The 144179-nt window shown below is 45.9% G+C and overlaps 1 protein-coding gene across 1 annotated transcript; it reads right to left on the reverse strand.

Annotated features, from left to right (window-relative positions):
- Positions 1 to 35909: 35909 nt before the first annotated feature.
- Positions 35910 to 92583, reverse strand: LOC142803122 (3 beta-hydroxysteroid dehydrogenase/Delta 5-->4-isomerase-like). The gene is made up of 6 exons (XM_075888225.1): positions 92384 to 92583; positions 72246 to 72394; positions 67685 to 67849; positions 52058 to 52234; positions 42378 to 42514; positions 35910 to 36767 (listed from the first exon to the last, which is right to left on the reverse strand). Exons 1-6 carry the CDS (start codon positions 92581 to 92583, stop codon positions 36357 to 36359), a joined length of 1239 nt encoding a protein of 412 aa, XP_075744340.1. The 3' UTR covers positions 35910 to 36356.
- Between the last annotated feature and the right edge of the window lie 51596 nt (positions 92584 to 144179).

The following is a 144179-nucleotide window of genomic DNA, read 5'->3' on the forward strand; positions in this document are numbered from 1 at the left end:
AAATCTCCCCAGATTAGATCACAGTGATAATTTTCACAATGCAGAGATTCACTTAATGACAAAAGCCAGACCCTGTTCCAAGTTCTGATAGGCCACGTTCCAGCACATTAGAGTGTGACTCTTTGTACACATTCTGATATATACTCAAAGTAGAGAATAACATTTCTATTTTACCTACACACGTTCTGCCAACATCTAAACACACACAAATACACACAGGTACACACACACACAGGAGCACGCACTTGCACGTGCGACAGGATATTGAGTTTATGACGAAGGTGCAAGGGAAACGTGCAGGCCGACCGCTTAAGAAAATGTCACATATCGCACTTATATAAGTTATATGTAACCACATAAATACATATGTGTCTGCATAGGTGACATCTGTTTACCATATATGGATGTATATCTGGCGGAGTTGGTTCATATATGGGGTTATATACAGCCATATATGGCCTGGTTGGACCATGTAAGAAGTCAAATCCGGCCTTATAAGGCACGGCCACCCAATATATATCATATCTAGTGAATTCTTATATGTCAAAGTACGGTGAATGATATATATATATATATATATATATATATATATATATATATATATATATATATATATATCACAATTATTACAAACTTTTATGCGAATTGGCATATACAAAAATTGGTACACAAAGGTGACCTGGTTATTTTCTACAAGCAAAAGAGTAATAATTATATATTGTTCCAGCCATGCATAAAAACAAACAAAATTTTAGGTCAGCTTGTGTACATGATAGGTGCAACTATGCATGCCTTCGTGTAATTTAAATTCTACAAATTTTCTATGGACTTTAGGTTTGAAACAATAAGTTGCAATTATTACGACGTAAAAAACGTATGCGAGAGCAGGTGTGTTTTACAAGGAAGGAATCGTGTCAGGTCACAAAACGTATTGAAGCTCCCGAACCTCGCTACTATTGTAGAGAAATCCTACATAGTATTATGTAAAAACTAAATGCATGCAACTTATAATGTTCACATAATGCATTGTTTGGAGTGGCAGCAAGAAATAGTATTTCAATGCATTTTTTATCTATCACGTCAGTGGACAAACCTGCTGATTATTTGAAGGTTTAGACGGCTATATGTTCCCTTCATACAACAAGGTTTCAGTTAATCCTGTTAACCGCAATCTGCGATTGCTTTCAGTGGACATTCACCATATTTGCATGCGCAGTGCGATGTTTAACAGAATATATTAAAAAAACAACTTATGTGAATGCAACTCGCAGGCAATATTATGATTAAACCGAATATGGAAGTTGTACTAATTTATTGCAAAATACATCTTGCGTTTTCTTTGGCTTTGTTTAACGTTCTTGGTTGTGCAGATAATAAATTTATCAAAAATTTTATGATTGCTCTAGTAAACAATTATTTCGGTATAATGTTTGCAAGCGTCAAATAAATGCCACGTAATACACAAATACATTAGGAAAGGTGCAACTGACTCACACGTGATACACATTTAGAGGACCATGTACTGAAATTCTGAAGCTTTAGAGCAAAATTTAACGTAGGCTGCCGAATTCACAGAACTTCTATTTTGTGTGGGTGTGTCATTATTTGGTCGAGGTCACTAATGCGCACGTGCCATCGCCAGGATTAGCTCAAACTTTACCTTGCGAATACAATTAGTATGACACATTTTGGCGAATAAGGGTGGCGTGATGCCTAAGCCAAACTCTACATTATGTAAACAGCCCCTTGCTGTGCAGGCGCATAGCAATTAAAACTGCTTGAAACATATCCTTTCAACACTAACATTGTGGGGCATTTACTTATAAAATATGTATGCCGGTACATACCCACCAAAATGCGCTATTACACACTCGCGTGTAGAGATTCATGGGCACCCGGACACTAGCATTTCCTTCAATGTGGCCAGATATTTTCGGCCATGTGAGAATGATATGAGTGTAATACTATTATTATTATTCATAATATTATTACATTACTATAATACTGTTGTTGTTAATGTTGTTATATCTCGCAAAACGTCCAACATTTCAATTCCATATGCCGTAAATACTGTGTCGTTATGTATGGTTTATCAGACCAGTGATCTTGGGGTTCTTTTGATAGCATGCTACATTTTTTCTACTTGCAATAAATGTGCTGCCATGCGAGGCCTTTGATTTCTCCCTGTTTGCAGAATATCTCTCACGAATCCAGTTCTCCTACAGCTTTCTACAAATTGTACACCGCGATATCTCGTGCTCAACTTGAGTACATATGCATATCTCGTTTGGAATGACGTTGCTAAGTCCAGCAGTAACTCCACTGAGTGAGTTGAAAAAAATCACCAGCATTTACCCCCATCGTTTCACTGGAATCTTTTCAACGCTGCTAGAATATTGTCTTCGCCATCACTTAACGGCCGACAAAATCGCGCTGAGCTGTTATTTCTTTACGAGGTTGTTCTGGGTGAGATATTCTGCCCTTCTCGGTTGTAATAACTTTGAAGTTCCACGTAAGTTATCCAAAGAGAATCGACCGTTCCATGTACCTGCCAGCTTCTTCCAACACTCTATCCTTTACTGAATACCGAGTCTCTCTAACGTCAACTTTCTTGATTCATTAGGTTTTCCTTAGTCTACAGTCATTGTTTTTTTTTCAGTGAGGGCTACCCTGTCTGAACGCAGATTTGCACATGCACAGATTCTTCCCTTTTCCGTCTTTCAGGAAGCCTTCCGCAGAGTTTTGTATATTCCACAATATTTTTCAGTCCCATTCCATGAATATCTACTCTGTTATCTGTTGTTTCCATTTTGCGTTGAGTTCTTTTCGACTGCTAGTTTTGACTCTTTTCGTTCATTTGCTTTTCTGTGGACAGTCTGTAATGTTATGTTTCTTATTTTTGTTTTACTTTTGCTCGCGCCAGCACGAAAGACCCTATTGTTGTTCCTGGGTACGTTAAAAATGATTGATTAATGAATGGTTCAGTGATTATTATTATTAATATTATTATTCTAATATTATTATTAATATTATTGTTATTATTTCGAATGCTTGAGATATAGGTTGAAAATCTGTCTGGAACGCGTCTTGGTAGCCAGCGTACACGAAGCAGTGATTTCAGCCTGACCGTAAGCCTGTCTCAAAAGTCATGCACCTGCAGCTTTCTGGAGCCGCAGGGGGAAGTTAAGGTCCATTGTCCCCAAAAAACTCGTCTGACTGCACTGCAGCTGTTGGCAAGTTTGAAAGGGGTGCGCACAATAAAGAATGCAAAAAGGGCGCCAGTCGAAGGAAAGGAACATTCGGAGAACGTTGTTCAAAGAAGTGCGCGTAGGTGCTGTCCCACCCAGCCATAGTCTACAGCAGTCTGTCCACACAGCAGGAAAGAAAGTGCCGCGGCCCATTTCAAGTAACGACGAAGAAAATAGTTTGCTCAAACATTCAGTCGTTTGGTAATAATATTGCGTCAATAATTGCTAACAAATGAAACGTCGTTCGCCAATAAGCTCAGGAAAATTTTGTTCGAGTGAAAAGCGCGTAAATCATTAATCTCAAGGGGATCGATAAAAACAAATACATCAGACCACCAACATTTATCTCATCACGACAGGACCATCCTTCGAAAGTGTGTGAATATATGTGCCGAACATCAACGAGTGCAAATACTATTTTTTTCCTAAAACTATTCACGAATGAAACAGTCTTCTAAAAAACATTGTGACCGCCCCTTCCACAGCGTCTCCTTCCCTTTTAAAGGAGTATATGGCCACACAATGATATTTTATGCTGTGATTCAGGTATTTTTTATTTGTTTTTATTTTTTGAGTGCCGTGCGATTCAACTTGTCTCCACTGATTTAAATGTACTTTGAATTTGTAAACCCCTACAACATTGCCTCCAGAGGGCGCTGTAGGTATAAGTATAAATAAATAAATAAAAAAGTAATGTATGTTTCATTATCAAGCGTGCACTTTATCCATCCGCGCCATTGTAGCTTTTTCCCTCGCCGGAGTCATTGGTGCGGTGCTGATCGAGTTTGTCACTTTTCATTCCTCTTGCTCTTATTTCGTGTTCAACTACTACTCTAATTTACACAAGATAACCACGCAGCTCTCAGGAATCTTCTTCGCTGTACGTGGAAAAAGTGTGGGTAGACGGCGAAGTGTTTTTGTGTGCCTTACGCATCCGCCAGAACAGACCAGTTACTCATCTGTGTTTGGACTTCGATTTTCATAACCAGTGTACACATTTCCACAAAAGTGCTTTTAGGGGCGAAGCTCCTTATGGCGTGGCTTGGGCGTCCCTCGTATGTAACCACCAGTGGCACATACCCGAAATAGGTATAACACTTGACCTCCAAGGTGGTGCCAGTGAGAGATTTCTTTTGTGCGTTGTTTAACAATAAAAAATAGTGATCAATGTACATGCCAATGGCTGCTTATGGGGAATGAGAGACATGAGCATTCGGCTTTTAGCCAACGCGCACGCGGCGATCCCCACTAGCAGCCATTGGCATGTACATTAAGCACTATCGGACAAGAAAGGGATGCTACATTATACTCGCTAGGTGTAACCTCCTTAGCTTTAGAAAGGTTTAGCGAGCGTTGAGCCGCAGTGCCATGAGTACAATGAACTTGTATATACCATGAATGAACTCAAGGTGGTTAAAAATGAGAAGTAGATACGAAGCGCAAGCCGTAAGAAAGTAAAAGCCGAATTCTCCTGTCTCTCATTTCTAATTACAGCCATTGGCATGTAAATTGAGCCCTATCTGACAGGGAAAGATTGCTACGTTATACTCGCTGGGCGTAACCTCCTTGGTTTTCGAAAGGTTTAGCGAGCGTTTGGTCGCAGTGTCATGAATACAGTGAACTAGAATATACAATGAACTCGAGGTGGTTAAAGGTGGGAAGTGGACCCAAAGCGCAGGCCGTAAGAAAGAGTGCGTGTGCCACCTCTCGTTTAGTCTTTGGAATGTCCGCTGGATGGCGGTGCTTCTATATGGGGAATATATGATAAAAAGATGCGAGATGGTGGGACTTGGAGTGTTGAATAGATGAACGAACGGACACACAAACAGATGCATGGATGGATGCATGAACGGACGCAGGGGGGATGCGTTAAAGAACGCAGGGACGGGCGCACAAACAGACGCATGGACGGTCACACAGACGGACGCATGGACGGACGAATGTTTCGCCCCACTCTCCATCATTCACTCCGTGGATATGCTGCCATTTTTTTATAACGCTTCCGCTTTCGGGTTTGCTTACGCCTAGCTCTTTAGACATGGCCGCCGCTTGATGCATGTTGACAACATTGAGGCTGTAGTGCTCCAGATGCGGGAGTCTTGCTTTGATGATGCATACGACGCCTATTTGAAGGTTTTCGAGGCCACCCATGTTGATATTGTCGCGGGTTATAAATTACAGTGGGTCTATTTAAAAACACGGACAGTGGGACTTGTAGAGACGCTCTCAGAGAAGGCCGCTAAGATTATCGTCTTCTTCACTCTGCTGCGCTGCGCCTCTCGAGCGAATCCGCATTCATCGTTGTCGTCGCTATCTCGCCGCTAAATTCAGCTATGCACGCGGCATCACCCTCCCGCCAGAGTGAGCGTCGTCCCGACGCTCAACAGGTAGAGATGCGGCCATCTAGTGTTTACATCACTGAGAGTGGTAAAGCTTCATGCGGACCACGTGCACTGTCTCAGGCAGATGCTGGCGACGTTTCGAACAGGAGGAGGCGTCGGGCACGACTTCGTACTTCACGTCGCTAAGACGGCGCAGAACCTTGTAGGGTCCGAAGTATCGGCGTAGAAGTTTCTCTGAGAGGCCTCGTCGTCGTACAGGAAACCAAACCCAGACTCTATCTCCTGGATGATAAATGACAAATCAATGGCGAAGGTTGTACCGTTGGGCGTCAAGTTGCTGCTGATTCATTATTCTGACGCGGGCAAGCTGCCTTGCTTCTTCGGCGCGCTCAGTGAAGTCTGCGGCGTCTGTCTCTGAATCATTGCAATCGTAAGGCAGCATGGCGTCAAGCATTGTCGTAACTTCTCTGCCATGAATTAGTGCGAACGGCGTCATTTTTGTTGTTTCCTGGCGCGCCGTATTATACGCGAATGTGAAATACGGCAATATTCGGTCCCAATTCTTGTGTTCTACGTCGACGTACATGCAAAGCATGTCAGCGATTGTCTTGTTAAGCCTTTCTGTAAGCCCATTCGTTTGTGGATGGTAAGCTGTCGTCTTCCTATGCGCTTTGCCACTGAGCGAAAGCACAGTGCGCAAAAGCTCGGCTGTAAACGCGGTACCTTTGTCTGTTATGACGACAGCTGGAGCACCATGTCTCAGAACAAGTTCTCAATAAAGAACTGGGCCGCTTCAGCTGCAGTGCCACTCGCGATTGCCTTGGTCTCCGCGTATCGGGTGAGGTAGTCCGTCGCCACTATAACCCATTTGTTGCCCTGTCTGATGTTGGGAATGGGCCCAGCAGATCCATTCCAATTTGAGAAAACGGGGTTTCTGGCACGGGCACAGGATGTAATAGTCCAGCGGGTTTGACAGGTGGTACCTTGCGCCGCTGACAGTCAATGCATGTTCGGACGTAATGTTTAACCTCTGCTGCGATTCTTGGCCAGTAATATTTTTCTTTGATGCGTGTCAGTGTTCTTGTGAAACCGAGGTGGCCCGCAGTGGCTTCGTCATGGCAGGCTTGTAAAATTTCGCTGCGGAGAGCTCCGGGAACTACCAGCAGATAGCTTCTACTTGTCGATGAAAAGTTCTTTTTGTACAGAATTCCGTCGCGTAAACAGAATGACGATAAGTTCTTCGAAAACACTCTTGGTGCATTGGCGGCTCGTCCGTTCAAGAATTCTATAAGCGAGTTGAGCTCCCGATCATCTTGTTGTTGCCGAGAAATGATAGCTGCATCAACAACTCCTAAAAAACCTGGGAAATCATCATCCTCTATAACTGGTGATTCAATCGGTGACCTTGACAAACAGTCGGCGTCTAAGTGTTGCCTTCCGGACTTGTAAACTATCGTCATGTCGTACTCTTGGAGACGTAAGCTCCATCGTGCTAAACGTCCAGATGGGTCTTTCATGTTTGTCAACCAACAAAGAGAGTGATGGTCGCTTACGACTTGGAAAGCGCGGCCATATAGGTACGGGCGGAACTTTGCAACTGCCCAAACGACGGCCAGACACTCCTTCTCCGTTGTTGAGTAGTTGGACTCGGCGCGTGTCAACGTTCTGCTAGCGTAGGCAACCACTCTCTCCACACCATCTTGGCATTGGACAAGAACAGCACCTAGGCCCACATTGCTGGCGTCTGTATGGATGGCTGTTGGTGCATTCTCGTCGAAGTGAGCGAGGACAGGTGGAGTTTGTAGACGCTGTCGCAGCTCGTTGAATGAAGCTTCTTGCTCTTCACCCCATACAAATGCGATGTCTTCCCTTGTAAGGCGGGTGAGTGGAGAGGCGATGTGTGCAAAGCCTGCTATAAATCGCCGGTAGTAGGCGCAGGGACCCAGAAAACGCCTGACCGCTTTCTTATCAAAAGGCCTTGCGAACTTTGCGACGGCTGCTGTTTTATCTGGGTCACGCTTCACACCTTCGCGACTGATCACGTGTCCCAGCAACTGGAGTTCTTCGAAGCCGAAGTGGCATTTTTCCGGTTTGAGTGTGAGTCCAGCGGACCGTATGGCTTGAAGGACTGACAGTAGCCGCTTTAGATGCTCTTCAAACGTGGCCGAAAAAACGATCACGTCGTCGAGGTACACAAGGCATGTTTTCCATTTGAGGCCGGACAGAATTGTATCCATAAGTCTCTGAAACGTGGCTGGGGCTGAGCATAGACCGAAAAGGAGGACTTTGAATTCATAAAGCCCGTCTGGCGTCACGAAGGCGGTCTTTTCTCGGTCGCGCTCATCTACTTCTATTTGCCAGTATCCACTTTTAAGGTTCATTGACGAGAAGTAGCGCGCATGCCGTAGCCTGTCCAAAGAGTCATCGATCCGTGGTAATGGATAAACGTCTTTTTTTGTAACATGGTTCAGCTTACGATAATCGATGCAGAAACGCAAGCTGCAGTCTTTCTTTTTCACGAGTACCACTGGCGATGCCCAAGGACTGTTTGATGGTTGGATAACGTCATCCTCTAGCATCTTCTTGACTTGCTGCTGGATCACCTCACGTTCTTTCTGAGCGACGCGATATGGGTTCTGTCGGATCGGTCTTGCTGTGTCTTCCGTAATTATGCTATGTTTAGTCAGAGGCGTTCGACCCACTCGTTATGTCGATGAGAAGATGTCCTTGAACTGGTCGAGCAGCTCCATAAGACGGCATCTTTCAGTCGGTGTTAGACTCGGACCGATATCAACTGGTGGTGTTTGTGGAGGTGATTGAGCTGTGGCTTCCCCTTGCATTAGAAGACAGTCGTGAGAATAGTCGAGCTCTTCGAGGTACGCCACAGCCGTGCCTTTACCGATGTGCCGGCGCTCATTCGTGAAGTTGGTCAGAAGCACGTCGGCGCGCCCATCCACTGAGCTGACGATACCGCGAGCGATGGCGATGCCTTGGTGAAAAAGAAGGTCAGTGATGCGTTCGGCTATGGCGTCTTCATTACAGTGCACGGCGCAACACACGGAAACAAGACTACAAGACAGTGGTGGCACGCAGACGTCGTCGTCGACCACACGTAACACCCTGGGTTCTTGGTCTGGATCAGTGGTCACAGACTTGTCAGCGGCGAATGTGATCACACCGTCGCGTATGTTGACCACAGCACCGTACTCTCTTAAGAAGTCCATTCCCAGAATCATGGGTTTGCAGCACTCCGGTAGGATCAGAAATGTGGCTACAAAAGCCACATTCTCAATAGTGAGTCTTGCTGTACATTTTCCCGTGGGAGCCATTATCTGGCCTCCAGCCCTTCGGATATAAGGGCCCGTCCATTCCATCCTGACTTTCTTGAGTTCGTCTGCCAATCGTTCACTCATTATGGAGAAGTCTGCACCCGTATCGACTAAGGCCGTCACTTCAACGCCGTCAATCGTCACAGCGAGGTCGGCAGTCACAGTTTTCCCGGCGAAGTCTTCATCGTCGTCTCTCACGTGTTTCGGCAGCAGTGGGGGTTTTTCGGCAATTCGACGGCTTGCAACCTTCCCCCCAGAGGTCGCTGCTTTCAGTTTCCCCGCCGTGGGCTGGGAGACCGACCTCTGACGGCGTAAGCAAAACTACGGCGGCTTGGTGAAGCAAAGCGAGCCGGTGATGGTGAGCGCGTCCGGAAGGTAGAAGAGCCTTCCCGCCTGCCAGCCTGGTCGTCGTCGATGGGAGCACGGCTTTCGTCGAACTGTCGGCGTGGCTGTAGGTGCACTACCGCGGTATTCAGCTCGGCGATGTGGGCAAAAACGGTAAATGTGCCCTGGCTCTCCACAGTTATAGCAGAGTGGTCGACGATCCGCAGTGCGCCATATGTCGGTCTTCCGCATATAGGGTCGCCTGACAGAATCCTGCTGAGCCCAGGCTGCCACAGGATACGGTTCGGGGTACTGCGGCGCTGGCATGGGCGTGGGTCGACGAACAGCGTCTGCATAGCTGTATCCGTTCGGCTGGTACGATACTTCTGGAGCCAATGGACGACGCACAGCGTCTGCATAGGTACACGAGTTTGGACGGTGTGGTGGAGCGGAATATTGCTGAGGAGAGGCAAACGCTTGTCGAAGTTCATGGCGAACAATTTCAGCGACGGAGGCTACCGTGGACTCCTGCTGCGGGGGCGCCTGAGACTGCAATGTGTATTTTGCAATCTCTTTCGCGATCTCCTCACGCACGATCTGTCTAATCAGGTGGCGTAGTGAAAACTCGTCGTTTTCGGTAAGTGCGGTGGCGCCTGCAGCTGCGCCGGTGGCCGGGCGATCAGACTGTCGGTACCGTTGCTGTAGCGCACGCTCTATTGCGGTGGCCTCCCTGGTGAACTCGTCCACTGTTGTCGGCGGATTGCGCACAAGACCAACAAATAGCTGCTCTTTAACGCCCCTCATGAGATGGCTTAGCTTTCGAGCCTCGGGCATGTTGGGGTCCGCGCGGTGGCACAAGCGCACCATATCCTCAGCAAACATGGCGACGCTTTCATGCAGCTGTTGGGTGCGTGCTTCAAGAAGGCGTTGTGCGTTTTCGCGTCGGTCCGCGTTACCGAAGGTGTCAAGAAACTGACGACAAAACTCCTCCTATGTCGTCAAGGTTGCCTCCCGGTTTATAAACCACGTCTTCGCGCCGTCTTCAAGGGCGAAGTATACGTGGAAGAGCTTTCCATCGAGACTCCAGTAGTTCGATTTAGCTACCCGTTCGAACTGCTCAAGCCAGTCTTGCGCATCTTCGTTCGGCCGGCCATGAAATGGTTCAGGAATGCGCATATTCTGGACCGTCACCTGTGCAGGACTCCTTGCCATTTCTTGAGTAGGGGTGGTTGTCGGAAGTGTTGCTCCCTTTAAAAGGCCAAATTCTGGTTCAAGACCTTGAAGGCGACGACTTGAGCGGTGCACAGGCGTCTCCACGCGTGGCTTTCTCGAAGGGCTGGACTCGTTGTAGAGTGTCCGCCTCGGCTGCGGGAGGTCGTGGGTTCGAATCCCACTGCCGCTGGATACCCACCGGTCTCTGGAAAATGGGCACAAGAACTCCCCCGGCCTGACACTCGGCTGTGTTCAGGGGTGAGCCGCTTGGGAAGGGAAGCCTACGCCATTCAATTCCCGTCAAAACATGTGGGCACAAAATGAACCCTGAAGAGGTGTAGGAAATCCAGGTAAAAATGAGGTCAAGGATTCTGGTACGTCATGAGAACGATGTTTCCTGCTGTGCATCGCACGCGGCAATATGAAGATGCCGCGTCTCACAGGTATAGGCAGCTTCATCGAAGTACCGTGCCAGTAGCTACTGTTGAAGAGCACTTCAAGCTTTCTATATTTGTGGCTTTTTTGGTCTATCTAATAGGTTTGCTCAATGAGTGCTTTTAAAGGCATCGGCCCACCTTGAACATGCTTTCTTTCATTCTACCACACAATAGTTCCGAACCTGCCACTCTTCCCACTGCCAAAAAGGTGCTGATGTCTACTTGAACATTATCTCAACTTCGACATTGCAAGGGGAGTTAGTCGTATATACACTGAAATGGAAGCGATAGAAGGGAGAAACGCTGAGCAAGTCTGTCATGCAAGTGGTTGCCACTTGCCCAGAAGTATTCTTCCCAAACGGGCAGCGTCTGCTAACGATTCTGGCACCTCTGCCCGTAAGTACAGCTGAAGTAAAACGCTCTTTTTGATTACTGAGACGCCTAAAAATGTGACTAAGAGCTACAACAGCAAATGAAAGATTTTTTCGCATCACTCTTTTAAACATACTACGTATTTAACTACGCCTGGAAGACATTCCCTTTTTTCTTTACTGGAAACGTAGACAGCCTCAGCTGAATGTGTAGTATCAACCACAGGCTCCTACTGAAAAACAGGGAAGAAATTTAGGTTATTCATGCATTGAGATTTTTTGAATAGCCGTAGAAACACAGTTGTTAATGAGCGGTTTATGGGGTTTAGTATCTCAAAACCACAATATAATTTGACAGACGACGTAGCGCGGCACTCCGGTGATTCCCCCACTCTGCGTCTTTAACATGCCGCTAAATCAAAGTGCGCGGGCCCCGATCATTTTCGCCTACATCAAAAATATGACAGCGATTTGATCCCGTGGCCTGCGAGTGAGCAATGGAACACTATAGCTGCTGGACCACTGTAGCGGGTAGTAAAAAAGGCGGTTTTGGTAACACCGCTATGCACTACTTTTCGTCCAGATGTCAGAGTGCAAGTTGAATTGATTGAGATGCATTGCTGAAAATCACTTTCACACCGTGGCACCGTGATTTCGTTTTCTCCCGTTGCCTACTCCTTTCTTTTCTTGGCACCTTTCCCATGAAGCCATCCTTAGTGCTTTGGAAACAGTAGGTCTTGGTGGCAAGATATATATGTGGGTGTACAGCTACTTACAGCTGAGATCATTTTACGTGATGACAGCGAATGGCCCAACACCTGATTATTACAGCAGCCGAGGAGTTCCTCAGGGAGGAGCGCTAAGCCCTACCCTTTTCAACCTAACTCTCATTGGTCTAGTCGAGCTGCTACCTAGCACTGTAAAACTTTCTGTCTATGCTGATGACATCTGCATTTGGACATCAGGTGTGACAAGGCCTCAGCTTCGCGCCCGCCTTCAGAAGGCTGTTGACCCGCAGGGCGCGGGTTCGAATCCCGGCTGCGGCGGCTGCATTTCCGATGGAGGCGGAAATGTTGTAGGCCCGTGTGCTCAGATTTGGGTGCACGTTAAAGAACCCCAGGTGGTCTAAATTTCCGGAGCCCTCCACTATGGCGTCTCTCATAATCATATAGTGGTTTTGGGACGTTAAACCCCACATATCAATCAATCAGAAGGCTGTTACAACGACGTCAAGCTACCTTCGTAAACAAGACCTCGAGGTGTCCTGCGGAAAATGTGCAGTGGTCGCGTTCATGCGGAAACCAATGTCTGCTTACAGTATATCGTATAATGAAGAATACATATCGTTCAGCAGAAGCCACCGGTTCTTGGGAGTCATAATAGATAGAAACCTGTCGTGGACTCCACACGTGAACTATGTGAAGAGGCGGCTGATCGCAACATGCCACATGTTCAAATTCCTAGCAGGAAAGAATTGGGGAGTGCCCATACCATCCATGCTACAACTGTACAGAGTGCTGTTTATCGGATTCTTACGGTACAGCTTACCTGCAATACTTAACACCGGCAAGACCAACCTGCGCGCAATTCAGAGCATTCAAGCCCAAGCACTAAAGATATGCCTTGGATTACCCCGCAGTGCTTCGACGGCTGAAACCATTGCCATCGCGCAAGGTCACTCAATAAATACGCATATTATTACCGAGACAATGCGCATGCACCTCAGGCATTATTCCAGGACCCCTTCTGACCACCTGGCGATCCTAGTTGTTCAAAGGCCCCGCACGACATATGACACTATTGTCTACAAGCATCGTTCATCGTTTGCTGAGACATACGCACCTGCATCAAAGCCACTGCTTCCTCCTTGGAGCTTGAGCCGGCCGCGAGTTCACCTAATGATTCAAGGAATTAGGAGAAAATCGGACTTACCTACACATGCCCTGAAACAACTGAGTCTTTTTCTACTGGAACAAAACTACAGTAACCATGTGCACATTTACAAGGATGGCTCTACTACGCCGTCTAGTTCAGGTGGAGCAGTGGTTATACCATCACAAGGGGTAACTCGGTGTTTTAAGACTTCACATGTGACAACTTCAACGACGGCAGAACTCGAGGCTCTGCGCTATGCACTGGAACACATCAATTCAGAAGCAAGACCAGGTAAATGGGCTGTGTTTTCTGACTCAAAACCAGCGTTACAGTGCCTGATATCAGTTCTCCGACGCGGATGCCACGACCAGTTGACCTACCAAACCGTGAAACTTCACCACCATTTAATACAAAAAGGCCATGACATCGTCTTTCAGTGGTTACCTGGGCATTGTGGTATAGGCGGCAATGATTCTGCAGATCATGCTGCTCGCACGTCACATAAAGAAGCAAACGGCGTTCCGATTCCGCTTTCAAGAGCGGATGCGGTGAGGCAGATTCGTCAACTGGCCCGCAGTCTCACACTGACTGAGTGGAACACACCAAGCATACGACGTACAAGACTGCACGAGCTCGACCCTTCACTACAACTCCGGCCTCCACCCGGCCTACATCGACGTGCAGCTTCGCTTCTCTATCGCCTTTGGCTGGGAGTTGCTTTCACGAAAGCTTATACCACGTTAATCGGAATTACTGACAGTGCGGTGTGCGATGTTTGCGGCACCGACGAAAATATCGAACACCTGCTGTGCCATTGTCCTCGATTTGCCTCAGATAGACAAATACTTGCCAACGCAATGCGGCGACTGGATGATCGGCCTCTTTCTGTGCAGGTGCTATTACAGCAACGTCCACATGCCTCGACCGCCCACAAGGCAGTGAAAGCCCTGCTGTGTTTCCTGAGAAAGACAGGCTTGTGTGAACGCCTCTGACATGCGGTAGAGTTCTACACGCTGCAGTGAAATTACTGTCAGTCTCTTCCCCACCCTTTTTTTTCTTTTCCCTCTTTTCTCTCTTTTTCGTCTTTCTTGTCCCCTTCCCTAATCCCCCAGTGTAGGGTAGCCAACCGGATGTCTTTCTGGTTAACCTCCCTGCCTTCTCTCTTTTTGTTGCTTCCTTCCTTCCTTCCTTTCACTTGCAGACGTTGTTCGCGGGTATGAAAGGTTTGAACATCACTGCAACAACCCAAGTTTGCATGTAACAATTCTCGAAATCTTCGAGTAACATATCTGTCATTATTATGACATGTAAAGCGCAGGATAATTTTCGTGTCAATTAAAAAAACTCAACAGTATTTTTATTTGTTATGTGTCTATTTGCTGCATGAAACATTGCTTCCTCAGAGTTTATTTCATTTCTAGTAAAAATAATGGTTACTGTGAAAATTCTTCTTTATTTTACAAGATAACATGTCCACCCATGTTTCTTCAACCTTTGCATTTTTTTTCTTGCGCGTACTCTCGATAGATGCAGGAATCGCTCGGTGTGCCCTTCTAATTATGTCAATGCAAAGACAGAAACAGATGAAGTGAATGAAAATATATATATATATATATATATATATATATATATATATATATATATATATATATATATATATATATATATATATATATATATATATATACAGAAGAATAACTTCGATTGCCGCAAGGTTATAAATATAAATGTAGATGCGCTTTCACATAACAACTGTTTATTGTGCCGACGTTTCGACAGGAACCCTGTCTTTTTCAAGGCATAATACTATTTACACATGTTCCGTGCCTTTTTATATCCTGTCGAGACAGGTGGGGAGGGGTCAATTGAGAGAGAGAGAGAAAAAAAAAGAAAAAAAGAAGAAACAGCGAAACCGGAGGACAAACATTAAATAAAATATAGAAAATCTAGGAGAAAAAGCAAGACCGACTCGGCGTAATTAGAAAGGGGCAGCATTTCAACAGAGTAGGGCAGTGGTAGATGAGGAATGTCATCATTGTCAACAATACCTCCCCCGCACCCACACTTCCCCAAGTGGGCAGGGAGCCACCGTTTTTGTATTTCACCTTTCGGTGTAGTCCGCTGGCGGCTCGTTTCTCTTTGAAGTGTATGACAAGTTAATGGGGAGGGCTTAAGCGCTTTAAGTGCATGCTGGTGGCGTCGGGAGGAGCGAAAAAGCCGGTGAATGAGGCACCGCCATCGATATTCATTATATGCATTGGCTCCTTGTCAGTGAAGGAACAGAATGTGCGTTTAAAAAAAAAACAGGGAGGGGGGGGGAGATTGTACGACATCAGAGACAGTCACCACACAGTTGCCACTCACTGGGAAGACATGCGCGCATGCACGAAAAAGCTGGCGGCTAGTTCCTCTTTGAAGTGTATGACAAGATAATGGGGAGGGCTTAAGCGCTTTAAGTGCGTGCTGGTGGCGTCGGGAGGAGCGAAAAAGCCGGTGAATGAGGCACCGCCATCGATATTCATTATATGCATTGGCTCCTTGTCAGTGAAGGAACAGAATGTTCGTTAAAAATTAAAGAAAGAAAAAAAACAGAATAAAAAACAGGGGGGGGGGGAGATTGTAGGACATCCGAGACAGTCACCACACAGTTGCGGCTCACTGGGAAGACATGCGCGCATGCACGAAAAAGGTAACGAAACCACCTAGCTGTCAGCTCCTTGTCAGTGAAGGAACAGAATGTGCTTTGCAACTTAAAGAAGAGAAAGAAAAAAAAGGGGGGGTGACCGTACGACATCCGGGAACACTTATCTGTGCGTTCCGGTTGTGCTTGATGAGGCAAATCATGTCTATGTTGTCAGATGCATAGGCCAAAAGCTTTGTTAGCGGGTAATATTATTGTCGTAATAAAACCGGACTGATTAGAGAGAAGCGTTTGCGTCTTTTAGCAGTCGTAACGCAGACAGATTGCCTGGGTGTTCATTTATTCCGTATTTTATCGTGTTAAATTTGTAGATAAAAAAAGATTCCCGTTGTTCCCGTTCTCTGATTGTTCGGAAGTTGTTTTCTAGTAATGTAACCCTGATGTCATCAAAGCTGTGGTCTTTTAATGTGCAGTGTTTTGAAAGTGGAAGGCCTGGCAGAGATCGTACATGTGCCCGATGGTTGTTGAATCTAATTTTAAACGGAGTGTCTGTCTGGCCCACGTATTGCTTGTTACATACCCCACATTCCAGGAGGTATATGACGTTGTCTGAGTCACAGTCTAGTGCACCTCTTATCCTGTGCTTAAAATCCGAGTGGGTGCTTTTCGCCACTGTCGTTGTCTGCATGTGTTTGCATACCCTGCATCTGCTTTTTCCGCAAGAGTGACACCCAATTTGAGGTTTCACACCTATCTTTGAATTTATTAAATGATCCTTTATAATTTTCGGCCTTCTGTATACAACACAAGGAGGAGAAGTGAAAATTTTGGATAGTCGCACGCTCTGTTCCAGTATGTTAAAGTGTTTTCTTAGGACCTTGTTTATGTTCGGTGGGTTGCTCGTGAAAGTTAATAGCAAGTTTTTGTTGCGGTGTTGGTCGGCGTTTCTCTGGTGGTTGAGAAGAATCTGGCGGTCCAGATTTTCAGCTTTTTTGATAGCGTCATCGATGATAGCTTGCGGGTATTCTTGATTACCCGCAAGCTATCATCGATGACGCTATCAAAAAAGCTGAAAATCTGGACCGCCAGATTCTTCTCAACCACCAGAAAAACGCCGACCAACACCGCAACAAAAACTTGCTATTAACTTTCACGAGCAACCCACCGAACATAAACAAGGTTCTAAGAAAACACTTTAACATACTGGAACAGAGCGTGCGACTATCCAAAATTTTCACTTCTCCTCCTTGTGTTGTATACAGAAGGCCGAAAAATATAAAAAATATAAAGGATCATTTAATAAATTCAAAGATAGGTGTGAAACCTCAAATTGGGTGTCACCCTTGCGGAAAAAGCAGATGCAGGGTATGCAAACACATGCAGACAACGACAGTGGCGAAAAGCACCCACTCAGATTTTAAGCACAGGATAAGAAGTGCACTAGACTGTGACTCAGACAACGTCATATACCTCCTGGAATGTGGGGTATGTAACAAGCAATACGTGGGCCAGACAGACACTCCGTTTAGAATTAGATTCAACAACCATCGGGCACATGTACGATCTCTGCCAGGCCTTCCACTTTCAAAACACTGCACATTAAAAGACCACAGCTTTGATGACATCAGGGTTACATTACTAGAAAACAACTTCCGAACAATCAGAGAACGGGAACAACGGGAATCTTTTTTTATCTACAAATTTAACACGATAAAATACGGAATAAATGAACACCCAGGCAATCTGTCTGCGTTACGACTGCTAAAAGACGCAAACGCTTCTCTCTAATCAGTCCGGTTTTATTACGACAATAATATTACCCGCTAACAAAGCTTTTGGCCTATGCATCTGACAACATAGACATAATTTGCCTCATCAAGCACAACCGGAACGCACAGATAAGTGTTCCCGGATGTCGTACGGTCACCCCCCCCCCCTTTTTTTCTTTCTCTTCTTTAAGTTGCAAAGCACATTCTGTTCCTTCACTGACAAGGAGCTGACAGCTAGGTGGTTTCGTTACCTTTTTCGTGCATGCGCGCATGTCTTCCCAGTGAGCCGCAACTGTGTGGTGACTGTCTCGGATGTCCTACAATCTCCCCCCTCCCCCCCTGTTTTTTATTCTGTTTTTTTTTCTTTAATTTTTAACGAACATTCTGTTCCTTCACTGACAAGGAGCCAATGCATATAATGAATATCGATGGGGGTGCCTCATTCACCGGCTTTTTCGCTCCTCCCGACGCCACCAGCACGCACTTAAAGCGCTTAAGCCCTCCCCATTATCTTGTCATACACTTCAAAGAGGAACTAGCCGCCAGCTTTTTCGTGCATGCGCGCATGTCTTCCCAGTGAGCCGCAACTGTGTGGTGACTGTCTCGGATGTCCTACAATCTCCCCCCTCCCCCCCTGTTTTTTATTCTGTTTTTTTTCTTTCTTTAATTTTTAACGAACATTCTGTTCCTTCACTGACAAGGAGCCAATGCATATAATGAATATCGATGGGGGTGCCTCATTCACCGGCTTTTTCGCTCCTCCCGACGCCACCAGCACGCACTTAAAGCGCTTAAGCCCTCCCCATTATCTTGTCATACACTTCAAAGAGGAACTAGCCGCCAGCTTTTTCGTGCATGCGCGCATGTCTTCCCAGTGAGTCGCAACTGTGTGGTGACTGTCTCTGATGTCGTACAATCTCCCCCCCCCCTCCCTGTTTTTTTTTAAACGCACATTCTGTTCCTTCACTGACAAAGAGCCAATGCATATAATGAATATCGATGGCGGTGCCTCATTCACCGGCTTTTTCGCTCCTCCCGACGCCACCAGCATGCACTTAAAGCGCTTAAGCCCTCCCCATTAACTTGTCATACACTTCAAAGAGAAACGAGCCGCCAGCGGACTACACCGAAAGGTGAAATACAAAAACGGCGGCTCCCTGCCCACTTGGGGAAGTGTGGGTGCGGGGGAGGTATTGTTGACAATGATGACATTCCTCATCTACCACTGCCCTACTCTGTTGAAATGCTGCCCCTTTCTAATTACGCCGAGTCGGTCTTGCTTTTTCTCCTAGATTTTCTATATTTTATTTAATGTTTGTCCTCCGGTTTCGCTGTTTCTTCTTTTTTTTCTTTTCTCTCTCTCTCTCTCTCTCTCAATTGACCCCTCCCCACCTGTCTCGACAGGATATAAAAAGGCACGGAACATGTGTAAATAGTATTATGCCTTGAAAAAGACAGGGTTCCTGTCGAAACGTCGGCACAATAAACAGTTGTTATGTGAAAGCGCATCTACATTTATATTTATATATATATATATATATATATATATTGATATGTGGGGTTGAACGTCCCAAAACCACCATTATGATTATGAGAGACGCCGTAGTGGAGGGCTACGAAAATTTCGACCACCTGGGGTTCTTTCACGTGCACCCAAATCTGAGTACACGGGCCTACAACATTTCCGCCTCCATCGTAAATGCAATATATATATATATATATATATATATATATATATATATATATATATATATATATATATATATATATATATATATATATATATATATATATATATATATATATAGCCACAGCTCGACCATCGCAGAAGACGCGTGCCACAATTCGCGTTCGTAAAAGCTGCCAAGCAAGTAGCAAGAAAGCCGCGCCATGGAACGCGGTCCTGCACGCGCCACGACGCTACGCCACGAGACCAGCACGAGACTGGAGGGGCAGATAAAGAGACCGACGAAGTTGGAGTCGGCGAGCAAGAGACATTTTGGCTGACCATTTTTAGTTTTGAGTTTACGGGCACAAAATCGCCCTAAATAAAGAGTTTATATAGTACCAGGTGCTATACGTTTCCTGGGGTTTTGTGCCTACTATAGGCGCTTCGTTGAAAACTTCTCCAAGATTGCGGAACCACTGACACGGCTTACGAAGGAAGGTGTGCCATTCATCTGGCACCAAAAGCAAGAAGACGCCTTCTCTGAGTTTCGACGGCGTTTGCAGTCACCTGCCATACTCGCTCATTTTGACGAAGATGTCAAAACAGACATTCATACGGACGCCAGCAACGTTGGCCTCAGTGCTGTTCTTGTTCAATGGCAGAACGGAGAAGAAAACGTTGTTGCTTATGCAAGCCGCACTCTGTCGAAAGCTCAGTATAATTATTCAGCTACGAAAAAGGAATGTCTCGCAGTTACATGGGCCATCAGTAAGTTCCGTCCATATTTATACGGTAGACCATTCCGAGCCACCAGTGACAATCATTCATTGTGCTGGCTTGCGACCCTCAAGGATCCTTCCGGAAGACTTGCTAGATGGAGCCTGCGTCTACAAGAATATGACATCACCGTAGTGTACAAGTCTGGCCACAAGCACAATGACGCGGATTGCTTGTCACGAGCACCAGTCCAGACCTCGTTTCCTGAGCATCAACACGACTCCGCATTTCTTGGAGCTGTGAATGTGTCGGAGATGGCTCATGATCAGCGAATGGACCCAGAATTACTTCTGCTCATTCATTACTTAGAGTGGTAGCAAGTCGAGGTACCGCGAGCTTTCGTCCGTGGACTACGTTCCTACGTCCTCCACAACAACGTCCTCTACAAGAGAAACTTTCAACACACCGGTGAAACGTTCCTACTATTGATACCATCATCACTGCGAGCGGAAATTTTAGAAGCGTGTCATGATGACCCATCGGCAGGTCACTTGGGCATTAGTAGGACTTTGGAAAGAATCCGCCAGAGATATTAGTGGCCAAAATTGATGGATTCAGTACAGCATTACGTAAGATCATGTCGAGAATGCCAAAGACGCAAAGTACCACCCCTAAAACCAGCAGGTCTTTTGAAACCGATAGAGCCACCGAAAGTCCTGTTTGAGCAGGTTGGAATGGATTTGCTAGGACCATTTCCTATGTCATTGTTTGGGAAGCACTGGATAGTTATAGCAACCGACTACATGACCCAGTATGCCGAGACGTCATCCCTCACAAAAGGAACGGCAAATGAAGTGGCTCGGTTTTTTGTGACCCAGATAGTGCTGCGACATGGTGCACCTAAAGTCCTTCTAACTGACAAAGGAACTGCGTTCACTGCCAGGCTAGTACAGTCTGTCATGAAACTAACGCACACCGACCACGGAAGAACTACCGCATACCATCCGCAAACTAACGGGTTAACTGAAAGGCTGAGCAGGACGCTTGCTGACATGATCGCGATGTATGTGGACGTCGAGCATCGGACTTGGGACACCATATTACCGTATGCTACATTTGCATACAATACCGCAGTACAAGAGACAACCCACTTCACGCCATTCCAACTTTTTTATCGTCGGACAGTAACAACGACATTAGACGCGATGCTGCCTGTCCGCAGCACGAATGAAGAGAACCATGACATAAGCGAATATGTAGAAAGGGCAGAAGAGGCGCGACAACTAGCACGGAACCGCATAATTCAACAGCAGGACGTCGACGCGCACCGTTACAATCCAAGACAAAGGGACGTTCAGTACTCCCCTGGAGACCAAGTGTGGGTCTGGACGCCTGTACATGCACGTGGCCTATCAGAAAAGCTTATGCGGCGTTATTTTGGCCCTTACAGGGTTCTTCGTCAGCTAGGCCCATTAAACTACTAAGTGATCCCTGAAGGTCAAGTATGCACAACACGACGCAGGAATCTCCCGGAAGTTGTACATGTAGTACGGATGAACCGTACTACGACAGGAATCGAACAAGCGAACCGACTGACGTCGTCTAACACAAGGACAAGTCCTATTGTTTAGAAACTGTCAGCCGGCTACACGCATCGGGGCGATGCGTGCTAGGAGGGGGACTAATGCCACAGCTCCACCATCGCAGAAGACGCGTGCCACAATTTGCGTTCGTAAAAGCCGCCAAGCAAGTAGCAAGAAAGCCGGGCCATGGAACGCCGTCCTGCACGCGCCACGATGCTACGCCACGGGACCGGCACAAGACTCGAGGGGCAGAGGAAGTGACCGACGAAGTTCGATTCAGCGAGCAAGAGACAATTTTGGCTGACCATTTTTAGTTTTGAGTTTACGGGCACAAGTTCGCCCCTGAATAAAGAGTTTATATAGTACCAGGTGGTATATTTATTCGTAACAATATATATATATATATATATATATATATATATATATATATATATATATTAAAGGAAAGAAGTGTATACCTAAGGGCTCGTGTTTCTGTGTTTTACACAGTATTATTAGGATCTAACAGACAATAATGCCAAGGAAAGTATAGGGGAAGATATTAGACCGAATTGTAATGTATATATGAAGAAAAGTGGGTGAAAAGATAACTTGCCGTGGCAAGTTATTTTTATCCTGCCCACGTTGCGATTCTGTTAGATCTCATTATTATATACATATATATATATATATATATATATATATCATCAGCCTGGCTACGTCCACTGCAGGACAAAAGCCTCTCCCATGCTCCGCCAGTTAACCCGGTCCTGTGCTTGCTGCTGCCAATTTATACCCGCAAACTTCTTAATTTCATCTGCCCACCTAACCTTCTGTCTCCCCCTAACCCGCTTTCCTTCTCTAGGAATCCAGTTAGTTACTCCTAATGACCAGCGGTTATCCTGTCTACGCGCTACATGCCCGGCCCATGTCCATTTCCTCTTCTTTATTTCAACTATGATATCCTAACCCCCGTTTGTCCCCTAATCCACTCCGCTCTCTTCTTGTCTCTCAAGGTTACACCTACCATTTTTCTTTTCATTGCTCGCTGCGTCGTCCTCAATTTAAGCTGAACCTTCTCTGTGAGTCTCCAGGTTTCTGCTCCGTAGCTAAGTACCGGCAAGATGCAGCTGTTATATACCTTCCTCTTAAGGGATGATGGCAATCTACCTGTCATAATTTGAGAGTGCCCACCGAATGTGCTCCACCCCATTCTCATTCTTCTAGTTACTTCAATCTCGTGGTTAGGCTCTGCGGTTATTACCTGCCCTAAGTAGACATAGTCTTTTACAAATTCAAGTGCACTATTACCTATCTCGAAGCGCTGTTCCTTTCCGAGGTTGTTGTACATTACTTTCGTTTTCTGCAGATTAATTTTAAGACCCACTTTTCTGCTCTTCTTGTGTAACTCCGTAATCATGAGTTGCAATTCGTCCCTTGAGTTACTCAGCAATGCAATGTCATCGGCGAAGCGCAGGTTACTAAGGTACTCTCCATTAACTCTTATCCCTAACTGTTCCCATTCTAGGCTTATGAAAACCTCCTGTAAGCACGCGGTAAATAGCATTGGGGAGATTGTGTCCCCCTGCCATACACCCTTCTTGATTGGTATTCTGTTGCTTTCTTTATGAAGCACTATGGTAGCAGCTGATCCCCTGTAGATTTCTTTCAGAATGTTTATATATACTTCATCTACGCCCTGATTCCGCAGTGTCTGCATGACGGCTGATATTTCTACTGAGTCAAACGCCTTCTCGTAATCTATGAAGGCTATGTATAGTGGTTGGTTATACTCTGAGCATTTCTCTATTACCTGATTGATAGTATGAATGTGGTCAATTGTTGAGTAGCCTGTTCGAAATCCTGCTTGTTCCTTTGGTTAATTGAATTCTAATGTTTTCTTTATTCTGTTAGCAATTACCTTTGTATATAGCTTGTACAGTAGAGAAAGCAAGCTGATTGGCCTGTAATTCTTCAAGTCCTTGTCATCTCCTTTCTTATGTATTAAGATGATGTTAGCGTTCTTTCAAGACTCTGGTACCCTTGCCGTCAGGAGACACCTCGTAAACAGGGTGGCTAGTTTTTCTAACACAATCTGTCCTCCATCTTTCAGCAGATCTCATGTTATCTGATCCTCACCAGCAGCTTTGCCTCTTTGCATGCTCTCCAAAGCTTTTCTGACTTCTTCTCTCATTACTGGTGGGGTTTCATCTTGGTTACTGTTAGTTATTATCGTATTAAGGTCGTGGTTGTCTCGGCTACTGTACAGATTTATGTAAAACTCCTCCGCTATTTTGACTATCCTAACCATATTGGTAGTTATTTTGCCTTCTTTGTCCCTTAGTGCATACATCCCACTTTTTCCTATCTCAAGTTTCCTCTTCACTGCTTTGAAGCTTCCTCCGTTTTTCAGAGCGTGTTCAATTCTCTTCATGTTATACCTTCTTACATCGCATACTTTACGTCTATTAATCAACTTCGAAAGCTCTGCCAGTTCTATTTCGTCTGTTGTACTTGACACTTCCATGATTTGACGCTTCTTAATTAGGTTCTTCGTTTCCTGGGAAAGCTTGCCAGTGTCCTGTCCAGCTACCCTGTCTCCAACTTCCACTGCACACTCCGTAATGATACTCGTCAGATTATCATTTATTGTATCTACGCTAAGGTTGGTTTCCTCACTAAGGGCCGAGTACCTGTTCTGCAGCGACACTCTGAATTCCTGTACTTTCCCTCTCAGTGCTAGCTCATTGATTGGCTTCTTGCGTATCAGTTTCTGTCGTTCCTTCTTCAAGTCTAGGCGAATTCGAGACTGTACTATTCTATGGTCACTGCATCGTACCTTGCCAACCACTTCCACATCCTGCACGATTCCTGAGTGTGCAGTCATTATAAAGTCTATTTCGTTCTTATTTTCGCCATTAGGGCTCCTCCATGTCCACTTGCGGTTTTCTCGTTTTCGGTAGAAGGTATTTAAAATCCGTAAATTATTGCGTTCTGCGAATTCTACTAGTAGCTCTCTTCTGGCGTTTCTAGTGGTGATGAGATAATATCCTACTGCCTGGTCTCCAGCCTGCTTCTTCCCTACCTTTGCATTAAAGTCGCCCATCACTATAGTATGCTGTGTTTTTACCTTACTCATTGCCGATTCCACGTCTTCATAGAAGCTTTCAACTGAAGCATCATCATGGCTGGATGTAGACGCATAAGCCTGTACTACCTTCATCTTGTATCTTTTATTCAGTTTAATTACAATACCTACCACCCTTTCATTGATGCTATAATATTCCTCTATGTTGCCAGCTATGTTTCTGTGAACTAGGAACCCCACTCCCAGTTCTCTTCTATCCGCCAAGCCCCGATAGCAAAGGACGTGCCCATTCTGTAGCTCCGTATAGGCCTTATCTGTCCTCCTAACCTCACTGAGCCCTATTATATCCCATTTAACACCCTTTAGCTCCTCGAATAGTACAGCTAGACTTCCCTCACTAGATAAGGTTCTAGCGTTAAACGTTGCCAAGTTCAGGTTCCAATGGCGGCCTGTAGTCTAAAGATTCTTAGCACCCTCTGCTGCGTTGCAGATCTGACCGCCGCCGTAGTCTGTTGCTTCGCAGCTGCTGAGGACTGAGGGCCGTGAGTTATTTGGCGTATCCGTGTGGGAGGTAGTGGCCAGATACTGCACCAGGGTGGCCAATCCTTCTCTGGTGAGGGAGTGCGTTCCCGGCGGTGGTTACCGGTGAGGCCGCGCCTCAGGCCTCTTAATGCAGTTCCATCAACTCGCGTTTTTTTTTTTCTGGTTGGGAACTGCGCGGCACCGGGCACGTGGTCCAACTGTTGTTATATATATATATATATATATATATATATATATATATATATATATATATATATATATATATATATATATATATATATATATATAGATTACTAGGTTGTCGTACACTTTTTCAGCTTTATGTTCCTCATCCTTGCGCTGTTCACCACGCTGCTGAAAAATAATACTTGTGCTCACTGCAGCGCCCGCACATCATTTGTCATTACGATGCTTTAGGTTTATGACCATCTTTTTATTTATGAACTTAAGCTACATGATGGGGATATTGGTAGGCCTTTCTAAGGTTGTGATTGGCAAGCACGTTTGCCTGTGTTTCACCTTTTTCACCAGAAAACACTTGGGAGTATGTTTAAATGTAAGGGCATAGTAAAGATATGTAGGAATATATTCTACACTGGCATAGAAGCGAAGTTTTGTCGGTGAAGCAAATATTCTTTCGCAAGCACGCGCGCGCGCACGTGTGTGTATGTATGTATGTAGGTGTCTGTCTGTGTGTGTGTGTGTGTTTTAGCAGAACCTGCGAAGGTTCAATATACCTGTTAGTTTATGGCTTGCAGTATATCATAGCACACGTACGAATAGTCACACTGCCAAGTACTTGAGCGGGACCTATGAGACCTTGGAACTGTGTCTCGCTTTTAACAATAAAACAAACCTCTGCCTAGTGAAAATTATTGTAATGATCGATTCCGGTGAGATCTGTTCCAACGGGTACAAATGTGACCACCAATGCAGCGGTAATCCCGTCGCTGAGCCAACTTGAAATGCTCGCGGCCGAGATTTATGCCCCAAATCTCGCAGAGTGTGACCTGACAATCACCGCGAAACGCTTTTCCCTATGCAGTCATTATTTACTGGGAAAGCGCTCTGGAATGATAGTGTGATAGTAGTAAACCTTAGTTTCTAAGTTATGCTAGCGCGAAGCGACGAAAAAAAAACGTGGGTGAGTCGGGTGAGTAGAGGAGGGACGCGAAAAAGTTCAGGTAGGGGGTTGAACTCCCTAACCCCTCTGGCTATGCCACTGCCGCATACTACGGGCATACTTCACGCAAATCACTGCTGCGAAGTGAAAGAGCTGGCGTCACGCTTGAGTAAACGAGGGTAGTGTACTTGCTGGTTTAGTTTTATTGAGCACATAGTTTTTCCGCGTCGTGTTAAAATCTTCAAAGACAGCGCTTACCAACACCCTCCTCTTGCGATGATTGTTTTCGCATTCAATGACGGCGAAGTTGTACCCCTTAGATGACTTTTTTTTGTTAGCGAGATCAGCGTGAATTGGCCCTTTCTTGCATAATAAAGACCGAAACACGGCACTTTCCATGTTAACTTGGTGCAACAGATATACGCTTTGGTAGCTGAGAACAAAATGGTCATCTGAGAGTATTTGTGACCATGGGTATTTTATTTAGCTGCCTTCTATACCTATAGTGATTTTATTTGACATGAATGCCCATGCTGCTGTTTCCGTAATCAGCAGAGGCAGGGTTGTCAGGCTTGGCTACCTCGTGCTATTATGGCTACATTTTAGGTTTTCAATGGAGAGCAACGAGGGGCGAAGAATGCTGCATTAACGGCACCAGACCATGTTTTAGAATGCGATAGCAAACCTTGCAATTTTTTTCTCGTAGACGCCGTGTTAGTTTTGTGCCGTCTGCGCAAACGTGTACGTTGACGTTGCTAGCACAAGCATGACATTGTTTTAGTGACATCTGCAACCTACGTCGGAGTTCTTGGTGGTACAGCAAACTTTACTGACGTCCTGCAAAGCGTTTCTGAGCACGAAGCAGGCCGCTTCTGTGTCCACTTCATCTATTCTACTCTACAAGCATATTCTGCGATTTTTATACTCACTTATTTAAAATAGGCACCACCGTAGCATAAGCCACCTCCGGTATTGATCAAGACAAGTTCGTTCAAGTTTATCCAGTGAAAATCCATTGACAGAATGTGTGATAGCGCAAAAAAAACGACACGGGAACACAAGATAGATAGATAGATAGATAGATAGATAGAGAGAGAGAGAGAGAGAGAGAGAGAGAGAGAGATAGATAGATAGATAGATAGATAGATAGATAGATAGATAGATAGATAGATAGATAGATAGATAGATAGATAGATAGATAGATAGATAGATAGATAGATAGATAGATAGATAGATAGATAGATAGATAGATAGATAGATAGATAGAGGTGCCATCTTTCAATTGGCGTTTATTTTCAAAAACTTAACATATACAAACACAGGCGTGCTCACGGGGGCGGGGGGTTGGAGGCCACCCATTTTAGTCACCTAAAAGAGAGAGGGGGTGCAAACTGAATGGTGCGATTCGGGAAGGCGGGGCGTGCAGTATGTCCCATCCATTGACATAATAGGGAGGGGGCGCTGTAGAGAACCATCGCCCCCCTCCCCCCTATTCTGAAGGGTAATCCTGCGCACGCGTATTAATACAGGGCATTGATACTGTAGCGACGTGATGGTGTCTCACGTAGACGGGTCATCTTTAACGGTTCATTTAAAGGACGAGAGCTTCGAACTCAGGAAAGGAAGCGAGATGCCGAAGCAAAGTGGCGGCCATGGCATCCAGTCAGCCAAAGGCACCTGAACGTTCTAGGCACCCTGCACCACGAGTCTCCGGCGCTCGTCGTGTTTTTATCTGGCCGGCTGGCGCCACTATAGCGATGCGCCAACACCAAGTGCTTCGGTTTTTCTTATAACTGCGGCCCATAGACACAACCACTTAATCGTACATGTATTGCGGAAAGAAATATACGGCCACACAAGGCGCATATTCTGTCGTAGGCACGGCCATGAGGTTCGGCACAAAGAACTAGGACGATAACATCGCTCAGGGCGCTTATGTTTTGTGTGTGAGCGAAAGTATTTCCAGCTCAAACGGTGACTGAAATTGCGACTGAAACGATTGCGGCTCAAACGGCGAGGAAACCGTCTACCGTTGCGCTAGAAAACTGTGTGAGTTGTGGAAGGCGAGGAGCTGCCTGACGCTTGCACCAACTGTGTACCTTGAGCTGCTGGGCGGGCGCAGTCGCACTCCTTATAGATAGCATGAGTACGCTGTTCGTAGATTTGAACAAATGGTGTTCTCACCACCAAATAAGTGTCGCACTAATTGCCAGCACGAAGTTGACCTCACCTACTCCAACATCTGCCTGTCATAAGCAAGTAACTTGCTGAGTTAAGTCATGGTGTATACTAAGAGAGTCTGCTAAGACTGCACAAACTGCGTGACACCAACTGACCGAAACAGTATTGTACACTCGCCGTAAAGGCTGCTGGTGGCGTTCACTGACGCTTCCACGTTGGAATGCACGCATGCCTATCCCCAAAAATGTAAAAAGAAGGATGAGCGCCTCTGTAGCTCAGTGATAGAGCACTGGACGCGTTATAGGAAGGTCGCCATTTCGGTGCCTGCCGGCGGCAAGTTATCTTTTCGTACCCTTTTCATTCCTCGCATTTATATTACCTTTACTTCTAATAAGATCCGCCATGCTTCCCTGGCATCCTTGTCTGTTAGTTCTCTTTAGTATTGTGTGTGTCAAAGAAAAACAAGCCCTTGACTTTTCACGTCTTTCCTGCAAATAAAGAGTGTGCTATAGTGCATCCCACTTTGTTGCTGCCCAATGCATAGCTTCGGCCTTGTGGTGAAACTCTGCTTTCATTACCGCTTCCGGGGGCTCCCTGCCTTTCACTCGTTTCATTCCGCCTTCTGAGCCACAAAAATTGAACTGTAAGCAAAGTGCCCTAATCGCTTATGTTTCACAAGATATCACAAAGTGGCTGATGTTTTGCAGTCACAGACTTTAGTTTGAGCCTATATAACCTCAGCGTCAATTGCAGCATGGTGATACCAGCTTGTTATACTTTCTATTGCAGGCTCCTAAACCATGGAGATTGAAAAGAAGTAAGTCAGCGCAAGCATTCCGTAGGCCTTCGAAGATTCGCTCGCATTTCACCATGAACTGCGTCGTATATAAATAGCACGAAATTGCTTTATTCATAAAAACGCTGAATATAGGCAACCTCACGATCTTAAATATTTTCAACCTGATGAACGATAAATTGACCCCCATAATCGTATCACTCCGTATCTGTCTGCTGAAATAATAGTTAAGCACCAAAGATGTTAATAAAAGTGTAATAGACAGGATCAGTGCACACCAGGAGCTTTGGTGCAAGCAGCAAAAGTAAGTAGATAAAATAAAAACATGTTAGGACGGTCCCGGCTATAGTTCGTACGGCTCCAATTTCGTTACTCCTCGTTTTTCGTTGTGAACAGGCAAAGTAAAGCGGCTGCACAACACGAAGAGTTGTCCGAAAAAAGGTGAACTCACCATTTTTATGTCTTTCGGTACTGACCCGTTGCATGTCCAGTGGTACCTGCTAAAGAGTGCGCATGGCCATGTACCTGATATTCAACATCACAGCGCCATGGAGCACGTCTGGCAGCAATCGTGTTGTTGTCGGCGTCGGCGGCTTGTTTTTACGAGTGGCGCGACTCTATGCTTCAGCCACGCAATATTACACGCGTCAAGCAGTCTCCTTTGACAGTCATACACTGCTTTCTTTCTTCGCAGCAGTTTCAAGCAGTAGCGTCGCTCTGTGGTTGAATACCTGCTTGCCAAGTAGGCAGTCTGGGTACGATTTACACTAACTTCGCTAGTTTTTATGTATATTGCTTGTATCTTTGTCAATTTTTCGATCGTGGACAAGCTCTTAATTTTTCCCTCGAAGACAATTACCCCTACACCATAATTATTGTGAAACAGACTTTTTTACACTAACGCATTGGGATGCCAGGATTCGAAGCCTTTCAGACCAAGGCATTACGCATGACTGTCTAACTTTCTACTACGGCAGGGTTCTCAGATTGAATCAGTCAACAAGCCGCAGTCGTGCAAAATGGTAGGGATGGAGAGGAAGAGGAGTGTTTTGAGCAAGAATTGCCATTTTGAAGAGAATCTTTCCCATATCTTGTATAATGGTCTTTTGTGATGGGCATTTCGTGTCAAAATATCGAATCGCTAAAATGTCGACGCCGATTCTTAAATGTATGATTTATGTTTCAAAGCTATTTATCAGCAAATGGTGACCACATGAATTAACTCAAGAAAACAATGCTTTAGATCAGTCATGGATGTCCAGCTTCAGACAATATATATAGGAAAATTGAAAAAAAAAGATGTCACGCCAGGAAAGTCTTGTGTTGACCGCGGATCATAAGCGAGACGTTCGTGGGCCACGTGTTTGAGACTCGTGCACTACAAAGTCGAGGCATTTATTGAGACTGCTTTCGAAAAAGCCACTATGTAGGCGTCATGCCGGGGAAACCACGTTAAATGCTGTTTTTGGGGAAGTTTTGAGGATCTGTAAAATAAAATCTGTAGCTTTGTATATGAGAGTCACGAAATTGGATAGTAAACATTCCAACGCATTGTAAGGTTCCGTGTTATGAATCATAACAACTTTTACCTATACTTTAAAACGCCCACATGAGCTCATATAATAGCACCCCATCGGGGGAAGGGGACACTAAGCTCACATGCGCTTACGTTTTGGTGACGCTGCTGTTAACAGCCAAATTTTTAAGTTGGGGCTCCAGTCGCTGTAAAGAATGAAGCGATGTGGATATTTTCGTATCAGGTGAGCCTATTACGCATCCACTAGGCTGCCAAGAGTGTGTCCCCTACACGAAAAAAAAAACGTCTGGCGAAAGTAGCCAGAGACACTCTGAGAGCAGCCCGAGACAACAAAGCGAGAAGGTTGAGAAGCAATAGCCCTCATTGGGTACAATTCGTGGCTATTTTTCAACCCAACAAAACTTTGTTGACGTCAACAACGCTTTTTTTACCTGTTAAAATTTTGTGCCCGGATGGTTTCGATCGATTTCTAGTTGGAGTGGATCAACTGAAGTATAACTTTACTGTGCACCGGTCCTGTCAAATCCACATGAAATGTAAAAGCAGTTGAAGGGCGGTGTAGTTATACTGTAGAAAATAATATATCAAATCGGCCGACGCTGTTTTACGTCATGGCATAGCTGAGGTCAAGAATATATAAAGAAAGCAGGTTCGTGTCGATGATCATCTACATGAACCTGCTTTCATTGACATCGACACGAACCAAAGAATTGTAGGAAATGCTGACTTGCTTCACTATGGCACCATAGTGAAGCAAGTCAGCACTATGACGCCATTTTCCCGCTGCAAAAGATATTTTTCCAACATGTAGTGAAAGCTCTAGCTTTCATGAGGAATATTGCGCGAATATTTGTTGTCTTTTTATTTCTTCCGCCACCAATGAAAAGAACAGTGGTTTATATGAGGCACGATCGAGTTGACAGTTCCGGTGCATGCTGTTCATGCTTAGAGGTAATGCCTTTATGTAAGGTAATGCCTTCGTGGTCGGTTTGAAATGCCAGAAGATATCATGCACACTGAGATTCACTACCGTTCTAAGTAACCAGCTGATACGGCCCGCTGTTAGCGCCTGATTTGTGCAGTCACTTCACCGGAAGGGTGCCCTAGTAGCCTCCGAACTGCAGGTGTCCGGTGTTAAATACGCGTGTTCTGCAAACTTTGCGTCTAGCTCTGAAATCTCACAGATTAACCAGAAGTGTCTGATTCGTCACTAACGTGAACACACCTCTTAACAAATGTCTCTTACGTTCCCTAGATCCTCAACAAAGCAAGACAGCAGAAAGGCGCGTATGGCAATGAGTGTCCCTTTATCGGCAGCTTTATTTTCTATTATCGTCCAAGCCCCTCTTCACTCATGCTAGTGCGGCTGTGTTTATTTGTGTAAACGTGTAAAAACATAGGGGGGGGGGGGGCACCCCTTTTAACCCACTAGTTTTGCCTTGGCGAGAACTCCATTACTACTAATAAGACATTAATCCAATTGCAAGAAGAATAAACACAGAAGGAGGTTTTAACGCAAAAGCTATCACGGAGACCTCGTCCTCATACACGTTTAACAATGTAGAAAATGTATAAGCAAAAAAGGTAAAAACTTCACAAGAATTTAAGCCGACTTAATGGACATGACTGCTCAGCTATATAGTACTCAAAAAGTGCAATTTAAACTGAAGCAGTAATAGAATATCAATATAATTTGATAACAGCAATATCATGTAGTTTTCTAGCGCACGAAAAAATGCGCACACAGAAAGGCGGGACAGGCGGTTACTCTTGTCCTGTCTTTCTTTTTTTGAGCCCTTGTTTTTCGTACGCTAGAAAACTATAGCATGACGTACCAACACGACGAAAACGCTATTTTACTGAGCAATACAATATCATTACACAAGTATATCCCTATATAGCGCGTTGCTTTCCATTATAACATACATAAATAAAAAGGTCTATATACGCAAAATGACCGTTAAACACTTGTGCGGCACGTTGTTTCTCGCGGGCGAGGTGGTGTTTCAATAGTTAATACACGCCGTTTGCTCTCTCCTGGCACGTGTCGAGCACTGAGGCAGGGGATAGAGAGAGTGAAAGTGAACTCTGTTTACGAGGGAACGTGGTCTCTCTGTTTTGCGCCCAAGCAAAGTGAACATCCCTACAGCAGACTATGGACGATACACGCCGACAATATGAGACCCTAAAAGGTGCTTCACCCCTAAAACACTGAGCCAGTGAGCGTGGAGAAATGCGGCCAAACGAAGGTGGGCCAGCCGCATGCCTATTTTTATTTCCTGTGATTGATGCTCTCTCGATCCTGGGATGGTAGGCGATCAACCGTTTCTGCTAAGGCAACATCATATTATATCGAGGTGACTTGTCATTTCACGATGGCTCGTTGTAATTATTGCCTGGATATGAATGCATGACCTTGGCTCGTGCCTTTAGGGACTGAATCTTCACGCTGCTTAGCATATGAACAAAGGTTCAATTCCCATCTTGGAATGTGCAATGCGGTAACAAGAAAGAAAAAAAAACTCACAGGCTCCCTCGGCTCAAAGGCGAAAAACAATTTTTCTCTTCAAAGTAGACGCATTTAAACTCATGCACACCTCTCCAAAAGCTTTCTGCAACTAAGATTGTTTTGCAATGCCTCAAAAATCACAGCCACTGCAAGCTTTATGCGTCAAACCTTGTTTCACAATGCCTGCAATATTGGCGCAACTCTTATGAACAAATAATATCAAGTGAGGATGTCACCTTATGTGACGTCATCACTTATGTGCCGTCACGGTGACGCCATGATTAGTTCATAATTTTGTCGACATCTAAAAATGCGACATCGCTACGAATAATAATCTTTTTCATCACTCGTCTTAACCTTCCTTACGTAGAACGCCAGTCAATTTTCGCGTTACATGAAGCACGTGAGGTCTCAGACTTTTTGAAAAAATGTTTGCTGTACGACCCGATGAACAAACTGACTGCTTGAAAGAAGACGTTCTAGTGGTCTGTGAATACGGCCTTGGCTGTCCTGGAGTCTGATTCGAGGGTTTCTGTGGTTGTGATAAAAAAAACACGTGAAACCGGAGCGACACCTTTCTTCGTTCTTGTTAACAGGAGTTGTCCACGTAGGCTACATTCTCTGCTGTCGATCATCACAAGAAGACAGGCGGCAGGCACGTCTTTGAAGACCACATGTAATTATAGCTCGCCTTGCCCCATAGGACCGTCAAATAGGTGTACCGCACTCAGACACACTCATTACGCGTAAATACGTTTTTCGACCAGGTCTCAAACGAAATTAGGCTAACAAACATATCGTTGAAGCAGACTCACTCCGACTCGGGCTGACGAAAATTTTACTCAACCAGATTCCCTCATACTGAAGCTCACCAGAACTATTCTCAGAAAACTCACTCGGACTCACATTCACGATGTTTTCTCGAACTAGATTCACTCGGGCTCAGAATCCCGAATATATACATCAAACGGACTCATTGAGACTCAGACTCATCAAGCTTCTTTAATCTGAAGTCACTTGGATTCGTACTAATGAATTCATTCGCACTCAGTAAGAAAAATGTTCTTCAAATGAACTCACTTGAACATAGACTCAGTAAAACATAAATGCGCCGGACTGGCTCAAACCCACCACTCAATCTCAATCTGAGTGAATAGACTTTTGAGGACGTTCTGACCTATGCCTAACACAGGTAACCACCCAACGCCAGATAAGTTCATGTTTGATGGTGTCACGCCAAGGCAGTGCTTCCTATGTTTCGTAAACTGTTCTCACGAACACTTGCTAAACGGCGTGGATCGGTGCTATGTGCTGCCATGATGTAGCGAGCAGTCGTTCCTTGCCATCCCCAGCCGGTAGTGAAGAGTAGCCGTTATAACATTTGTCCATGTCTTCAAACTGTTGCCAGCTTAGACGTAGCATGCAACTGCCGTGATGTATCAGGAAGGAGTGATGCACCAGTCAGCATCGCGTAGTATGACTAATTATCCCAACCCCTATAAAGCTTTGGTGTCAGATTTCTCAGCGTACGTATACGCCAAAACAATTCTTCTTAGTGCAACTATGTGTAAACGTGCCTTCAACTTTACTGTGCGAACATACCTCCTTTAACTTTACAGTTCAAACATGTTTGCCTACTGTAGTCACTGGTTCCATTATAGAGTCTTAATCACATAGGAAGCTGATAGCTATAATTGTCCTCGCACGATTTCTTTGAATGGATGCATAACGTACTTACAAAGGTGGTTTCATGTATGAGTCCTGCTTCATGTGCCTCAGAGAGCTGAAGTTCAAAACAGAAAAGAACACAGAACTCCATTTCAAACACCGAGGTGCCTTGACGCCCCTATTATTAGATAATGTATATACTTGGAAGCTACAGCAGTAATACTACTTATTGGCTACACAAAACTCATATTCAAGAAGAGGCAGGTCCGGTAAACAGAGACACAAGAAGTAAGTGTAGACACCATAAACGCCTTGGTGTCTCTGCTTCCTTATTGTGCCCTTGTTAACAGGCCCTAAAAATCCGTGTACAAAGGTTGTGTCAAGGTGAGGTTGTGACAAGCGAACTTGTGTTCCTCAAGACAAGATGAGAACTCATTTCTTTAGCACTTGCGCGTATACGCTACGTAGCCCATCCTCCATCATAACAAAAGAGGGGTAGGAGCAAGATTGAATACGTAGGTGTGAGGGAGCAGGGGAGGGGAGGTGCTGTAACAAATTTGATGAAGGCAGAAAGAACACGTATCCCACGAATAAAGATATCAGGAAGCGGTGGGGAGGTCAGGATCTACACATTTCAAGAAGGACTGATTTTCGAACTGGTTGTCGAACTGGTTGTCATAGGTTGGCAATGGCAGGTGTGAAATTCCTGTTTCTTTCAGAATGATTACGTACCAACCAGGTGAGCTGTCTGTAACATCGCCTTCTTTCTTTTTCAGAAAACGCCTCTGCTCCCGTCAGAATATTTTTTAAGTGGGCTGCCACAAAAGAAGCATGCTTTCGCGTTCGGAAGACCCCATGCACGATTTTTTTATTTCCTTACTACAAGTAATTTATTTACGTTTACATACTGACTGCACATAGTTTACGGCCAGCCGAAGTTTTCTCATTATGTCATCCCGGAGAGTTCGACGCACCACGAAAGCATACGTAAAACAATGTCGGCGTGAGTCGGTATCATTTCATCATTGACACATTCTAAAGAACGAGGTTGTGGTTTAGGGGGTGGGGCGTGGCAGTGGCGTAGCCAGTGAATGCAACACCGAGTCCGGCCCCTTCTCCCCCCCCCTAAAAATGTTTATTTTGCCATGGCATATAGAACAGAATATGGCACAAGACCGCATCTACGAGCCCGGCCACCACTGAAAATTCATAGGAGGTGCCCCCTCCTCGAAAAACTTTTCTGCCTACGCCCCCGCGTTGAAGGAGGGTCAATCTTAACTCCAGAAATTTTACGTTTCGCATGTGCACATGTATATGCACACCGCATAATGGGCGGCTGAGTAACCCCTTCCACGGCATCTCCCGTCCACCGGAAAACATTTCTAGCTATATTCTTTCCTCGGATGCAATCGTCGTCAGACTGCATCATAGAATGAACGCGACATTCTGACCGCTTCTTCGGGCGAGTATTTGGGCCTCCAAGTGAGCATTTCTTCGGCTTCAGATTTGTCGAAGGTGCTCCCGCTGTATATGTACCGTATGTCCGAAGGTCTGGGCAGCATGACTGTGCGGGTGTTGGGAAACATACGCGCAAACAGCCTGGCGATACTCGTGGTGCACACAGCGAACGTTAAAACCAACCAGTAAGGCACTATTGTGTCGATGACACGGATACCGTGTCCTGCCACCAATGGCGCCATAAAAGCGACACTATCGGTGGGCGTGTCATCCACGGCCACGATGCAGCGCCCGGAAAGCGTAGGATCCTCGCACAAGGCATCCAGTGCTCGAATGTGGGCGGATGCGGCGTTGCCTGCATAGATCGTCTGTGAAGAGTACAAGAAAACAGAACGTCAAAAGGAAAGGACTCGCGTTGATAAGCATTATGTTAGTTGATTTTACGGCAAGCCGAAAGAAGAATCTACTGCGCTGAACAGTCAATGAAGTCTCATAATAATAATAATAATAATAATAATAATAATAATAATAATAATAATAATAATAATAATAATAATAATAATAATAATAATAATAATATTAATATTAATATTAATAATAATAATAATAGAAGAAGAGAAAGAATTTGGTTCCATCTAAACAGTTCAATGATTCTGCCGAAGGTAAAAAAAATGACGAAATCAATGACTAAGTCCGACCCACCTATTTACAGGAAGCGCAGTGATGGGGAAAATAGAACAAATAGCAAAGTTATGGATGTCTATATACATGTTTTACCAATTACACGCAAGTGCACTAATTAAAGTCACTGCACGTGGCAGCCCTGTAATTGAGACCCAAATAAACAGCAACACGTATAATTATGGTGATGAATAAAACACTCTATAGAATATTCACTAGAACAATGATGAATGGATGAAAAAGCTTCATTTCCAGTCCAGAGAGATGTGATAAACGTGCAGTGGGTTTCTCCCACGTATACGCACGGGCACGCTAAGCCTGACGACCGCATCTAGAAGGCAGTTTGAGAAAATTTGACAGATCCAACGTACCACCCGATTTTATGCGAAGCCTGCGGAGGGATAGTTACAGCGGTTTTGATTTAAATGCGAAGCAGTCGTTTGCGTATTCCAGGCACTTTTTCATATCTATCTATCTATCTATCTATCTATCTATCTATCTATCTATCTATCTATCTATCTATCTAGATCTAGACCCATACGAAACAGCAACAGCTAATAATAATGGTGATGAATGAAACACTTTATACAAGATTCATTAGAGCATTGATGAATTGATGGGAAAACTTCATTTCCTGTCCAGAGACGCGATTAACCTGCAGTGGGTTTCTCCTACGTATACGCACGGGCACGCTAAGCCTGACGACCGCATCTAGAAGGTAGTGCAAGAAAATTTGACAGATCCCACGTACCACCCGAATTTGTTGCGAAGCCTGCAGAGGGATGGTGACAGTTTTGATTTAAATGTGAAGCAGTGCGCGTATTCCAGACACTTTACGTATCTATCTATCTATCTATCTATCTATCTATCTATCTATCTATCTATCTATCTATCTATCTATCTATCATCTATCTTGCCGCGTACGCCTAGGCTCTCTCGTGAATACCCCCTCGACTAGGGATAACCGAAAATTAGGATCGGAGGGTAAGATGATTTGAGGAACATTGCTCGCTTGTCGTGACCTGAAAATTGTGAAAATCTCGTAGGGCACGTCGTCAAACACTTTCCGCCAGACAGTGGCGGAAAGCTCTGTGGGCGGGTTTATGCGACTCATTGTGCGCGTGTATGTGCCATAGTTTGTATCTACCCAGGAACATAGAGAGCACACGTGGGTAATTTTAAGGCATGAGCCTTAAGAAAAAGCCGACATCAGCTGCGTTGGCCCGATCAATATAAAGATAAAATTCAGGGTCCCAGCCGGATTTAAACGCGAGCATTCCGCGTTGCAATCAAGTATTCTACCCCAGAGCCACGTCACGTCTCACAACTGCTTTTCAAATGAACTCTAACAATCGTGAAGTGTCAATGGGTGTTGCAGTGATGGCTATCCACTTCTATAAGCATTACATATGTACTCCGACAACACAGCCATCACGCCAGGTTATTGTGAACTGCAGTTAAGCGCCGTGCACATAAAGTGATTCACAGTTTACATCAATCAAGAAACAGCGCGAACATAAATGGTAATTTGGATTTGAGAGCTTCAACAATTATCAGTGCCTCTTCAGAAAGTTAATGACCACGAGTGGGCAAAGCTTTATGTGCAAAGGTCTAATGTCTACGTTGGAATTGCCGAGTAGTTTAAATTACGGACAGATCGATGAAGAAACGCACGGACAGAGCGACAGGTGGGTGTATGCAAGTACGGTAGGACGCATGGACGGTCGCACGAATGAACGGACGAACAGGTGAATGAATGGATGAGTAGATGTGCGTCCAGATGGACGAATGGACAGATGCTTTGACGGATGGAGAGACAGGTGGGTGGCCAGTGAGGAATCGGCCACAAGAAACGCGGCGGTCGTCACTGGGAGATGGCGTACCGACAGTGGTATTATTAGGCTTAGTTGGCGACAGAGTTTCCGTAGAATAGCGTGCGGCCTCTTTTGCCAAAACGGAACAGGTGCTCCAGCTCAGCGGGGACGTTCATCAGTCTGGGGTACACACCTAATCTTGAGAAATCTTAACAGACGCTATGCCTGCTACCGAGATTCAGTATGGAGCCTTCCCTCCGAGACGCTGAAAAGGTGGCTCTCGCAAGGAATGTGTCATGCCGTGTGCATAAAAATAAACGTCGGTGCACATCACAATGCATTGACGCCCTCGTGAGAGGCGGGTGTTGGTCAAGATTGGTTAAGTGTCTAAAATTACTCCGCAGGTTCTTATCTACGAATTATCTGCATGTTCTTCAATCTCACAAGGAAGGTGTTTTGTAATCCTACCCAACAAAGCTTTTTTGGAAAAAGCTCCGAAGGCTATTGCAAAACACCTCGTACAAGTTTCAGCAAAAAGTTGAAAATTAAGAGCCCTACCATTGCTCGTCTTCACTGCGCGCAATCGTATCCTTCACTGCGCACAATCACTGCGCGCAATCGTATCCGAAACGTAAATCTGGTAGTAGCTTTTGGAACGTCACCAGCAGAAACAAATATCTAGTCTAGTAATTAAAGTTCCCTACCACGTGTGTTAATGCCAAGAGGTCGTCGGATACTTCAATAGTCATAATAATATTGGGTATCTTATTTTAAGTATCAACGTTGTTTATTTTAGGTATCAACGTTGTCCATTACTCAGAGCACCTTGTTACAGTATGTCAGAAAATATATAACCCAGGCCACCCGCGAAGAAGTGTTCATCAATGGAAGTGGCACCAGTGTTAGTTGTTTCATGGAACATTTGATTTTCTACGTGAATTCTACTTTTGTGTCGTGGGGCGGGTCTCTTTATTGACAATAAAAGAGAGTGTTCATAGGTTCAAGAGTCGCACTGGTTTGGAGTTAAATTCTTGTGGCCAGTGTCGACACAATCCTTCAATAAAACTCGAAGGTTTGGTACAAACCAACTTCAGATATGTGGACGACTGTTTACTTTTTCTCCAGCCTCCCGTAAAAATTGGCAAGACCTGGCTGAGCTTGTTTTAGGTGCTTTCGAAACACATGGGAGTGGACTAGACTTCACCTCCGAAGTTCCACAAAAGGGATTCTTTTGGTTCTTGGACATCAATAGCGCAACATTTTCATATCCCGTTTGCTGGGAATACTAACTATAAAGTGCTAAGCGCTTGTTAATCTGTGCTTCCAGCCACATAAAACTGGCAAAGACAGCAGTCGTTTGTCAGCTGTAAGTGCTAGCTTATCTAAAAAAAGGTGACAGACAGTGTAATATTGCATCTAAAGAGACTTCTTTCAGCACGATTTCTGAAATCTGTGATTTCTGCAGTGTGCAAAAAATTCCAGCAGAATATCAAACAAAACCAAGAAAAGCGAGGAATATTGATTGATATGTGGGGTTTAACGTCCCAAAACCATCATGTGATTATGAGAGACGCCGTAGTGGAGAGCTCCGGTAATTTCGACCACCTGGGGTTCTTTAACGTGCACCCAAGCAAATGGGCCTACAACATTTCCGCCTCCGTCGGAAATGCAGCCGCCACAGCCGGGATTCGAACGCGCCAACTTCGGGTCAGCAGCAGAGTACCTTATGCACTAGACGACCGCGGTGGGGCAAAAGTGAGGGAGAACGAAAGAGAAATAAAATAGTGAATGTCATTGAATACTTTCGCAGTATATCTCATGGCTTGAAAGAAAGATGGCTCGAGATATGGTGTAGATGTGGTATTATCACCCCGCGCGAAGTAGGTCTGATTTGCAGCTTGACAGATGAGCGCCTTAGTGGAATTCCAGTGAAGAGTTGGACATGCGCTGTAAAACACGCAAATAAATTTATATAATGCGCCATGGGTGGGGTATAAAACCTTCCTTGAACGTGCGCTTGCAGTTATACCGGTCAAACTGGTTGGGAGAACATAAGAAGGATTTCTCCGAAAGGGTAATTCAAACCTTATAATGCACGGTAAAATTTGTGGGTACCAGCCTTGCTTTCAGGCCGTGAGCGAGCTGTAACGCGATAAGAACAAATTAACATACGAAATTCCCGAGGCGTACCATATTAGGAAATTTGGTAACGAATGAGTGAGCCAGCCTGCGGTGGCATTTCATAAAAAAGAGATCGCGCTTTCGCATGGGGGTTAGCCTTTTTATTATTGTGCCTTCGTTTTTATCGGACACTCCGCCATACCTATGTCATGTTGCTACGTTTGCTTGTTGAAAGATTGTACCTGTTTGTACATATGAACTTGTGTGTAGTGAAAAACAAATTGATTTGGTAGTCAGCACTCGTGTTGTTCCTGTTTGCCTTCTGTTCCTCGCCTTCCGTACACGTTTCTTCCAGCACTTTCGTGCTTGCGCTGTGATCCTTATTAACATGGTTTGAGGAGAAACTCATGCACGCGTGCTCAAGGCAACGGACGCGACAAAATGAACGGCATCACTCACAATGCAGCCAATGGCGCTTGCGCCTAAATGATGTTGCGGATGACGTAACTGTTCACTAACAGAGGTGAGGTTGACGCCACGTGATTAGACGCGCTCACTCGCTATTAGGCAACTCTCCCTTCTGGTCTTCTAGCGGTCCAGCTCTCTGATGCTACGCTGCCCTTCTTATCTGTGCCGAAAGGAAGATCCACGAGTGTATTCATATAAATTGGATACATGGGTCACCATGCTGTAGAAAAAAAAAGTGAGAGCATGTTCTCTGAACCTTGCTTAAAAAAGGGTGACTGCACCGATGTGTTATTCAATTGGCGCCTTCACGCCGCCATTAATAATTCGATTTTTTTGCTTTCGTGTCATAGATTCTTGACCCGCACGTATATGTTCTGAAATTGTTTGTGTTTATGTAAAGAAGCATTGTACTTATATTTACGATTTCGAAGACCTAAAACGTTATTTTGCTTTACTATTTCTGGCGCCCAAACTTCGCTTTATTAAGTGAATAATCCGGCCTCTGCTCATGACTATGCATATAATTTTTAATGTGAGTTAGATGTCATCCACAGAACTGTGCTGTAGCCTTTGATCTGCAAAGCAGGGTACACATCATCCATTTCTTGTCCACTGTCTACTTGGCAATGCCACGGCATGCTGGTGTTATATGGCTGCGAGGTTTTCTCCGATAGACAGGTTTGCATTTTGAAGACTTCTGTTGGTGACCCTGCCAGATTTGTTAACAACGGAACCGCATTTACAACAGCAGCTGCGTAAACTTTACGGAAGACTTAGGCCGGCGCATTTTAGGCCTGCCATGTTGAATACATGATAAGGGAATGCCACCACAAGAACCGATAGATCATCTTCTTTCACCGTATCCACCGCAAAGCAATAAATACTGCGACTTACTGATAACGTCACTCCCAGTCGAAGCATGATGTTGCACGTCTTCCTGGACCACTTGATCATGCTCGGTATAAAGTTCTGATCCAGCTCTCCATAAAGTGGTGGGAGCCGAATGACGAAAGTGTGCAGCCGGTGTAGCCCTGAAAGTAGTGTCCCCGATTACAGCAGGAATCTGTGTCACGACATGCAGGACTTTTTTTAAAGCAGCTGGCGTTACTCAACAAACAACAGATGCATATTTTTCATTACAGTGGAATGGTCAATAGTAAATTTTGGTAATTAGATTTATATCGTGAATAAACCGAATACCTAATTCTAAAACTACCCTTCTAATCATTGATGCGTCAGTGAGGCAGCTATAGTCAATCACGTTGGTAAACGAACTGCGCCATCTTCAGCGACGCATGAATTGCGTACTCAGTTTTTCTGAGTTATAAACAATCCGCACGAAAGATGAAAAGTACTAAGTCAGAGCGCCTCCAGCCGCATGGTAAATCAGCGCCCTTAAAGAAGCTGATTGAAAGTGATTCATTTGCCAATCGCACATCTGAGGAGACAGCGCATCCACATAATTGTGGTATAAAAGACAGAGCAAGCTACGCGGTATTACTTGGTTTCAGTTATACGTCGCTTTTTTCCCCGCCTCTTACGACTTCATATTCACTTAATTTACAAGAATGACTTTCGACATCGTGGTTGAAGCACTGCTCATACCACGGACGAAACCCGACAGGCAACAAAATAGATGTAGAATATTTCAAAATATGAGTTCTACTCCCACCGCAATGTAAGAGTGCACGTGCAGCTATATCTTGCGTCAGAAACTCGCTTTCGCACATGAATAAGGTGAAGTTGGTGCGCGCATAGTTACATGCTGCAAACAAAAAGAAAAAAGAGGATCTCGGCGAAAATAAAAATTGCCCGCAGCTTCCCTCGGGGGAAAACTGAGGAGGATGCGGAAGCGGTTCCGCCAACAGTTTGGCCGGCGCTGGTCGAAGGGACGTCGATCATTCTGTTTGTGGATTCGTTGGCATTCATTTCACGGCGACTTCGGACGTCGACGCGCCGTACAAACCAACGGACAAGCGGCAACTGAGCGAGCGAGCGCCGACCTTGAGTATATATACAGCGCGACGGCGCATGCGCTGTCAGCTGTCGAATGTTCTCGAAGGAGAAGCGCGCGCGCGGCACAGATGGCGACGGCGCGACGGCGCATGCGCTGTCAGCTGTCGAATGTTCTCGAAGGAGAAGCGCACGCGGCACAGATGGTGGGCGACGGCGCGACGGCGCATGCGCGCGCGTCAGCTGTCGAATGTTCGAGAAGCGGTGCGGACGGCGCAGACGGCGCACTACAAGGCGCGAGTATAAGATGCTTCCGCATCTAATAAATAAATAAAACTAAAATAGGCACGCCGAAAGCTAGGGGCATGTAGAAAGAAAGCAGAACCGATGCATTGAAGACGCTCAGTGTGCCACTGCCAAATGTGCCGATTTGGCAAACGCGACATCTGCACAAAGAAAAAGAAAAACTCAAATTTGATTGTTCTTTTATTACTGATGCATTCGTAAGCACAATTGACCACTCGATACCGATTAGAGAACGTGTTCAAATACGTCTCCTCTTGCAGCTACACAGTACTGAGCCCGCCTCACGACATCCTCAGCTGCTTTTTTAATGACTGGCGGAATAATTCTCCTTCAAATATTCATTATTCTGGTATTCAGACAATCTAGCGTCTTTGTCTCGGTCAATTAAACACAATCTTTCACTTATCCAATTCATTGGATTAAGATCAGGTAACCTAGCTGGCCCGTGCCTTCAATACATTGCCCATTGTTGCGGGTTGCGGCGACCGCAGTCTGCGGGTAGCGGGGCCGATCGCCGTCGCTCCGTCGAGCCAAGGACTAGGGGAGAGCTTTGAGCAAACTTAACGGATTTATTTACATCTTTACAGGGAGTTGTCGAGATGACGGAAGAGAAGAGAAGAACTAGTGGTTTCACAAACCACGAGCGTGGTGGTTGAACTTTACTTAGTTCAGAGCGACGTCCAGCACTCTGCCGCGTCGTTTTATGCCCTGTCGGGCTCCTCCTCTACGAGTCGACCACCAATCACGCACACACAGGTGAGGGGGGGCGAGCATGCAAGGTCCACGTGAACACTGCACTTTGGTGGCGCCAGCAGGGCTCTTCCTCGTCGTGTGTGAGCCTTTAGTCGAGAGTGCCCACGATCCTGGTCGCATACTTCAGAGGGTCCGCCGATTTTGTTCGCTCGATTAGCGGGGCGATCCGCGGCAGCCGCCGCGGTCTCCCCCAGGAAGACGCCGTCCCTGTTGTCCTCTTTGTGGCGTCGCGGCGTCTTGGCGACACTAGGTCTCGTACTCCGGGACAATGCCTGGCGGGCATGGGCAGTCAGCCGGTCGGCTACTTGACAATGGATTAAACAAGCGCCGATCTTTTGAGAGGTGCCCGGTTCGTGGAATCCTCTGGGGAGAGCCCTTTGACCAGCGCCGTCGTCGTCTGCCGGTTAACGCGCTAACGATGCGTGGCTGGCCCAGGCGGGAGATAGAGCGGCGGCTTCAAAACCCTCTTTGGCGACATTCCATCCCGTTGGCGTCGCTGTCAATCAGTAGGCACCGTCTCGTGAAGCCGGCCTCTGTTGCTTCCTCCGTCCAGACGTGGCGAGACTGTCCTTTTTGCACTAATCCGGCGTGGCAAATGACTCGCTGGGTCAAGGCATAGCCCGATCGCTACAGCTCCTCCGCCGACGGGAAGATCTCGGACGTCGGGTAGTATCAGCTGCTCGACGGGAGAGATCACAGTAACCGCAGTCTCCCAACACCATTTAAACCACAAAGACCCACCGCTAGAACCAGCAAGCGCCGGCAATGAGTTTTCGGCAACCAGGCCGGTCTTTCAAATGTGCCACAATGCACCTACGCTTTTTTTTTGTTCTTTTAAATGGCAACCACACTAATACTCTTGCCCATAGCTAAAAATTTCGATTACTCCAAATACCCCTTAAAACCATTACGGAAAACGTCCCTCAACGTTCCGTATAACACGACGCTCAGCTAAAGAATTCAACTGATCCCTCAGCACATACTAAAATACAAAGGGTAATGCAATTTCGTATACTAACACGCTTAATTGCTGAATGTAGTTTCATGTCAGCCCATGTTTTTAAAGAACGCACAAGACTTTGCTGTGCGCTCTAGCCCGACATCTTACTCTCATCCAAAGAGCGCTAGCATACCCACACGCACCTAACCATAGGCGATATCTCTCTCACCTAGGTATCCTTAAACCCTCATCTGAACGTGAATTTTCTCGAGGAACAAACGCAAGGAACAATCACACTTGAGGTACACGTCAGGAGTGCGTAACAAAACAGGCGTTAATTTTGCGCCAAAACCCCTGTACCGAATGTTTATCCCCATGAGCATTTCGAAAATTGCTTTTGTTTGGTTTTATTCTAAAGCCTTCCCAAACATTGCTCATTTACTCTTTTAAGACGGTCGACAATCTCGCGCTACACAAAAACTGGCACAAAGCCTAGAAACTCCTGCTCCACTCGACCAACGTTACCACGCTTTCTAATTTAGCGGGCGAACCACACTTCATTTACGATTTTTGTTTTCTCAAAGAAAAACTAATTTCGAAGCAGTCGGTTGGCCGACGCGGGTCACTGCTTCCGCATAACGCTTAACAATTCAACTCGGCATTTTGACAAAGCTTATACACAAACAAAATCTAGAGGGAAGAAAAAAGTGTCCAAGCAAACTAGCTGTGGAGATGACACAGGAACACCACTTTAAAACCAAATATAACCAAACAAGTATGTTTCAAAACAAACTCCTGTGTCCGACTCTCCCTCCCACAGCTGTCGCTCCCCCTTCAGCCGTACACGCGGCGGTCGTGGTCTTCGACTCTGAAAACGCGCGAGACTACAACGTGCACGAGCAACAAGCTGAACTGCAGCGTTCCGCCTCATTCGCGATTTTGGCGGTCTTCTATCAGTTCGGCGTAGAAGACCGAAGCGATGCGTGGGACAGAGTGGCCATGCTTTCTTTGGGCTAGCTCGCGTGTGGTGCTTGGCTATTGTGGCTTTTCCTTTTTTTCTAGGACCCCTTCTACAATCCCGTTCCCGCAAAGCTTTAAATCTTCTGCATACATTCCGTCGCGGGGATGCGCGCTGGGGCCTACCCTTCCGCCGTTGGAACCTTACTTTACGCCACAAAGGACCTTTCTTTGAACTGGCTGGTAACCTAATCTTGGGCCGCTCGCCCGGCTGATTGCCCCCTCTTTCACCCCTTCGCTTTGTCGCTCGCGTACGCCTCTCTCGTTTCCGGCGACGTCTGCCACCGACCTGTCCTGCACTGCTGGTGAATTCGTTGCCGGTTGAGTTATCAATGGTTTTACGGCTCAAGGGTGCCTCTGCACCACCTGCCACAGTGTTTCGGCACTTTGATTTCTTGGCTCTGTCGCCCTGTCTGGCCGATTCACCTGTGCTAACGCTGTACTCAGGTGCGCCCTGAAACGTTTTGTGGATAGAACGGAAAGACCGGTGCTCCCCACGCAATTCCATTCGCGAACCCGCTTTCCTCTTACCTTTCGTCCGGTTGCTCGGACGCATGCAATGTAACTTTGACGCTGCTGCAAAGCTCTTATTTGCTACGCTGACAGGTTGTGCGCCTTCTTTTACACGCGTAGTACTGTTCGTCTTTCTCGCGGATTTGCGACGTCTCTTTCGTCGGCGCCGATTTTTGCGTGTCGTTTCCGAGCCTCCCGATCGCATCTCACACTCGTGAACCCTCTCACAGCTTTCGTCAGCTGTCTCAGTCGCGCGGTCTAAATGATTTTTGACCTGGTCATCTTTATTCTCACCCTCTAGACCGGCGGACTTGTTAACACACTTAGGAACAATGCAGCTGTTTCCCTTCGAAAAATCTTGCTCGCATTCCTGAGAGCTGTCTGCAACTGCACTGATACCCTTCTCTACGCTCGCTGCTTCTGAGCCTTCTCCGGTGTTCTTGACTTCTTCAACCTCATTTGCAAGATCCACCGTCGCGACAAACATAGTTGAGGTCTGTACCAGCTTTTCTACAGCTATCCTAGCTGTTTCGCTAGCATTTAACTGGCACAGTACCTCGTCGCACTCGCTCTGGCCTTCGTCGGCCTCTCTACTCACTGCAGCATCCTTAGCAGCACTCAAATTTCGTTCTTCATCGAACCTGCTGCTATCCTTAAACGTGCTAGCCTTCTCTAAAGCTCTGGGCTGCACCTCGCACTTCTCGTGCGCTACACTTGCAGATGGCTGAATCTTCCACTGCGTTGCCTCGACTTTTTGTTCTGACAGTTCAATCTCTAGGCTGAGTGCTCGCTAGAACTCTTCACCTCGCTCCCGTTTTTCTATCTCCCATTTGCTCTCACTATTCACCTTGGTGCTATGAGAGACACGCGGACCCCTCTCAGGCTTGGTTTTAATACCAGCACACCGCCGCGCGTTCTTCAACGGAGCGTTCATGAGCTTGCATTCAATTTGCTTTCTGTCAATTCTGATGCCGAAGCACCGCAGTAAGGCTGCCTTAGCTACATTGTAACTGTTGAACTCGTCCTCGGAAAGGTACCCTATTCTACCAATTAAGTCGCATGGAAAGACACTCAATAAGGCGATAGACCAATAGTCTTCGTCGAGCCCTAGGTCTGTGCAAACATTCTCGTAAGAGGTTAGGTAACTCTCTATATCCTAGCCCTCTTCGAATGGATGGATCCTCGAATTTACTTGAGACCATCTAAGGCACTGTATTGATCTTCTTGTCTCTTCCAGTTTTACCTTTAGGGTTTCCTTTCACTGCTCTCTCTCTTGCTCTCGCCTTTCCTGACGCTCCTGTTCCTGTTGTTGAATCTCGTTCCACGTTTCTTTAATTTCTTCACTGGTCAGATTCAAGCCCTCGATAGCGCCAACAATTGCGTGTTTCTTCATCCCTGCATCTACTTCTGCTCCCAGCTCTTCCCCCAGAATCAGGAGCTGATTCTTCAACAAACGCTTCCAATCCATGACAGAGAACTAGTGTGGTGCAGCTCACTCTCTACCCAGAAGTTCCGTAAACAACTGCTTCTGTGGTAGCCTCTACCAGCGAAAAGATTGCACTTCTATCTTATCAGCCTGGCAACCAAAAAACCAAAGCCAGCACTCACCAGTGCACAGCTGCCAGTCTCCATGATCTCGGCGTGTTGTTCATTTTCCGTCCTCCAGGCTCACATCCAACCGCTTGCCATCCAGTTGTTGCGGATGGGAAGGAAGTTGCTGCTGATGGCATCTGGCATCCCACCGCTGCCAACCAGTTGTTGCGGGTTGCGGCGACCGCAGTCTGCGGGTAGCGGGGCCGATCGCCGTCGCTCCGTCGAGCCAAGGACTAGGGGAGAGCTTTGAGCAAACTTAACGGATTTATTTACATCTTTACAGGGAGTTGTCGAGATGACAGAAGAGAAGAGAAGAACTAGTGGTTTCACAAACCACGAGCGTGGTGGTTGAACTTTACTTAGTTCAGAGCGACGTACAGCACTCTGCCGCGTCGTTTTATGCTCTGTCGGGCTCCTCCTCTACGAGTCGACCACCAATCACGCACACACAGGTGAGGGGGGGGCGAGCATGCAAGGTCCACGTGAACACTGCACTTTGGTGGCGCCAGCAGGGCTCTTCCTCGTCGTGTGTGAGCCTTTAGTCGAGAGTGCCCACGATCCTGGTCGCATACTTCAGAGGGTCCGCCGATTTTGTTCGCTTGATTAGCGGGGCGATCCGCGGCAGCCGCCGCGGTCTCCCCCAGGAAGACGCCGTCCCTGTTGTCCTCTTTGTGGCGTCGCGGCGTCTTGGCGACACTAGGTCTCGTACTCCGGGACAATGCCTGGCGGGCATGGGCAGTCAGCCGGTCGGCTACTTGACAATGGATTAAACAAGCGCCGATCTTTTGAGAGGTGCCCGGTTCGTGGAATCCTCTGGGGAGAGCCCTTTGACCAGCGCTGTCGTCGTCTGCAGGTTAACGCGCTAACGATGCGTGGCTGGCCCAGGCGGGAGATAGAGCGGCGGCTCCAAAACCCTCTTTGGCGACATTCCATCCCGTTGGCGTCGCTGTCAATCAGTAGGCACCGTCTCGTGAAGCCGGCCTCTGTTGCTTCCTCTGTCCAGACGTGGCGAGACTGTCCTTTTTGCACTAATCCGGCGTGGCAAATGACTCGCTGGGTCAAGGCATAGCCCGATCGCTACACCATGAAAGTCGCAACCAACCCGCTTCCCGCGTGGCTGCTGCTATGTGATGGTGCCTCATCTTGCTGGTGTCCCGAAATTAGAAGATCATGACAGGGAATTTCACTGCAAAATGTATTCAGCGTTCTTTATGGATTTCATTCCGTAAATGCAGTCAGCATATGATAGAAAATAAATTCCTCACTAAACATTAAAAGACCACTGACACTGGTGCCGAGTGCGTTTTACCCGTGGTGCGGATTGCCGTCACTCCAGTAGTGGGAATATTGCAGATATACTTGGGCATTTCTGCTAAAACTGAATTTGTGGATTCGATCTTTAAGCAAAACTTTAATGCCCCTTGGTGGACTGATCAGTGTTCGAGGGACTATAGACGCCGTAAGGCAGCTATGAGTGAGGGTTGTTATATACATCATTAACCGAATTCGTTGTGTGGATGTGTGGGTGTGTGGGCTGCGCTTGCAATTACAGCATGCATGGCAAACATACGTAATCGAACGGGGAAAAACTGCACCCATGTAACTACTGTTTTTCGTAGTGACGTCATTATAGTCGTCTGCTTGTAGCGCCCATCGGGCCTTTAGTTTCGGTTTGCTGTAGAATTTCAGATAGATTCAATAATTTGCAACTATTGCTAGAGGCCGCTTTTCCGAAATCTCAAAGCGATATTGGCTTCTTGACATGAAGGACTTCAATTCTCTCATTTCACTTAACTCCCTAACTCCACTAGTTAAAGAGGTAAATTATTCTACCTTTTCAATTATTGTTACAAATGATGTCTTCAATTCTTTGATACGCCTGCCGCTACAGAAAAAGCAAGTGTGAAGACTGCGAGGAAACAACCCATTTGCCTTATTTTTAAAGGATGTTGAACACAATTCTTTAGGTACCATATATATATATGGCATCGCATGCAGAAATCGTAATATCAGGTTGTATGCAGGAACCATAATACCGGGATAGGCATGGCGGAATTTAGATTAGTATAAATATTTACTAAAATCAATGTCATTGACCAAGAGAATGATGACGGTCGAGTTTTTCACAAAAATACAAGTAAGAGCCAGCTGAACATGCAGTTCCACCTAATCTTACTAAACCTTAACTATTTTCACTACTTAATAGTGACAATTTTTCTAAGGTAAGGAGGCAGCGATCAAAAAGCGACAGAAGTTACGTGAGCATTTGTCATAAGGTGCGTGATGAAACGTGATCATCCTTTGCTATCCGATTCCTATGCGCACTGCTGTGGCTTCTGTTTTCGGGCTACGGAACGCAGCGCTAGCACGGAACGGCACTCCATGGCAGTAAATACGTCCTATCTAAGCGCCGCCATTGATTTATATCATGGATTAGCCAATAGCAAGCTGTGTGTTGTTTAACTCCGAAGAGCAGGTGCTGGAATCTCTGAGAGAGTGGAACCTCTGTGAAAAATGTGTGCACCTGAGAAGAGGGCCACACAGAAATGCGATTTTCCTTTTCGAGCATACATACTGATCTGCTTTTCCTTTTCTGCAGACTGCAAAGTTTGGTATATATCTCCACTGGAGTGCCTGTAATCCGCAAGAGGTGTGTTTTCACAAAGCCCTACGGGTCACTCATGACACATTACATGTTGCTCGTACCAGTAGTTGGTGACCCATCGCATATAACGCTCAACCCGCATTGAGAACACGAACGACCAAAGCCGAAGACAACATGAAAACTGCTTTCAATTCTGCTCCTAAGGACTACCTCTAATGCTTCAATAAAGCTGGCTATGAACTTCAAAGTCATATGCGAATTCGCTACTCGAGGCACATGAAATCTCGTGGTTACTTGCGCGAAGTAAATGCTCCTCACTACCCGCTCAGTGCATAAAATGATATAAAAAGAATGCTAAGATACCGACTGGCCGATGATTAGTTGAAATTTTTGATTTTGCGAATCATTCGCAGAAGTAACAAAATGTTAACAATAAAATGCGGCTACTTTGCGTAACTGGTCGTTGTCTGCATTTAGGAAGTGAGCGTTTCATTGTGATATTGCATTGCATAGAAGTAAATCTGCGTGAAAATCTGTTTACCCATAGTGTTGAACGCCTTGGTCGACACATGCACGTTTTCTCTTTTCATGCCGTTTGAAATTTCGATGACGATCAGCTGCCCTGGGGCTAACCCTGCATGCCCTTACTTCTAAACATTCCAAATTACGTGCGTTAACGGTGCCATTATTATTTATTGATGAACTAGTTAGCCAGACATGGCATCGAAGAAGCAGTGAAAAAAAGACGCCTTAAATCAGACCTAAATCAGACGAAAATACGAGCGTTTGTGTTTGCCCACATGCGTGCGTGATTGTGGGCTTTCCACCGCTTAAACAATGTCGATAAGCCTGTAAAAACTACTGCACCAGTTGTCTTCGAGCAAGCAAGCTTACCGTTCTTCAAAGAGGCTCCGCTAGCCTCAAGCACAATTTTTTCCGCTTTCGCTTTTGTCTTGGCGTACGGACCGTCGTGAGCTTGCCGCCTTCCATCCTGAATCACTCCAACACTCCCGGTGTAGACGAGGTACGGCACGCTCTCTTCCACGCAGGCATCCACAACGTTTCGCGTACCTGCACAATGGACACATTTAGTTTCGTGTATGTTGACAAGCTGGCGTATGTGGTGGCCCTGCACGACTGAAGTTCACATCTGCGGTACGTAGGGTTCGTCGACGCGCCTCGCAGAGGCGCATAAAATCTTTGCGTTTTGTTGCGTGCACCACCTATACGTGGTTATTCAACACCCTCCCTTTGCTGAGGTCTTCGAAATATGAATAAAGAGCAGTTCGGGGGATCATGGGGGCTCTAGGTGGCTGGGGCCAAGGTTTTAAAAACAACACCATATCATTATGATGGCTAGATTGCAATGATAGGGTGATAGCTAGATGTGTAGTACCAGATCGAGAGGTTTCGGGTTTGTCTCTCACTGACAAAAACGTTTTTCTTCATCTTTTGAACCTGTATTGTTTCAAGGTCATTTTCGCGACAAAAGTAGAGCTCTAAGTCTTCGCGGACCCCTCCATTAAACACTTTCGGGATGAACAAACAGAAACTGAGCCTAATTATACCATAAAGATTTTCTCACAAATAGAATCATTGGAAAGACTGGCTAGTCAAATAGAAGCATTCGGTACTGTTTGTGCAAACACCAGATCCCTCTCTTTAATAATCAGAAATGTCAGTCCTTCATCCAGCATCAGAATTTCATTTCACAAAGCCGCCCTGAGTCATTTACAATTTAGTGTCTATCACTTATTGGTTCAATTACCAAGGAGTAGCCAGTGAACACCTTTGCGCAAGCTTATAATTATTACCTGAAACTCTTCGAAGTCATAATCCAATGACTTTACTCAAATAGTTTACTAAGGCGAAAACCTTTAATGTCCCAGATCCTCGGCGCCCGGCTGCGCCCGGCTGGGCCCTGGACACTAGCCAGTGCTACCTCGAAGCCTACCTTATCTGCACTTCTCTAGCTTTCCATTAGGCGTCTTCGGTACCTATATCTTGAATGATAGCAACCTGAACATGAAGCACAACCAATAAAAAGCTTTCAAGTATGCTCAATATCCGTTAACCTAAGGTCACCAAATTCCTATTTAGTGAAAATTGTGATCGAAAAATAAAAAGCTGCAACAAAACGCCCTACGGTAGATCACTGAACGCGGCAAACACCAGTGCCGCGTGTTTCAGCTACGCGGGGTAATGATCCACCCGAATTGCTTCAGAGGTGAAAGTATTAAGTCCCTTGCCCTCTTACACTGTCAGAAATCAGGTGATGGTACAGACGACTCGTTCTTCAGACGTCTTGTGGAAGCAGTTGAGTTAGTAGAATGGCTCGCACGTAAGTGCAGCTCACGTATATTTATATAGTGACCACAAACCACCTTTTCCACGATGCCGCGGCACATGCAGCCTTCCCTCACGGCGAAGTCGCGGAACCCGCTGGTTTCGCAGCCTTCGTTTTGCAGCTGCCAAGGGTGAAGTGGTAAAACGATTCTATTCCTTTTTATATGCTTTTCACTGACAAAGGAATAGAATTGCTCTGCGACTGCCCTTTGATTTTTCCGGCTCCTACCAATACCCTATTAATACGTCAGAAGGCAGCGTGCTAAAATATAAAAGGCGGATTCACCTACGTATGCAAGAGGAAAGACGCACGCGTATCGCAGCCACTCTCCCCGACTCCGTCTCAATGAGCGAAGGCGTTTGCCGAACACACTTTGCAACTAACTGAAAGACTTTCAATTCTTTGTGTCATGAAGCTACTGGCGCCAAACTATTTGTAATCCGTCAAGCGGGGTGCATTCACGTAGATTTCTCACACGCTTTAGGCGCTTCCTTTACTCTTTCTTACGTATAGAAGAGGGAGAGAAAGGGATGGGTGACATGGGGGCGAGAAACTGCTTCCGGTCTGTTGTGTTCTGTTCTAACTGTTTTGCTGTGGAGAGGTTGAGGTCGTCAACGCACACCATGAAGTTCAGCACTATATAGTTTATTCTAATAGATATTTTATGAAAACTCTCACCTTATTTCTACCGTAGCGTCTGTCGCCGACCTTGTGCGTCGTATAATTAAAGGTATTTATTAGAGTCACACTAAATAACCAGAAAAAAATGTGTCCGCTGCACACAATCGAAAAAGAAACCTTTCGCTCCGCTGGCCACGGCCTTAACGGTTCAGCCACAACGACGCGCTGTTTTTTTTCTTCTTTATTATAAGAAGCACGTGCTTCATCGTTGAAACAGCAAGCTGCTTATATACGCAATTTATCGCTGCTTCTGCATCGATCTTGGTGCAAACGGCCCGTTCTCAGCAAAACCAACTCAACAGCGCAAAGAGCTTGCGCGGCCAATGCAACCTGCAAAAATATTTTCATTTGCTTAGCATCTTTATCTACCTTTTGCCTCAAAAAAGGAGCTGGTACAACTAATGTATTATGCTTGAAAGCGTTTGGAGATTTATCTGTGAGCCATTTCTTCGACGAAAAAGTCAAAGATTGTGAGCTCTGGATCTCAAAGAGCGCAATTTGATGCGCCAACAAAGTGACAAAATAGATAAGGTAAATTTGAATCATCTTTTACCTACACACATGCACACACGCACACTATCTAGAAAATGCAGAAGAACTTTTTCTGCGCTCTCGAAAAATTTCTGATGTTCGAACCATAGTTTTTTTAAAACTTCTGTCCTCAAAGACATGTAGTTATATAGGAGAGTGTGTGCTGGTGACAAAAGTATGCTAATCAGCCCAATATCATAATTGATTGTATGTGGTGTTTACCGCCGCAAACCCACCATACGATTAGCACAATACCATGGTGATGACCAATGCAAGAGAAAACAAAATCTTTCATGGCACGAAAACCTCCCGTGATTGACTCAAGGAGTGGCGTTTCATCTTTTACTCTGACCCCTCTACCAGTGGTGCGCAGTCGCTAATATCACTTAGGGCCTGGGAAAAATGTTATTACTTGGCCTAGAATAAACCGTATAGCCCCTTTGGCGGTTCTAGTGCACTGCTTGTTCGGAGAGTGGTATATATAGTAGTAGTTCTTCAATATTCTAGCTTCAAGTGTATCGCCCCGCCGCGGTGGTCTAGTGGCTAAGGTCACGGGTTCAAATCCCGGCTGCGGCGGCTGCATTTCCGATGGAGGCGGAAATGTCGTAGGCCCGTGTGCTCAGATTTGGGTGCACGTTAAAGACCCCCAGGTGGTCAAAATTTCCGAAGCCCTCCACTACGGCGTCTCTCATAATCATATGGTGGTTTTGGGACGTTAAACCCCACATATCAATTAGCTTCAAGTGTATAGATCTCACACACTTAAAGACCATTTCAGAAAAGGCTCTACCGTAAGTGTCTACACGTATCTATATTTCTAGGAAACATAGTAGGTTAACATGCTGGCAAGGTTTGCGCAAAATTTTAATACCGCATTAAAGTGGTTGGAACGCCGGCAAGCAAATACTATACACACAACCGATGCACTCAGCAACTTAACAGCATTCGTTCCACTTTTCTCAACCAAGAAAACACGGGTAATTCAAAAAGTTTGCTGCACTAATCGCCAATAGCGAAATGCTTGCCGACCCTGAAAAAAAAAACCTGTTCTGAAAACGTACTCCCACGCGCGTTTATTATTTCATAGCCAGGGCTTACGCGAACAAGTCAGGAGCACACATTACACCTTCATTTCAGAGCAAGAACGCAACATGGGAGAGTAGATACCATTTGAATTACTTAGAAATATGTGCTACGAACACAGGTTTCTTATATTTCCGATGGAGGCGGAAATGTTGTAGGCCCATGTACTCAGATTTGGGTGCACGTTAAAGAACCCCAGGTGGTCAAAATTTCCGGAGACCTCCACTACGGCGTCTCTCATAATCATATTGTGGTTTTGGGACGTAAAACCCCACAAATCAATCACAGGTTTCTTAGGGTCACGAAGAAAACGAATTTTGACGTCAGATGGCCGTACGACGCGCTCCCACTTTGTTCTTCGGCTGTTCATAAGAAACGAGAACACTCGAAGCTTCACTGCCTTCGCCGTGACAATTCGCACGCAGCGTCGTCCAAACATTCAAAGTCGTACAGATTGCGAATATCCAGTGCACAAAGCGCATCACATATCCACGCTGCAGTTCACAGACAGAGAAAAACTCGGTCTTCTCGAGTTGTCAATAAGCACACCAGCACGACAAGAAAGCATTCATCAGGCTTGGCAATTCATGTCTGTATAGGGACGAGAGCGAACGTAGGCACGTCTTCGCAGTGATACGCCACGGTCTAAACGAACTGGCGTCAGAGCTCGAGGGCAGAAACAGTAGGCTTCATTTATTTGGCAGTCCTGGGCCACTCACCAGTGGTCCATGGATGCCTCGAATTAAAGGTGGCTACGTCACCTGCATGTAGTTCATAAGTTTCGAGTCAGCCCAAGTGGTCTCGGGTCATTTGCGCGCTTGATGCTGTCTGCGTCCATTGTGGCGTCTGATATGCCCGGCATCTCTGTTGGTATTGTGACACAGGCCACAATGCCGACCCAATTCCAACCCCAACATCAGTGAATTATACCTGCCTGAAAGAAATTGTTCGGACAGTCCCGGGCTTCCCACAGGCCACCAGGCACGCGCAAAAAAAAGGGGGATCCTTAAGCTTTGCCTTTAAGAGTTGAACGCGAAATCGAAATGCGGCTTCTAGTGAGCCCTTCAACCACTAAGTGCATACTTATTATTATGATGTGTTGCATACACACACACGCGCGCACACAGTAGATCGTACCAGCGCGTGCGCGCGAATGGTACATACTTGTTTTGATCTAAATCAAGAGTCGCATGGCCTCAAAGATACACGCCACGTGCTCGCTATATCGGAAGGCATAAATAGTCTCACAATGCCTCACACATAGCAGCACATTATCTAGCGTTTGCTGTTTGCTTGATCAACGCCCCTGGAAAGGCATGATATGTTTTCCGCTAGATGTACGTAGTTGTCCATTTTCAGAGCCGTTCGAAAGTTTTTTTGTGTTTTTAGCGGCGATGGCTGCACTATCCTGGCCTTTTCCGACGTAGTTTGAGGCTTCCGAAATGCCCCTACAAATCGCCGGATGGGCTGGTTTTCGTCGTGACCCCTATTGAACGAAATGCGTTAAAGAGGCCCTGAAACACTTTTTCAAGTAACCATGAATTGAATTCAGTAGAATAGCTTATTGCTTCGCAGATCCAATGCCGCAAAAATTTTAGGAAGCTGTCCAGTGCGAGTGGAGTTGCAAAGGTTTGTCGCATGCTGCCATTGCAATATTTCTTCTCTTGTCCCAACGAAACCGCTGGAAGCTAAGCAGAGACGGGTAGCAGGGGCAAAAAAACTACCGTGCCTCATGACCTTGAGCAATTGTTTTTGTTCGAATGCGTGGCTTTTTCAGTGTCATCGCGCGCGCACGCGTGGACAAGTAGCGGCCTCCCACGGCAATCTCGGTAACTTGATTTTTCGGGCACAGACACACACACGATTTTTCGCTCCCATTCAACGCGCCGATGGCGACGGCGGGATTTCTGTAACACGAGCTCTCTAACGCTATCACGTTAAAACATGCGTCCGAGTGGTCCCACACCAGTAGGCGTAGTTTCCGATCGGTCCTCGAGAAAAGCGAATGCAGCACCGGCGTCCGGGGCCATCTGGAGCCATCTGGGCCGTGTAAATCGAAGAAGCTCTGTGAGCATGCCTGAAATCATCCAGGTGGCATTGGCTTGGCGCCCCGCTCATCACGACGTGCCCTCACGCGCTCATCTCCCTGGCGCATTTTAACCCACGTGCGTGGGAAGAAGTGGGAAGCCCTTGCGCATGCGCACTTACCTCGCGAAGGCAGAAAATTGTATGTCTTAGGCTTTCACTGCAACCGTGTTTTATTTATAGAGTTGACGCTGTTGAGTTGAATCGCTGCGGTCCCCGTTTGCGAAAAAATTCGGCAGATCCCACGTACCTGAAAATGGACGTTGTGCGAAGCATGCGGAGGGAAGGTGACTGTTTGGCAGTTTTTTTTATTGAGCTACACGTCATGAAACGACCCTAAATATATTGCCGCGTGCATAGCTGCATTTAGCGGCCAGATAGCGACGACAACGAAGAACGCCGATTTGCTCGAGAGGCGCAGCGCAGGCGAGTGAAAAAGACGAAAATCTTAGCGGCCTTCTCTTGAGAGCGTCTCTGCGAGTTCCACTGTCCGCGTTTTAATTGCGAAGCATTTCTTAGCGAACTTCGGTGACTTTGAGCGTATCTATCTATCTATCTATCTATCTATCTATCTATCTATCTATCTATCTATCTATCTATCTATTTATCTATCTATCTATCTATCTATCTATCTATCTATCTATCTATCTATCTATCTATCTATCTAGCCACTTACGTTTGGATGCTCTCGTGGTCGCCCCCTTAACTTGGGGGAACCAAAATTAGCATGGGAGAATAAGATGGTTTGACGAATATGATGCGCTGGTCAAGACATAAATAATGTCACAATCCCGTCGCGTACGTCGCCAAACGCTTCCCGCCAGACAGTGGCACACACTCATGGGCGGGTACGTGCCGCTGGTAAGCGTGTACGTGCCACAGGTGATGGACACTTAGTATTTACCCAAGAATGACGAGAACACAGGTGGGCAATTTTAACGCGCGTGTGAGCGTTAAGCAATACCCGACATCGATAGCGTCGACCCAACAAGGGCATAGAATAAATGTCAGTGTTAAGAAAAAGCTGTAATAGGCAGCGTTAGCCACCAGACGAATGCAAATAATAAATTTTAGGGTCCCAGCAGGAATTCAAGCAATCTGCGTGGCAGTCAAGCATTCTACCAGAGAGGTCTCGGAACTACTTTTCAAATATACAATAATCTTCATAAAACGTCAATAGTGGCTGCAGTGCTGCCTACCAAATTTTCTAAACATTACATATGTACCCATTTCATACAGCCGTTATGTCGGGTTAAGGTCAATTGTGGTGAGGTGCCATGCGCTGAAATTGATTTATGTAGCAGTGTCAAGGGCCAGCATGTTCGCGAGCATCAGCGTTTCATATCAGCTTCTGGATTTTCTAAAACACATTTCCAGCTGACACCGTTGTGCAAGTGGAAAACTGGTTATAATTGATTGATTGATTTGTGGGGTTTAACGTCCCAAAACCACTGTATGATTATGAGAGACGCCGTAGTGGAGGGCTCCGGAAATTTTGACCACCCGGGGTTCTTTAACGTGCGCCCAAATCTGAGCACACGGGCCTACAACATTTCCGCCTCCATCGGAAAGGAAAACTGGTTATATGAATATTCAACTCTTCAACACACAAGTTGTCTTCAACATATGTCTCTGCGTGCAAATCTTGTACATATATTTAGCGTCATTTCATGACGTGTCGCTCAATAAAATGCAACACGGTCACCTTCCCTCCACGTGCTTCACATAAAGTTGATTGCCAGGCACGTGGGATTTGCGAATTTTCTAGCGTTAGCTACACTGGCCTCACTGAGCCAATTTCGCGTAGCACTGGTCTGCACATGCGCAATGATACTCCGCCGCGCGTCTTGCCGCCGGTGTGCGCGCAATTCGATGCGCTGAGCAGCTGATCAGTGGTGCCACGCACCGGGGCCGGCACCTCCCTCGCACTTGGCCGTGGCCGCGCGCGACTCGCCGCCGCCGGTGTGTGCTTTCCAGAGGAGTGCCCTCATAGCCTTGGTAGACATATAGACGCCGACGCGCGCGCTCTCCCTGTGCAGTCGCCATTTGACACTGCGCTGGAGCTGCTCGATAGCGCCTCTGACTGGCATTTGCCACTGTGGTATAGCCATGGAGAAGGAAGAATAATCAGCTGAATCTTTGCTAACGCTACGTATATCCTGGCATAGCTGAGCTAAGCCACTGCGAGTTTTTTAAATAAACACTCTGTAAGTTATAACCCGCGACAACGGTAGAGAAGCTGGGTACTACCACTTCATGATCGGCAGCCCTATGAAAAGCCCTGAGTCTAGCCCTACGAGACAGCCACTCGTGGAGACGCCTGTGCACCGCTGAAGCCGTCGCCTTCAAGGTGTTGAACCATAATTTCGCCTTTTAGAAGGAGCAACACTTCCGACAGCTAGCCCTACTCAAGGAATGCGCATATTCTGGAGTCTGGCTGTCGTTTGGGCAGTTGCGTAGTTCTGCCCATATTTATATGGCCGTGCTTTCCAAGTCATAAGCGACCATCACTCTCTTTGTTGGTTGACCGACATGAAAGACCCATCTGGAGGTTTAGCACGATGGAGCTTACGGCCCCGAGAGCACGACATGGCCGTAGTTTACAGGTCGGGAACGACACTTAGACGCCTACTGTTTGTCAAGGTCGCCAATTGAATCACCTGCTACCGAGGATCATGAATTCAAAGGTTGTTTTAGGAGTTGTTGATGCAGCTATCATTTCTTGGCAACAATGCTTGACGTCCAATGCTTGACGCCATGCTGCCTTACAGATCGCAATGATTCAGAGACAGAAGCCGCAGATTTCACTGAGTTTGCCGAAAAAGGAAGGCAGCTGGCCCGCGTCAGAATGATTAACCAGCAGCAACTTGACGCCCAATGGTACAACCTTCGCCATCGATTCGTCACTTATCAACCAGGAGATAGAGTCCAGGTTTGGTTTCCTGTGAGATGGTGAGGCCTCTCGGAGAACTCCTACGCCGATACTTCGTACCCTACAAGGTATTCCGCTGTCTTAGCGACGTGACGTACGAAGTCATGCCCGACGCCTCCTCCTCTTCGAAACGTCGCCAGCATCTGCCTGAGACAGTGCACGTGGTCCGCATGAAACTTTACCACTATCAGTTATGTAAACACCCACTGGCCGCAAATCTACCTGTTGAGCATCGGGACGACGCTCACTCTTGTGGGAGGGTAATGTCGTGTGCATAGCTGCATTCAGCGGCGAGATAGCGACGACAACAAAGAACGCGGATTTGCTCGAGAGGCGCAGCGCAGGCGACTGAAGAAGACGATAATCTCAGTGGCTTTCTTTTGAGAGCGCCTCTGCGAGTTCCACTGTCCGTGTTTTTTTATTACGCACTCTGTAATTTATAACCCACGAAATATGTTCAAATTTTTCACCCACAGACATATAATGAAAAGTTGCAGATGTTTATGTCACCAATTTGCACTTGCGCAATGGTACGAATTGCGACATGCACATTAGCAACACCAGAAGCTGATAAGAAGCGCTGATGCTCACAAGGATGCTGATCGTACACCAATAAATTTCAGGGAATGGTAAATAACCACAATTGGCGTTATGTCGATGTGATGGCTGTATTATTAGAGTACATAACTAATTTTTATCAAATTGGGTAGGCAGCACTACAACCACTATTGACGTTTCACGAAGATTAGCGTCTATTTGAAAAGTAGATGCGAGACAGGGCGTATAGCTCTGTGGTAAAATGCTTAATTGCCACGCGGAATGCTTGGATTCAATTCCAGCTGAAACCGTGACATTTATTTTTCGCAATTATTAGGCCAACGCTAACGATGTCGAGTATTTCTTAACGCTCGCGCGTTAAAATTGCCCATGTGTGTTCTCGTCTATCCTGGGTAGATACTAAGTATCAATCACTTGTGGAACATACCCGCCTACCAGCGGCACATACCCGCCCGTGAGTATGTGCCATTGTCTGGCGGGAAGGTTTTGACGACGTACGCTACGTGTTTGAGACCAGCACATTCATGTCTTGACCAGCACGTCATATTCACACAATTATCTTACCCTCCCATGCTAATTTTGGCTCACGCGAAGTGAAGGGGGTGACCACGAGAGCATCCAAACATAAGCGGCTAAATAGATAGATACGTTGGAAGTCACTAAAGTTGGCTAAGAAATCTTTCGAATTTCAGAAGGCAGACTTTTATACAAACCGAAGTAAAAACTGTTAGCGTTCGTCCTGTCCGTGCCTGAAACTATGATTAGTGCATCATTATTGATTGAGCAGCATTTTAAGTATCGAGCCAGGAACGTTGTTACTTGGCTCTCGTCTTGTGTTTTTTTTCTTTTTGTCTACATGTTTGCACAACTGAACGTTTGCACTACTCTGCACGTTTTAATTCGCTTGCATCCTTCGCATGACAGCCCACTTTGTTAGTATCGCATTATTGCTTCACCCTTGCAGCCAAACTGTGACCTTTTTTCGTTTTCTTCTTTATTTTGTGTTCTTTGTACACATTACTGACATTCGGTGTAAACGCGAGAGAGTGCGCGTGCACATTGTAGCCGCCCGCAGCGGCCTCGGCAGCTAAGCAACTCACGATGATGACACCAGCCAATGGTTCGCGCATTTCACGTGGCAGCGTTAAAGAGCTCGCTTCGCGGAAATTCGGGCGTCTGTATGAGCGGCGATGTCGTTTGTTGTGTGAAAAAAATCATCATCTTGTGCGTGGACAGAAAATCGAGACAGATGATAATAAAATAATAAATATTTTAGGCCTGAGTGAGGTTTAAACCCAAGTAGTTTGCTTGGCAAGTGGGTGCTCTACCACAGAGCCACGCGCCTGCTTGAAAACGCAGTGAAAGTAACTTCTTGCGCTTGTAAACGCGGTGAAAGTAACTTGCATACTTTACAAACACACGCGTCCAGTATACATGCTTCACAATGCAACAGGTAATACCGCAGTAATAATGCGTTGTATAAGCGTACATTGTGATCAGGCATCAGATTATGTGAAGATGTGAACAGAGATGCTTTAAGCGGGTCACGCACTACAAAAGACACACACGTTACTGCACCTTTTCCTTTAGGGCCACGTAATGGGCGGATGGTGCGCTCGAAAATATTTGGTGTGCATGATTGCCCGTGGTTTGAAGCATGCTACCTAGTACACATAATGCAGCCGTATGAGAAAGCTTCAGTGACACAAGCCATTTTGAACTCAGTACGCACTAGGGACAGAATATCGCTATCGCGTTCAGCTCTTCAAGGCGAAACTTTTTGGTGTGGTCATTTGCGTTTAGGCGTCAATTGTCGAGAGGAGACTAAACGATTTTTAGCTGACTTTGAGAAGTAATTGTAAATTCTATGGCACACGCTACGACAGAATGTTTGGCCTTGTTACGCCGGAGAGCACAGACCGAACGTCACTGCCTCTGCAAAGGCAATCTGTGCAAAGGCCATATAGCAAGCCCGCCTAATGCGTTCTCCTCAACGACGTCACCTAGCCCAGTGGCGTCGGTCGGTCTTACGTAACGCACGGCGAGCTCCCTCAGCCCACGGGCCCAATGAAGCAAGCGGTGCCATCCAGTCTGGCGAGTCTTACGCAATGCGTGGCAACATCACTTGTCTTTGTGTGCAACCCAGCGCAGCGGCTCCGGATTTGAGGATCATGACGCAACCCAGTGGCGGGTTCCCATTGGAGAATTCTTAGGCGACCCGGCGGCTATTCTGCTTGTACGTTGATGACGTAAAGGAGAACCTGTGGCCTATAAAGAACCACGCGGCGCTTCGCACGGCAGCCGACCTGTGCGTCAAAGAGAAACCAACGTATGTGTCAAAGAGAAGACAACTTGGCTCTTCGAGTTTCTAAGCCGTCCGCCCTAGTGCCGAATATGTAACGCCTCTATTTATATGTTGTACACAAACCTTGCCTTAAATCACCATCGTCTTGTCCGCTCATCTATCAGTTCTGCGCAGAAGCAGTCGCGAGCTGAGAAGCACACCCTACCAAACAGCCAGTGACCTCAGTAGCGGCGAGTTTAGGAGCAGTGGTGCCTTCGGGACCGTGTTGGCGTCGCGCTTCGTAACAGCCTCCATCTTTCTAGAAACTTCGACTTGTGATTGGCAGTGTATAGGACAATGTCAAAAGAATCTTGTAAAACTCCTTTTTTGTGGCGAATAAGAGCCGTACATGTGTCTATACATGTGCTTCAGTTTCCAAGAAAAAGAAAAAAAAGAAATTACTCTTGAAATTTCTAGGCCCAGCATACTGTAAGGTCTGCCAGACAGACACAGCTACGCTAATTCACATGCTCTGGGACTGTGAGGCTAAAGCGAAACGTATTGGTCCTCATGTTCTTTCGGGGAGGTGAAAGCCACTCTGCGGAGCCCCAAGTTCACCGGTCACCTATGGGGTAGTCCAGCAGGCCTGTGAAGTGGCGGACAGCCGAGGCCTTGACGGCCCGTCGTGGGAGACCTGAGGCCGCATCAGTACTTTGCCGGACAATTACTAAAGCTTTTCCATCCATTCTTTCAGCAGCTGTGAATAGGGAAGCCATTGCCTTCACCTGCACATTCCTCGAGAGCGGATTTATGTCGTTTTCTCAACCATTCACGCTTCTTCGTGCGCTGGCGCTCATCTAATTAATGCTGTTCTTCCTACCATGGAACGTTCGTGTTGGTCTCATGGCGAGCCCAAAGTGCAGTAGCTTTTAAAAGCTCTAGAGCGATATCTGCTCCCTGAGTCATAGAGGGACAAAGAATAATGATAAATGCCACCATCGTATATTCAGAATTTATTTTTTTGCAAATTTAATTTTTCCTTGCTGATTCCACAATGAGTTTTGTTCGAGCAGAGCAGTCCCCGCCGAAGGGAGGCTTCTCGTACAAGGCTGCCCAATTCATGCTCATGAAAGACCTGCTGCAGTCTCACAAGTGCGCTAATGCTTCGGTGCAGGCTTTCAACAACTTGTAGGAAGAAACGACACCTGAGTCGGCAGTTCAGTTCTTTTAAGAAAGGTCTTCACGGCTTTCTTAACGTTGATTCTATCCATCCGGAACACACCGTTGAATGGAGCCCCATTCAGCTTCAGTGACCACATTCGGGCCCCGCCAGCCATACCACTTAAGACGCAGTTTTCCTTTTGTCATTGCTCTGAACTTCTCTTCGGTCATTCAGAAATGTCAAGCTCCGCTGCTTCCTCGGCTTACCCAGTGAGAGCACACCGCTGCCTAAAGTTATTACTGCTCTCCTACGTTACTTCTCCCGTTCTGGAATAGCTAGAGAGACTACACAAGTAGTCTACACAAGTAGACATCGACATACGTAAAAAGCGCGTTATTTTCCGCCAGTTTGAGCTTGACGAAACAGTGCATCTCTCAAGACAATCACGTAGAATTGACTCTTGAGATTATGGGAGAGCGGAAGGGGTGAATGTTACGGACGAGAAAACACAATACTGATCAGTACTTCTGGAGTAAGGGTACTACAGTAATACTGTAAAACACATTAGTAGCGAATCTGTAGAGAACGTGTGCTAGAATACGAAGACTAGAAGGTGGTTCAGGCACACTTTTTTCCCTGTGTCTGATGTGCTCTTTGTGAATATTCTGAGGCAGAGAAGGAGTCAGTATAGCATTTGTGGCGCTTTTCATTTCCTAATAGGCAGAAAAATACTGGGAGCGTAAATTTCGCAGCAGTAACCTGCGAAACTCGAAAACCTCTTCATTGCAGCTACTGCAATTTTCACTTACAGTAGTCACACAAGAACACAAAATTTTGAAAATTTTGCTTCTGGAATTTTATTACAGAGGGCTCATCACTACAGAAACATTCTTTAGGAAAAATAAAACCAACAAATTACCCTTTCTTTAGTGGACAATCACCCCGCTGCGGTGGTCTAGTGGCTAAGGTACTCGGCTGCTGACCCGCATGTCGCGGGTTCGTATCCCGGCTGCGGCAGCTGCATTTCCGATGGAGGCTGAAATGTTGTAGGCCCGTGTGCTGAGATTTGGGCGCACGTTAGAGAACCCCATGTGGTCGAAATTTCCAGAGCCCTCCACTACAACGTCTCTCATAATCATATGGTGGTTTTGGGTTGTTAAACCCTACATATCAATCAATCAATCTTCGGTGGATAATCAACGCAGTTGGCCCTTTTTTTGCCAAGTTACCACAGTCACCATTTGTCTCACTTGCTTTCCTACATACGCGGTTGAAATTCACTACTTGCCTTCAAGCAGGCCTACCATGCTGATTGCATGCGTGTCGTTGTTGAACCGGAACAATGAGAAGCGCGGCCATCAAGCATTGAACAACATAAAAAAACAGTAGCGAGAATAATTGGGATTTTTTTTGCCTGTCTTTGTGTGCGCGCCATATCCAGTCCTAAATAAAAAAAACAGCCTGAGGTAATGTTATGAGACGAAAAGATTTGTAAATGCCACGTACAGTGGGAATCGATTATATGCGAAACACGAGTGAGGAAGTTTGAACGGTCACAATAAAGTAAACACAACATTACGAGACGGACGTAAATAATGCCGTACAAAAATGCCATGTCTTGATTACTATTTTTGCGCCTGGCATTTGGGCCCAGTCGTCCATTCACGTCAAGTAATACCAAATATTTTATATGTGAAGCTAGCCAAATGGCCGCGATCGCACTGTGAGCGTAGCATACAGTCATGTTCTACGTGACACGCATATCATGATTATGATTTTTGGACGTGTCATTTATCTTTGTCGCCAACTCACGTCACATATAACCAGATATGGTATATGAGAAGCTAGAAAAACAGCCGTGAGCGCATCATAGGCATGGCATGTAGTCATGTTCTTACATGACACGCATGTCATGATTATGATATTTGCACCATGCACCAGTCATATACCTTCATCATCCATTAGCGTCACGTAATGCCAAATTTGGTGTGTGTGAAGCTACCGAAACGACCGCGAGTGCATCATGAGTGCGGCATGTAGTCATGTTCTTACATGACAAACATAATATAACTTCCATGTGAGAACCTATCAGTTATGTTTGCTATGCAGTCAGGTAACACAAAGCCAGTTTTGCACTATGTCTTGTGAACAAAACCACCGCAAGAGCAGCAAGACCATGAATTGTAAATGATGACATTCATGACGTACATATCATGGTTTTTATGTTATGAGTAGTCCCCAATGCTTGCCGTACGGTCATCGTATGCCATACCCGTATGGGTACATATTTCGTTATTCAAATGGCCAGCAAAGTTAGAAGTCATAGGTGGCTATATAGATAGATAGATAGATAGATAGATAGATAGATAGATAGATAGATAGATAGATAGATAGATAGATAGATAGATAGATAGATAGATAGATAGATAGATAGATAGATAGATAGATAGATAGATAGATAGATAGATAGATAGATAGATTGATAGGTAGGTAGGTAGGTAGGTAGGTAGGTAGGTAGGTAGGTAGGTAGGTAGGTAGGTAGGTAGGTAGGTAGGTAGGTAGGCAGGTAGGTAGGCAGGCAGGCAGGCAGGTAGGTAGGTAGGTAGGTAGGTAGGTAGGTAGGTAGGTAGGTAGGTAGGTAGGTAGGTAGGTAGGTAGGTAGGTAGGTAGGTAGGTAGATGCCGTCAAACTTGCACAAGTTCGCTAAGAAATGCTTCGCATTCAATAAGCCACAAACTGTCTTCAGAGGCTACATGAGACCGTGGCACTGTTTTGACCTTGTGTTTTCTTGTGAGAGGAAGACAGCGAGGCAGGATACTGTGGGAAATGTATGTCCGTGTGATTACTGCTGCACTCACCTTGGACGTTGACTTGTTCGAATGCCTCTGCATTTTCTACTACTGTTACAGGAATCAATGATGCGCAGTGGATAACTGCATCGGCGCCCCTGACGGCTTCCCGGACGGCTTGGGAATCGCACAAACTAGCCACCACGTGTTTAGTCTTCTTGGATATAGGGTGTCCTGCGAATCCAAATACCGTTATTCACCAAAACCGCGTCTATAGTAGAAGTCTGATGGTTCACCACGGTTCTGGATTATTTCTCGAAGTTACCTATTTTCGAATACATGCTTTTGAACATTCATTTTTTGTTTTTTCTTGCTTTTGCTCTTCGATAACACAGGGCTACTCATTTTCTGCCATCATATGTTATTAGATACGTAATGCCCTTGTCTTGTTCAAGCAGTATCAAATATTTTCACTCATGAAACAAAATGTACCTATATTTCATGAGTAATATCAAACAAAGCAAAAGCGGAATCTGCAAAAAAATTCATAAGTTTTATAATAATCAAAAAAGAAAAGATTACCGCTTTCCAGCTCGTGCAAGTACTACAACTTGCGAATGACAGCTGTTGTCACCGAGAGTAACAACCTCTTGATTTAAAGTATCAATAATAGACACATTTTCAGATATTGCTTCAAAGTAAATGACAATACCCACTAACTTTTAGCTATTTCTAGCTTAATTGTGTGAACAGGGTTCTGGAAACCTTGTTCACACTGTTCGCAAAAATATAATTCATCAAAAGGGAAGTGGGAGAACAGCACACTTTTGCTGCACGTCCGGCATCTATATTTACTGTGGCATTACTGTCTGCATAAAAGGTAGTTCAAGAAATATGTGTGTTGCGAAATCGAAAGCTTCAGCCTATGTGGTGCACATTGTGAGCAATAGTTATTAGTGCTTACAAAATTTTGATAATTCCGCAAGTGTACATGGTCATTTTCACAGTATATATGTGCGTCTCTTTGCCTTTTCCAGGTCAAAGGCTACGTTCGCGCGGAAGACTAAGGCTACGCTGAAATATTAAGCTTACTATAAAAATACTCTTCACAGAAAACATGGGTGACAGTGTTCTTTCTAGACGCTTTTGGCTGTAAGTACACCCTAGTTTACAGTGCTTGTTAGACTCCTATGGCACTCTTTATATTGCTGCTGCGGCTGCCAGACACCATATGTGTACATTGGGTTGAGAAAAAAAAAGGCTGGAGTGGCAGGCGGAGACGGATACATTCTCTCTAAGAACACCAGCAACTGCCCCGACCCCCTGATAATGCCGGCAGCTAATAGCTTGTGGGGGTGCTGACACCCCCCCCCCCCCTGTAAAGTTGTCTGCGCCGCGTGGCGCACGTGTCTCGCCCCAAGGCTTTATTTTGGTGGTGACCACCGCCAGGCGATAGATGGCGTTTGTTCGCTTTGAGTACCACTGTTGGTGGAGTGGTAGCGCCGGTGGTGGCCCCTGGCGGAAGGCAGGCCTTGGTGGTGGGCGAGCGTTGAGCGAGCTCTTCTGCGCGTGGCGGCGGCCGCGAACGGTTGTCTGTCGCGTGGGCCCCCCGGTGCTCGGCACCGCGGGCTTCGCGCCGGGGTCCCACGTGGAAGGTCAGGCGTTGGCGACGCCGCCTTGGGTATGTGTCAGTGTGTGGTGTGTGTTAGTGTGTATTTATCATGTTATTGTGTGTTTGTATGGTAGCCTGTTAATTGAAATTGTTGTATCATTCGGCGGACGATATCATCGTCTAAATTAGTTAATAAATGTATGTATGTTGTGTGCTTTGTACCGAGCGTGTCCACTGTGTCCGTTCACTTCAAGAGCGTGGCGTGGCGAGGCGCGCGTTCGTCGCGCCGAGACCCCACAAGCTACAGGCGAGAATGCTGTGCACCAGTGTTCCACACTGTTGGCACTTTGCGAATTACAGGTAAATACGTTTCAGCGACGTGATGCTTCTGGCACTTCGCTGAGACACACCTTACCATGCCCCTCTATGATGTTGGCACCGCCATATGTGTTGCAATACTAAAACAGAACGCTTAGCATACAGGCAAAGGCGGATTAAACGTGAAGAGTAACCTTTGCTATATCCCGAGCGCAAGAACAGCGCAGTTTACGAATAGGTGCTTTTGAAGTGCCAGTAGATATGTTTGTACGAACTTAAAAACTCCACCTTAATGTTTAGGTTAGTTAAAGAAAATTCTTTACTTCCGAATCCTTCTCAAAGCAACCTCTGGCGCGTGTGTCGTATCCAATGTAATTCTCCATATTGACCAGGCTTTCACAGTGATAGTTACTTTTACCATGAGCCGAACGCATCTATGAGTATCAATGTCGGGTTGATAGGCCAAGGCGGCCTTGCAATAATGAACTACTGGGAGAGGCTGCGGGCGTGCTTTAACCATAAAATCACAGGTCATCGTCACAAATTGCGTTCGACCAGCCTCCACCTCTCAATCTCAGAACGCCTTTTCTGACGAGAATTTTCAAAGAGAAATCAAAGATGATAGAGAAGATAACTCAAAATTTAGGCGCCGAGATGATTGCTGCCTTTTGCATGGATAAATACAGCCACACATAGACCCACTAAAAGTGACGCATGAAGGGACGTACGGACAAGTGAGGGTGAAACATTTGTCGTTTGGATTCTGGGTAAATTTTCCTACACATTCTTTGCCGAAGGACAACTCTGTCGCCAGGACACCGTACCATTATAGTCAAAAGGTACATTCGGTGAAGTGCAATGCCACTGCTTGTGGCGCACAAAACTTTCGTGAATCTTTCTATTCTTGTTCAGTTCAGTGATATTATTAATAATAAAATAGCCTCCTGCTAGACAGAAACTTACGTATTGCACACTACTAGAAGCATACTAAACTACAGAACTACCAAGTTGAAAGAGCCATACCGATGCCCCACTCCACTAAAATTAAGGCCTCCTATAAGCATACGTAATAGGTACTACCGGAATATGTTTCGTTTGCAACAGAAAGTTTTTACATGCTTCGTATGTCTGATCATTATTGACGGTAAGCACAGTTCTCTGCGACGCGGTGCATAAAAAAGTGTATACCAGATGGTAATGAGAGAACAAAATTACGCTTCATTTTTCATGGACAAAGGCTGTTAAAACTTTGATAACCTTTCGATTCCTAATAAAAGGCCAGCCCACATTGCACCACTTAAACTTTGTTGTCTGGAACATTGCAAACATATACGTCACTCAATTATTTTGTGCGGAAATAACACACAGGGCGTAATTAACCGTTGTATCAGAAATCACAGCCACTACTTCTAGTAAAATATTGCCCTATGCAGGAACACAGCTTACTACCATTTCGTGAGCATTTAGAATTGGTGTTCAAACAAACGTGAATACTAAAGAACCAGGGTATAAGCTCTAATCTGTTTTCTTTCACCGCACAAACAAGCTCGCTTATTTGTGTAGAAGGCCACAGCGATCACACCTTCGTAATATCGTAGTGCCGGGAGCCGCACGAATGCATCCACAAAAAACAATCATGTGCTCCGCTACAGTGCATTCTCTGTAGTCTTCGCCTCTAAATGACGTATTATCACAAATGGGAAATCATTGGACATATGGACTACGAAACTGCGTTTTCAATTTGCAGTCGTGTGGTTTTGGCCGCGCAGTTGTGTCGTCTGTCGCTGATTGTTTACTTCAACTATGTTTCGTGCCACCTGCAAATAACCGACACGAGAGACTGGCAGAAGAACTCTTGTGCGGCTGTTGACTGAACACCGATGACGTATTTGCTCACGTTGTAAGAGGTTGTGCATTACGAGGCAGTCATGACGACGGGCTACGCCGAACTGTCTGAGAGGCAAAGAACGCTGGAAAGGCTGAGAGAGACACCAAAAGCAGCCGAAACTGCCATATTCATATTGTCCCTTGTCTCTTCAATAACACAACAACTATTTGCGAAATTCTTGCAGCAGCATGTTCACATCCTGCATGTGCGCAGTAACCTCTTCATCACAAATTTCGGTCTGTGGTGCTGTTGACTGGCTGTTTAAGAACACCCTTTTCCCTGGTGCAGGGTAGCCAATCTCACGCGGGCCTGGTTAATTCCTTTGCCTTTTCTACTGTTGCTTTTTCTTTTGAGCTAATGTGTTGTACGGCTGTGGTTTTTGTGCGTGTTAGAAAAGGAGCATTGTAGTAGCATTTTAGCATGCCAATATAACTCATAATAATTTATACTTGTTCCTATTTTTAGCCTACTAAGTAGGATACGTAGGCAATATTTTTTTACAAAATTTGTGGTTTAATGAGGCACACCGTGCGTTCTAAACAAGCGGTCGTGATCGGGGACACATTTATCTAAATGTTCTCATGCCCTTCGCCACAGCCAATAATTCATATATCTATAATTCAAACAGCAGTCACTCCTGCCTCAGAACTTGTTGTCGAAAATGTAGTTCTCTTGCTTGGTGTATAGATGCATGTACATAAAGTGGTAAGACAGCAGCAATTTTTGGTTCGATGCATACTGGTGCAAAAAGTATGTAAATTTATGTGGTAAGCGAACTTGTCAGGCGGTGACATGCATGTGTAGCACTTTACCCATTCCGTTCTCGAAAGGCCTAATGTCGAAGAGGCGCACTTCCTGCACGACTGGGTGGCTTTGAAGTTCACGCACCACATGATGGCCAAGCAGTCCGCTCGAGCCCGTCACCAGTACAACTCGAATGGGCTGGCGGGTTGCACCGGTGCTGCAATAATTCAGAAAAAAAAATCGCACGCCTAATCACCCTTGAGAAGTAGGCAAACTTTTTGCTTTGTTTTCACATGACAACAAAAGGCCCTGCCTGCATTTAATGTTCTAGTAGACGACAATAGCGTGAACGTTAAATATAAGGATTAGACCCTACCACGGGTCTTAGAGCGACATAGACATGTTGATAGCAACCTAATTAAAAATATTTTTCTACCTTATTTGTCCGGCATTAAACAAACCAATAATAAATTATTTCCATTTTTTCGCTTCTTCATTTCTGGCGTTTAGATAGGCTAAGCTTGTAGTAAGCCGTGCAAGGCTTGAAACGGTGAAACTAAGAGCTTGAACATTAATCTGGTTGCTTCTAGGCTTTTGCTGAGAGATGCAGGTTGTTTCTAGATTGCTTCTGCTTCATTGCCATGACCATCATGCCATGACCAGCGCGTCATATTCGTCAAACCATCTTACCCTCCCATGCTAATTTTGGCTCACGCCATGTTAAGGGGGCGACCACGGGAGCACCCAAATGTAAGCGGCTAGATAGACAGATAGATAGATAGGTAAATACGCTCAATGTCGCCGAATCTCACTAAGAAATGCGTCGCATTTAAAAAAACGCGACATAGATATCTAAATTCCAGAGAAGAAAAATAGAGCACTGCAAAGAGGCATGCGTACGTCCTATTGATCTCATGTCATCGTTGACGTAGGCATTTCGTCGCTTCAGGGTCTTCTCGCAGCTACCGTTCCTCTATATTCCTCTAGCATACTCTCGTTGTACGCATTCGGGAACTTCGGCTCACTGTCATCCCTTCGCAGACACTTGCTGTGCAAACTGTTGCCTTCTTCTTTTTTTAGAGAGCAGGTAATGGCTAGCCAGGAATGCCCAATTGCAGTGGCGCATATCTGTTTCTGATTAGCAGGGCTAACGGTCACCTTTGAAATTTTAGCGGGCCAGTCGTGAGTGATGGGAGTTACCAAGTTTCTTATGTATATAGCCGCTTGATAAGATAATAAATTTCCGACAGACATCACACACATGTTACGGCTAGCTGAAACAGCTTTACTGTTACACACTTGGATGACGCTTGAGCTTCGTGTTCAAGATAAAAACGCGATAACGTTAATAAGCTTCGTGCGCGTCGTCACCTTGTTCATTTGTGATGCACAAAATTTCTTGTGAAAATCTTTATTAGAAAGAAAGTTGTCACTGTTCACAAAGTGTAGGATGCAAAAAATGATGTTTTATCAAAATTGACTCGAGTGATTTGAATCAAACGAACATATATAAAGAAATATTTAAAATGTCTGAAATTCACGAGAATATTACCTTCAGACATAATTTGAATGGGCAAGACCTCCTTTCCGGCGAGCTGAAGTACATGTTTTTTTTTTATTTTCACGCTTGTTTTCTGTTTCCAGCTGATTCTCATTCACGTGCATTACAGCAGGGCCACTCTTGATATTGCTACGTAGCTGACGTATCAGTGGTGAAAAAACGACAAAGAGGAAGTGGTCTGTCGGTTGTGCGTGCCGCTTCCATCTTAGTCGACGCCATACGCATCATTTTGAATATAGATTTTAAATAGACACCCCTCGTGTCATTTTTACGTAACATCTTTGTGGTGGACGTGCTGGGTACTTCCCCGTCTTCATCACGAAGCTCCGCAACGGCCGCATCATCATAGGTCCAACCATGTCACAGGTTGAACAACCATCGTCTTCGCCACCTGCCCCTACCGTGACTTCTACATACGTCGCTCTACCTCCTGCTCGTGATCTCGGTGTATTTTCCGGTCAGGATGGCGTTGACGTCGACAAATGGATCAACCGGTACGAATGGGTCAGCGCAAGCTATAGGTGGGACCCGACTCTCATGCTTCCCAATGTGCTTTTTTACCTCGATGGCCCACCGCGCGTGTGGTTCGAGACGCACGAAGCGGAGATTACGAGCTGAGACTCTTTTAAAGAAAAGATCCGCGACCTTTTTGGCGACACCATTGGGCGGCAGATCGCAGCGCGGAATCAACTGGTGGCCCGTGCACAGACGTCGACGGAGTCGTACGTCGCGTACATTCACGACGTCATCGCCCTATGCCGCCAGATTGACGAGCACATGAGTGAGTCGGAGAAAGTGGCCCATGTGCTGAAAGGCATAGCAGACGACGCATTTAATCTACTAGTTTACAACAACGTTGCCACCGTCGACGCCATAATTAAAGAGCGTCGGCGGTTCGAAGAAGCCAAGAGCCGCCGTATTACTCAGCGATTCACCCGGCTGCCCAACACGGCCGCGATCTCATCGTGTGAAGCCGCCCGCCAGTACCTCACGTATGACAACGTCACACGTATTGTTCGTCGGGAAATCGAAGCCGCCAGTCCGGCTCCTCTTCAGCCACCTGTTTTCGCAACGCTCGCCCCTGACCAACAACAGCCGTCAGTGGCGTTAATACAAGCTGTGGTGAGGCAGGAGTTTGCGAACCTCAGACTTCCATTAGCATGTCCCCTGACTCGCCCTGAAGTCCCGTCCTACTCCCGAGGACACGCTCGCCGTTCACCTCCAACAATGCCCTTCCACAATCCTTCGGAATGGCGAACACCCGACGACCGGCCTATTTGTTTTTCCTGCCACCAGCCTGGGCACGTTTCTCACTATTGCCGCCGCCGTTGGTCAAACCAACCACGTCAGACTTTCTCTACCTCGGCGCTCATGCATCCGACGACCCCTCGACGTTTAGACGCCACACCCTTCAATTTCTATTCGTCGTCGTCTTACGAGCCTTCCACTGACGCCTCTTTGCCCGGTAGCCGCTACCCTGACGCCCCTTCGTCCGGTCGCCGCAGCTCTCGCTCCCCGTTGCCGCTACGTCGCCAACCCCACTCTCCGCCACCTCGGCGCTTTTCCTCGCCGAGCTTCTCTGGACGACCGCAGCAGGAAAACTAAATATTGCAGCTTATAAAGATTAAGCTGCAATACCAATGACGGCCGAAAATCCTCTACTGACGCTTCCCATGCACCATAGCCTGCTTGAAGTTTAAGTCGACCATGTTGCTGTGACCGCCCTCATTGACACAGGTGCGCACCTGTCTATTATGAGCGTTTCTCTACGCTGCCGCTTACAAAAGAGTATGACGCCATCTACGACGCAGGCAATACGTGTTGCCGATGGCGGTACTGCACCAGTAATCGGAATGTGCACTGCTCGTGTCAGCATTGCCGGTCGTCACGCCGTGGTCCTTTTTGCCGTGCTAGCCTGCTGCCCTCATGGCCTCATACTTGGCCTCGATTTCCTTTCGGCACACTCGGCCTTAATTGATTGTTCGTCTGGTACCCTCAGCCTTGATCTACCAATCTTTGCCAACTACTCTGCAAAGCCCACCAGCCGCTTGAGCCCAACCACTTTCGTTCGCCTGCCACCTCGAGCAGTCACGTACGTGTCTTTTTCATCGACCCCTCCCGTTCCTGACGGTGATTATATCGTTACGCCAATTACTGACGTTCGGCTGACGCGCAGTGTTACTGTGCCCTATACCATCGCGACCATAGCGGATAACTGTGTGTTACTTCCGCTCCTTAACTTTGGTTTCACCCCTCAAGTGTTGCCTTGCCAGATGTCTCTAGCCCAGCTAACTGCCATAACAGAGGACGATGTCAGTGTTGTCACTGTATCTGCTCTTGATCGAAGCGCAGTCTCACGGTCACCCAGCTCAGACGATGGTATTTTTTGAAACATGATTGGACCGGAGCTGTCGCCTGACCAGGTTGACGCTCTCTGCCAAGTTTTGGCCTCATACAGTGACATCTTCGACACCGACGATTGTCCCTTGGGCCAGACTAAAATTGTCACTCACCGAATCAACACTGGTGACTCTGCGCCCATTCACCGTCGGCCGTACCGCGTGTCAGCGTCCCAGAGAAGTGATTCAGAAAGAAAGGCAAAAATGCTTACGAAAAACGTAATCGAACCATCAACGAGCCCTTGGGCATCTCTCGTGGTATTAGTAAAAAAGAAAGATGGCTCAAGGCGTTTCTGCGTTGATTATCGCCACCTCAACAAAATTACCAAAAAAGACGTGTACCCTCTACCACGCATTGACGATGCCCTTGATTGCCTCCGTGGCACCACGTTGTTTTCATCTCTCGACCTCCGATCTGGCTACTGGCGAATAGCTGTAGATGACATGGACCGAGAAAAGACCGCCTTCGTTACCCCTGACGGTTTTTACCAATTCAAGGTCATGCCATTCGGGCTCTGCAACGCGCCAGCGACCTTCGAGAGAATGATGGACACGCTCCTACAAGGATTTAAATGGTCGACATGTTTGTGTTACCTGGACGACGTGATCATTTTCTCACCTACCTTTGCAACCCACCTTGAACGCCTTTCGACCATTCTGTCCATATTTCGACGAGCCGGCCTTCAGCTCAATTCCTCCAACTGGCACTTCGGTCTTCGTCAGATTACCGTATTGGGTCACCTTGTTGACGCTGCCGGCGTACGGCCAGACCCGGCGAAAGTACGTGCTGTAACAAACTTCCCAGTCCCACGCTCTGTCCATGATGTTCGCAGTTTTGTGGGCCTCTGCTCCTACTTTCGCCGGTGCGTGAAAAACTTTGCGGCACTCGAACGGCCACTCACCGACCTTCTCAAACAAGACGTTTCATTTTCTTGGGGCCCTCCTCAAGCTGACGCCTTCTCTCAGCTAATTACCGCTCTAACGACACCTCCTATTCTTGCACATTTCGACCCCGATGCTCCCACAGAAGTGCGAACAGACGCGAGTGGTCACGGAATTGGTGCAGTTTTGGCGCCAATTCAGCGGGGCAACGACCGTGTAATCGCGTACGCGAGCCGTCTGCTTTCTAAGTCTGAACGCAATTATTCTATAACAGAACGGGAATGTCTCGCTCTTGTTTGGGCGGTTTCAAAATTTCGTCCTTACTTGTATGGCCGCCCTTTCCGTGTCATGACAGATCATCACACGCTGTGTTGGCTTTCTTCTCTGAAGGACCCCACTGGACGACTTGGTCGTTGGGCATTACGCCTACAGGAGTATTCCTACTCAGTTGCTTATAAGTCTGCACGTCTCCATCTGGACGCCGATTGCTTATCCCTCTACCCTGTTGATCAGCCCGACGAACCAGACATCGAGCCTAGCCTCAGCGTCATGTCAATGTCCCAGTTTCTTCAGATTGGTGATGAACAACGTCGTGATGCTTCTCTGCGACAACTTACTGACCGTCTCGAATCTGCTCCGAACGACACGTCACTTCGCATGTACGTCCTCCTGAATGGCACGCTGTACCGTCGTAGCCTCCAGCCAAATGGCCCTGAGCTCCTTCTTGTCGTGCCGAAAAATTTGCGTTCAACCGTGCTGCACGAGCTTCACGATGAACCAACTGCTGGTCATCTGGGTGTATCTCGGACGTACGACCGCGTGCGTCGCCGCTTCTTTTGGCGCGGTCTCGCCCGGTTCGTTCGCCGTTACGTGTCCTCCTGCGATAAATGCCAACGTAGGAAGCGACCTACTGCGCCCCCGGCAGGACTTCTTCAACCGATCTCCATCCCAACCGAACCTTTCTTCCGTGTTGGTATAGATCTTCTCGGTGCTTTTCCCGAGTCGAAATCGGGCAACAAGTGGGTCGCTGTTGCTATAGACTACGCGACTAGGTATGCCATCACTCGAGTGCTCCCCACCAGCACCGCTACTGACGTTGCGAACGTTTTGCTCCACGACGTCATCCTACACCATGGCGCTCCTCGCCAATTACTCACGGATCGTGGCCGCGCATTTTTGTCCCGTGTAATCGACGATCTTCTGCGCTCTTCCTCGACGCACCACAAGCTGACCACTTCCTACCATCCCCAAACAAATGGTCTTACCGAACGGCTAAATCGGACATGCTCGCGATGTATGTGTCCTCCGACCACCATGACTGGGACCTGGCGCTACCTCACGTGACCTTCGCGTGCAATTCTTCGCGCCACGACACCACTGGTTATTCACCCTTTTATTTGCTTTATGGCCGTGATCCGACGTTACCACTCGACACCATACTTCCAACCACTACAACGCCGTCAACCGAATATGCACGCGATGCTATTGCTCGTGCCGACCACGCACGTCAGATCGCCCGCTCTAGACTTTCGGCTTCGCAAGCCACCCAGAAAGTCATCTGCGACAGCCGGCATGCTGAGGTTGACTTCTCACCCGGTTCTCTTGTTCTCCTGTGGTGCCCAGTTCGTCGAGTTGACTTATCAGAGAAGTTATTGTCTCGCTACATGGGTCCTTACCGTATCATCTGCCAGGTAACCGACGTCACCTATGAGATTATTCCTGCATCTGAGACCACAAGCCTGCCTGCAACCACACCCAGTGATGTTGTGCACGTCAGCAGGCTAAAACCTTACCACCTGCCTAATGAAGACCGTAGTTAATATGCACCGAGACGGCGCTTTTACCGCCGGGGGGGGGGGGGTAATGCTACGCAGCTGACGTAGCGGTGAAAAGACGACAACGAGGAAGTGGTCTGTCAGTTGTGCGTGCTGCTTCCAACTTAGTCGACGCCATACGCATCATTTTGAATATAGATTTTAAATAGACACCCCTTGTGTCATTTTTACGTAACAATATTGATTTATCTTGCCTCGATGCTTCTTTTTGTCCTATTCTTTGCGATATTCGACAAGGTACTAAATCTTTCTTTTTGCAATGCCAGAATCAAGTGAGAGTTGTGTCAAAGCAAGAATAGCCCAGCGATGAAACGCGCAATATCTAACAACAGAATGTCCCGGATGTACAGGGATGCATGGATAAATTTTATTGGTTCATGTTAAAAGGGGCTGCAGCGCAAGCACGAAAGAGTTAAGGAAAAGCGCAACGGGAGTATTTTCGTGCTTGTGCTGCAACCTTTTTCAACATGTGCTTTAACGAACACCCCCAAATAACCGTTCTTCTTTATTCAGCTATTCGGAACGCTGAGGGCCACTCCCACGTCGGAAGAAAAGAACCAAGTCTCCCTGCTGCTTCGCGGGCCATCGGGACTGTTGTAACTGTTGTTCGAGTCCGCAGCTGGTAATAGCACTCTCCCGTTTGGACGGTGGGACGGCTTCATCACTGCTTAACGCAGGGAAATTTTGAAACAAATCGGTGCCACAAGTTATGGAAAGTAATTAGACAACACAGCAAAACGTAGTATGTTGAAAAAAGTATGACATTGCCGTCATTGTGGAATCAGAAAATTTGTTTCTCTTTCGAGCGTATCTTGGAGGGGTTGGGAAATTGTTATAAGTTGTGAATAAATTGATATAACTACACCATTCTTCTTTTTAAATGCTCTTGCACAGAAAATATTTTGAAATATTTTGAATAAAAAATGGTTTTTATTTAAAAAATCCGTTTTTAAGGTGGTGACCTTAATTAACTACGCATACCAAATGGGTCAAACCTTGTTTTCGGTTTTCCGTTTCAGCTTTTTCGCACCGGAGATCGAACATAAAACTCTTACCAGGCAACGACACAAGAATCTTAGAAAATGCTTATGAGCGCATGGGTTCGAGCACGTTGGTACACATTGATAAACTACTTCTTGCACAAATATTCTTTACAATCGATGGCACAGACACGTACTGGCACAAAATTTTAACTGAAATTGTGCAACTTAAAAAAGGCTCAATAAGTGTAATGCCATCCAAATGTGAGGCACAAAAAAGAACCAGCTAGTTATGTCAATACAAGTGGCCTATTTAGAGTGGTGTAGAAACGGTCAACCATCCCTTCCAAATGCGTCTCTATTGGACACTTCCCGCAGACAGATGCAGTACTACGCATAAGATGAGCTAACAAGAATCGGTAACAGTTCAACTTGTGCTGTTGGCTCAACTTTTCCTTTCCACCTAATTACAGACTGTGGCTTACAACCGCCTTTTCCTGTGAAATCATGCAGTGAAAATTCAATTCACTTATCAAGTAGATAAGATAGAAGACACAAAGTGAAAGATCGTTTACTTGATGAAGTAAATGTATATTAATTAGTGATGTGTTAGACAAGGCAAAGGTCACAGTAAGCAACAAAAAGCGTCATGTCTTAAGCCCGCGTATACACTGTAAATAACATAAGCCCATATGGATGTGAACGACCTGTTCTCAAGCGCAGGCCCCCATGGAGGTTTTATAAACTCTCTCCGGAGACAAGAATGGGTTTTTGGATGGATTTGGGAAAGTATTCATTAGCATTCATCGGTTAGCTTTTTCAGATAAATGTGAAAGTATATTTTTACATTCATTGAATGAAAAAAAGTAACGTCCGCAGCCATACCATGCGCAAGCGTATATTTGAATAAATTACTATCGAAGCACGTAAAACTGACGGCACGTATAAAAAGACTCACACAGCGTTTGCTTAATATTACTATACTCACACTGACCACGTCTCACTGCCCGCTCTGCACAACTACACCTCACTCGCCGGGCATATATACGCACCGTACTGTCACCTCTAAAATAGCTCGGGGAGAGACCCTTCTTTTACGAATAATTAAACACAAAACAATCACGGCGTAAGTAATTTGCGATAGCCCGATGGAAATCTTTTCAGACACATGCCTTCAGTCTCAAAACCTCCTGATATTCAGTGGTTTTTTAGATATAGCGAAACCTATTTATGAACTGGTACTGTCAAACGTGTTGAATTTGCATTTAGCAGTATTTTGTGCAAATCCATAAATTTGAATGAATCGTACGCAAAACCTGAGTGGCTGTGCGTGGACACTTCAACGGCGCACATTCAGAAGCACCAGCGAATAACCGAGATGCCGCTGCTACCGCGCTCTTCCGTTAGACCTCTCTTAGGAGGTCGGCACGGCTACACGATGAATGAGAGCTGGCGATCACAAAAATATTCCTGCTCTTCGGTTTTTATCGTCGATATATTTCACACGCACAAAAGTAGGCCTCTTCTAGTAACAAATTTTAAGCTATATATCAATTGGCTCAAACGAATGAGAGCCCCTTTACGAGGGCCCTCTCAGATAATGCGGCTTACCGATTCCCATTTGGTTTCCAATCACAGATTACAAAGCTGCACCTTCTACAGCCATAGCTGAGTCTCTGGTTAAGTGATCGCAAGAAGACTCTTGCTGAACACTGCGCGCACTGGTAGTAGGAGTTGTCAGGGAACAAAAACTCCCTATACCTCCCACGTACGTGCTCTCGCATGCTAATCGCACCACCTTTTGTTTCTGATTTGTGCTTCAGTGCATCAAAGAAAAAAAAGGTGTGTTCACAGCAGTTCCGGCATCAAACATACTTTTCTTTATACCGATTGCAAAAAAGGCCATCGTCTTTGAAATCGCATCATCAAGCGGGAAATTATATATTCGGCAGAGTGGAAGATGCGTCAATATCCATCTTAGGGAGCATGAACGATCACCATCAGACACCAAACCATTTTCAATGTCCGCCCATTGTAAACATTCCGGTTGCCCTCCATTCTTAGCTGACACTAAGATACCGTCCTGTCATAAACAACAGTTAACAAGAGAAGTCATTAAAGCGTTCCACAACTGACGGAAAGAAGAAAAATGTATCGGCGTACCTTATATCACGCTAAGGGATGCGGAATATGAATACCTGAGCGCAACCTCCACATGTTAAGCAGAATGATGATCAGTTTTCATTTCAGTTTTTTTTCTTGTCTATATTCGCGTGTTTTTTTGTTGTTGTTAATAAATTTCAGTTGCAAGTCGGTGCCCGTGTTGTGCACATCTTTTTATTCTTAGTCATTGTATCTGAGTACGCTGTTAAAATCAAGATGAATACGCGCCAACTTGCTCAAGTTTCAAGTCTCATGACTGCATGCCACGCTCCTAGGGAAGACAGGCTCAAGGTTACTCAGCGCCGTTCACCGTCCTAGTGGGAAGAGGGCAAACCTCCGGTCGCTCGGACTGGCTGCGCTTGCTGGGTTTTCCCATTGCACGCACGGAAAGCTTGTTCCTTGGTGCGCTTATTTCGCATTTTGAACGCTGTGTCCAGCGCTGCTTCGTCATTCTGGAAAGCAGGCACGCGCTGCTGCTGCATTGTAAGCTGCTACAAAAGTTTAAACAAGACAAAGACCTAAAAACTGCCCATCAAGTTCTACCGTTTCAAATGCAAACAGTGCGAGAACAAAGGCGTCAAGAGTAGAAAATGGCAGTTCGCCAATACTCCGTGGTCTCGTTACTCCAAACATTTTTTGTCGTGAACAGTACTAAACACTCTTATTTAACTTAGAGAAACGCGATGGCCGGCCTCATTTTAAAAGAAAACGTGTTTGTAAACTGAAACTAAAGCAATTATACGACCACTGTACATTTCACGATTGGGCTCTGGCTTTCAGAAACAAACGTTGGTGGTGCGAAAGTGGTGAAGCTTCCTAGCTTAACACACTTAAAATACCGTACTGCGAGCCCTAAAAGTGTTTTATTCAGCTGATGGCTGCAGATTTTTCGTCGCTGCTCAGCGTAAACAGATTTGTGCTGCTGGTTTGAGCTAAGCGTTTATACGTACAGGTCTTGCAAGCAACACCCACCAATAAGTTTGCATAATGAGGTGTTGTGATGCTAGGATCGAAGCCATGAGTTTGATTTCCGCATACGCCAGCTGCATTTCCACGGGAGTGAAACTCTGTAACAGTGCTCTCAGTTTTCGGTGCAAGAATGATATACAGGGCATTTCGGTATTGCATATTGAATCGTATGGTGGTATGATGCTCATTGTACACGTAAGCGCCGCTCGGTGTGTGTGCACACTCTGTCCGTTGTAGTCGCACGTTATACAATTCAAATAGATTTAGGTGCACGCTAAAAAATCCTAAGGTGGCGGGAATCAATCTGGAGTCTCAAAGCACAGCGTGCTTTTTATTGATATAATGATTTTTGCATATAATATATTATGTCTTTGCATGTGCCTGAGCCGCGGGCAATCTACAGCTGCCGCTAAGAAAATGAGTTGAAAAGAACGAACCAAAGCAGATATTAAATTTCGTGAAATTCGAAGCGGTTATCAGGGGCAAATCTCGGCGTAACTAAAGACATTCTCGATCCTAGTGGGTATTGAGAGATATGCCGACGACCAAGCGATCTGTCAAAACAACCTAATCGACATTCGGATCGGTGAACATGCTGCGTGGTCAGGCGTGGTTATTGTACGAGATGAAACATGTACTGCAAAAACATGCATGGTTGAAATGAACAATAAATACTTTTTTTGTACGCATCATTAGACTTTTAAAGGAGCTGCAAGAATCAAAGGTGCCATTGAACTTACAATACGACCTTGTTAACATGTGATGAAAAGCACGGCAATAGTGAAAATCTTATGAAACTGAGCACAGTGCATTGAAATGGTGCCAGGGAATGAACAGGGCAGCCGTAAGTTTGGTCTCTCCACACTGTCTTCCTGATAAATTGAAAGCCGCGTAACAAACTTTGCATTCAAGCAATCAAAATTAGAAATATACAAATGCACGCGAAAGCGTGTTGATAGTTTGCAGAAAGCTTCGAGAAGACAGGAATGCCGCAGCAAATGCGCGTTTTACCGGTAACATACGATTACAATTCACGCCGTCCCCTCACTTTTAATGTGATCGAAATACAGCTGTTCACCATTGACATTCACAAAGCACTCGCTGAAAGACATCGTGCTTGACTTGCTTGGTCGCGCAAAGGTTGTTAATGAATCACTCTCGGTTCTGATAAGACTCACGCGGTTAAACCATTTTTATGATTTCTTGAAACTTTCGGAGCAAGTCACAGATGATGCTGTACGTGGAGGGCGACCAGATAACGACGCGTGCAGAGCGCATGAACGTGCTGAGATAGCGCAGGCAGAAGGCGGGAGCGGGGTACCGAGCGACCGGCTTTTGCTAGAAAGGCGGTGAAACGCACGTGACGCAGCGCCCCCTGGCCGAGGTTCGGAGGCCCATAGCATGATCGCGGCCATTTCGCTAGCTGCACATATACGAAAATCGGGACCACGTGACGTGAATGGCCTACGAACACAAATGCCAGACGCAAGCATGATAATCATGTCAGGGAAGTCATGCACAGCATAATTTACGTCTGCCTCATAGCGTTATGCTAATTTTAAAGTGACCTATCCACCTTCCTCATTTGTGCTTTGCATACCATCGATATTAACTGTACGTGGGATCTGTGAAGTTTTTTGCGTGAATTCTTCATTGCGATAAATGTTCTGTGAGATTTTAGGGATCGAGTGCGTATGCTAAACTTGTGAGATTACGTAGACCCTGAATGAATAAGTTTGCCGAGTAAATGAAGCGCAAAAGCAAATTAGCTTTCAAGAAACTCTTTTGAAAACCTTCTCTGCTTTTTCGAAAGTAATAATAAAATCATGAGCTAAAAAATTGGCAGATCCTACGTACCTTGGGAATAGATGTTAAGCAAAGTGTGGGAGGGAATAAGACTGCGTTGTATTTTTGAAATGAGGGACAGTTTATGCAAAGAGGCTAAATTTGTCTACAAATATTGCACGTACAGTTACATGTTGAATAGAGAGGTGTTCATAAAACCAGCTGTGTGCACTTGAGCAAGGCGGCCAAAAGCAACATGATTAGTGATAGTGACACCAGAAACAATACGCTTACATGAATTGCTGGTGTTCACGACGATGCGAAGTATGCGGACACTGCTACATAAATCAGCTTCAGCGCATGACACCTGTTTCAGAAGGACCAGAGAGACCGCAGAACCGATACGTCTTCGGTTGGTTGTTGACAACACAGAAATACAAAAAAATATGCAGAGCGTGCCCCTGGCTACTTCTTCTTCCTCGCCTCCGAGCTCCATCTTCAATCTGTTTTCTACATCTTCCCGCCGGCCACATTCAACCGAAGCAACCTTCGAGCGAATACAACAGTTGAATCGGCCTCTTGACTAATTTTCCTTCAGGTGTAAGAAGCAAGCATGTTCTCACTAGTCCATCTTTGCCTGGGAAAATCTTTTCGATCTTGCAGAGTTTCCACTGAGTTCTTTTTCGCGCTCCTCCAAGGAGAAGTGCATCCCCTTCTTGTACATTTGCGTGACGCTCTGTTTTTCTGCTGGCACACTTAAGCTCCCTCAGGTACTCCTTTTTCCATCTGGTCCACCATGTTATCATTGCCTGTTTTCTTGCGCTCCAGTAATTCAGCAAACTGTATTCTTCGAGTCTGTTTTCCAAATGTCATGATCTACATTTCATGGTCCCGCAGCTCTTGCGGTGGTTTCGTCCCCATGGAATGTTGCAAAACTGGTATGGTATGGCATGATTGCATGGCGACCAAAAGCGCCAGACTCTAACATAAAAATCATGACATGCGTATCATATAACAACATGACTACATGCCACGCTCATGATGCGCTGGCGGCAGTATCTCTAGCTTCACTTATACCACATTTGGTATTAAGAGACGTGAATGAATGACAAAGGTATGATACTGGTGCAAACATGATAAACATGAGACACGTGTCATGTAACAACATGACTACATGCTACACTTGTGATGCGCTCACCACCGTTTGACTAGCCTCACATGTACCAAAATTGGTATTACATAACGCGAACGCATGACATAGGTAAGTGACACATCCAAACATGATAATCTCCACATACGTGTCATGTAACAAGATGACTACATGCCACACTCGCGATGCGCTCGCGGCCGTTTAGCAAGCAATAAATAAACCAAATTTGCTATTACGTGACGTCAATGGATGACGAAGGTATGTGACTGGTGCAAACATGATAATCAAGAGATGCGTGTCACGTCAGAACATTACTACATGCTACAGTCAAGGCGCCAATACATTTCGACGTGACTCGGTATGCGTGCTCACCAGCGTTCATTTCGTCGCGTCACGCAGTCGTGGCCTTGCCAGGCGCTTATCCGGCCATATACTCTCAGGCGCGCGCCGCACTGCGTTTTTTGACGCATGCGCGTTGCAACGCATCCAGCGTAGCTCTGCCACGAAAATTAGCAGTGTTGTCTGGGTAACGCATGGGCGCGAAACGCAGCATGTCGCATTTTGCGCTGGTTGCCGTCGGGCCGCGCCGATATACGCTAGTCGCGTCGGTCGTGCCTGGCGTCTGACTATAGTGTTCTCGCGTTTCGCTAACGTAGCGTCACTGTGCCCAGCGTGGAAGCGCGTCAACACTGCATTGGAGTATATTGGGCCCTTCACAATGCGCTCGTGGTCGTTCTGCTAGTTCCACATATAACAAATTTCGTGTTACGTGACGTCAATGTATGACGAAATATATGACTGGTGCAAACATGATAATCCGAACACGCTTGTCATGTAAGAACATGACAACATACCACGCTCATAGCGTGATCGTGGCCGTTTCACTGGCCCCAAATATACTAAATTTGGTATCACTTGACATGAATAGATGATGAAGGAAAATGACACATCCATACATCATAATCATGACGCGGAAGTCATGTACGGCATCATTTACCTCCACCTCGTAACGTTGCGCTGATTTTAAAGTGCATATCAACCTTTCTTATTCGAGTTTCGCATATCATCGATTTCCACTGTACGTGGGATCTGCGATTTTTGTGTAGTTGGCACATGTTTATCTTGTAAATATATTTATTTTTGTGTCAGCGTGTTCACAAATGGTCTCGCTTGGATGGATGGATGGATGGGTGGATGGGTGGATGGATGGATGGATGGATGGATGGATGTATGGGTGGATGGATGGATGGATGGATGGATGGATGGATGGATGGATGGATGGATGGATGGATGGATGGATGGATGGATGGATGGATGGATGGATGGATGGATGGATGGATGAATGGATGGATGGATGGATAGATGGATGGATGGATGGATGGAAATAACTTTATTTATACGTCCTGTACAGGGTGTAGCCACCTGCCTGGCAAATCCCACGTTGGGACTGGGAGGTCAAGCCTCCTAGCCCTGTGATGGGCGTACTGGACAGCCAGGACTTGGGGGATATGGTCGTGAGACTTTATCATTCCTGTAAACTGTTCCCGGGAAATGCCACGGCCAAGCGATTCACATTCCCAGAGCATATGATCAAGCGTGCATACTTCTTTCTTACATGCCTTGCAAACAACATCCATATCTTTTATATCGTACTATTCTTTTACCTGTGCCGGTGAATAATAAGACTGTGTCTGTAATTGTCTAAGTGTGACCGCTTGTGCTCTGTTTAGTCTACTGTGAGGGGGTACAAACTCTCTCATCCCCAGGTAGTTATGCTTAGTAATTTTATTATATGTCATGGGCGTATCCCGTTGTACATTTTCGAATCCAGCAGAATCAAAGCCACGTGTAAAAGCGTCCCGGTCCGTAAGTTTGCGGGCAACGCTGTTGGCCGAATCATTTGGATTCATGGGAATGTCATCGAGTGATCCAAGGTGCGCTGGGAACCAATATATGTAATGTGTATCAATGGCCTATTTACTAATAATAATTAGAACTGCTTGTGGTGTGATCCTGCCCCTGCTGAAGACTCTGATGGCTGGTTTTGAGTCACTGTATATCTCGGTGTATCCATCATCCGTCAGGGCCAACGCGATAGCGACCTGTTCAGCGACTTCTGGTTTGGAAGTGTAAACTGTGGCGCAGTTGGTACACCTGTTCTGGTGGTCAACTACTACCGCGGAGAACTTATTTCGGTCTTCATATGAGGCTGAGTCGACAAAGCAAGCCCCGCTGCCTCCTTTATCCAACTTTTTTAATAAAACCTTAGCCCGGGCTACCCTTCTGGCGACGTTGAATGTTGGGTGCATATTTCTTGGCAACGGGGCAACGACAATGCTCTCAGCAAAGTCCTGTGGTATGTTGGTGTACGTCTCCTGGTCTATGACAGGGTTGATCATGATTCTATTGACGATCCATCTCCCCGTGCAAGTGGTAGAGAGTCTTGCTATTTGTGACCTTTCTTGAGCCTCCGCAATTTCTCTAGTCGTGTTGTGTACCCCTAACTTGAGCACTTTTTGAGTGCTGGTGCGAAGCGGGAGACCCAGTGCACTCTTGATGACTTTCTTGATCACCGCATCGAGCTTCTTTAGTTGGGTTTGTGTCCAGTTATACATAGAAGCTGCATATGAAATACGACATAGCACGAAAGATTTGATCAACCTAATAAGATTGTCCTCTTTCATGCCTTTTTGTCTCCCTGCAAGTCGTCTGATCATCCGGTATGGATTATCTGTCTTGAAGATAATTTTCTTGAGCGCCATGTGATTCGTGCCATTTGCATCTATAAAAAAGCCCAGTACCCTCATTGTGTCCACTGTGGGTATATTTAACCCGTTTTCGGTCAATATATGTATGTCACTTTCGGATAGTGACTTCCAGCTCTTAGGTCTCCCCCCTTTCTCTTTTCTGTAAAGTAGTAACTCCGGTGTCTGTGGGGAGCACCTGAGACCAGTGGGCCTCAAGTATTCCTCCACTGTCTGCACCGCTTCTGTGAGTGCATCTTGTACCTGTCCTTCACTACCACCAGCACACCATACAGTAAGGTCATCAGCATAGATGGTGTGGTGAATATTGCTGATATTGCTCAGTTTCCTACATAGGCCGATCATGCACAAGTTGAAGAGGACGAGAGAGATCACCGAGCTTTGAAGGGTTCCACGATCACCGAGTTGAACCACGTCTGAGTTGGTGTCTCCTACCCTTAACCTCGCCGTACGTGCCCCTAAGACAGATTTTATGTAATTATGCATTTTCGATCCAAGTCCAATTTCCTCTCTTGTTTGAAGGATGTATTTGTGCCTAATGTTGTCGAATGCTTTCTCCATGTCTAGTCCGAGGATGGCTTTGGTATCTCTAGTGTATCCGTCTAGAATGTCGTGTTTAACATGCTTCACAGCATCCTGAGTAGATAGTGAGGATATGATGCCTAACATATTGTAGGTGTATCTGTTGTTGTCCACCAAGAAATCCTTAAGCCTGTTGAGGATTGCATGCTCGGCAACTTTTCCTACACATGATGTTAGCGTTATTGGTCGCAAGTTCTTCTGACTTGGAGGTTTACCCGGTTTTGGTATTAGTATGACTTGAGAAAGTTTCCATTCATCTGGAACTTCACCCGAATTCCATGCTTCGTTAAAAAAATCAGTCAGTGATTCTTTAGAGGGCTCGTCGAAATTGCTGAGTGAGTTGTTGGTGAAACCATCTGGGCCAGGGACAGATTTTCAGTTTAACTCACTCAACATCCTTCTGATTTCAGATAAAGTGAAGGGTCGATCCAGTTCCGGCTGAGGGGCTCCCCGGTATTCCGATCGTGAAAATCGTTCTGGCTCTTTAGCGACTGGTAGGTATTTGTCTATGAGTTGTTTAGTAACTGTTTCAATGTCTTGACTTTTAAGGGCTGTGTGTATGGCACGGGCAAGGCAGTGTCTCTGGTTGGACCGGGTGCCTTGCTCGTATAGGAGGTGCTTAATAAGTTTCCATGCTTTGTCGTTCCTGATCTGCCCATCAATCGTTTCACAAAAGTCATCCCACTGCTGCTTACATAGGTTGGTGCAGTGCAGTTCGATTTGTTTATTCAGTTCTGCTATTTTCTTCCTTAGTCTACGATTCAGTCGTTGAGTCCGCCATTTTTTAGTAATGGCCTGCTTTGCTTCAATTAAGTGGGCTAGTTTAGAATCCATGGCCTTGACGTTAGCGTCAGTGAGAAGCTTTCTGGAGGCCGATTTGATATCATTCCTGATGGATTCGCACCACTCTTTGAGGCTTGGTTTGGTAGCACTTGGTTCGCTTTGCGTTCTAATTCTGCGAAAGACATCCCAATCAACAACATCGAATTCTCGAGTGCGGTCTTTCTCAACCTCCAGCGTAACCTCGAGAACACAGTGATCACTGCCGAAGTTATGACCGGTATTTGTCCATATAGGATGTTCTATGTTGTTGACAAAGGTTAGGTCGGGTGTGGTGTCTCTACAGACAGAATTGCCGATTATTGTGGGATACCCTTTATCCGTAATCAATATCAGGTCTTGCTCGTAAGCATGATGCCATAGATTCCTGCCTTTGGGGTTTGTCGCAATATATCCCCAGAGTTCATGAGCAGCGTTGAAGTCCCCCAATATGATTAGAGGCCTATCTTCCGCGAGTTTCGTAGCTTTCTCGAAAATTATCTGGAACTGTTGCTTGTAGTGCTTCGGGTTACTGTAAATGTTGAGGACAAATAAGCTGTTGCATCTTTCATTTTCGTATGAGACCGGCACTAATACCTCCACCATGAGATACTCTAAATTCTTGTCCCGAATGCCTAGATCGTGAGAGATGTGCGTCAGCTGCCTATTTACAAACACATATAAGCCATATAAGCCTATAAACACATATAAACACATTTTACCATAGTTTTTGCACTCTATAGCTCTATATCCAGTGAGCGTGGCGTATCCGTACTCAGATTCTTGGAGTGCTAATATATCCGGCTTAGATTGTAGTGATCTGAGATATTGCTGGAGTGTGGCACGTTTGTTGTTGTACCCCCCGCAATTACATTGCCACACTCGAAATTCTCTTTTAGTGTGGGGCATATTGGATATTCGTATATCCTGCCTGGAGAATAATGGGGGCTGCGAGGAACGATGGTCCACGCTGCACTTTGTTTTTGCCGGACATACTCATCACTTCAAGAGTTTTCACTCTTTCACAAAATGCCTTAAGCCCTTCCCTAGGATCATTTATAGTACTCTGCATTTGTCCCACACTCATCGTCAACTGTGAGACGCTGTCCATGATAATTTTCATTTTATATGCAAATGAGGCTAGTGTTTGTTTCATTTCCTCATTGTGAGTTTCAGTATTCTTGAGCTTACTTTCGACGGCTCTGCGCTTAGCCGACATGGCCCCATCTCCCACAGGCACGGGAACTGGTGTTTTCTTTGGCGTGTTTTTGTTCTCGGCCTGCTTGATTTCACCTAAAAGTTTTTTCATTGCTGCTAATTCTGTAGGCATATTTTTGTTGATTTCCCTTAGTTCTTCATTTTCTTTCTTAAGCCTCTCTATTTCCCTACTTTGCTCTGGGGGTGGGTCGCAAAGCATGACACTTACCGGTTCGGTTCGCACACCATCGGCCCAGGCAAGTCGTTTGTTGTCGGAAGATTGTCCTCTGGTAGATGGCGTCTTGTCCGTCCTTGCCAATCCCTTGACTTTGTCGGCCCACGTGGAACCAGTGCCTCCTTCGGATTCTGTGTTGATCAATAGACTCCGATTCCCAGACCTCACCATAGATTTGGACCTGGATACACTCCTTTTTCTCAATCTAGATACACTCCTTCCTTTGGATTGGGAGCGATTTCGAGACCTGGACCTGCCGCGAGATGCTGCTGTTGGCTTCGAGTAGTCCAATGGAGCTGATGCCGTGGAGTGCAGCTCGTATGAGTGCTGATTCAACGGATTGTCGGCTTGTTCCTTTTCACCGTTGGCTGCCATTGCTCTTTCACTACTTCTTCTTCTGACAACGTATGGAATTGTGTAACGCTGTCTGCACATCTTGTCCGCCGTGGGGTGTGGACCACCGCAAAGTTCACATCTGGGTTGGCACTTGTGTTCCTTTATCACGTTTCTTTCGCCACGTCTCTACACACGGTCTCTTCCGGGGTGGGCACACGTCAGCTCTGTGACCGAGCCGGCGACAAGCATAACATATATTGATCTTTTTCTTGTAGAGTGAACACTTCACTAGGATTGGACCATACCTGACGAAATTTGGAACCCTGTAACCGTCGAAGGCGATGATCACCGTGCCGGTATTCTTAATTCTTTTAGCCGCGAGCGCCAAGTGGTTTCTTGGGTTGACAATATTTCTCTCAAGCTGCGCCGGCCCGTCAGCGATGTCGATGTTTCTTATCACTTCTTTGCACGTGTCGTCTGGTGCAGCGTCATAGGCGTTGATCTCCTAACTGCAACCGCCCAGGTCTATTGATCTTCTTCTCACGTACCTCTCAGCATTTTCCCGCTCTGGTGTACTCGCCACCATTATGTTCTGGCTGACGTTGGGGCAGATGATGTCTGACGCTGTCTGATCCGAGCCCAACCCTGCAGCTTCTATGATAGCTTTGCCTACCTTGGTGGAACCCATCTTGCTAAAATTGATGCCGCCAAGTGCTCGTAGGATAATCTGGAAGTGATCCTTAGGCATGTAGGGTATGCGGGACGCCCTTGTGACTCTGTTCTTGACCTGATTGCCTTTCTCAAATGTTCTAGACGCCGCGTCCGTGCTAGGCCCAGCTCGGGCTGAGTCCCCGTTAACAGCGGACTTGGTCGACATTCACTTGCAAACTGCTGCTTGCCACCCGTACTCTTCGGTACACTCTTCGGGAGATATTCTCTTCCCGTCCATCACTACTTGCATGTCGAACGCGCGGGCACTCACCCCCGACAAACGCCACTTGGCGCGCGTCCGTGTGGCGTTGACCCGGCTCGGCATAGGCCTACCTCAAGAACGGCGTCGTTGGCACAAAAAGTCTCGTAAAATGACGAAAAGTTCACCCACCGCAGAAAATTGATGTAGCCTTGTTCTCCTCGATGTTATGCGTCGATCAATGTAATCCATTCCGTGACACACATTGATTAACTGGCGGTAACAGATACTGAGAGCGGGAGCCGCTATTTTCCTTCCTCACTTTTCGGCGCCTGCGGCGTCCCCTCCTGGTCTCGCTTATTCTTGATGACTATTGCGTCATCGGCTTATTCACGAACCTACACGAGAGCGTGTTAGATAAAATGGCCTCATGACAGCATCAGGACATAAGCAGCTAAATAGATAGATCGACAAATAGACATTTAGGCGCCGACAGTGCTTTCAGTACGCAACAAAGATCTTCTAATTTAGAATTACTCCTTTGTTATATTAAGGTTGGTGTGTTAATCTGCACAAATACAAATCGCCGAACCTTCTCGTCATGCATTTAGCTTGTTAAGCACGTACCTAGCAGTGCGCCCTCCATAGCTTTGACTATCGACAAAAAATAAAAAAACGAAAGAAAATAAAGAGTTATACTTGCCAATGCTGAATACTCATGTTCACGTTGCCCTGGTCCTATTGTGCTGTTGTGCCGAAGACTCGAACGCACTCCTCTTCTCTGGCGTGCTTGCAAGCTGGTGAATTTTTACTACTGTGAAGACTTGGAGCAGCACAAGAGGAGGAGCCGACCTTCGTTGCAAGATTGCATTCCACTCGCGATAACGAACGTTCGGAAATCGCGCAATTCAAGCGGCGTGTAATCGGGCAGCGGCCCGGGTGCACGTTCATTAAACAAAATTAGCACAAAGTCATTAAAACTGTTCGTATTCATCAGTGATAACATTTATTCACGCTACTAAAAAGAACTGATAAGGTCCATCGAGAAATACACTGAGGATTGTTATATTGGCGCTTATACACGGACACGTTAGGCGATGAACTGCTAAAGCGAGTGAGAGGATACTTGGTAGTGTAAAGCTCAGTCGACCACCACAGATAATTAGGCAGTGTAATGAATTCAATATGGTAACTTGCCAAAGTGACATATAGTTAGCTCACAACATAGCAGGAAGTTAGTATATGTTCAGTGTCACTAGAGAGCGTGGACTGATTACTGGGACCGAGAGAGAATAACACAATACAAGCGCGCACTTTCGATAGAGGTTTAGTGAAAGAAACAAAAAAAAATGAAATATATGTAAAGTGACACGCATGAGTCGCTACGCGGAATCAGAACTGATCAAATCACGTTTCACATTACTTTCAAAATAAATGTTTTCTTTTTTCAGCAATGCGTGACTACCGCTCAGTATGTTTTCTCTCTAGTGAAGCATGCGTGGTACCCTCAAAATGATTGTGTTCCGTTTTCCTTCAATAAACCTCAGTTGAAATTGCGCACTTGTATTGCGTTTTCTTGTCTTCGTCCCCGTAATAAGTGCGTGATTGGACAACGGCGACAAATAACGAGTAAGTGCCCCCCAAAGCAAGCAACTCCCTTCCTTTTTCGGGAGAATTGAAATAAACGGCAGTGACAATGAAGCACCCTGCCTCCCCTTCCCCCCAGATCTCGCTGGGTTATTCTTCACAGCAACAGGGGGGGGGGGAAAGGGGTGCTTGCTTGGCATTTCGCAGTACTTAGCTTGTCCAAAACACGATAATTTGAGGTCCAGGGGGTCTGCCCATAGGACCGTATACAGCGAAGTAGAGCATAGTGTGGGAAATGCACCCTACACTGTAAGCAAAAACTTTTTTGGGGGGTTTTGCGGCTCATGACCCCTGAAAACTTTCTCGCGTTTAAAATTACTTTTTCGTGTTGGAGTAAAAGGTGGCACATGCCATAGTTTTACCACGACCTCTGAGGCACGTTGTAAAAGGATTTGAAAATCCAGCTTTAGCACACAGAGAGTTTTTTTATCACTTGATCTTTAACCTGCGGTTCAGAGTTTGTTACCACGTGTCTGCAAGCTGCAGCTGCTTCGGAAGCTTTTGCCCCATAGCCCCCGAGTGACGCTCTCAATGAATCGATGAGAACCACACATTTTTTTTGCACCATCGTGCCTCATGACTGACTTCTAGTTAACGCACTTTTACTGGAACTGGGAGCAGCATAAGCACAACTAGCCAGAAAAGCATTCTGTGAATTTAAAAAAAAATAGGGGGAGGTGGCCACTTCAAAAAGAAAACTTCCTGTGGAAAGTTGTCCTCATATTTTCGCAAATTGTTGGCTTTTGCTGTGTGGTGGCCCTGGAAACTGGTGCTGAAAGAAGCTCGGGATATGTAAGTCTCGTTGAGCCGATGGATCTCACGTGTTTTCTACATCATGGAGCGACCGTGCGCTTCCGAGCGCGAGCCTGCGAACCTGTACGACGTGCATATCTCGCTATTGTGGCGAATCACGAAGATCTGCCAGTGGTAACAAAATCAAGCTGGTGTCATCGTCTGTGGCTGCTTCCTGGACTTCACTATGTCGTCGGCACCAAGCCGCGGCCGCCAGGCACCAGTGGGAGTGTCACGGGGACAGGTGAAAAAAGCATCGTATAGATTTTGTTCCACAGAAGACGATGTCTGCTGAAGTGATGTGCAGCTCAAGTTTTTTGCCCCATGCACCAGCTGTTCTCAAAGATGTTGCGCGAAGACGAGAGCCGATACGAGGCAGATGGAACCAACAAGCAGCTGCCGATGAGCACGAAGAAAACCCGGAAGCTGGTTCGTCTCTTTCATTGAAATTACGCACGTATACATCACCCCGTCTCCGTAAGACTCCACAGATAGCGAATACGTATTAGTTTGTGTCTAAAATTACGATGAAATTCGCACAGGAGATGTATTCTGTGGTCACCAGCTGTGTTTCATCGCATAGCCTTGTTCCTCGAAAAGGCCTAAAACGTTGTCGGTTACAAGCTCGTATACAGGCGTGCACCGCTCTTCTACGCCCGTTGTCATTAATACGTGCTGCTACTGTGTTTGTGCATCGCCTCTCAATGAAAATCATCGAGCGGCTGTGGTTTGTGCGTACATACGTATATTTTGTGGACTTGTGCATCAGCAGTGCTAACACTGGTAGGCCAACAGGCCAATGTGGCAGCTAATTATTGAAAATTATTGAAAGTTTTCTGCGATGCACGCTGTACCTGACTTGCACATGCCATCGGCATTGCTGTAATCTTATTGCGGCGGCTATATTGGTGAACAGCCGCACAAATGAGCCATACATACACCAGTAATACCAGCCATATACGACTACAGTGTTCAGTACGACGCAGGTGAGGGAGCCGCATTGCCATGGTCCCTATCTTTTTCGCGAGCAGTATCAGGCACATCATGCCGCCAGTTGGCACTAGTCAGCCGTTAAATGCAACATATTATTCAAATACTTATAGGGCCACGGCGCATGGTCTGGCTGCGAGGAAAAGATGCGGTTATGCGGCGGGGTGGATCCCTACACATTTTGACTCGAAACGGACAATGTGGATACGACTTTTAACATCATATTTTCAGAAGTGTCACATGAAAACATCAACTATTTAGTTTTCAGCACTATATTCGTTACTTTCAGCAAAATAAATGTGTACAAGTCAATTGAATCGCACAACTTTTGTACCAGCAGCTGGGTAAAGAGCCAGTCTGCAAAGGAACTTCGCGACAATAATTTTTATCGTCTTTTCAGAGGTAAGTCGAATAGTTTGACAAATCTACCCCTTTGCCATTCCTTGCATATCAAATAGCCAGGCACAAACACTGCTAAATCAAAAAATGCTGATTTGCGCGCTGTGTTCCCATGCAAGTGCCACGAGATTTTCATGATACAGTGCGTTGTCTGTCCATATTTTATATAAACATAGTGGGATGTATGTAATACGTGTGTGTTAACAGATATTGAGAGTTCAATCACTGCATGCATGGGGACCGTCATCGAATGCGCGCGGCATTTGGCTTCATCAGCACGCATCGGCCTAAGCTCGACGTCATTCGGCCTCCGCTTCAAGCTTTTCTTTACGCTGTTAAATGCATGCTCTCTTATGCAGCGCCTACATGCTTGAACGCAGTCTCGGTTTGTCACGTCGAACAACGCGGACAGCTTTTCTACGAACAAAATAACATCTGAGATAATTTGTGTCCTCATATCTCCTCTTTTCCCTCGCCTAATACGAAATGCGCTCTACACACACGAACGTTGTGGTTTTTTTCTTCGAAATTTGCACGCAGTATGTGCGCCAGCCTGCCAGGCTCTCTGACGGTTGGCGCTGAGCGTTTTCTGGCCACTTCTAAAGGAGCCTTTTTGGTGTGCCAGCTGTGGTCATTTTGGCCACGCCTCCACAGCCTGCTAGTGCGAAGAGCACACAAACAAATGGGCACAAAACGAAGGACACACATAAATAAATAAAAGTTAAACAAGCATCAAAGTTCGCAAGGTTTCAAAATTTCTTTATCGGTAGAATTTTTTCTACTTGACTAAGCCGTTCGGGCAGATCTTGTTGAACCTTTCGCGATCATACGAATGAACAAATGGACTGAAAAAGTACTGTATAACCGGACGTGAATTAACATCAGCCTGATGTACCACCATTCTAAAATGCTAAAATGCGCGCTATGATCCTTAAAACAACCATACCATGACTTAACCAGAAAACAACGACATGCAGTTCATGGATATCAGTATTCTATGTCGACAGGGACAAGCGTGTTGGTCATATCCACTTCTAAATTATCATCGGCGCATTGAAAATGGCAACGTTAAGTCATGGCTCAAAGCGTCTCTGACAAAGTTTTGCGTGTAGTCGATGAAAAAGAGCGTTTTCGAACAGGTCAAGAGATTGGAGAGAGCCGGTAACCGCATTCCAGTAGTGCACTTGGTAGTTCAGAGGCTACTAAAATGGTCTATGAAGAAAAGATCACAAAAAAAGCACTACTCAGGATGAAGCGTGCAAAAATACCCGTTCTCTCCCATTTTTTTTCGTACCCTGTAGTACACGCTAAAGAAAATGGGAAACAGGTACGGGACACGCTTTTTGGTACAAGTTGCGTGCTGTTAGTTCAAATACAGAAAGAAGGACCCACACTATGAGACAAAAGGGTGTGTGGTTTGTCTTTTTCGGGACTAATGGGGTTGCCACAACCATTAATTCCTTTAAGGACTAATGACACCCGGACTAACAGTTAGTCCCGACAGATGAGCTCGAGAGACTAACATTTAGTCCCCACATTTACACCTTAGCGAGTAACCGTTAGTCCAACAATCACCTTAGCGGACTCACATTTAGTCCTCACGTTTGCATTTTATAGGGCAACTTTAAATCCCCACATTTACACCTTACCGGGTAACCGTTAGTCCTCACAGTTGCACCTTGCCGGACGAACGGTTTATTCACTCAAATACTCCGATCGGATGAACTGTTTGTCCTTGCTTCAAACATTGTTTTTTGTTTATTTTCCGCCAGGCCCAATAATTTTTTGCCTGTTTTTCTGTGCGGTGAGCAACAAATCGCTCTGAAAAGAACACGCGAAAAAGTAGTTAGCCACCTATGTGTAACTGCTTAACGCAGTCACGGCAACAACGAAACTCAAAAGTGAGACATGGAAATCTTTTATTTGTCTACATGTCTGTCTACATGAAGTTTCTCCATTCGTTTGGGTGAATTCATGGTGAAGTGTACAAGTCCAGTCTCGTTGTCAAGTCTTGTTGACTCCTTGGAGAGCTCCTCCGACGGAAACGATTGATGACCGTTTCCGTCGGAGGAGTCTGCCCAATGTATAACCTGCCGCAAGAGAGTGGGATACAATAAACAACATTAAATCGACATTTGGTGAAGGAATTGACATGCTTGACAACACAACCTTTCTTCACAAGACCTGCTTTCATTCTGCTTTGTAAATCAATTCTAGAACACATTTGCTGCAGTTTTCCACGTGCGGAAAACACAACGTCGAGGTTGAATTTTTTTGCACATTTTTTATCTTATGCGAAAATTCATGCACATATGAGACTACCGCAAACTTACGTCGTTTATCTACCTCCTTTAAGGCAGACTGGGCGCTGCTTAAATATTCGCCCTCGAGAACACTACAACGCGCTGAAATCAGCCCCGGGTTTACATTTGTCCGCTCATTGCAAAAAGAATGGCTGCGTACCTGATTTTTCGCGCACATCTATCTTATACAGCCATCGTGACACGAAAAAAGAGAGATTGCGGAAGCCTTTTTTATTAAAACGAATATTGATAGTTGCGTTAGTTCACCATCTATATCACTGTTAGATTGTGAAATGTCGTTTCTGGACGACACCTGATCAAGGTGGAACCTTCTCCTCAGTTTTTTCCCTTTCCCATCTTTCTGGTATATAACTTCTTCTCTGAATAAACTGAGTTTCAGTTTGCGCTTGTTTGTCTCTCATCTTGTGTCCCGTTGGTTTGCGCTTCCAATTGTTCCATCATGAATTTGTACCACTAGCCCGCCTGTCAACCCTACTGCAATAGACCATTTCTTTTTGACCTGCAGGTGGTTTAACACATTACGCAAAACACTATTAGTAATACCTTTACGTGGTATTGGTATGGACTTATCTCTGCCTGTCATTTTGAAATGCGACAGTATGAGCGGCCGTCCGGGACTATACTGATGAAACTAATAGGTTGACTAATCAACCAGTTTCATTATCCTAACAGGTTCACATATTTATATACGTATAAAATTAGATTATTGCTCTATTCTAAGAATAAATTCGTTTATGTAAATATTTGTATGCATTACATTAAGCACCACACTTTCCTAGGATATCGGTAATCTTTCTGTTAAACCTCCATCATTCCAAATCTGAACAGTAAATTTTGAAACCACTAGATTCTTGGCCAATCCCCCACAGTGGGTATGCACCACTAACAATAGGAGGACAACAACAACAACAACAAAAGCTTGCGATTTCTTGAGGCCTTCCCGTTTCTTATTTAGTTCGGCGAATCGAGATGAACTACTTCGAAAGGCATGTCCGAGTGGCAAGGTAGTACTGTAGCTTCCGTAGGCTGTTTATACTTGACATTATGTACTTGGAACACATGGCAGGAATGAACGTACTGACTGACGTCTTTCTTCATGTGAGGCCATGTATATCTTTCGACCAATTTGTTGTAGGTGAGCCAAAATTCGTCGTGTTCTCCAGATTCTGGGCTATCGTGGTACAAATAAAGGACTCTGGAAGCAAGCGTTGGTGGGACTTGATACCGACCTTCAGTAAAAACCAGTTCGGAGCCTTCCCACAGATTCACTTCATTGATTTCTTCAGATTGTCCCGTGTTGCTTCGTACCATCAACCTTCATAGAGCATTTGCATATGTACTGTCCCTTGCTACGGCCTCGACTAGAACCACATCATGCCAGTATACGTCGATCTTCAATTTCTTTATATCTGGTCTTTATAGCAAAAAGTCGTACGTAACACCCTGAACCACCAACACTTCGTTCTCTATTTTCTGACCCTGGAACTCGAATTTTACAAAGACCCACTTATCATGTAACGTTACTTTTGCATTATAACTTTGTACCGTAGAACTCTCCCACTATGCACCTGACGTGCATCCACCATCTTGGAATTTATAATAGACACAGATGCACCACTGTCTACAAGAGGCATCATCGGCTTGTTTCCTACTTTGACAGGAATGTGAAGTAGACTTGAGGAACTTAAATGAGCAGTCTCATTTGCAGTGATCGGGTGGGACTCATCACCCTCATTTATTAGCTTTTTTCTGTCGAATCCTCCTGAGGTTCAGTGTTGATATTATTCACTCAACCTCTTTGAGCGTGCCAGGTGAAGTTATCCGTGCTACTTGCGAGGTGGCTCAGTTCTTGCTGATCACAACTTGACCAGTCCGCTTTACTCCGACAGAAACAGCTGCTTGAATTAGTGGTTATACTTGTTTTCTATGTTGGTGGTATGTTTTCAAGACAGTCCGGGAAATCATCTAGAGTTTTTAGTGACCGTATTTGCACCTGCTTCAAGACTTCAGTGTGTAATCCATGCAATATGAAGGCTACTACGGCTGTAGATGGAAACAAGGCTCCGCTAGCTTTAAAAGACAGCGTTTCTTGAAGAAGTACTCGACAAGGGAGCTTTGCTTGGACTTAAAATTAAGTGCTGTACTCCATATATGTACTGGATTGCTTCCGACAAAAGTTTTTCTTCCACTGACTCCAAGAGTCACCACTGTCTTCCTGAATGCATATTTTATACCACTTCAGCGCAACACCTCTCAAGTAAACACGCATGTAAGTGATTTTATCCTCTTCAGAGAGCCACCTATTTTTTAGCGGCATATTTGTAGAATTCGAGCCAACTTTGTGGACTTGAAGATATACCGTCGAAGGCATCAGGCTCTACGCATTTAGGCACCGGTTTCTCAGAATTTAGAGAGCTAATAAGGGATGTCATAATTGGGTTCTGTTGCACAATCTCTTCGTGTTGCAGCTGAAGAGCTTTCTGAACGAGGCTCATCTCTTCCGTCGAAGACCTTGATTCTGAGTCTCTTCGACGAGCTGGTTCAAGAACTAGGTTGTAGAAGGTCGCCACATGCAAGTTCAGTTTTACAGCACCTTTCTGTCGTAGTTCAGTAGTGTCCATGGCTGCCTTTCCCACAACCAGGTTCACGAGTTCTTACGAGCACAGCTCACAAGGTAGGTCCACCGCTGCTTGCTCTTGAACTTGGTACTTCGAAAGGATGATCTTGTTGGTGGAGGTCTCGCCAACGAAAAACGTCACCCACATGTTGGCTTCCATGGCCGGCTGCGCCCAAAATATTGTAGTGTTCCTACTTAAAAGAACAGAACAGCATTAGAGCCTGAGTATGGGAATTGCGTTCATCTTAATCTGCTTTATTCCTAACTTCATCCTTTTCTTCTGATGCTGATGTCGATGACCTCAGATAGATGGCGCTCCCCCACAGAGGGGGATGGGCCAACAACCGGGCGGCAGGAATGAAACTAAAATGAAATTAAAGCCAGTGGGAAAATTTTTTTAGAGATAATACTACCAATAAACAAAAATGTTTGCTGAGCAAGTGGTCAAACCAAGGACATCGCTACGAATTATAAACTAAAGATCTGAAAAAGTTAGGATTCACTAACGCAGTAATCTCTTAGTTGCGTCGATGTAATCAAATCCAATGGAGTATATATCCATGGGGCAGTAACCAAATGAAGTGCCGCCAAGGGATAAAAGTACTGGTAGATTTACTTGTATTCCTAGCTTTTGTAATGGGGCTACTGAAAATCTTTTTCTCTGATAAGAGTAACGATGACAGAATAAAAAGAAATGTTCAATTGTTTCAATTTCATTGAAGAAATGCACAGCGGTGACGCTTTGAGTCGAGCTTCGTTACGGTAATAATTTAGTTGTGGAACTGCACAGCGCAATCTGGTATAAGTGGTCTGAACCGGCGAGATACACACCATTTTGTATTTGAGCAATACCTGAAATGCTCGAAACCTTTAACTTTATCCAAATAACATATTCCCCACTGCAGACAAGCATTTCGGAACCTTAGCGCTGTCACCTAAGCCGTATCTGGCAAAACTGGGATGGTGGACCCACTCAGGAATACTGTTGCTAAAAATACCGCCATTTCGTTCAGATATAATCCGCGGTGGCCCGGTACCCATACCAAATGCAGTTTTTTTTACGTTTTTCGATACTAAATGCCGAAACATATTCATCAGCTCTGCATTTGCTGCCGCAGAATGTGTATTACATACTGATAACGAATCTGTAATGATAACTGCTAATGAATCGCTTGAGGGCAATTTGCGTAGGTCATGAACAATAGCCAATATTCCTGCATAGAATGCAGGCGTATAATCTGGAAGTTGAATCGAAAAGGACCTGTCCAAAGAAGGAGAGAGGATGCCGACCCCAGCATTTTCTTTTGACACAGATGCATCAGTCGCTATGATATTGCTTATCTCTAGGCGAGCTAGATAATCTGATAATTAGTAATTTAGGTACCCATGTGCCAGTTGTTTCACGTTACGAGGAAATATATCATCAAATTGTATGCTAAGCATTGGCTTTAGGTTGTGTATTGGACCAGTATGTTTCATTTTTACAATCAATTGCTCTAGTAGAGCTTGTGCAAAAAACATTTGCGGGGTGTGTAGTCATGACGAATGTGTTTGGAAAATAAAACCGGTTCTTGAATGAAAACTTAAAACGAGAGTTTATTGTGTGAACAGTATACCTTTAAGAATGCTTGCACTGTAAGAATTTTAAACGTATTTAGCAGAGAGGGTAGGCGAGCTTCCACATACAACACGTTATTTGCAAGAACTTTTGGTAGACCCAGACACAAACGCAACGCTTCTCTTTCCAGCAGTATTAGGGGTCTCATTTTATAAGGTGCACTTCCAGAAAATATTACACATACGAATTCCATGATAGGCCGCACATAAAGTTTATATATCATTATTAGCACATCTGTCCTCAAACCCGCTTTACGGTTTGCGAGCTTCTGTAGCCACCTCATGGCCGGTGTTGCCATGAAGTACACATCATGAATGTGGCTTCTCCAATTTAATGTGCCATTATATGGGATGCCCGAATATTTAAGAGAATTCTCCTGCGGAATGAGCTAATTACTCTATATTACCGAGATGTTGATAGGCTTCAGAAAAGAGAATGCAAAAAGCGCACTTTTCTTTACGTTCACGGTCATATGAATAATTTTGAGCCCTCCTTTTATCACATTGAGATAATTTTGTAGACTCTGGTATAGGGATCGAAGGTCGGTATTACTTGCAAAAAAGTAATGTCGTCCGCGTACACATATAACTGAATATCCTTAGTTGATGGAATGGAGCTTCAGAAGATGTTAAATAAAACTGGCGACAGGACAGCCCCCTGTGGCACGCTACGTTTCTGTTTATATCTATTCTACGAGTGCCCATTTTTAAAGCAACAATATTCTCTCCCTCTTAAAAACTTCGACACCCACGCAGTGATGTAGTTGGGAAAGTGGTGATATTTCATCTGTTTTAATAAAATTTAACGTCCATCTTCATCGTTCGCTTTAGCCAAATCTAGAGTAACTAATGCGCAGTATTGACGCCGACTCCGAGCCAATTGTATTCGGCTCTCTAAATCAACATGTGCACACCATATTGAGCACCCAGATCTAAAACTAAGTTGACTGGGGTATATTAATGCGTTATTATCAATATATTTCATTACCCGAGCATTCAAAACTTTTTCAGTTAGCTGAACCAGATTTCACGTGAGTGATATCGGCCTGACATTGTCTAAGGCAAATTATGTTTTCTGCTTTTTAAGAAGTGGAATCACTTTAAACAGCTTTCATTCCGCAGGTATTCAAGCTTCTGTCAAAGAAAAATTCACCAGATCAAGTGCTTCAGTTGGAGAAATCTTGAATATTACTTTTATCGTTGCATTTGCTACCCCGTCTGGTCCACATGCTGAAGGAGATAAGTGCCTTATTATCTCTGCCAGCTCATCTAAAGTAACCTCCTCGAAATCTTCGCCCAGCACTGGGTTCACAATGTGCAAAGGTATAGTTGACTTAAATCTAATTTGGAGCCCTTTCGCAATATTTTCTACTAAGTCAGAGAGATCACAGAGGGAAAGAATTGAAGAGTCGATGTTTTCAGCGGGTGTTAACATTTTTCGCGATCTTAAAAATTTGAAGAGCGCTTTTTGTTTTTAGCCATAGAAAGATAATCATATCGTTTCATATTATAGCCATATTTTGCTGTACTTACTGGGCATTTGAAGTCTGCTGCTGCGAATTGATAATCACATCATATTTTTGGACATTGGTTAACCAGCAGTTGTTTTCATGCAGCTTTCCATTTTCTATAGTTCCTCACGCACTCTTCAGTCAGCCATGGACTAAAAAGACCTCTTGTGGCCAAGATTATTTTAAAAGTTGCGTCTTTTACTGATCTGTTTAACATTTCACGCAGACTCATAGCCCTAATGTCACCTTGCATATCCTTGCGGCGATCAAAAGTAGCCTTCAATCTTTTTCTAGTTTTTTATAGTTGAAGAATGAGCTGGCCTTTTCGGCGACAAGTATTCTCAGAAAGTTGAGTACAAAACTTGTAGGCAAGTGCTCACTGTTAGTAGCACAATCTAAAGTTTGCCACGAACATATATTTAGAGGTGAGCTTGAAAATGTCAAGTCAAAACAGATTCAGAGAGACCTCGGACAAAAATAGCAGACTTCGCATTTAAACAAGAAAAATTCTTGTCAATAGCCCATCCCCACAAGCGTTTTGCGCTTAAATATCTTTTGAAACCCCAAGCCACCTGATGTGAATAGAAGTCTCCAGTGATTATTATATGCTTTCTGCAGGCACAGAACATATCGTCTAGACTTCGTGTGTCTTTCACCCCAGCTGGGAAATATGCACTTACAAACGAGAAGGGAGAACCGTCGGGTAATATTATGTCTACAATCAAAATTTTATGGTTTGGAGTCATGCACCGATAAGAGATCGTAGCTTTGTGAATAAGCTCAGTTGCTATCGAGCCAGCAAGTCCACCACCTCTGGTAGGTCAGTCCAATCGAAATAGCCGAGAATTTTTTAGGTAATACTTCGGGCCGGTGAAAATCCAGGTTTCTTGCAGTGATATAATATCCGGGGAAACTTGTGAAGAAGTGTATGATAGGTGTCTGGCTGCAGAAAATATAGATCTGCAATTCCACTGTAATATGGTGAGTGAACCTATTTTGATGACAGAACCGTAGCAGAAACTGCTTGGTCCAAAATGTCTTTTCGCAAAAAGTATTTCTTGGACATGTTCTCAAAGAATTCTTTTTTGGACAGATTCTTTCTAGATTTCAAATTATGCGAAAAAAAATTGCCCGCAGCTTCCCTCGGCGGAACACTGAGGAGGATGCGGAGCATATAATTGGTTAACGGGGTGTTAAAGTGCGACTTACTTGGGTCGATGGCTAAATTGGTTAACGTGGTTGTGAAATGGGGCGTTAAATTGCGACTTACTTGGGTCGATGGCTAAATTGGTTAACGTGGTTGTAGGAGGGGGTGTTAAATGAGTGAACACGTACACACGTATGCGAAAGGGTGGCGCTGGTCGAAGGGACGTCGATCATTGTGTTTGTGGATTCGTTGGAATTCATTTCACCGCGACCTTGGACGTCGACGCGCCGTACAAACCAACCGACGAGCGGCAACTGAGCGAGCGAGCGCCAACCTTGAGTATATATACAGCGCGACGGCGCATGCACTGTCAGCTGTCGAATGTTCGAGAAGGTGGAGAAGCGCAACGGCGCATGCGCGCGCGTCAGCTGCCGATGTTCTCGAAGCGCGACAGCGCATGCGCGCGCGTCAGCTGCTGATGTTCTCGAAGCGTGACGGCGCATGCGCGCTACATTATACAGCTAGCGAATGTTCGTGAAGAGGAGAAGCGCACGCGGTGTGTAGAGGAGGAAGGGTGCACAGATGGTGGAGGAGTGAAGCGCGCGCGGTGTGTAGAGGAGGAAAGGATGCACAGATGGTGGAAAAAGGAGGAGGAAGCTTGCGGACGGCGCCGCACTACAAGCCTCGAGTATTAGATGCTCCGCATCTAAAAAGTTTTGATGGGGGAGATTGAGTTTGCTTCAGAGCCTTATGACACTTCGTATCCACATCTGTACATGCTTCTGAATCATCCGTTAGATCACCCTCTTCCGTTGTTTCGGATGAACCTGCCTCAGGAGAAACCGATCGCTGACGTGTTGTCGCACTGTCTATCTCCGTACGCTGCGATACCACTGATGCCTGAAGATCCCAATTGTTCGTATTTGCTACACCTATTATTTAAGATAGCTGATTCGAAACCAATTGTGCCACGTTTTCAGAAAGGTTGTTTGCGAGGTGTTCAATTGCCTTTTCCGTAGTGTTATCTATGGCCTCTGCGATAGATGTTGTAAGAGATGCATCCATAGCGGTGGTATTACGTGCTGCAACACCTGCATATGCTTTGGATCTCTCCTGCATTTTTTAAACGACTTCCCTCCGAGAGCACCGCTTGCGTTCTACAATATCCAATATGACAAGCTCCTTTTCTATTGCTGCGCAGTCTGCGGAGTCTGCAGGGTGTACCGTAATACATTACAAGCACCGCTTTTTCTGAGAGCTGCACTTGCGGCTGTCATGATTTTCTACACAGACGGCATCTAAGAACTGATCGGAACCCTCTGACGCTATGTCCATATCGCCAACATTTGAAACACTGCAGAGGTTTGGGGGAAAGTGGCTCTACCTTATAGATCAGTGGCCAAGCCTTAATTTTGGAAGGTCGGACTGTTCTTAAAAACGTCACTATCACCGATCCCATTGGGGATTTTATGCTGTCCATTGTACGGGTGCGTCTGTACACTGAAATTACACCCGCCAACGAAAACAAATCAAGCACTGCAGCAGGTGGCAGGCTGTGTCTACACAGCGGACTAATCCTTTCGAGCATGCGAGGTGTGCCGGAATAAATGGGCTTACCGGATGCGCTGTGAATTCGGAACATTGCAGGAGCTCACGAATGCATTCCTCATATGCGGAACCACACAAGAAGCCTCCGCGATCAAAGTGGCGGACCTCAGTGATCTCCTGGAAAGGCCAAATGGCTTTTCGAGGCTCCACTTGAATCACTTTTGGGTTTTTCATTGTAATACTGCCCCCATCTGTAGGTACCAGAGCCACAGGGGCACTGCTCGCACCATTGCGTAACAAATAGTCTATCGGCCATTCCTTGGCGGGAGTGGAAGCTAAGGGAAGTACTCTTGGCCGGGAAAAGAAAGTCACATTAAGATCGAATGACTCGCTTCAGCTGAGAAAAACCGATACAGTTACTGGAAAATGACGAACTCTCAAAGAGCAATAAGAATACTGCCACCCGATTCTGAGCCCAGGCAGCTTCTTCACAGTAGAGATTCACAGTACAGGTCGATCGATGTCAGGGCAGACAGGAAACGAAGGAGCACGGACCGTCCACTGCGATGTCGGCGATCAGGCTCTTTTCTGCCCCCGGCTCTCGTGCTTCTACTTCTCCTGTCCCAAGACTCATACCGCTTCAAGGCAATTGAACCACGCGCCGTGCATTGGCCGGCGTACTGACAGCGAGCTATTTATATACACCTTTTAGCACTGGCGGTATACAGAAATCGGGGGATCTTGAGTATTTTTTCTATCACGCAACGCTCATATACCTTCTTTCAATTTCAGGATTGCCCTTGACACGCACATGGAAAAGTGACTAATCTTTGTACTGATTCGGTATACCGAATAAAAAAAAACACCTTGCACATCTTGTCTCAGACAACACAGCGTGCCAGAACAAGCAGAGGGGCAACTTCAAGCACCGAAGTTCCAAACAAAAATAAATGTCTAAGACCATAGCGAATTGCGTTGTGGACCCTTGCCACATCTTTCTCAAAGGTGTCACAAGTGCTGTAGCTCTTAATTCTCGATTTTCTTCTGTATACTTGTGCGTTCTTTTCGAGTGAGCTTTATTTATTATTTATTTATTTATTTATTTATTTAATCCCTATTTATTTATCAGAATCAGCGCCAAAAAGCGCCAAAAAGCATTACAGCGCCAAAAAGCATTACAGAGGGTGGTTACACAATATATAATTGATAATAAGTACATATATACAGTTTTTAACACTACAGAAAAAATAAAACGTATCAAGCAATAGGCCCCACACTGGAAAATAAATGATGACAACAATATCAAAGTGCGCATAATATAAACAAAGAGTAAGAGGTAGAGTTAGAGTCGACGATGGCAACATCATTAGGAAGACAACTCCATAGCGAAATTGTGTGGGGACAAATGTGTTTCTAAACGACTCAGCTCTGCACTAGCATTCTCTAATATTGTTAGAATGGTTGATTCGTATTGAATTGTAATTCGGTTGAAATGTGTACAAATTTCTATCTATACCTGTTTTGAAATAAAATATGGTATGAAACACTTTAATCTTAACTTTTTCCTCCGTATCTCCAGAGTTCCCTACCCTAAACTCTCTTTGGCAAGGAATATGTTGAAGTGCCATCTATAATTAAGGAGAACAAACCTTACGGCTAAATTTTGTACGCTTTCTAGTGCATTGATGTCCTGTTTTAACCATGGATCCCAAGCTGTGCAAGCATGCTCGATAACAGGCCGGACGTTGATTTGATACAATAGTTAATCCATTTCTATCAGAAAGTGTCCCGTGTTGCCTACGCAGGAAGCCCAATATTTTACAGACTTAAGGTGTTACACATCGATTATGACAAGACCCAGATATAGTTTCTGGTAAGAATACTTCTAAATACTTAAATTCGATTAATGACGTAATGTGTTTGGCATTTAGGTTATGATTAAACTCGTTAGTTATCTACTTTCTTGTAAATGACGTCTTCATCATCTTATCATAATTTATGTGCATTTTCGAAACGTCGCAAAAATTAAACAATCTGTTCAAATTGTCTTTCAATGAAGCACGATCGCATGTTCCACTAATAATTACAACGCGCAATCATCTGCGAATAATCGCACAAAAGACGAGACCATCACTGATAACATTAAAAAATAAAACAACAAAGAACAGAACCTTGAACAACTCCAGATGTCACTCCAACCTCATGAAAGCTTCTGCTGTTAACAACAACCCTCTGACTACGTGCACTTAGGTAACGTTTTATCCAAGTAATAACTGATTGGCTTATGTTATACCAATATAGTCCTTCAGCAACTAGAAGTAGGGGACGAGATCAAATCTTTTTTGAAATCTATGAGGACCGCGTCCACTACCATTTCGTTATCGAGAGCGCTTGACATTTCGTGGACGAGTTGTGTCAGTTGCGTCACAAAAGAGTGACTGCTACGGAAACCTTAATTGTTGTTGGGTGATCAGTATTGACTGTGCCTTTAGGTGGGTCATATTGTTGGTGAACAGGACATCTTCAAATAATACACACACTACACTAGTGAGTGAAACTGGTCTGTATTCTGAACGTTGTTGCGAGGACCCGACTAACTACTGCACCGGAACTACGTTTGTCATTTTTCAATTGTTGGGCAATACACCTCCATCGAGTGATTTTTGAAATAAGATACTGAAGTACCTAGACACTGATCGGGTGCATAAGGAAATCAGTTTCGGCGACAAGTCGCCTGGTCCTACTGCCTTTGCATTATCAAAATCGTTTAGAAGTAATTCAATTCCAAGCTGGGAAAAATTGCTTTACCCATTCGTACTGGGCATAATTTATCAAAGCGGGATACTAGCGTGTCATTTCTGGTATCACAGCACACAAACACAGAGCCAAAAAAAAGAATGAATTAAAGCACTCCGCTTTGATGTGATTATCGTGAACAATAGTACCATCGTGCAACAAGGCAGGTATAGTTATATCGTCTTTTTATTGATTTTGATAACACTTCAAAATAATTTAGACTGATATTGAAGCCTGTATGAAAAGTAGAGAAAAACATATCTTAAGCTTGTTTCACCGCAGTCTTCATTTCCGATGTCACGCGGTTCAACTTGTCTCGTGTTGAAAGCGATGGGTGCGCCGTATAAGCAGCATAGGCACGTTTCCTTCGCATAGTGGCTCTGCTGACTTCAGTACACCACGGCTTAACATTGCTGTGACGAGTCGTCATTAGGGAGCTTTAAAATACCGTTTGATAGCGCTGCGGGCGCTGTGGGTGAAGCGGGCGCCATAAAAGGTTTAGAATAGCATTTGCCCTGCTGCGAACCGCAACGCACGATCGCACCAACACCGTAGCCTCGAAAGCAGCGCTTGCAGGCCACATGCGGGCCGCCATCACCACCCGTAGCCTTGAAACCAGCGCTTGCGGGCCACATGCGCGCCGCCATCACCACCCGTAGCCTTGAAACCAGCGCTTGCGGGCCACATGCGCGCCGCCATCACCGCACGCAATTTCGGATAATCTGCGTGCCGTCCGCGAACGCGAATGCCGACTCGCGTTACGACGCATGCGCAGTGGCAGCGACCGCACCGCCAGGGCTCACGGTGCGCTATTCTAAAACTCCCTATTGTACAACATGGCACGTATTAGACACGCATCCCTAACAACTTCTCTTTAAATATTTTCCACAGTTCATGTACAGTTTTGGTTTCAGCCAATGTTTCAAATACGTCATATTAAATATCGAGTTCTCAAGAGACGGCGCTTGTGTCAGCTTTTGAATAATTATACATCAACCTTCCGCCCCTATTTTTCACTTTTGCATATTTTATATTTGTTTCACACACCATAACACTGTGATCTCTTATTCCAGCTATTACGTGTATAGATTGAGTAATTGATGGCAAGAGAGTGATTTAGGGCTTTGCGATGTGTATAGGACTTTACCCACATCGCTGCAGCCTCCAGCTTGTGCTTTAGCGCTGTGCTGTAGTTGTTCTTCGTGTGACATTCCAATTTATATAAAAAGGTTGAAGCTTCCGCTTGTTGGCATGGATTGATTATAAAAAAATAGCGCGCGTATATGAGACAAGAAAGTCAGCAGGAGAAATTGCTCTGTCTTGCGGCTTTTTTTGTTCTCTCGTGTGCTCCTACCGTTTTTTTACGACTAATTAATTTTCTTGCTTAGGCAATCATTGCTGAGCCCTTGTGGCAAAACTGTTATTTTTTCTGATTGTGCTGCCACAAGCCTTATCGTACGAGCTCTATTCTGTCATTCGAATGCTAGAAAACTACCTAGATTTGTCGCAACAGTGACTTTCAAGAACGCAAAGCACAATATGACCAAGCACCCTTTGCAGCCTCCAGCACCCTTTGCGCTGGAGCCTGCAGCGATGCGGGTAAAGTTCCCTACGCATCGCAGCGCCCTAAATCACTGTCTTAGGAATCGTAACAACTGTGCTACTGGCAGAATAGGTGTGTGTAAAGATAACCTAAATGGTATCATGCTCTTTTGAGTGAGCCGGGAGATGCACGACCAGTGGCATGCAGAGTATGGCCCTAACCTCTTGCATATTCTTTCGCCATGTATTGGTGCTGCATGGTTCAAAACCTTATTCTTTCCACTTTCCTACATTGAAGTAGTTTGTAAGCCTACCAATCTGTTTTGGGCCCAAGGTTGGCAACTGATGTCAGTCTCTCGAACATGCTAAGCCACAACGAGTACCACGTGACGAGCGCCCTTCGACGATTGCCGTCGTTATGGGCGCTGCCTAAACATGTGACCATGGGTTTTCGACTGGAATATTCTTAATTATTTGTTGGGGTTAAACGTCTCAAAACCACCATATGATTATGAGAGACGCCGAAGTAAAGAGCTACAGAGCTACTGAAGTTTCGACCACCTGGGTTTTTCTAACCTGCACCTAAATCTAAGCACACGGGCCTCAAGCAATTTTACCTTCATAAAAAATGAGACTGCGGCGACTGGGATTGAATCCTGTGACGTGTGGGTCAGCGGCCGAGTGCCTCAGCGACTTAACCACTGTGGCGCGTCGACTGGCATATTCTAAAGGGCCACTTTTATGTAACGAAAAGCATAACCAGGAAAAAATTGGTCTCATAGAGGCTTTGTCCTGGTTTGTTCAGAAATATAAAACGCGCATCTACCTCACGTTCAACCGGACAAACCCCTTATTGCCTCTTTCTTTAAGGGGTGACGCGCCATAGGGTTTGGTGCGTGTCATGTCGTCCTCACAGTTCATCAATAACGTGTATGCGCGACAAAAATTGGGTCAACCTCACTTTGCGCCAGCTAACTAATAAACGTGAAAAATGTTACAGTTAGCTCCATAAATAGCCGACGACGTATCAGTATATAGTTCTATTATGAAGCAGAAACTGTTAAATTCCCTATGTGAAATTGTTTAAAATCTCAAGCTTTCTGCTGCGAAGTATCCTTCATAGCAAGTGTTACATGAAGACAACTTACCGTTATAAAATAGCTGTTGGTGAAAAACACTGAAATGCGCAATGAGGGGCAGAAGAATGAGAAGCAGACGAAATACACGAAGCACCTTTACTATAAGCTGCATTCTGGTAAACTTTACTGACGACGTCAATGGACACTTCCGTATACGTGCCCGGTTTCAGGCTGGGCACCATAAGCGCTTCATCAATAAAATCTTCACCAAAGAACGAGGCAAATTACCTGTGTCAGGCCATTTTTCTTCAGTGTCTTTTGTGTTCTTCGTTTGTGTCTGGCTGCTCATTAGCTGCGAATTTGTTTTGTGAAACACTGTGCCAGCCGGCCACGCACCGGTTTACAAACAAGGTACAAGGCGAGCTTCAGGGTGGTGATGCGACGCACCATGGTGAAGCTTACTCTGTCTGGCAGACTCCCAACCAGTTGCGCGGGACCCCGAACCATGAACGCATACCGCATGCTTCGCCCTTTTACGTCAGTGAAGCAGAAAACGCTTCCATGCGCGTATGTCCTTCGCCACATCCAGATTTTTTAGCGCGGTAAATGCCAACTTTGGCGAAGCAGTGAATTCAGGTTGGGTGGTAGTTCAAATGTCCGCTTAAGTAAGTAACAGCTGCACTTGAATCTCAGAGTGGTAACAAAAAACTTATTGCCCGGAACGTCTAGGACAAAATCTCTGTAATTGAACGCAAGACATGTAGGCTCGGCTTTTCTAATGTTCAATAAAATTTGTATGTGTGCTTTTCTCTGACATTGGTTGAGTCAGTACATGTGATGCTAAATAGTAATTCTTCTTGCAGTGCAACTGGTGGGCGCTGCCAAATCTTAGGTGCTGCCATTCACTGCAAGCTTACGGAAACAGGCGGTTGATGTGACTGCATCAGACAGCACACTTCATACTATGGCTGGTGGAAACTAGAGTATAAATTCTACGTGCACATCTAAACAGAATGCTGTTCCGATAGAATCATTACATATCAATTAACGTTGATATCAGGATCATGTAGTACATTCGTTAGCTTCAAAAGTGCACACAGAAACGGTCTCCCCTTGGTGATTAAAATTGCCCAGGCACCTTCATCTCAAGTCGCAAACGACGTGCTGTCTCTTTGGCTCTTTTTTTTTTCAATTGAACACCTCAATCGCTTCGCTGCGTTAATAAGGTGTGGCGAGTATCATGCCGCGGGACGCTTCTCCAGCCACAAAGAGCAAGAACTTCTTCCTCATTTCATACAGCACTCAATATATTCCCACTTTAAGTTGGCAGACGTCGCCTTAAGTGTGATTTCTTGCTATCTCTGTTTAGTCAAAAATTTTTTTCTTATAGAAAACGCCGTGGCTACATAACCAATCGCTAGTGTGAGCAAATACAAACTGACAAAAACGTAGCCCAAAATGGCAGGATGTTCATAAGGATAACGAAGATGCGATTTTGCAGACTCATGAAGTAGGACTCCGAGAACTTGTTGAGAGGTTTTAATAATGTATCCAGCATCAAGTACACTCAGTACTGTGACAATAATAACTTACTAGGCTGAGGCACATTGGCTACGTGCCAAGTGCATACTTTCAGCCGAAACAAAGTTTTTTTTCTTTTAGACTAATTGACATACGCGTATCGAATTTACATTGAAGTGTCTAAAGGCGGGTCAATATGCTAACATAAACGTATCTGCGCAGTAGCAGTCTGCTCGTGGAGATTACACCAATCCGGTTAATCGCTCTGTTTTTCGTTTGTGCGTGAAGACACTTTAAAATCAGTGAAATCGATGAGCACTTCTCGGTCGTGATAATATCGCAGTCGATGTGGTTAGTAGTCAAGTAATCATTTGTAATGGCATTGAAGTTTGCATTGCCCTAGCTGGCATCAATTTTGTGTTCCTGGATTCCGCTTTTAAAAGTCACAGCTTCACGTATGCAGGATGCGCCTTCATCGTTGCACGGTACCTTCCAGATTACCGCTGGAAATCTTGCCGTCACGCATGCCAGCTTCAAGCATCCTTCACACATGCAAGCTTGTGCTCTAAACTGCCCAGACCTCCCAAGTGAGGCTGGGCATGTTCTTGGTAATGCAACTGGCCTCCCGATGTCTCCATAACGTGCATGCAGGAAGGTGTTTTGTCTGGCTTTCAGCTGAATGTCGGCGCGCGCGCGTACTAAAATAGCTTGGCCATCCATTTTCTACGCTACACTACACATTACTATTGCAATACTTTCTTTCTCTTTAGCTCTGTATATTTCTTTCTGTACTTCTTTCATTGCCAATTTTACCTTCGTTTCTTGCTCACTTTTTTATACTTATATTGTTTTTCACACTCTCTGTATGCTTATCTCGTTCTCTCCAATAAAGCAATGCAATCATATGGTTCTGAAATTCGGCTATTCCGCTAGTTGCGAGCATACATGCTTGCACAAAGTTAGCCGAGTGGATTCAACGCTCGCCTTCGCACAGATGTGACACACATGTTCACACCCTGTCTTGAAAGTTTATTGCTTTTTATCTTATCTTATTTTCTATTCTCCTCCACACTTCACTCAGCAGAGCTTCCATGTAGCGAAGTCTTGGCTAACTGCGTGCTCCATCCCTTTATTATACTCGCTGTTCCTTTAACTTGTTTAGATGGTTAGTGTGTTTTGCCCAATTTCGGTGGCGCATACACACCAGAGTTTTCGTGTGCACTACACAGACTTATTGCAAGCCTAGAGCAGCTCCACTTGTGAAAGATTCTTTGTTTGGGCTGTATGACATGTCTCCTTCCGTCATTCTGCAACCCCCCTCCACGCTCGTCTGGTTTTGGAGTTTTGAGAATAAGGTCATTTTGTTTTAGACTGTTCGTTTGCATATGTGTAATTTTCACATCCAATCTATCCAACACTCATGTGAGTGCCTAGCTGATGGCTTCATGAAGAGGATGACCACATTTGATCACTTGTCCTTTTCACGAACCTCCATGATCATTAAACTAACTTCCTTTCACACCTCACTCAAAAAGAAAAGGCCCATAGCAGCCACACACGTCAATATGTGTTTATCAGTGGTCATGGTAAGAACCTGATAAATTTCACTAACGAATCACTGGTGCACGACAAATTTTCGTCAAAGATTGAACTTTGACATAGTTTATTGATATTGTCACGTAAGAGTGAGGGTAACCCAAAGACAGGAAACCGGGAGGTTAGTAGAAATAGAAGGAGATCCGTTTACTTGACGGATTTGCGCCCACTAAAGGAAAAAAAAATTGCCCGCAGCTTCCCTCGGGGGAACACTGAGGAGGATGCGGAGCATATAATTGGTTAACGGGGTGTTAAAGTGCGACTTACTTGGGTCGATGGCTAAATTGGTTAACGTGGTTGTGAAATGGGGTGTTAAATTGCGACTTACTTGGGTCGATGGCTAAATTGGCTAACGTGGTTGTAGGAGGGGGTGTTAAATGAGTGAACACGTACACACGTATGCGAAAGGGCGGCGCTGGTCGAAGGGACGTCGATCATTGTGTTTGTGGATTCGTTGAAATTCATTTCACCGCGACCTTGGACGTCGACGCGCCGTACAAACCAACCGACGAGCGGCAACTGAGCGAGCGAGCGCCGACCTTGAGTATATATACAGCGCGACGGCGCATGCACTGTCAGCTGTTGAATGTTCGAGAAGGGGGAGAAGCGCAACGGCGCATGCGCGCGCGTCAGCTGCCGATGTTCTCGAAGCGCGACAGCGCATGCGCGCGCGTCAGCTGCCGATGTTCTCGGAGCATGACGGCGCATGCGCGCTACATTATACAGCTAGCGAATGTTCGTGAAGGGGAGAAGCGCACGCGGTGTGTAGAGGAGGAAGGGTGCACAGATGGTGGAGGAGTGAAGCGCGCGCGGTGTGTAGAGGAGGAAGGGATGCACAGATGGTGGAAGAAGGAGGAGCAAGCTTGCGGACGGCGCCGCACTACAAGCCTCGAGTATTAGATGCTCCGCATCTAAAACAGACACACCGGCTTAGCGGGAGGCGAACAGCCCGTTCGACGGCCGTCGGGTAACAGAAATGTCCCACTGGAACGCAAGGCGCGTTCGACGGCCGTCGGGTAACATGAATGTCCCACTGGAACGCAAGGCACGTTCGACGGCCGTCGGGTAACAGGAATGTCCCGCTGGAACGCAAGGCGCGTTCACCATCCGAGATACAGTCGCCGTAGCATCTGGCGCTATCTCGTTATCAACGAATGGTCGACTTGCGGGCCATGATATTCGCAGATGAGTCGGGGTGCATCCTGGACCTCGATAAGGCCGCGTGCCGGCGGTATCGGCATGCGCAACACTATCCGCAATACGCCTCGCGGCATTACTCCCCTCCTCAACGTAAGCATCGACCCGATGCTTTGTTTAAAATAAAACCAAAAGAAAAGCACAGCCTGTGCGGAAGTAAATGGCAAATAAGCACGAATCACGCACACATAAACAAAACAAGAGATGCAAACAGGGAGCCTCCTTTAGCGCGCATGATAGGGCTTCAAACGGGCGACGTGTACCACTTCTTGTGGTGCACGGCGTCGTTGGGATGAGCTAGCCCCATCAGGGACCACTTCATAGTCCACTTCACCCACTTGACGGATGACTTTATATGGGACGAAATAACGGCGCATGAGTTTTTCGCTTAATCCTCGGCGGCGAACGGGCGTCCAAACCCAAACTTTGTCATCTGGCCTGTATGTTAAATCGCGTCTCCGCATGTTGTAGCGTCTTGCGTCGTTTCGCTGTTGGTCTTTTTATGCGCAGACGAGCAAGCTGCCGGGCTTCTTCTGCGCACTGAAGGTAGGCGGCCACGTCTAGGTTGTTTTCATCGGTGACATTAGGCAGCATGGCGTCCAGGGTAGTAACGGCATCCCTCCCATGGACGAGATTAAATGGTGTCATTTTAGTGGTCTCCTACACCGCGGTGTTGTAGGCGAAAACCACGTAAGGCAGAATTAAGTTTCAGGTCTTGTGTTCTGTGTCCACGTACATAGCGAGCATATCGGCAATGGTCTTGTTCAAGCGTTCCGTGAGACCATTTGTCTGCGGATGGTACGCAGTTGTTCTTCGGTGATCTGTATGACTGTAATGTAAGATTGCCTGAGTAAGATCAGCCGTAAACGCCGTTCCCCTGTCTGTTATTAGTACCTCAGGTGCGCCATGACGGAGGAGAATTGATTCCACAAAAAAGTTGGCAACTTCTACGGCTGTGCCGTTCGGGAGGGCCTTAGGTTCAGCGTATCGGGTAAGGTAATCAGTGGCCACTATGATCTACTTGTTACCGGATGTTGACGTAGGGAAAGGTCCAAACAGGACCATACCAATCTGTTGGAATGGTCTCGACGGGGGTTCAATTGGCTTGAGAAATTCAGCTGGTTTTGTTGGAGGTCTCTTCCGGCACTGACTTTCGCGGCAACTCTTGACGTACCGCGCAACATCTGAGGAGAGGCGGGGCCAGTAGTATCGTTCTTGAATTCTGTGGAGTGTGCGTGTAAAACCGAGGTGGCCTGCAGTGGGTTCGTCATGTAACGCTTGTAAAATTTCTTCTCTGAGGCTGCTTGGGACGACAAGAAGGTAAGCTGCCTTATTCGGTGCGAAGTTCTTTTTAACTACCACCCCGTTTTGCACACAGAAGGAGGATATCCCACGATTGAACAGTGCAGGCGGTATAGAGGCCTTTTCTTCAATGTAGTTGATAAACTGTGTTAGGATCGAGTCTGAGCGCTGCTGTAATGCAAAGGTGCTGCTGCTGATAGGCCCAAGAAAGACATTGTCGTCTTCATGGCTTGGTGGTGCGCCGACAGGGGCTCTTGAGAGGCAGTCTGCGTCGGAGTGCTTACGACCAGATGTGTAAACTACCTTCACGTCAAACTCCTGAAGCCGTAGGCTCCATCGAGCGAGGCGGCCAGAGGGGTCTTTCAAACTGGCCAACCAGCACAACGCATGATGGTCCGTTACGACCTTGAAGGGTCTGCCATATAAGTATGGGCGGAATTTCGAGGTGGCCCATACTATCGCAAGACACTCCTTCTCAGACGTGGAATAGTTCACTTCCGCTTTCGACAGTGAGTGGCTTGCATACGCGATGACGCGCTCGCAGCCCTTGTGCTTCTGCACGAGAACGGCACCTAAGCCGATGCTGCTGGTGTCTGTATGTATCTCAGTTTCGGCATTTTCATCAAAGTGACCCAGCACAGGCGGCGACTGTAAACGTTGTTGAAGTTCTTTGAATGCCTCACGTTGCTCAGCTTTCCATTCGAAAGGGGCGTCCGACTTGGTGAGCTGCGTCAAAGGGGGAGCAATGTGTGAGAATTTCTTGACGAAGCGTCGGTAATAGGCGCACAGTCCTAAGAATCGGCACACTGCTCTCTTATCTTGCGGTTGAGGAAACTGTGCGATAGCGGCTGTCTTCTCGGAATCTGGTCTTACGCCATCTTTGCTTATAACATGGCCAAGGAACTGTAGTTCTTCATAGGCAAAATGGCATTTTTCTTGCTTCAGTGTCAGCCCTGATGACTTAATTGCGTCCAGTACCATCCGGAGCCTTTTCAGGTGGTCGCTAAAGTTGGAGGCGAAGACGACCACATCGTCCAGGTATACGAGACATATTTGCCACTTGAGACCTGCCAGTACTGTGTCCATTAGACGCTGGAAGGTTGCTGGAGCGGAACAAAGTCCAAATGGCATCACTTTGAACTCATACAATGCATCCGGCGTGATGAAGGCGGTCTTTTCTCGGTCTCTTTCATCAACCTGAATTTGCCAATACCCTGTCTTCAGATCAATGGACGAGAAGTACCTTGCATCACTAAGATGATCTAGGGTATCATCGATCCTTGGTAAAGGGTAGACGTCCTTTTTGGTTACACTATTCAACCGTCGGTAATCGACGCAAGACCGAAGACTTCCGTCTTTCTTTTTGACAAGGACGACTGGTGCCACCCATGGGCTTTTCGATGGCTGAATTACATCGTCGTGTAACATTTCCTCAACTTGCTCTCGGATGGCCTGACGTTCACGTGCCGACACACGATAAGGGCTTTGATGGTGAGGGCGGATGTCTTCTTGTGTTATGATTCGATGCTTTGCCAGAGAAGTGTGTCGGACCTGTGAAGAAGTGGCGAAACAGTCGTCATAACGTCGAAGGAGGTTCTGGAGCAGTTGCTGCTTGCATTGAGGCAAGGAAGGGTTAATGTCGAATGACAGCTGCGAGTTGTGGGTCTGTGGGGTGATGGTCGCTGGATTCGAGAGGGCGAGGGTGTCACTGACTTCCGCGATTTCATCGAGAAAGGCAATGGTCGTGCCTTTGGCCAAGTGACGGTGTTCTTGGCTGAAATTTGTTAGTAGCACTGGGCCCTGTCCATTCCGGAAGTCCGCAATGCCTCTTGCGATTGCGATATCACGGCCAAGCAAAAGCTGTATGTTACCTACGACGACGCCATGAGCATTTTCGGCAGTACCAGTGGTTACGGGGATTAGGGTCGTTGATCGGGGTGGGATGTTCACGTCATTCTCGAGCACATGGAGGGCTGCGCGATTATTTGGTGCCGAGTATGAATTTATGGCTTCATCCGAGGAAAGTTTGATGGATCTGGACGCCAGGTCAATAACCACGTGATGTTGAGTCAAGAAGTCCATGCCGAGAATGACGCCACGGGAGCACTGTGGGAGCACCAAGAAAGTGGCAAGGTATGTGTGACCATCGAATGTCACCCTTGCAGTACATCGCCCGTTGGGGTGAGGAGGTGGCCTCCCGCTGTGCGGATTTGCGGGCCGTCCCGAGCCGTCTTAACCTTCTTCAGTTGTGTTGTCAATGGCCCGCCGATGACCGAGTAGTCAGCTCCTGTGTCAATCAAGGCAGTTACCGGGTGGCCGTCGATAGATACTTCAAAATTGGTGGCACGTGGGCTGGAGTTGCGCGTTGGTTTTGGGTTCGGGTCACGGCTTCGTCTTGTTGCTTCGTTTTGCTTCGTCTCGCGGCTTGGGTTGTTGTGCGTTGTCGTCGTCGTAGATGATGTGCTGTCATCATATATGGCCGTCGGTGGAGGGTCTTCAGCTTTTCCTCTTGAAGCAACCTCACCTCCAAACGTTGCTGGTTTTAGTTTCCCCTACGGGGGCTTGGGGACCTTCTTCGCTCGTTGTTGCTGCGGTTTGGTGACGTGAAGCGTGGGGATGGCGGTGATGGAGAACGGCTGGACAAGTACTCTGTATGGCGGAAGTAGTCTTCGATTGCCGGAGGTCGTTGTCCAGGGCGTGGCCGTGGTGCCTGAGATGAGAAGCCATGCAGTCCCATCCGCCTGTAGGGGCGGTGTCGAAGAATGTGGCCAGCCTCACCGCAGTGAAAGCATAGGGGACGGTTGTCGGGAGTTCTCCAGGTGTCGCATTTTCTTTGGCTCGGGCATCTCTCGTATGTAGGGTGGGCGGGTAAGGGCGGACGGCTACTTGGGGCTGCAGCGTACCGTCGAGGACTGGGCTCGTTTCGTAGGGGTGGCCTAGTGTTCACTGCAGCAGCGTAAGTCATTGCTTCGGCCTCTGTTCGAGTCGTCGCTGAAGAAGAGCCAAGCGCCTGCTGGACTTCATCACGCACTATGTCCAAGAGAGATGCTCCTTGGGGGGGGGGGGGCGGGGGGTAGGAGGTAGCAATCGGCGTAGTTCTTCCTTGACCACTTCTCGAATAGCTTCCCGCAGATCGTTGGTGGTTAGCCCACCTCGAGTCGGTTCCGAGTAGAGCGAGCTGAGCTGAAACGGGCGGTTGTATTGCCGAGTCCGGGCGTCCAGGGTCCTTTCTATGGTGTGCGCTTCTTCAGTAAATTCGGCGACTGTTTTAGGAGGGTTCCTTATGAGACCGGCGAAAAGCGACTCCTTCACCCCTCGCATTAGGTATCCGACCTTTTTGTCTTCGGTCATGTCTTGGTCCGGTCGCCTAAAAAGACGTTTCATTTCTTCGACGTACACATTTAGGGTCTCATTGGGCTGTTGGGTCCTCGATTCTAGCAGCAGCTGGGCCCTTTCTTTTCGCATGATGCTGGTGAAGGTCCTGAGCAACCCATTCTTCAGAAATTCCGAGGTGGTCAGTGTGGTCTCATGGTTTTCATACCCCGTTTTGGCGGGGCCGTCCAGGGAAAAGTAAACGTATCGCAGCTTCATTTCTTCATCCCACCTGTTTATGGTAGCCAGGTGCTCGAATTGGTCGAGCCATTCTTCTGGGTCTTCAGTGGCATAACCATGGAAAGTTGGGGGCACCCGCGGCTGCTGCAGCATGACAAGGGTAGGTGATTGCGGGGTGCTCATGGTGGCTGTGGAAGCGTCCTTTCGTGGTCGCGTGGTGTCCGGTAGCGGTTCCAGCTCAGGTGGCAGGTTTCGGAGGCGGCGACTGCTTCGAGTATCTGTGTCTTCAGCGTCCTCGTTCTCTGCAGTGGCTGTATTAAGGTCGTTTTGTGCATATCCCGCACCTCCACCACATGTCACGTAAGAGTGAGGGTAGCCCGAAGACAGGAGACCGGGAGGTTAGTAGAAATAGAAGGAGATCCGTTTACTTGACGGACTTGCGCCCACTAAAAGAAAACAGACACACCGGCTTAGTGGGAGGCGAACAGCACGTTCGACGGCCGTCGGGTAACAGAATTGTCCCACTGGAACGCAAGGCGCGTTCGACGGCCGTCGGGTAACATAAATGTCCCACTGGAACGCAAGGCGCGTTCGACGGCCGTCGGGTAACAGAAATGTCCCACTGGAACGCAAGGCGCGTTCACCATCCGAGATACAGTCGCCGTAGCGTCTGGCGCTATCTCGTTATCAACGAATGGTCGACTTGCGGGACATGATCTTCGCAGATGAGTCGCGGTGCATCCTGGACCACGATAAGGCCGCGTTCCGGCGGTATCAGTATGCGCAACACTATCCGCAATACGCCTCGCGGCAATATGAAATATATCGAACGTAATAAATAAAGGAAACGATAGAGCTGACGTTTTTGCATAGCCAGCAAAAAAGTGGTGTAGCATAACGTATGTTTAAATATGTTGTTTTTCGTAGATGATTGCAGCTATCAAGAAGACAGTGCAAGAAGCTCTATTTTTTTCAGGAAACAGAGACTGCTGGCAACCCATTTTTACACTTGTGACGTCAAATGATATAATAATTGCTGCCCATAGAGGCCATGCTATGGCTGCTTAGTTTAAATTTGTCCTCACTGCCACATTGATGGGAACAGGCGTAAGAGCCATTCATCTATTGCCCTAAGCGAAAATGGCAGGGAAGTTCAAAATTTGAGATTCACATTTTGAGTAAAGCTGTAAAAAGTTTATTCACACCTGTATGCGTCTTTGTTTTGCTTGTTTGTTAGTTTTTTAGCGTGTTTGTATAATCTGCATGTTCTGGCACGTCTACATGAGTAGGATGACTTTCCTGCATATACGCTGCCATTTCTTGAGGTAAGGGTGACCTTTTGCACTGAAAGATTTTGTGAGATCAGAACATGGGTGTCGTGTGGCGCCGCAGTTGTCCGCCGCCACCGCCGCTACTGCTGGTGTCCGTAACCAGTATCAAATGAAAAAAAAATCTTCAAATAAAAACAGTCACAGCGTTTTACCTCTAACAGCTTTATTCAAGATGGCAATCTCAAATTTTGAGCTTGCAGCCTATGAACACAATGACATTTGAACCCGGTTCCACAGTGCCTGGGACTCGTTTCTTAACGGTTCTTAGGGAGGCTTCATGGCGAGAAAGCAATGTCGTTAATATAAGCAATAAAGCGTTGCAGAGCATCAAAGAAAGAGCCAGGAGTCACGCAATGTGAATTGCGTAACGAGTGTGTCATCCAATGCTCCAACTCGTTAGGAAAGTTCATCATTTCATCATCATTTATTTCCCCTAAAGGCCAATGTTGGGGTAAAACATAAAGGGGTAGCATACTCAAGGAAAACGAAACGTTCAAAAAGTCATTACTAAGCAAAAAAATAAAATTTACAATAAGTACTCAAATTGCACGTGAAGGATAATGCGCTCAAGAAGAAAACACAAATACCCAAAAATTTCAATCCATTGTCTATCAGCACTCAATAAAGTTAGTACGTTTCAAAATTTTTCGGGGTCACGTACAATCACAGCGTAATCATGTAAACTATTCCATTTTGCAATGGCTATTGGCAAGAAAGAGTTGTTGAATGAATTGGTAGAGGCGAAAATTCTTTGAAGACTGAGGTAGTTGGACAGGTGGTGTGAAGAGTGATATGCTGAAAGAAGAAACATGTCACGTAAGTGTGGAAAGTTGTAAAAGAGCTTATGAAAAAGACATAAGCCAGAGAATTTTCTGTGCTAACGATTTAATGTCCAAGGAAGATTTGATATTTGTGACACTCAGCCGATGGGCGTACTGGGATGCCATAAAACAGGCTGCGCGGTTTTGGACAGCTTCAGGTATGACAACAAGGTACACTTGATGTGGGTTCCATATTGCCGTTGCGAATTCCAGTTAAGTGCCGGCATATGTATCGTATGCCAGTTTCCAGATCAAAGGTGATGATGATGATAGTGACCGGCTAATGAATCCCAAGAATTTGTTAATAATGACTACGAGATTACGAATATGTTCGGACCACGTGAGCTTGCTTGTGATGGTAACCCAGAGGTACATGTATGAATCAACCAGCTCAATAGGAAGAGAATTCAAAGAGTAGGAATAAGGTAGGAAAGAGTGTTTAATACACGAGCATGAATTTACATTTTTTGACGTTTAGTAGCATGAGCCACTGAGTACACAATTGCTGTGAGGTCACGTAGTAAAAGCATTTAATCGTTATGTGAGGTAACGCGGTGGTACAGGGCGCAATCATCGGCAAAAAGCCGGATGGGTGATATAATACCGGTGGGCAGATCATTGATGAAAATTAATAAAAAACAAAAGGAGTTCGAGTACTAAACCTTGCGGTACTCTTGATAATAATTTGCTGATTGTAGACTGATGTTGCCCGATCACTGTGAACTGCGATCTGCCAGTTAGGAAACAACGGATCCATGAAGTTATTAGTGAATGAATGCATAAGCTGTTAACACCATCAATTGTTTGATTTTGTGGGGTTTGACGTCCCAAAACCACCATTTGATTATGAGAGACGCCGTAGTGGAGGGCTCCGGAAATTTTGACCACCTGGGATTCTTTAACGTGCACCCAAATCTGAGTACACGGGCCTACAACATTTCCGCCTCCATCGAAAATGCAGCCGCCACAGCCGGGAATCGAACCCGCGACCTGCGAGACAGCAGCCCAGTACCTTAGCCACTAGATCACCGCGGCGGGGCACCATCAATTGTTGATGAGATACGTGGTCGAAGGTCTTGGAAAAATCTAGGTAAATGACGTCTGTTTGGAGGAGAGAACCACGGTTCAAATGAAGGTTGGTGGTGGGTTCAAATAGTTGGGTTTCACATGAGCGTCCTGAGTGGAAGCAATGCTGATTACTGAAAAAAAAGAGCTACCTTTAGGTTGAGAGGCAACATGGGAGTAAATATTGTGTTCTGAAAGTTTGCGGGCGATACAAATGAGCTATACTGGGCGATAATTTGACAAATTCGTTCTGACACCGCTTTTGAACACCGGGACAACCTTAATTGATTCCCAGTCGTTCGGAATTGTGCTGGTTGGTATGGACTGCGAAGAATTTATTCGTAAAAATGACTAGTGACCACTTTAGTGCTTCTTTTTGCTTTCTTAGCGGGGATGGTATCTAGACCAGGAGCACTATACACATCGATTCCGTTAATCAAGGCCGATATGCCCACAGATGTGACATCAATTGAAGGCATGGGGTGAAAGCTTCAGTCAGGAAGCGTATCACTGTTCAAGTTAGACTCTTCGGTGAAAACAAAGAAAAAAATTCATGACATCAGATCAATGTTCAGTGGGGGCAGGGGATCCGTCGGGGTATGACAGAGTTATATTGTGAGAAGCGTCGTTGTTGGTTGATAGGAGTTTCCAAAATATTTGTGAGTTATCATGAAGAATACCAAGAAGATCAATATGGAAATTTTTTTCTTTGATGGCAGCAGCAAATTATTGTACTCTCGGGAGCATGCTAAATACTTTTACCATATGGAATTGCAGTTTGAGAGTTTAGCAGCCCGAAAAAAGGCACTTATTTTTGTTATGGAGCTTTCTGATGGAAGTTCTGAACCATGATTTGCCCCGCCGCGGTGGTCTAGTGGCTAAGGTACTCGGCTGCTGACCCGCAGGGCGCGGGTTCGAATCCCGGCTGCGGCGGCTGCATTTCCGATGGAGGCGGAAATGTTGTAGGCCCGTGTACTCAGATTTGGGTGCACGTTAAAGAACCCCAGGTGGTCTAAATTTCCGGAGCCCTCCACTACGGCGTCCCTCATAATCGTATAGTGGTTTTGGGACGTTAAACCCCACATATCAATCAATGTGAACCATGATTTGTCTGCGTCGCCCCGAACGCGGACAAGTAGCACGCACTTGTCAACAAGATACAACAATTTTTGTTTATAAGGTAACCAATTGCTCTCGACACTTCGCATAGAAGCGAATTCCTCAAAATGCACAAGAAAAGTCTGCAATTTGTGATTGAATTTCGTGAAGTCTGCCTTATTGTAACTACGAATATATTTGGTTCAAGGCCGCCTTGTGTGTACCTGAAAGGTTAGGTCAAATAACATCATCTTGTGGTCACCCAGGCCATCGGGACAAATAACCAACTGAACAGTATTGGGTTCGGAAACCAAAATTAAATCAAGAATATTAGCACCACGAGTCGGTGTTGATAATATTTGTGCGAAGTTAAAAGTTAAAACAAGGTCGAGGAATTCCCTAGGTAAGTGAGACAATGCTGTCATTCTATCCCAGTTTATGTCACAAAAGTTGAAATCACCACGGAGGATAAAACTGCTCTTGGGAAACTTAGCAATTAAGTGCAGTAGCAAGTTGTGCAGGTCCTCGGCAAAAGATCTATCGCACATGGGCGCACTATAGCATACGATAATAATGCACGAGCAAAAACAAAAAGACACCTTAACGCTTACTATTTCTTGCTCATTGTGGGTAGGTATATCGGAAGAATATATATTAAATTTATACAGTAAGAGAACCCCCCCCCCCCCGGCGTCCAAACCTGTCAGATCTATATGCGTTAGACGCTCGAAGCAAAAGTTCATGCGTGTTTATATCTACAGTAAGCCATAACTGTGAATATTGCAATATCGACAGAGCTGTGTTCTAGAACAGCTTCTATTAGGTCTTTTTTAGGAAAGTTGTTCTGTGCATTCCCAGAAAGAAGAAAATACTCTCGTACACCGGGCCTTGGATCCGGGCAGATTATGGCTGTGCATTACCGCAGGATAACGGCGAACACGTTTTCGGCGAACGCTATGTCTTTTGTTTTCACAGTGTCCGTCATGGAATCGTAAATAAATAACTAGTCTTTGATAACCTATATACTGTGCCGAACACCCACTTTAGGCATATTTCTTCTTCATCGGCAGCCACTGCATAATAATTATACAAAATTTCAAAGTGTCTAGCGGATACCACCCCTCTCCAAAAAATGACGAAGAATAGCATAGTGAGTGTTAAATGAAATATTTTACGCATTCTTGTCATTCTATTTCTTTATTTCAGATTTTAAATTTCATAGCTTACCTAAAATAACAGTTCACAGTCTCTACGTTGCATTCCTTATCAATATCCAAAAGTGGGCAAGTGCCGTATATCTAGCAAAGCAAAGCAAAGCAAAGAATGCTGGCCTACTACAAAAAATGAATATTTGAATCTATGCGGACGGTGTAACCATATAGTGCTCCACAGGGTCGGATGGCTTCATTGAGTCCGCCCTGAAAGAGGCCATCGACACCGCCTAGTCCGACTTTGACCACACCGGTCTCAGGTGCTCACCCGCGAAGTCGGAGATGTTGATATATTTGCCCAAACGCCGGGGTGCCAAGCCCAAAAGGTGGAAACCTCCGGCTGAACGCATTATCACCCTCCACACCAGAGATGACCGTACTGTACCCAGGGTAGACACCATCAAGGTCCTCGGCAAGATCGTTGAGTCCAGCGGAACCAACACACAAACAGTACACAAGCTCAAGACTAAAACTGAGAATGCCATACGACTCGTACGTAGAGTAGCCAACAGGCACCTAGGCCTCAAAGAAGACAACCTGCTGCGTCTCGTATGCGCGTTTGTTTTGTGCCATTTTATCTACGTTGCCGCTATGCACAAATGGCTACATGCTGAGCGCGATCAACTCGATGCGCTTATTACCAAGGTGGTCAAATGAGACGTTGGTCTCCCTATCACCACTCCAACGTACAAACTCCTCGAGCTTGGCGTACATAACACGCTAGAAGAAATCGCCGAAGCTCAGGAACGCGTGGAATTGATCCGACTCACCACCACCAAGGCGGGCCGCCATATTCTGCGCGAGCTCGGCTTCTTCTACTCAAGGGCCAGGGACCCCCCAGAGTTGACTTTAATTCCTCATGAAATCCACAACCTTATCACGATCATTCCCATTCCACGAATTGTACACCCCGAATACAACACAGGCTGGCGCCTTGCGCGGGCGACCGCCATTCTCAAGCGCATAGACATGGAAGCGGACAACGTCTCGTTAGTGGACGCCGCTACCTATCACAACAACCGAGCCTTCGCCACGGTCGCAGTATCATCAACGCAGCAGGTTCTTATCTCTGCTGCAATCCCCACCCGAAATCCCGAAGTAGCGGAGCAAGTACTTATAGCTATAGCTATGCTCGACAGCGAACGGGAATTCATCTACAGCGACTCCAGGCCGCCCATCAAAGCCTTTTACGCGGAGTCATCTCCGACCTGGCGTTACGTATCCTGCGCAAAGCGGACCCGGGTGCCCTTAAGCACCACACTGTCATCTGGTTCCCCGCCCATCTCGGCCAGGTGTCGGGTGCCCTATCCAACCTCAACGAGATCGCCCATGATGCAGCGCGCGCACTTACCGACCGCACCGCCACAGGGAAACCCCATATTGCTGAGTTAGAGACCAATCGGGATGCACTCATTACGTACATTGACATAACAAATCACTTTTACCTGGAACGCCGTATTTTCCACCCCCACATCCGAAACTTAACAGACCGCAGGCACTAACCCTACGCCTATTACAGACACACACGTACCCAACCCTTGCCACGCTTCACGTTTATTATCATCATGCATACCCCAGTGACACATGCACATCATGTGGACACACAGCGAAACTCGCACACATGCTGTGGGAGTGTAGAACAACATCTCCCGGCTCTACCTCAAACAAGTGGGAGAGGTCCCTCAGGAGCTCACTTCTCGCCGACCAGCAATGGGCTGTCCAGCAGGTTCACGAAGCGGCCGCCAGGGACACCCTGTCAGTCCCTACGTAGGAGACGCCCACTACGTGCTAAACGCGTCCTTCACGACTGAATAAAATATTTTCATTCCAATATTTATGCCGCAGTGGGTACCCAGCAGTGTGCTTGTAGCATACAAAAGAGTGTTTAGAAGAGGCTCTTAAAGGCCACTCTTCTAGCTTTCGCAGTGACTGTTCTGCGTGTTTCACGCAGGCCTGACGTTTTTGATTATATCTTTTTTTCTCAATAAACGTTAGGTGAGGCAGCACTTGCGCTTTCACAATCTTTCAACTGCGTCCTCATTCCTTTAGCGCTTCAACATGTTCAAAACTGAACTATCATAACCTAGCCAAGTTTTCTCTACATGTGCTCAGTAGCCAACACCAGGTCTTCATCGTATAGCTCTAGTGTATCAAAAGGTTCGACAGTGAAACAAAATATAAACAACCAATGACAAACAAATTTCCAATGCAAATCTACTTTTTTTTCAAATTTTGTCGGCTGACTATCCATGCTGCCTCTGGAATCGCGGCTTTTTTACTCCCTGAAGTAGGTTCAGCCATGTGAATAACACCAAGCAGTTGGCGAGCGAACCAACCAGCTTGATGCTTCTTGGAACGTGCCAGAGGAATTGATTGATTGATTTATGGGGTTTAACGTCCCAAGACCACCATATGATTATGAGAAACGCCGTAGTGGAGGGCTCCGAAAATTTTGACCACCTGGGGTTCATTAACGTGCACCCAAATCTGAGCACACGGGCCTACAACATTTCCGCCTCCATCGGAAATGCATCCACCACAGCCGGGATTTGATTCCGCGACCTGCGGGTCAGCAGCCGAGTACCTTAGCCACTAGACCACCGCGGCGGGGCATGCGAGAGGAATGGAACCGCTTACAGTAAAGAACCCCCCCCCCCCCCATGTGTTCAATCCTGTCAACTCTATATGCGTTGAATGTTCGAAACGAAAATTCGTGCCTGTCTATATTTGCAGTCAGCCATGACTCTGTGAATATTGCAATATTGACAGAGCTGTCGAGTAAAGACAACGCGGCGACATTCGGCGAGCATCCTTGCTGGTTTGATTGGCCAAGTACCGGGTAGTCTTCTTTTCTCATTGTATCTTTAAAGTCTCATTGGTCATTTAAAGCTGGATCAGCTTCCTTATCTTGTTTGGCTTATTTGAAGGTGTACTTAAGTTCAGGAATTCTCCTGGTCAAGACCGTTCCCCATGGATGGCCTCTCTACGGCATGATGACCTTCCTCTTGACATGTTTATCCGCAGTGGTGTGAGCATCATTTCCGTTGCGCTAATACATTTGGGTGGTCACTTCATTAAGTTGAATAACCTCAAGGTCAATCAAGGACACCTTGACGCAGTGTACCCTAACTACCAGACCATAACTGACGTGTGGTAGTTTAGTCGTGGGAAGATAGTATGCAGATCGCCAGGCCAGGAATTTGTAGGAGACATTCTCATATGTTCGTCCTCCGCATCAATTCCGGTGAGTGCGTTTGTTTCGCCTCACCTTGCTTGCACAAAAGGAATCGTACGAGGTGTAGACGTGCAGCTGAGTCATGCTGAAACTCTAGAAAAGCTCTCTGTATTAGGTGTGGTGGGAGTTTATTGATGCAGTAGAGTTGTGGACAACAAGCGCGTCACAACAGAGTCCATGATTTCGACTTTCGATGGCACCTGATGTCCCTCTGAGATTAAAGCGTGGCCACAGGTGTTTCGTGTAGACCAACTGGCATCTCGTCTGTTACAATGCCGGAACTGCTGGAGGTTCGTTCATAGTGCCGATGGCTGTAAATCAGAGGGGCGATGCTGCAAATGTGGTGTAGTCTACAAAAATGGACAATGTACGACAAAAGAGGACATGTGTTGCTTGTGTGGTGGACAACATGCTCCTGACTACTCAGATTGTCCAATTAGACAACAAGAATTGCAAGTTATTGAGGTCATTGATAAAAGTAGATGCTCAAGAAGGGAGGCAATGGCTATTATTGAGGAAAGAGAGTATGGGTATGCTGGCTTACTGCACGTCAAACGGTCATGGAGACGAGCATTGCACAAGTAGTCGCGGTAGCTGTTGAAAAAGCTATGGCTAGGGTGATGGAACAATTAGTTGTCAGCATCTTCGAATGTATTGCTCAAGTCGTAAGCAATCAAATTGCTAAGCTTATATCTCCGCAACCAAGTGGTTCTGTCGAATAGTATACACACCCTACCGTCAATAAGGTAAATTCTATAAGTGATAAGGTCTGTGATAGCTGCAATTATTCCAATGGACACTCATCGGCTAATGGTAAAGAACCCTTGCTGGACTTGAACGTATCTTCTAATGTGGAAATTGATGCCTGTACTCAAAAGCGTAGCCGATCCCCGCTGAACCATGCAAACCCTGCGTCCCCACAGGCGAAATAAAAAAAGACTGCGGCCAGTAAATTTTTGAAGGAGAGTATTTTGAAAAAAGTTGCCTCCGCAACAATTACTGTAAAAAAAAAGATTTTAAAAGTTTTGCAGTGGAATTGTCATTAAATATTTCCTGCAATTACTGATATACACTGCCTCAGTTCTCAGCTAAATCGTTATTTATTTTCTTACAAAAAACTTGGTTTAATCCAGAGAACAACTTTTATGTCAAGAATGACCATTCGTTTAGGCATGACCGCCCCTATATAGCAGGTAGAATGATGACATAGTTATCAAACAGCCCGTGCCATAAAGCTAAGGCAACGTTAAGGCTGCTGTCCCAGGAATTTGAAATTTTAGCTATAAAGATAACTCTGCCTTCTCGTAAAACATTTACAATAGCGAATGTTTACTTTCCGTCTGGCGTACATGATACCAAACAAATGGACGCCCTAATGGGCACGTGTTGAAGAAATATTTTATTAGCTAGAAATTTTAACGCCCATCATGCGACAGGGGTGTAAAAACTGATGCGTGCGGTGACAGTTTGTGGGACTTGTCCCAAGATAATAACCTCACCTGTTTGAATTCGGGAAGCCCAGCGTAATAGAGACTGGGTGACACATCTTCATTTGATACTACTTTTGCAAGCGTCTGCCTTAATGTTTCGGGTTGGTTCGTAGTTAATTGCTCAACAAACAGCGGTCATACACCGATTACCTAAAAAATAAAATGTATGGTAGTATCCGTACCTTCTAATGTAAGTACGTTTATAAATTACCCTAAATATAAAACCTGTTTGCTTTCTTCGCACACTTCTCTATCAGATACAAGCACGAAGTGAAAAGCTATGAACATTTGTACAGTTCTACATGATTCTCGCGAACAATCTCAAGTTGCGGTCACATCTGCGAAGCAGAATAGTAATTCACGGTGGTGAAATGATGAGTGCTCCAGGGACAACAGACGTAAAAAGGCAGCATAGAAAAAAACTAATATTCAATCAATGCCCTCGATACTGGAAGATTTACTAGTTTTATGCTGGAGCTTTTAAAAGAGAAGTTTCGTAAGCAAAAGAAGGTTACGACATTTGGACGTTAGAGTATCTATCTAAATCAAACAACAAGCGCGCACTCTATAGATTTCTTCATAAAAATAAATGATAACTCAAGCTATGAGCACACTAGTCTAATATTTTGTCTCGCGAAGAAATTAAACATTTGTTAGATATCATTGGTAAGGGGTTAGAGCACCGCTTTTCTTCCCAGTTATCCTCACTGCCAAAGAGTGCCCTATGTGACAACTACTTCAATAAAATGTCCAGTTATGAATTGAAAAATGTAGTATATAGCATTCTATCAGTGGCTCCGGGCCCTGACGAAGTCATTTCGGCCATGCCAAAATTGCTAAATAAAGAATATCGAGCAATTTTATCGGAGATTATTAGCTATTCGATAAGAATGGCATGGCTCCCTCCGGCTAGGAAAATAGCTAAGGTGATACCACTGCTGAAAAGTCTAGATTAGGAGTATGAAATTGACTACATTAAGCCCATTACGCTAACCTCTGATTTTGTTAAATTGATTGAGCGAGTGTTAAATATTTGTATAATAAAGTACAATAACAAGAAAAATATTCTAAATCTGTATCAAATTGGCTTCAGATCAGGGTGCTCAATATGGCATGCACATATAGGTATTGGGAGTCGGATTCGGTTAGCTCGGCGTGAAAGAAAGTATGCCACATTAGTAATGTTGGACATCGCGAAAGCATATGACAGCCTTGAGCATGCAGTCTTAGTTAAGCAGTCGCACAACATGAAGCTCCTGAATTACATTACGGCATGGATTGAGGAATGTTTGTGTAATCGGACATTGTTTTGTTCCCAAAGCGGCCTTTTTTCGTCTACGTAGGCACAAACACGAGGCATTCCACAAGGGACAGTCCTTTTTTCCGTAATATTTACTATACTAATGAGTTCTATACCACGACATCAGAACCAACACACATATGTATGTTTATGCGGATGACACCGCATTTTTGCTGCGGCCTACAATATTCACATTCTATATCAGGCGCTAAAGTCATATTTACTTTGAAAGACCCCATTCATAATTTTCTTTATTATCATCTAGAGTGTATTACGCAAGTTGAGCAAATAAAATACCTCGGTGCGCTATATGATCGCTCCATGCCTTGGAAGAAACACATCGAATACATATCAATAATATATGTTCGGCGGTCGGTTTGTTACGCAAGATTAGTCATAGTCAATTTTGCATATCAAGGCAAACCCTTTTATCAATATACTGAATGTACAGACGGGTCCACTGTTAAAGCGAACATGTGCATGAGCAGCATGTTAAGATTTCGCTATCTTACAAATTCATAGCGGCTTAGATATGCATAGGACTACTGGTGGTTGAAAGTTCCGACATCTCTTGACAGACTATTGACTTGCATGAAGAATGTTTCTTAATCCACTTGCTCTGAAAGGGTCAGGAATATTGATGGTGTACATTCGAGTGTTCCCTTTAACGGTGGACAGTACTGTACGTTCCACCAGTGCTGGAATTTGGATGCATAATATACGCTGGCGCTCCTGCTTATAAGCTTCGCCCGCTTGTAATGCTTGAGAGGCAAGCCTTGCGTCGTTGTTTAGCTCTTCGTAAATTTGTAACCATTAAAGTCTTGTATATTAAAGCTAAGCTCTCATCAGTTGATTCATGTTTCAAATTATTGGTGGTAGAATCATTTTTAAAACTCTAGGAATCATCAGCAAGGCGTTCCGAAACAGTTGTTATCTTCTAGTCTGAGTTGTTTTTTGGGGCATATTGGCCAATATTTCACACGCCTCAAATTCTCCATTTAAAGAGCTTTCTTTACAACCAAAATGTCCAAATAAGTGTCATACCTCTGATCAGTAATAGCAACAGCTCCATCGAAATACAGCCTGACGAAATTTTTCAAAAACAAGCGAAACTAATGTCAGACCACATTTTAAATTCTATCCTGCGTGATTATCTGGTTCATTCTTCATAAAGAACAGTCATTGTGACAGATGCTTCGCAAAATAAGAAAAGTTTGGAATAGAGATATTCGCGGCTATTGTAGATTGGTCATTTTCTCTACGCATTTCAGATTTTGCACCCATGTTTGTAGCAGGGTTTTTTGCGATAGTTCTGGCTCTCCACAAATTCACTACACTAACGAGTTCGGCAATAATTTCAACTGATTCACTGTCAGTGTGTTCTTCTCTCACTACAAATTACAACTACCACGTGCTGAGTACTTTTAAATCATTAGTTGCACCGTATATACAGTTGGTTTAAATTGGTTTGGGTACCAGAGCACAAGGAATTTTTCCTCAATGAAATGCCGGATGCATTAGCTAAACCATCGTTACATGGCCCAGCTATTCACATACTTCCAGCATCTAAATTCGTTATAGGAGCTAGATTTAGGAAGACAATTATTTTAGAAGACTTTTCTTCGCCATTCATAATAAACACAATGGAATTTCCACACCTAAGTTATTGTTATAACAGTACATTATGTAACACGCATGCAGTTGAAGTCGCAATCACAGGGCTGAGGTGTCATACTTCATATCTAAGTTTTTATTTACATAGAGTTGGTCTGGCTGCTTCCCCTAATTGATGGTTTTGTAGAGTCCCTGAGACATCAGAACATTATCTGATATATTGTAAAAAAATATGCTGTATTGCACAAAATCACATTATATGCCGTCTTTCGTCTCGTAAGGTTAGAGTTGACCACTCCAATGTACTTTCTTTGGGCGCTTTGTCCCTTGGATTCACTGATAGGAAAGTTGCCGATGCTTTGCAGGAGTTTAATAAAGCTTCAAAAAGATTCGGACTGTACAACTTATTATTACTCCTAAATTGACCTTTTTTTCAAATTGCTTTATTAATTCATCAACTAATTGTTGTTGGTCATACCATCTGCTTCATTTGCTGTATTCGTTATTTCTAATCAGATATTTCTCTATTACATTTTTGACTTTTTTATGGTTTGAAAAACGTGAGCTAGCCAATTAACAGTATTTAGCCAGAACTACCCAGTTATTGGCCAATCCCCCAGCGTGGGTGTGTGCCACAGTTTCCAGGCACATCCTTCCTTCCTTCCTACAGAGCAGCTCCTCAGTCGACTTTCATGGTGCGTCGCAATAAGGCCACAATGACGTGCTAAATGAGTGACGCCAGCCCGTCCTGATTCGCGAGTACGCGAAAGCGGTCACCATGAGAGCTCAAGCAGACCTTCCTGCAGCTCGGGATAACCGGCGACCCGTGTTCGGAGGAGGTGCTATGATGTACCCTGCAGGACCTCGACGGGCCGAAGGCGGCTTCTTTGCGTCCTATGCCTGGAAGGCAGCTTGCATCGTACTGGCGGTCATGTTTCTGCGTACTATGGTGATCATTGCTCGCAGCACTTTGCCGGCCATCTACTGCGAGGTCGAGGACAGCGTCACTAAACAGGCAAGTAGCACGAGCGTACGCACCATTCGTTATTCAAAGGTCGCCACGCAGCGGTTTTTACTGAGCATGAACATAAACTGAACAGCATGAGCGTACTAACTGAAATCAGGAAGAAAAGGACACGGGCAGGGCACGTTGAACGTAGGCAGAATAAGTACTGGTGATGAGGCGTAACTAGCTTAATTTCTATAGAAGGCAAACGCGCGAGAGAACGAAAGTAATCCGAGAAGATGAGATTAGGAAGCCTGCGGGCACAACGTGGCGGCAGCAAGCACATGGTCGGGTTGATTGGTAGAATACGGGAGAGGCCTTTATCTTGCAGTGGGCGTAGTCAGGCTGATGATAGTGGTGGTGATGGTGACCACCGTACAACAACAGTGAAACACGCCGCCTCCGCTCAGGGCAGTTAGTGAGCCGAAATTAGCATGGCACGAGCCAGCAAAGCAGGGAACAAGAACCAGTTTTAATTCACAACCCGAAATATACCAACAAGCCTTACAGACTGGCATAACATGGCACTTATGCATACTAGAGGACCAAAAGTCCGGAGCGGACAATCCCCGGAGACTGGCGGTGATTGATACATACGGTGCGAAACATAACAGCCGGAGAGCAGGCGCGAAACATAACTGCAGAAACTCAAACGAACTCACGCACAACTCGCAGTAAAAAACGAGCCAACGAGTCTCCTTAGTGCGGATTTCGAGGGTCCACTAAGGAGAGTCGTGAGTTAGTTCTGCCTTGCAAAACCAACTCACGAAGTAGAATTATCTCGCCCAGCGCGACCGACATCACATCTCATCGTCCTGCCGCCCAAAAGCCTGCTGGCTGGTCTCGCCCACCTTTTTATCGGCTAGCCACCTTTCCACCCCCCGAGGCAATTTTCGACGCTGATGGTCGTCACGCGCATGGGCGATGCGAGTGTGTTCTCCTCTTCTGCTTCCGCCGTGCGTGCTGCAGATAAGGGCCGCCAACTGAGATATTGTGGTTGTGCGCGCAGATATATAGTAAGCTCAATAGATAGATGTGTGTGGCCATACATACTTGGTACTATCAAATATATTGCGAAAACTAAGTTAGGAAGCTGTGGGGCCGAAAGGTTTTATACGCACTTGAGGAGATTTTCGCGATAGAGGGCCGTCAAGAAATATAGTATAGTTCATGGTATTTGTAAAGATCACAGTATATCCGCGGAGTGAATGATGATGAGTGGGGTGAAGTGCCGGAGGGTTTCAATGCTAAACTGTGAATTATCCGCGAACATCGCCCACTCCATCATAAAAGACGTGGCATCACTGCATAAATTTATACAAGAAATATTGTTATTCGTAAGTGGTAGCCCTACGTCACTTCCATTCCCCCTTCATTAAAACGGCTTTATAGTCGGTGAAGCGGTAGATCAGTGATGGGGCGTAACAAGATGTTTGCAAGGACAAAGTAGTGGGCAGTTTGCAAAGGTGGAACTATGAGTGGTCACATACAATCAATGAATGAACACAGTGAGACAATCTATGGTTGTTTAACGTGCACCTGGACTCGAGTACACGACCATCTTGCATTTGTTTTTGGTCGGTGAAGTGGGTTGGTGATGGGGCGTGGTGGTATGCTTGCAAGAACGAAGTAGGGGGCAATTGGCAATTAAAAATTATGAATCCTCCACACATTTTGTCCACTGAATTTTATAAACGCTTCCCCTAGCGCACGTTGCCGCACTAAATTGAACGATTGCCTTCCACTAATGACACGCGCCATATGTGACATCATCCTATTTTATAACATCTCGCACCTTCTATCATCACCTAGAAGTACCACCGTCTAGTTTATAACATCTTGCATCTTTTCATGGATGAATGGATTAATATGGCTCTACGCTTTAGATCGGCCGGTGGCTAACGCCACCAAGCCATAATCATCAGCTACAAGTACTGCCATCTAGTGAACACTGCAAGAATTAAACGAGAGGTGGCTTCATATAGGGTACGCAGAGCCTACGCCCTAAGAAACTTCGCCCCTAAAAAAGCCTAGTTAAAAATGTCATAGCATATCCACGGAGTAAATTATAATGAGTGCGGCGAAGCATTCGTTTGTTTCTGCATGTGTCCATGTGTCCATCCGTCCATCCGTCCATCTAACCATGCGTCCAGATTGATGGGCGGTAGCACGAAAAGACAGATGGACAGTTGCACAGACGTACTCACGGACCGACGGAAGCACGAACAGATAGAAGCAAAGATTTACGCATGGACGGACTCATGGACAGACAAACAGACGGACGAACGAGAACATGGACGGGTGGATGGAGAGATGGACGAAAAGAAGCCTGGATGGACAGACAGAAAAATGGACAGACTTACGGACGGATGGATGGACAGAAGCTCGGTAGCATGAACAGATGCACAGACACACAAAATGACGGAAGCACCGATGGACTCACGGACGAACGGATACGCGGAGACACAAAAGGACGGAAGCACGGACGTACTCGCGGATGGACGGATGGATGGACACACAAAAGGACGGATGCATGGACGGAAGCATGGATGTAAGCATGCACGGATGATAAGGCGTTTGATAACATCAAAGAACCAGGCGTCACAATGGGTCGTCCAATGCTACAACCCCTTGGAAAACTTGTCCTTGATCACCTATGAAATGTGGCGCATACCCACTTCAGGCATAATTCATCGTCGTCAGCCCATGAATAAAAATTGCTCAAAATTCTTGCAAGTGTGTAGCGGATATCATGCTCCTCCGAAGAATGATAAAGGACAGCATAGTGTTTTCTGGCCCACTACACAAAAATTATGAATATGGCGTAATGGTTACCCAGCAAGTGTGCTTGTAGCAGGTACCTAACAGTGTTTAGGAAAGGCTCCGAAAGGCGGTTCTTCTAGCTCTCGCTGCAACTGTGCTGCGGGCTGGACCCAGGTCTGGCTTTTTTTGGAAAGTGTTTCCCGGCGTATGCGACGAGGTTGTGACATTATTTGTCATCATCAGCGAAAAGTATTATTTGCGAAGCATTTCTTAGTGAACTTTGGCGAGTTTGAGCGTATCTATCTATCTATCTATCTATCTATCTATCTATCTATCTATCTATCTATCTATCTATCTGTCTGTCTGTCTGTCTGTCTGTCTGTCTGTCTGTCTGTCTGTCTGTCTGTCTGTCTGTCTGTCTGTCTGCCTGTCTCTCTGTCTGTCTGTCTGCCTATCTATCTATCTATCTATCTATCTCTCTATTGTGAGGATGAAGACCGAAACTGGCACTCTGGCACAGACACGCGTGCTAGGTGAGCGAGGAAGAAGACAGAATAGGACAGCTTGCCCGACGAACGGGTGTTGTGTCTGTCTCGCTCATTACAATGGCGTAGTTCGACAAGTGAATCATCTGCGGGAAGCCACCGGTACGTATCTTCGTGGTTCGTCAGCATCACGGGCTTCTCCATCGGGGAATGCCGTTCACGTTTTCTTGGCAATGGGTCTCACCCGCCGCTTCAGCTACCCTTAAAACCACCAGTGGATGGCGTCCAGCCCTCCCCTGGGGTTGTAGGGCTGGACCTTATTGACACCCTTCCACCGTTTCGCGGCAGGGATCCGCACCGGCTCCTGTCCCTTGGGAATGGCGCTCACGCTTCCCATGGCCCGTTGCCGCATTCTCTCCACATACGAGCTGCCACGGAACGCCGTCCAGGCTTCTCTGCTCGTCAACCTCACCGGCGTAAGTGCTGCGACTGCTACTCATTTGAAGACCGCGATCACCGACTCTTCGGACTTCACACACGACAGCGCCGCGAACTTGCGGCGTACCATCGCACTACTCCGCGTCAAGACCAACAAACTGACAGCGTCAATCTCCGAGTGAGCTCCTACAATGTTGCCAGAATTGCGTGCCACTAACGCCGTGTTGGATGTAGCTGCGTCGCACGACCTTGAGGCAAGCCCATTGTAGCAATGCAGGTAGCTTTGGTGCACCCTCCTGCAGCTCTCAGACGCGCTCGATGGCGTGGCCTCAGTGATATCCGAATTTTCACGTGCCGCCCCACCATCGCCGTCCACCTACGAACTGCCGGAATTCGATAGGGTCTGGAACGACGCTGACAGTTGGGTGGCAACCGTCAACACGCTGGCAATGCGCGCGGCCTGGACAGAGAATGAGAAATAGTATAAGGCCATAGATCGTCTTCGGGAAGGTGCAGCGGCGTGGCACCGGTATGAAGGTTGGAAGCAGCAGTCATGGGCGGAGTGGAGCTTCAAGCTCATAGCTGCTTTCGGTCCGATTCCCAGTGCCACCTGCCCATATAACTCGACCTTCTCTCAGGACGGAACTCGGGAAAAGCCCGACCTAGAGGATGTGATTCGATCCCCTACCATCCTGTCATCTCTTGGTGACCAAGATGTAGCAAACAATCACGATTGTGCAACTCTGCCCTGCACAGGCATTTCTGCTGTAGTATTTAGAGCTCCTGAGGAGCACCGGCCCGACGGTGCAACTGTGCCCGGCGGATCCCTGATGGCAAGCTTTGCGCAACGCTCCGCAAGAGGCCCCAACACAGGTCGTCCGGTCGACTTAGAGGCACCAGCCCCCATCCCACTGAACATTCTACCACCTAATGAGACCTGTCTTTCCGCTGAGTCTAATAACATCCCAGCTGACCAGACGAAAGAGGATATGCGTACGACGCACGCACTGCCTGAATCGGTAGAGTCTCCGATTTTCGGAACAGCTTCCGTCGAGGATTTCTCGCCAGTACCCAGCGTGGCTTCAAAAATCGCTGACTTTACAACGTCCGGGAGTCCCATAGCGACAACGCTGCGCAAGTCACGGACTACGCTAGTCTCGGCGCAGGAGCCACGCCACAGAAAATTGCGCAGACGGCTGCATAAGATGCTACTCGGTTTGTTGCCGGATCTATCATTTCCTGCCCTGTTTTCTAAAATGTGGTGGGACAAAGGAAAGCGTTCTGTGATCAACCTGCGACCATGTCGATCCAGTTGGGGCCGCCCGCCAGAACCATCTCCAAGAAAACCACGCCACTGCAGGAAACTTGTACCACGAGAATGCCTGCTCGGTCCACCAAAGGAAAACCGCAATCGAACTACTTTCTCTGAAAAGTCGCAGCGTGGCCGAGGCTGTAGACTGCTACGCGACAGTCAATGTCGTCCCACGGAGTCATCATCAACAAAGGGACCAACTAGGACCCAGTCCCCACCACGACATGGCAAACGACCCAGGCGACATAGCCAGTGTCGGCCGCCGAAGCCAATTTCGACAAACTTCCGGCGTTGTCGGGGCCGACCATGACGATGCAGCCAACCCCGCCCACCTGAAGCAATGTCAACTGCCGCAGCTAGCCTCACCCACAAGAACATTGTCGTGTGGCCCATCGACAATGCTTGCAGTCATGGCCGAGTGTGACGACGAAGACCGAAACTGGTACTCTGGCACAGACGCGCATGCTAGGTGAGCGAGGAAGAAGAAGACAGAATAGAACAGCTTGCCCGACGAACGGGTGTTGTGTCTGTCTCGCTCATTAAACCATCTATTTTAGGTAATGTTATCCAAATAGTTCATACTTTAGAGATGAAACGTATTGAATACGAGGCACAGTTGCATTATTTCTTCCACCTAAAGCATTTTATAACACAAACACGCGAGCAATCTTTCTCCAGTGCGATTGAGCCACAAAAATTGTTTTATATGAAAAATGGGACTAAATTGCCAGGCAGATCACAGTTCCAAAACGCACAGAAGCCTTCAAATAAAGGTCTTCAAATGATACTGTTTGTAAAAGTCGCGCAACTGCTTCTGAATACGAGCACCACATCTCGCTTGGCAAGAATCTGCACTCATTCTTCGCGTAGTTTTGGCTCTGCTGCACGGAACTCATCAGTGTGTAGCTTCACCACTTGGAGCATGACTCAAGTCACTCAACTATGCCGTAAGAAAACGAACGATTGTACACGCATCCTTGGCTGATTCACACTATCTTATATAATGCCTAATGAAAGTTGGATGAAGTGCCCATGGCGCCATAATGCTTTCTTATTTTTAAGAATTGTCGAAAGGCGACCCACGTGTCCGTGAGACAACATGCTTCACTATGGGTGCTTAATAGAAATATTTCACGTTGGTGTATTAAGAGTGGTCTTTTGGGTACCGCGTAAGCAAATATCAGGAATTGAGTATTGGAAGAGAATTCCGGCTTCGAGAAAATCGGGATACTTAGTCCACGTTTCTATATAGAAGTGATGGTCCTTTCGGTGGGCTGTTGACAGGACTACCAAAACTCGTGTTTAGTTCAACGTTTTTACCAAGACAAACGGGGGTGCTAATCATCCTGAATTACATTGTTAGAAATATGAACAAGTGTTCGAAGAAAATAATGTTCTTGCTGGAGAAACGCCCATTTAGTTTAACGTTACGTGTGTGATCTACCGCAGTACATGGCTCGGTGTTGTGCCCTGAAGGACGATCAGCGCCGCCTGCTGCAAAGCGTCTACTCCAACTTATCGTCTCTACCGACAATAGACAACACGTGGTGCCTGAGATATTTGCCCGGCTGTGTGCTATACCCAAATGAGAGGGTGGAGTGCCTGAAGATGCGTCGTCGTTATGGCAGCAACGTGTTATCTCTGCTTGAAACCAGAGATTCTTTTACGGTACGAAACTGGGCTCCTAAAGAATTGTACACACCGAAATCAGATGGTGGCTTGGCGTGGGTGAAGGGATAAACAGTTAATGGGTCGAGCAAAGCGCCGCGTAATGCGCATCTTGTGCTAATCGCAGGACGACTACAAGAGGCCTTGATTGCCAGCGTGATTTGATTTATTGGGGATGACATTCGGACCTGGCGCCAACGTGACTGGTGTATTAGATTTAGCTGATCCGTAGAAATTGCAAGGGAAATTCGTGCAGAGAGCAGGAGACTTTAAAAAACTTTATTGAATATTGAAGTTCATATGCACAGCGTGGCTTGTATTCTTAATTTGTAAGCAACAATTGAGGAGAGTGGTAAAATGCGTGACGTTAGAGATGAATACAAAAAAAACGATGACATTTCATAGGTATTACAACCACCCAAGAGCGGAGTGTATGCGCAAGCATGGTATGCTGCAGACGCAACACCTGTTTGCTTACGCCCCCCCTCTCCCTTTGGTGCTCTACATGATGTTGCCTTGACTTCTTGATAATTCACGTAGTCCCTCGAAATTCCTCTCTCTCAGTGGGAGTATATTCACACAGGTGCTCTGCTGGAAGCATGTCGTTCAGTCATGGGACACAAGCACATGCGGCGGCCAGGCGGTCTTTGAAAAATCGAGTGCTGGGGGACTTCGTAATACAGACTAAGGAGACCTGTGCAAAAAAAAGCAAGTACTGGCGATGACAATGATAAAAGTTCGGGGTAAGGAGGAAGTTTGAACACATGAAAAAAATGTGTGAACTTGAGATTCCAGTAGAGCCTACTTTTCGACCTGCGGACTTCTTTTCATAAAGACATTTGCATACACGGTTTGAGGAAAGCAGATCAACCCTTGAACACATGTACGCTTCTCGAAATGTCGGCTTCTGCGACGCCTCTACTGATAAACTTGCCTAATCTCTTCTTGCGATCATGACAGAGCACAAGACGTGCACCAACTGGCAAAATCGACTTCTTGACTTATAATTGACTACCTTGCCATCTAATTACGAATATATCGCATCACTCTACTTCAGGAGTTAATCACAGTGGCTTCAATTGGTACACTTGCTCCTTACAAATTAGAACGCAATCAACACCTACACCTTTCATTACAGGCAACAGGGCTAACGCCATCTTTGAAAGATCGCAGCTTCCCGTAATAGTACTGCAGAAGCTTTAAAATACTTTGTTTAGAGAAATAATAAGAATAAAGCAAAGTAGTATTTGTACCAAACATTCGCATTGAGCATGTTACCTAAAATGATACTTATATTTATCTAGTTTTACCTGCCCTTCTGCGTATTCACAAACGTAAAATCTCTTTTTTAGTTTTTTACCCCTCTACCTCAGCTTGCCTAAGACCTTTAGTATGTCGGCAAAATTTTTAGATTAACGAA

Source organism: Rhipicephalus microplus, chromosome 3, assembly GCF_043290135.1.
Source record: "Rhipicephalus microplus isolate Deutch F79 chromosome 3, USDA_Rmic, whole genome shotgun sequence".
NCBI classification, from domain to species: Eukaryota; Metazoa; Arthropoda; class Arachnida; order Ixodida; family Ixodidae; genus Rhipicephalus; species Rhipicephalus microplus.

Coding starts and splice junctions, on each gene's coding strand:
- LOC142803122 (XM_075888225.1), bottom strand. CDS start 92,583: ATGCCTAAGGATCACTTCCAGATTATCCTACGAGCACTTGGCGGCATC. Junction 42,515..52,057: donor CGGAGCCTCTTTGAAGAACG/GTAAGCTTGCTT, acceptor CACTACTTTCAG/GGCTACACCGGCTGCACACT. Junction 36,768..42,377: donor GACTGGGAGTGACGTTATCA/GTAAGTCGCAGT, acceptor TACTCTTCACAG/ACGATCTATGCAGGCAACGC.